General features: G+C 52.3%; 2 protein-coding genes across 3 annotated transcripts; both read right to left on the minus strand.

Annotated features, from left to right (window-relative positions):
• Window positions 1–3,101: 3,101 nt before the first annotated feature.
• Window positions 3,102–90,285, minus strand: ABAT (4-aminobutyrate aminotransferase). The gene is made up of 16 exons (XM_047087838.1): window positions 90,195–90,285; window positions 44,767–44,880; window positions 35,650–35,747; window positions 33,296–33,325; window positions 31,644–31,761; window positions 28,398–28,447; window positions 17,599–17,679; window positions 16,843–16,935; window positions 16,321–16,383; window positions 13,392–13,455; window positions 12,820–12,968; window positions 10,636–10,773; window positions 9,644–9,811; window positions 8,228–8,374; window positions 4,316–4,427; window positions 3,102–3,314 (listed from the first exon to the last, which is right to left on the minus strand). Exons 2-16 carry the CDS (start codon window positions 44,834–44,836, stop codon window positions 3,193–3,195), a joined length of 1,503 nt encoding a protein of 500 aa, XP_046943794.1. The 5' UTR covers window positions 44,837–44,880; window positions 90,195–90,285; the 3' UTR covers window positions 3,102–3,192.
• Window positions 90,286–107,071: 16,786 nt separating this feature from the next.
• METTL22 (methyltransferase 22, Kin17 lysine) lies at window positions 107,072–127,434 on the minus strand. Of its 2 annotated transcripts, XM_047087618.1 has the most exons (12): window positions 127,352–127,389; window positions 125,685–126,202; window positions 124,079–124,244; window positions 121,084–121,437; window positions 115,899–115,939; window positions 115,665–115,809; window positions 112,940–113,011; window positions 111,558–111,611; window positions 110,777–110,857; window positions 110,462–110,564; window positions 108,446–108,614; window positions 107,072–107,180 (listed from the first exon to the last, which is right to left on the minus strand). In XM_047087618.1, exons 3-12 carry the CDS (start codon window positions 124,182–124,184, stop codon window positions 107,145–107,147), a joined length of 1,161 nt encoding a protein of 386 aa, XP_046943574.1. In that variant the 5' UTR covers window positions 124,185–124,244; window positions 125,685–126,202; window positions 127,352–127,389; the 3' UTR covers window positions 107,072–107,144. The 2 variants fall into 2 exon arrangements, with proteins under 2 accessions (XP_046943574.1, XP_046943572.1); XM_047087616.1 differs by lacking the exon at window positions 125,685–126,202 and having other exon boundaries at window positions 127,352–127,434.
• Window positions 127,435–142,038: the final 14,604 nt, after the last annotated feature.

Genomic DNA, 142,038 nt, shown 5'->3' on the forward strand with positions numbered 1-142,038 from the left:
AATGTGCAGCGTCCAGGGTCTGCCCGTGTCGCTGTGACCTCTGCCCCACCAAAGATGAGCTAAGCGTAAGGACCACGCCTTGTCCATCCCTGTGCCCCCGTCACATGGTAAGACCTTGATGAAGCCTCGTGAAAATAATGGCCTCACAGTATGTCCTGAGTCCAGGCAGACTTGGGCAGGTAGAGTATAACCCCCCAAGACCTCCCTAAGAGGTACAGAGTAGGTGCTTAATGTGTGCTTGTCAGACAATTATTCAACAAAACTGTTTCCAAACCCAAAAAGGACACATTCACTGTTTCCATTATAAATTTTTTTTTTAAATTTAAGAATACTGATTAACACAGGAAACATTTAATTTCACAGAATTGTGCGTATGGTCATCAGTTACATTGTGACACGTTAACTTCTTTATCGTTTATTCGCACTGTCAACAGAATACCGTAAACAAGATTTGAATGCATTAGTGGGCGGTGCTCCCTAGCTATGCTTCTCTACCATGAGCTGATATATGTATACATTTATATATATATGTATAGAGATAGGTATAGATATATAGATGTTTTAATGTGCACAATTTTGCATGGTTACTGTCAGTAAAAATTATAAAAAAACATTTACAATAAAAGTGAGGATGTGCTAAGACTTGCTATTACAGGACCTTGCTTTCTGTAAAAGACTTGCTGGAGATAGTTACTAAAGTCTACAGCACTGATGGGAGATGGGTTCCTTCCCAGACCGTCGGCCACAGAAGCACTCCGCGGGCCCAGCCCTGGACAGCAACCTGTCGGCCGGGCTCCCCGTTGTTACCCACCTCTCCATAGTTTCTACCTTGAGCCTTGCCGAGAGTCCTCTGCTTTGAAATCCTTCCAGCTATACCCCCACCCTGAAAAGAAGATGCCTCAGGAACTCCGAATACACCCTGAGCCAACAAGAACGTGTTGATAAATGGCTTAAAAAGTTTCACGAGAAGTAACTTCCCTTGGTACGGAGTGAGTAAGTCTGGACATGACTTCCCAGATAAAACGATTTCATTCCTCTATGACTGCCCCGTGGGAGAGAACAAAATGTCTATGGCCACTCTCTCCACCAAAGAGAGCCCAGTTTCTGGTCGTGCCCTGGCTCGGAAACCTTTGGGACCCCAGGAACCTTACTGGATGTTTGTACCCGACGTTAAAGTTCTCCAGAGAAAGCGTCCTTATGCCAATAAATGAATTATGGTTTGGTTTGCATCTGGCTTGTTAAATAAGGCCTTGAATCTTGGGATATTGCCTTGGGATATTGAGAATCTGGATCCCCAGCGAAAGGTGCGAGACTGTGGGCTGAGGTGCCTTTGAAAGTGTGTTCCCTTTCCTGTGACACTCTTCCTTGCCTTGTCTGCTTGGAGAACTCTTGCTTGTTCTGCAAAACCCTGCTCAAAGGTCACCTGCCCCCTGAAAAGCCCCGCCCCTGGCGGACACTCCCTCTGATTTCCTGACGTTCCAGTACATTCCTCTCGGCACAGCACTTGCCCCTGTGCTTTGACTACTGACTTAAGAGTCTGTTGTCCCCGATGGCATGTGAGTCCCTCGAGAGGAGGGACCATGTTGTATTTCCCCTCTGTATTCCTAGGGCTTTGCACTGGGCCTGGGGCAGAGCAGGTACATAAGGACAGTCCCATGAAGGAGTGACCGGTTAAAGGGACGAGTGAACAGACGAGTGGCATCCCGCAGAGAGAGGGGCGGACACCTCCATTTTGCTGGCAGAGCAGATAGCCTGACACACGACAGAAAACCAAAAAAAACAACCGGGTTGAGGTCTTTGGATGATTAGTTATTGAAAGAACAAAGTGCCGAACCGGGAACCTTGATATGCCCCTGTCCCGAGCCAGCCGGCCAGGCAGCAGGGGGTGGGCCGGGAGGACAGCCAGGCTTCCCGAGTCTGCACGGCTGCAGGACAGCCAGATGCTCTTTTTAGGGGCATCTGAAGTCCAACGAGTCCCAAGAATGCCTGGCCTCCAGAAGAGGCCCCTGAGCCTCAGCCACAGGCCAACTAAGCATTCCAGTATCCTCCGCCTGGAAATCTACACGCTCTTTCATGTCAGGAACAGCTGTCCTCTGGAGTGGCCAGTATGAGGATGCCACCTTGAACCAGCGGGCAATCTGGTTTCTGGGGGAGTTTTGGCACCCAGTGTTCTAGGTGCTTCTTGAGGAAAACACCTAGCTCAGCAACTGACTGCCTGTGATGGAGTCCGGCAAGGGCCGCGCACAAGTGGAGCAGGGGTGGGTGAGGAGAAGCTAGAGAGCCCCCCGGGCGAGGGGTCCACAGGTCAGACCCCAGATGCCCCGGGGAGACAGGAGGACTTGGCTCTGCCGCTCCCGGGAGACTGGCTTGTGCTTCTGACCCTCCGGCTCCTGTGTGTCCCCTTGGGTGCTCAGGCTGCAGTCCCGTCCCCTCTCCCCCGCCACCGACGTCTGGGTTCACATTTAACAGAGGGAACAGAGTGGGGAACAGAGGGTCGGTGAGTAAGAAGTGCCAGTAATGGCACAGAGATTCTCCAAGGCAACAGCCCGTCAAGGACAGAATTCACAATTTAGAGGGTCCCCAGATGCACCGAGCAGGGTGGCCCCAGTCGTACGTAAGGAGGCCACAGGACCCCTTCCCAGACCACAGCTCAGTCCTAATGTCCTTGCTCTCCTGCCCCCGTACGATCTGTCCCGTCCGTCAATGAACTGTGCACGGCACCTGCTCAGAGCTCCAGGGCTGGGTGGGAGGGGAGAGCATGTCTGCCAGGGCGAGGGGTGTCAGCATCCTCGGTCACAGAATATGGCACTTGAGAGGGACCGGAGCCCAAAAGTCCCAGGAGCAGCTGTCATTCCCTTGCCTGGCTTCCAAAGAAACGGTTGGGGTCGAGGTGGGCAGACATACGGCCAGAACCCTCATGGCCCTGCCTGAGACTACGTCCAGGGCTCAAGCAGAATATCTGGGCTTACACCAATGTACATCATTGGCTCTGCAGGGAGGAGAATCAAAGCCAGCCCCTCCCGCCCGCCCCCCCACCCCCCAAGCCACCACAGACGTCCCCTCCCTGCAAAGAACCCTATAGGTCACGCATTCGCCTCTGATCCTTTAAGTGAAAACATGAATTAGGCAAACTAATCAATTTGACAACTGTTGAGATCGGGGCTTTCTCAGAGCGCAGGGGAGATGGCTCCTTTACTTGAAGCCTGCTAAGATGTCACTGAAGATGTTGAGGAACAGGTGTGCGTGGTGATCCCTGAAGACCAGAGTGGGGCGGAACCGGATGGATTTGTCCCCGCAGCCTCCCAGCACCACGCCTGAAAGCGGGCGAAGGAGGGAGGTCAGCCGCCTGGGCTCAGAGCCGCACGCGGGGCACCTCCCGTCCGTCCATCTGTCCTTGCCTCCCTCCCTCCCACCTCCAACACCTACTCTGCTGCCCCTGGGCGAGGCCCACTGAGACCTAAGTCCCGAGGCAAAGCCCCTGCCTTCCAGGAGCTCGTGGAGGAGCCGGGACGGAAAGCGGCAAACAGGTAAACGCAGAAGTGCAGGCGGGCAGCTCGTGCGAGGGGCAGACTGTCACCCGAGAGGGACGGACCCGCTGATCTCAAAGGCGCCCTGGTCAAGGTCTCGGGGCGCCTCTGAAACTCCGTTTCTCACGGGGAACAGGAGGCGAGTTACCCCTGCTCCTCTGGGATCCTGACCCGGAGCAGGGTGCCTGCCACACATCCGCCCTCTGACCTTCCCGCCTGGAAGCCCCTCCTCACGCTCCTTTCCAGAGGCTTCCGCACCTCTGTCGGCTCCACCCTGCCTCCTGTAATTGCACCCATCCCTTCCTCTGCCCGCATGCCCCTCCCCACCTTCAGCTGGCCAACCCTGCTCACGCGGCTACACGTAAGGTAAAACGCCTCCTCCTCAAGGAAGCCTCCCCTGGTTTCCTCCTCCCGACACCTCCCCCAGCTATTCCATCCTTATCCCCTTTTCCTGCTTCCTAGGGTGCACAACTGCAACCGATGGTTTACGAAAACTGTCTTCCATGCCCCCTTCCTGCTAGACCGGGAGCTCCATGAAGGCAAGGCCCCAACGGTCTAGTTCACGACCACGAATCTCTCCTGTGTCACTGCAACTCACCTTCTCAGTGCGTATCTACCGAGTGAGTGCATAAGGAAATCCCGCTGCCCACATTCTCTTTTGAGAAAGAACACTCAGACGCTGTCCAGTCCCCCTGCCGCCCCCTGCCCCACAGCGCCTGCACCAGGTGACGGGGGACGGGGTGGGGAGGACCCTGCTGGAGCTCAGCTTCCGCTCCTGGTGGACTTACCTTTGTTTCTGGCCATTGAAACGAGTTTATTCCGTATGGACTCATCGGGAGTGTCGAAGGAGCAAAACGTACCTCGTCCTCTCACCCTGCTGATGAACTGGGGGTACCGGGCCTGCAGTGGGGAGACAGGCCGGCGTCAGAGCCTGGCACCCATGCAGCAGCTGGGAGCTTCCTCGAATGCCCCCCTGGGTCTGGCCTTCCGGCCTTTGCAGGACCAGCCAGGACGGCTGCGGTGTCACAGGCTCGGGCCCTGGAGACCTCCAGTCCTGGGTTCAAAACCCACTCTGCCTCTTTCTCCTTGGACACCTGTGGGCCAGTCACGTAAGTGGCCCGAGCCTCAGTTTCCTCTTCTGCAAACTGAAGGATGTAAATGCTACTGCCCCCAATGGGCCACAGTGGGAATTTAGTGAGACAAGATTCCTGCATCAGGCGCTGGGCCTGGTACTCGGCAGGTGCTTGGGAGACACCGGCCATCTTTACTTTCCTTTTCTAGAAAAGCGGTGGTTCTTCTAGAAGCAGCAGCTCAGCCTCACTGCAGGGTCTGAGGCTGGGAGCTGTCCTGGGCTGAACGGTGCCCCCCTCCCCAAATTCATGTCGACCTGGACACTGCGAAGGTGACCTTACTTTGAAATCGAGTCTTTGCTGATGCAATTAGGTTAAGAGGACATCATGCTGGACGAGGGTGGGCCCTAACACCAAGGACAGGTGTCCCTGTAAGAGGGAAATCTGGACAGAGACACAGGCACACAGGGGAACATTGGGGGCAGAGGCCGGAAAGGGGCACCCACAATCCTTTGGATGCCACCAAGGCCTGCGGACCACCAGAAGCTGGGACAGAAGCGTGGCATGGGCCCTCCCCCACCCCTGCCCCGAGCCTCCAGCAAGAGTCAACACGCACGCTGCTCTCTTGATCTCAGACCTGTGGTCTCTCGAACAGTAAGAGAATGGTTTAAACCACCCAGTTTGTGCTCATGTGCTCCAGAGCCTGAAGAAGCTAACACAGACACTTGGTGTGGAAGCTCGTGGTCCTTCTCCGCTCCATCGTTCGCACAAAGGATAATGAACAGGGCTGGATGAGCCCAAATGATCTCAGGGCAGTGGGGGCAGAGCCCGGGGGGCCAAGGTCATCTCCCTGCAGACCCGTGGTACAAAGTGGAGACAAAGCCACATCCTGGTGGCAATAGAGGCCCATATACGTGCCACGCATGGTCTTGAATTCTCATTGCACCAGCGGAGAAGGGACTATTTGGTGTCCGCGGGGCGGGGGGGATCTGAGGCTCGGAAGTCACGTCAGCACTTCCTCTGCTTGGTCTGGCCCCTGCTGATTGCTGGGAGCCTGCGCTTTGAACATACTCCTCCCTTCTAACCAGAGTGTTGTCTCTGGGGACAAGGTCTCATCTGTTCAGACACCCGCCTGTGCGCCTGTGCGCGTGTCTGGTGGCCGCTGACGTGATTAAATGGTGCAGGACGTGGAGCTCCCTCCCCACCCCTCCTCATGGTGGGGCCTCGACTGTTGCCCCAGCCCTACAGGCATCCTTTTCTTTCACCCACTCTTTCAGGGGATCCTGTAATCTGAACTCCTCCTTGCCTGTAGCTTTGTAAGGCCCTGCTAGGGACCCCTGACCGTTTGCATCCCTTGAGATAAACCAGTCGGGCCTCCCAAGGCACCATGCCAGGCTTGGCAATGGGGTGTTCTCCCAGAACCCTTAGCTGTGGCACCGTCTCGCATCTGGAAGCCGCTTAGGGTGATACTATCCACACCCCTTTTCAAAGCCAGGGGCCTTAGTCCAGGGCCTTTCGAATTGCCTGGTGCTTCAGGACCTGCTCTCATGACTAAGGATGGCTGGCATTAATTGGGACATTTAAGAGACCTACAAAGAAAACATTTCTGGCGCCCTGTCCGCCCTGGGCCTCGCTTTGCTGGGGTGGCAAGACGTCACTCCCAGGGGCAGACGACCGCGTCTGCTGTTTATCCCTGGCCTCTGCCCAACCCCCAGTTTAAATGTAAATCCAGACCAAGAGAAGAGAAAGAAAAAACTTCCACACAGAGCACACGCACCCACAGCCACTGGGAGGTCTCAGCTGTTCTAAGAGCCACACTTGACCCCTGCAGCGTCTTTGCAATCAGGCGGAACTGGGGTTAAAGCCTGGCCTCCTTGCTGCTGCTCACCTCCCCGGGCTTCCCTTTTCTCATCCGGAAAATGAGGATAAACATCATTTCTCAGCCTTTGGGCTGAGATCAAGTGCAGAAAATGAGGATAATTATGTTTTCCTAATTTCAAACTGTTCTGAGCTAGGAGTGCCAGAACAAATACAGGACACCTGGTTAAATCTGAATTTCAGATCAACAACTTATAATGTAGTATAAGTATGTCCCAAATGGCACACAGGATATACTTATACTAAAAAAAAAAAAAATCCGTTGCCGTTTTTCAAATTTAACTGAGAGCCCTGTATTGTAATTCATTAAATCTGGCATCCCTATCTTGGGGTGTGCGGGTTGTCCCCAGAGCTCCTGCCACTGCTCTGTGTCTGGAACCATGTCCTGTGCCTGCCCCTCCCCAACCCCTACCTGGCCTCAGACTTAGCAAGTTCTCAATTAATGGAAATAATAATTACTAGGTCATTGATCATATCAGGGAGGTAAATGCCGGCAAAGAACATGGACTCTGAAGTCCACCAGAATCAGGTTCCAACCCGAAGGCCACCACATGGAAGCCGTGTAGCTCTGGACAAGCTAGTAACCGCTCCATGCCTCAGATGCCTCATCTGCAAAATTGGGACAACAGGGGTTACACTCGCAGTATCACTACCGGACATAACCCGAATGTATGACAGCCCCCGGTACGGGCAAGGGCATACAGCAGGCAATCAATAATTAGAAGCTGTTACTATTGCCAACCACTGTCACCACCCCTTGGCGGTTCTGCTCAGGTCATGGGATCCTCCAGAACCCCGGCAGAAGGACTCTTTGTAACCATCTGAAGAAGGTCATCTGTCCTCCAACTCCTGGGCTGGACTGGCCAGTCCCGGAAGCACCATGGCTCCCGACAGCTCGCACCCCGTCTAGGAGAGCCAGGCGTGCGTGTGGGTTGGGGTGATGTGTGGGGCGGGGGGAGGTCAGGCAGACAGAATAAAACTACGAAGACACCTGATTATAACCGAGAGCTATGCTGTCCCATGCGGGATCCGCACGTGGCCTGAAACGTGGCCAGTCCAAGTTGAGGCGCACACAAGGGACTATGGGGGCACGCGGGTGGCTCCGTGGGTTGAGCGTCTGACCTGACTTCGGCTCAGGTCACGATCTCGCGGTTTGCGAGTCCGAGCCCCGCGTCGGGCTCTGTGCGGACAGCTTAGAGCCTGGAGCCTGCTTCGGATTCTGTGTCTCCCTCTCTCTCTCTGCCCCTCCCCTGCTCATGCTGTGTCTCTGTCTCTGTCTCAAAAGTAAATAAACATTTAAGAAAATTTTTAAAAAGCAGGGAACGTGAAAAACCACATTAATTATTTCCTCCATTGGTGGCAGGCTGAAATCGTAGTACGGATAGAAGGGGTTAAAGTAAACTACATTATCACTAGCTTTGCTTCCTTTTGTACTTTCAGTCTGGTTGCTAGAACATTTAAAGTCACTTCGGAGGCCTGCAGAGTCTCCCACTGCACAGCGCTGCTTGCGGGGGGGGGGGGGGGGAGTACATGGAGGACGGGACCCACAAGGGAAGAGGGACGCATCGGGGACGCTGTGAGTGGGGCGTGTTTGCGAGGGTTCTCTAAGGACAGATGTCGCAACCTGGTGTCAGAGGAGAGCCAGGTGTTCAGGAGCCGGGGATGGGGGTGGGGCGGGGTCCACGGAAACGAGGCTCAGATGTTGCCCTGGGGGTGTGTGGGGAACCATGGGTGGGGGTCCGGGAGGGGTACCTGGAGGTCCAGCAGCCCCGTCAGCAGGACCTTCCCGGCGCGGGCCGCGTTGTTCAGCAGGTCCTCCCGCTTGATGATGTTGATGACCTCGGCCAGCAGCAGGTTCTTGGACGGGTCCCCCAGCCAGGTGTTAAAGATCCGGTACGGCTGGAAGGAGGCACGTGGCGTCGGCAGGTTCGCACGCAGGCGCACCCTGGAGGGGCCCCGCTTCGCCTGGACACACCCTGTCCCCCGCTTAGGAGGAGAGAAACTAACCCAGGGAGCATCTCCCGAGGCCAGGGAGGATACCACACGGCAGCTCAGTGCATTCCTTCCACAACAGCTACCCCACAGGCCGGCACTGCCATTAGGGAGACCAAGCTGGTCCATGCCCGGGACAGTCCCTCAGTCCTGGGGACACCGAGACAGCTGGCTCTGAACTACTACAATCCTCGTTTTATAGGGAAAGAGCCGAGGGTGCTCGCTTCGGCAGCACATATACTAAAATTGGAGAAAGAGCCGAGGTTCTGAGAGGTTAAGTGATTTGTCCTGGAAAAATACAGCCCGTAGGTAGTGGAGTCAGGAGTGGACTGAGGGCAGGCTGACCCACAATGACCACCCGATATATCCCTCCTTCAATTATTCGGGGTGTCAGTGCAGCCAACTAAAACATACTTCCCAGCTCCCCCTTGCAGATAGGAGTGGCCATCTGACCAGATCTCAGTCAACGTGTTAGAAACAGAAATGTTGTGAAATTTCTGGGAAGGCTGCTTTATAAAGACAAGAAGGGGGCTACTTTGTCCTTCCTTCCTGTTTCCTTCCTACTGCCTAGAATTGATATGTGATGGCCAGAGCTCCAGCAGTGATTGTGGATCATGAGGCAATCTTGAGGGGGGAAACTACATGCAGGATTGGTAGAAGAAAGGATCCCAGGGCCCTGGTAACTGTGTGTGTGGCGGGGGGGGGACTCCCTATGTATATCTGGCAGTGCAGTGTAGTGGTTTAGAGCATGGGCTCCAGGTTTGAGCTTTGTCACCAAACAGGCTGTGTGACCTGGGACAACTTACTTAACCTCTCTGTGCCTGAGTCTTCATTACTAAACTAGGAGAGAAAAATAGCATCTACTTGGTTAGACTGTTGTGAGGGTTACAAGTACACGAGGACTACTTAGAACTGGGCCAGGACATAGCAAATGCTCGGTCCATAGCAGCATCGATGAGCTCTATCATTGTACGTGCACAGGGAAATCAGGAGACGGACAGTGGGCTGCTAGGAAGCCTCCCTGCAGAGAGCTGGGCGACCACTACCGCTGGCTAGTTACACTGGTAAACAGCGGGCGTCAGGAGACCTCAGGGACCCGTCTGGTGTCTACTCAGCTCCTGGTTTGGAGAAGGGAGCGGTCCTGAGTGAGGAGACGAGGGCAGGGCTGCTACTCACGGCGTTGGGCCTGAACTCCTCCTTGTGGAAGTAGCCTCCTGTCATCATTTTCTTGCTGAAGGTCATCACGTCCGCCGGGTCAGCCAAGCCCCAGTGCTCGTGGGCCCAGAATTTGCCAGTGCAGCCCCCTCCTGTCTGGACCTCATCCACCAAGAAGGCGCAGCCGTGCTGACCAAGATGGGAGAGAAGAAGGAAGTCAACACCCACCACCGCCAACCAGCCCGGAACCCCGCACCCAGCCCGCCTCTGTGACCAAGCCCCCGTTCCGGGGCCGTGCGAAACGAAACCGGGCAGCTCTGAGGTCTGAGCTTCAACTTGTCCTCAGACTGCTGAGCTGGAACAGTACCGTGACGTCAGGTACGCCCTGAACCCCAGAGCACAGCGACACTGCATTCGGCTCAGGCTGGAGTTGGCCAGCTGACTTCCTCCGCTGGCCTGCTGTCCCAGCAGAGAGGCCGAGACGTGCCTCCCAGGCCCCGGCTGTCCTGTCTGCGAGTTCTGTCACCCCCTGAATGCTAGTTCCTGAGCACTTGTGCTGAGAGCAGCTCCCATCTTACTGGCCGGACGTGCCCGTTCCGTGTGCACGACAAACTGAAATACACACACGGAAGCGACAACGTGTGCTCACTAGCGTCTGTTGGGTGTGGCTGAGAGATGAGGTGGGCTCTCCAGAGAGAACAGGGAGGAGGCTGAGGTCTTCCCAGGCATCTCTTGAGTGGGAAAGTGCCCAGCTAACACTGCAGGGTGGAGGCTGATTCTGCAGTGAGATTTTAGGGAGAAATTCCCTCCCTTCCTCCTTCCCTACTTTCCGATGCCTCTACCTGTGAGGCCACCAGGCAGCCTCTGACCACCTGCACATGTACAAGGACCCCGCGGCTAACACTTTGCTCTGGGAAAACCGTTGGAAACAGCCCATGGCCCCATCCTGTTGGGGGCCCCATCCCGTTGGAAACAGCCCATGGCCCCATCCGGCCCCGGCCCTGTGCACTGACCTTCCTGGAGATGTCTCTCAGCTTCCGGAAGAAGTCATCAGATGCGTGGTTGTCGCCGCCCTCGGACTGGATGGGCTCCACGATGATCCCGGCCACCGTCTTCTTCTTTTTCCGATATTTTACGATCAGATCCTCTACCTGCATTCCCAAGGGGGAAGTAACCATAGCTGGCGGGAGCCCTAGAGCAGCATCCGCGGATGGGGATGTGGGTTCCACGACCCCCTGACACGATGCTGAGTATGTGTTCGTGTGCACTCCGGTGAGGACTGTGGTGTCCACTCGGGGCCGCCCCTGTGGGTGGCAGTGTGCCCTACCTGGGCCCGCTGCTGCACCTGTGGGACAGAAACTAAGGGCTCGGGTCACAGAGCGAATGAATGAAACCATGCAGCATGGGGTCCGGCGTGCAGGACGGCGTAGCTGCGGCCGTTGCTGGTAATGCCATCGCTGTATCCTTAGTGTGATATTACTGTCGGCGGGAGAGTCCTTTCCGTGCAGAATCTGAGGCATGTATTTGCTCAAAAGAACTGTTGCAAAAGTCACCTCTCGTGATAGGAATCTAATCGGTCGTGTCATGGAGCGGGGTAGGGGGTGGGGGTCATGGGTTGAACCTTGGATTGACCTGAGGGTATTTTGTGGGGTGATAAGAGGCCTTTGATCAGGGTGGTAGTTCTATGGGTATATTTGCTTGGTAGGGCTTTTTGAACTAGACACTGAAATGAGTGCACTTGGTGGTAGATAAGTGATGTGTTAGTGAATTAAAAATAATTAACTAAACAGTGACAGGGTACTCAGAAGAGCACCTTTTTAAAAAAGTGTTTGCTTATTTTAGAGAGAGAGAGAGAGAGAGACAGTGCGAGTGGGGAAGGGGCACAGACAGGGAGAGACACAGAATCGGAAGCTGAAACTGATCAGAATCTGAGCTGTCAGCACAGAGTCTGACACGGGGCTCAAACCCACGAACCCGAGATCATGACCTGAGCCGAGGTCGGATGCTTAACGGACGGAGCCACCCAGATGCCCCGAGCATCCGACTCCTGATCTCAGCTCAGGTCATGATCTCGCACTTCATGAGATCAAGGCTCAAGTCGGGCTCTGTACTGACAGCACAGAGCCTGCTTGGGATTCTCTCTCTCTGCTCCTCCCCCACTCATACTCTCTCTCTCTCTCTCTCTCAAAATAAATAAATAAATGTTAAAAAAATAAAATGTTATTAAAATTAATTTTACCCATTTCCTTCCACCTTAAAAAAAATTTTTTTAACGTTTATTTATTTTTGAGACAGAGAGAGACAGAGCATGAATGGGGGAGGATCAGAGAGAGAGGGAGACACAGAATCTGAAACAGGCTCCAGGCTCTGAGCTGTCAGCACAGAGCCGGACACGGGGCTCAAACTCACGGACGGTGAGATCATGACCTGGGCTGAAGTTGGATGCTTAACTAACTGAGCCACCCAGGTGCCTCTCCTTTCACTTTTCAAAAATGTGATTACTAGACACACTGCAGTCACACATGGGGTTCACATCTCTGTTCGACAGGTCTGTACTAGACCCCCTGTAGGTGTTAACCATGAATTGATTGAAAAGGATGATGATGGGTCTAAGAGGCAAACCAGCCTCAAACCAGCCTCACTTGAGCTCAAATTCCAGACCTGAAGAGTTTCCAATTTCTTTTCCCCACCAACGGAATCCTCCAGTGTCTAACACGGAACCCCAATATTTGGAACAGATCAAAGGAGGGGTGCTAGCTGTGTCTGAGGCATGGCAAGAGGGGGCTCCCTGTCCCTAGTCCCTCCCCTGGCCCCACTTCAGCCCCCAGGGAGCCCCAGGACTTGGGAGAAGGCTGAGAAGTAGTGGACAACAGGGTCCTGTGAATGTACTTTTCCTACGGGCTGCCTCGTATTCTCATAAATTCCCTCCTATTCTGCAGTCAGTGAAGCTTGCCCCCAAAGAAACCTAAATACAGACATCAGTATCACAGGTGGGGTGACAGACGCCAGGTGGAAAAATCAAGGTGCCCCCTTACTTTTCCTGATGTGCCTCTCTGTCCCTACGACCCTCCCAGGGAGCACCACGCGGGTCCCACATAAACCCTGTGTTCTTCTTCCCCTGAGCCGAGCCTTGCGGCGGTGGTGGGGGGACGGGGGTAAGGAGACAGGGAGGGGAAATCTGCAGGGTCCGCTGTTACCTCTTCCAGACAGCGGGCCTCTTCTTGCTGGTTCTCTTTCACAAAGTCTTCCAGAGGATATTTTAGCCGTGGGAATGGTGCGATGGGCCAGTCGAAGGAAGGGATGTCGATCTTGTGAATAGCTTTGGAGTGCGTGGTCGCTAAGCACCCTAGGGAAGCAGGAGGAACAGTCTTGGAAAAGGGGATCACGGGCAATTCAGGCCACGTCTCGCAACACCCAGGGAAGCCGCTGCCTGCAGTTCCTGTAACGTCCCGAAGCTGACCCCGTGAACCTGTGTGTGCGCGCGTGCGCCCTTGGCTTTCTGATTCATCACAGATTAAGCTCGGGCTGCGAAGGCACAGGGCCAGGGTTTGAATCTGGCTCTGCCCCTGGACGGCCTTAGAATGTTCCTTCCTTGCTGGGCCTCCCTTTCCGTGTCTGCAGAGCAGGACTAACAATCCTCCCCCCGCAGAGAACAGTGTGGAGTCCGTGAGAGACGCTAGGTGGAAACTGCCAAGGTGAAGATCGAAGCCGCCTACTGTGGTTGCTCTTATCTAACAGCCACCTCGGGGTCACGCTGCTCCCTCCTTACCCAGGGTCCTCCCGTGGAACGCGCCCATGAAGGAGAGGATGCTGTACTCGGGGCAGCCGGGGGCCTAGGACCAAGAGACAGTGGTCACATCAGTCACCGCTGTGAGGACTGGAGGACCGTGTTGCGGTCCCCACACACCCACAGAAGTCCATCAGAAGAACCTCAGTCCCTTCGCACGGACAAGTTACACACCAGGTCCCGAGACGTCCAGCCCACAGACGTTCTGTTTTGTCAATAAAGTAAAAGTTTTTTTGACTTTTTCTTTTGTTAATTTTAAGTAGGCTCCACACCGAACATGGGGCTTATTGAACTCATGACCCCAAGATCAAAAGTTATATGTTCTACTGACTGAGCCAGCCAGGTGCTCCAGTAAAATTTTTTTTTAAATTTAAATTTAATTTTTTATATGTATATGTTTTTCTTATTTGCGAGAGAGAGAGAGAGAGAGGGAATGTGAGTAGGAGACGGGCAGAGAGAGAGAATCCCAAGCAGACTGCACTGTCAGCAGAGTTTGACTCAGGGCTTGTTCTCAGGAACAGTGAGATAATGACCTGAGCTGAAATCAAGAGTCGGAGGCTCAACTGACTGAGCCACCTAGGTGCCCCCCATTTTTTTTAGTCAAGAGATTTCACTGAACTCTCCAAACTTCTGCCTTCTCACAAATTCCACATAATTTGGGCCCGTTGTAGTCAAACACAAAGGCTGGGCGAGCCGGGCTGCCCCAGGGCCTGACACCTGCCTTCTGCCCTGATGTCACCTGCCTGGGCTGCTGGGGCTGTTGAGTTTTCGGCCCCCATCTCTCGGCCCTGCTGGGGCTGTTGAGTTTTCGGCCCCCATCTCTCGGCCCTGCTGGGGCTGTTGAGTTTTCGGCCCCCATCTCTCGGCCCTGCTGGGGCTGTTGAGTTTTCGGCCCCCATCTCTCGGCCCTGCTGGGGCTGTTGAGTTTTCGGCCCCCATCTCTCGGCCCTGCTGGGGCTGTTGAGTTTTCGGCCCCCATCTCTCGGCCCTGCTGGGGCTGTTGAGTTTTCGGCCCCCATCTCTCGGCCCTGCTGGGGCTGTTGAGTTTTCGGCCCCCATCTCTCGGCCCTGCTGGGGCTGTTGAGTTTTCAGCCTGTCTATGGGCTCTGCAAACTCCTCCTCCTGCAGATTGCCCTGACTTCCCTGCCCCAGGTGGGCCTGGTGCCTCCTGGGACAGGAGGCCGGACCAGCCGTCTCACTGGAAATGCCCCAGGGCTTTGGAAGGGGTCTGTGGGGCTGGGGCCGGAGCGGCTGCCTCTGGGCTCAGGAGGGACGCGGGGACTCCCCAGCGAATGGCACAGCTGCATTATTTCCTGACCCTCCACCTGGCCAGGGAATGAGATGGGTTTTCAGCTGCTTCAGGCACACTACCAGGGACACCGCTGCAGAGGCAACCACGGGGCCCAGAGTCGCTGGGAGGCTCACGTAGTGTTTTCTCAGGCTGGCTGATCTCCTCTAGGTCCCTGAGATGCCCCCGGGAGAAGCACCAGGACCCCCAGCCCCAGGAAACCCTGGAATACCCCCCCCGTCATTTTCCTTGTTTGTCCCCTAATGCAGCCACTAAACGTGAGGAATGGGGTCTAAAAGTGCTGATGGACTGGATGTCCGTGGGTATCAGATGAGAAGGAGGGAGGGCACCATCCACTGTTTTTAAAGATGGTCAGAAGAAAAAAAAGAAAATACTTAAGTTTATGGAGGTTTGTATGAACAGAGAGAAAGGGCTGGGTAGATGTGGCCGCAAGAGATGGATGAGGAACCAAAACATTTAAGGAAGCATGAAAAAAACCAATCTTACCGCCCAGAGGCAAGGCCTGTAAACATGTGAGCGGGGTTTCTTCCAGTAATCTGTGCATTTATTTACATGGTTGACAGCACAGCATCCGTGTAGTTTACATTCTCCCGTTTTCACTAAATTACGGCATGCGTGTCTCCAGGCCAAGAAAAACCCTCTGTGACTATTTCTGCACAATACTGTGGATGTATGCAGGGGGGTACTTGAGTTCAGTGGCTCTTGATTCTTTTTTTTTTTTTTGAGCAGCAGACATTTCTGTCTAAATCATAAGGGGGGGAGGGGCCCTCGCTGAAAGGGGGAGGACAGGCCAGCTGGCTGGTGAGCTTGGGATGTACCCACCTCGACCCCTCGCCTCCGGCATTGGCCGCCTTGCTGCCTCTGTGAACTGCTAGGGTTCCGTGTGGAACCCCTACACTTAAGTCCTCTTTCCCCGTTACTGGCTGTAAAGACGGGTTTCCAATCTTTTCTGGTTATCACGACTATAAACACCAGTGGGGTGACACCCTGGTACATACCTTTGTGTTGACATTTTGAATTATTCTAGAGAATACACTAAAGGCTCCTTAAACAGTCCAAGTCAGGCAGTTGTCCTGGGAAACTGAGGAGTGCTGGTCAGGAAGGGCTCCCCTCAGCCTTGACATGGGGAATGGACCCCCCTGTATGACAGACTGTGTCCTTTCCAGTTTGAAGCCCTCTCCCTCAGTGTGATGGTGTTTGGAAGAGGGGCCTCTGGGAGGTGATGAGGGTTGGATGAGGTCATAGGGTGGGGCCCCTGTGATGAGATCAGTGTCCTTACAGGAAGAGACCCCAGAGTTCCTGCTCTCTCGCTCTCTCTCCTGCACACGTGAGGACACAGCGAGAAGGCAACGTCTGCAAGCCAGGCAGAGAGCGTGCCCCAGGGAACCAAATTGACCTCGACCTTGGACTCCAGCCTCCCGAACCTCGAGGAAATACATGTCTGTCGTGTAAGCCGCCCAGCCTGGGTGCGGAATTTGGTTACCGGCACCGAGCTGCGTAAGACCCCTCCTATTTGAGAAGGCCAGGGTCAGCCAGGGCCAGCTGGAGGGACTGTGGTGACTGACCCCCCGCAGCTGAGACCAAAGGGCCCGCTGCCCTTACCTGGTTGATCATGCACGTCTCCAGCTCCTCTTTGGAGAAACCCGTCTGGCCCCTTTCCTTGTTCTGACCAAACAGAAGAGACAAAATCTGAGTCGCTCCGGGGGGACGTGGGGCTTCCACTTTGCACTCAGAACCCCCACAAGTGCTTTCTCAAGGCTGACTGGAGATGCCGACCGTTCCGCTTAGGTACTAACACATGAGATTGTTCAGCACACTTGCAGCAAAGTAAGTACACGAATACACAGGTGTGCTATTACTCTGTCCGCAACAACCCAGGGCTGCTAGGATGGGGTCTGTGATGCCGAAGAAAACCCGTGTCGTCGCATCGGGTGACGGCTCTCTGCACCACACCCCAGGGGCCGTCTGGAGAGCCCTGTCCAGGCGGTGGCCCTCTCTGGATTTTGACCGTGGCCAGGCGGGGTGAACAGCTGGACAAGGGGTGAGCGCGTGGCTGGGGGCTGGGCGCGTGTGCACGTGTGTGTGCGTGCATGTGTGTGCACATGCTCATGCCCCAAACCTCACCCGGTACCACATGAAGATGGTCTTAAAGGCATTTTCGTTGGAGCAGGAGCCGCAGGACATGGTGATGAGCTGGGACATTCCTCTGGGAGCCACCTGCAGGGAGGGAAACGGCTGTAGGCTCGCTCCATCTGGACTCCCGCTTGGCCCAAGCCGGAGCTGAGCCTTTGCAGGGGTACAGTCTGGGCTGGCGGAGGCTGGGCAGGGGTGGGGGGGAACCAGGACCGTCCCCCAGAGCAGCGGGACTGGGGAGAGTGGACGGAGGCTCTTCCAGGGGGTGGAGGACGAGCCCAGGAAGGCCCCGGGGCTGGAGGGGACGGAGGAGAACAGCATGAGGAAAAGCCCAGACTGTCCTGCCCGGTGCAACCGCCATCCCCCGAGGTGCCCATGTTTTACAGGTAGGAAGTTGAGATTCAGAAGGATTTGAATCGTCATAACAACTAAAACCGAACCGTCGGGGAGGGTTGAATCACACGCAATGCTCCTATCGTGGAGCAAATATTCATTTCCCCTGGATCCTTTGTTCCTGCGCACAAGGAGTCCCTTCCTTTCCTTTGAAAGGAAAAGTGAAAATACTCTTCAGGAAAGAAACAGCACAAGAACAAGACCCAAGCAGACACATGGCATCCTCTACCCTTATGGATCTCGGTCCTTTCCTTTCCCCCTGCTGGCAGTGCCTCCCCGAGATCGGCTGGCCTTCCCGCAGGGCTGGAGGGCAGGGGGTGGGGGGTGAGGATGGCGTTGCTCCCGGGGACTCACCGAGAGCAAGGACTCCCGGAGCTTCTCCACAAAGTTCTCCGGGGGAAGGATTCCGAGGGCAGGTCTGTTGATGAAAGTGCTCTGCAAAAAGGTAGGACACCGAGGGTGACTTCTCCGGCTACTACAGGTGACTACTCCCTGTCGACCAAAGACCAACCAAGCTTTTCACAGCGGGTGTGTTCACACAGGCTCACGGTGTTTCCTAGGGGGTGGGATCGGCCGACCTCCCCGCACTCTCCTGAGAAATCCCCTGGGCTTGCTCTGGGTGTAAAAGACGACTGAGACATTTCTTTCTTTCTTTCTTTCTTTCTTTCTTTTTTTTTAATTTTTTTGTTTTTAATGTTTATTTATTTTTGAGAGAGTTAGAGACAGAATGTGAGTGGGTTAGGGGCAGAGAGAGAGGGAGACACGGAATCCGAGGCAGGCTCCAGGCTCTGAACTGTCAGCACAGAGCCTGACGTGGGGCTCGAACCCACGAACCGTGAGATCATGACCTGAGCCGAAGTCGTACACTCAACTGACCGAGCCACCCAGGCGCCCCAGACGGAGACATTTCTTGGTTGCAATATCGCATTGCAGTTACAGATACTACCACTGGGGGACGGGGGTGGGGGGGGGTGGGGGATACACGTCGTACTATTTTTTGCAACTTCCTGTGAATTAGAATTCAGTTAGAATTTTATAATTATAATATTATCATCGAACTGTAATGATCATTTTAACAGCCCACCCATCATCATGGCTAAAAAACAAAAAGTGGACGACAGGAGGAATGGGTGAGGGAGCAGGGCCGCCAGATCCCCGGTCACAGCCGGAGGGAACCAAGTTTGGCTCTGGGAGGCAGCTGGCAGGGCTGTTTCTTACAACGATGAACACACACACCCATCACTGGGCAGTTCTCCTCCGAGGTATTTACCCACGCGAAACGGAAGCACACGTCCACACAAAGCCGTGAACGTACGTGCATGTTTACAGTGGATTTTATTTTTATTTGCACCAAATGTCCCTCTGCTGGGGGAAAGATAAGTAAACTGGTCCCTGCACACTGCGGGAACACCAGTCAGCGACGGAACCGACCAATCCGCTGACACGCGGTGACGTGGAGAAACACGGGAGTCTCAAGGTCACGATTCTGCGTGAAAGCGCCCAGAATCAGAGTTGCACACTGGGGACTCCTGGGTCAGTTAAGCGTCCGACTTCGGCTCAGGTCACGATCTCAGGGTTTGTGAGTTCCAGCCCTGCGTGGGGCTCTGTGCTGACAGCTCAGGGTCTGGAGCCTGCTTCGGATTCTGTGTCTCCCTCGCTCTCTGCCCCTCCCCCGCTCACGCTCTGTCTCTCTTTGAAAAATAAAAATAAAACATTAAAAAAAGGGAAAGAGTACACACTGTATGATCCCCTTCATAGGACATTCTGAAAAAGCTAAAACTATAGGGACAGACAACAGCTCCTGGCTGCCAGGGGCTAGGGTGGGACTGAGTACAAATGGGCTTGGTGTAATGTCTGGGTGATGAATTGCTGTTTGGATATTTTTAAAAATTGTGGTTAAAAGAAAAAACAGGTAACATAAAATTTTAACCAACTTAGCCATTCCTTTTTTTTTAAGTTTATTTTTGAGAGAGAGAGAGAGAGAGAGTGAGTGAGAGAGGCAATGTGCACGTGCAAGCAAGGGAGGGGCAGAGAGAGAGGGAGAGAGAGAATCCCAAGGAGGCTCTGCATGGTCAGAGCAGAGTCTGCTTCAGGTGTCGAACTCCTGAACTGTGAAATCATGACCCGAGCTGTAATCAAGTCGGATGCCCAACTGACTGAGCCCCCAGGCGCCCCACCACCTTAACCATTTCTTTTTTATTTATTTATTTTTTATGTTTATCTTTGAGAGAGAGAGAGAGAGAGAGAGAGCGAGCACTAGCAGGGGAGGGGCAGAGAGAGAGACACAGAATCTGAAGGAGGCTCCAGGCTCTGAGCTGTCAGCACAGAGCCTGATGCAGGGCTTGGACTCTTGAACAGTGAGATCACGACCTGAGTGGAAGTGCGATGCCCAACTGACTGAGCCCCCCAGGCGTCCACCATCTGAACCATTTCTAAGCGTCCAGTTCAGTAGTGTTAAGGATACTGTTGTGCAACCATCCGTCCACCTCCAGAACCTTGTCATCTTGCAAAACTGAGATTCTGTTCCCATTAACCACTAACTCCCCGTTCCCTCCTCCCTCGAGCCCCGGCAACCACCCTCTACTTCTCTGGCTCTGTGAGTCTGACGACTCCGGGTGCCTCATAAAAGTGGAATCACACAGCATTTATCCTTTGGTGGCTGGCTTCTTTCGCTGAGCATCATGTCCTCAGCGTTCATCCATGTTGTACCAGGTGTCAGAATGCCCTTCCTTGCTAGGAGCTCAGTAATATTCCACTGCATGGGTAGATCACACTTTGTTAATCTATTTCTCCATCCACTGATGGACACTCTGGTTTCTTCCACCTTCCCAGCAACTGAACGGTGCTGCTGTGACTGCGGGCGTCTGGGTGTGCCTCAATTTTGGCAGTGACTACATGACTGTGTGTTTGGTGAAACCCACAGAGCTATACAGCGCAAAGGATGTGTTTTATTGCATGTGAATTACATTTGAAAAAAAAAAAATGGGGAAAAGGGCATTAAGAGGCAGTGGTGGCTTCGGAATTTCTACCCAGAGCAGGGCTTAGGAGACCAGTCTGATCCAGGAGCTGGCTGCAGCCCTTCAGAAGTGGAATGGGTTGAGTGTGAGAAGAGCGATGTTAGAAAGATCACCTGACTCCTTACATGTTGATGTTTTATTCTAATTTTGATCGATGTGGGTCCAGAGATGTATTTCCCTCGGCAAGGAAATCAACAGTGCACGCCTGATTCTAAATGGACACTTGCTTCTGATAACCCAAAAGGGAGGGGGGCATGGTGGCCACTGAAGTCAACCTGTCCAGCTGGCCAAGGGTCGGTCAGCCCTTACTGTCACTTCAGAGCAGGAACTCGGGCCAAGGGAGCCAGGGCTTCCAAATTTGAAAAGGGAAATGCAGCTTTTAGTGGGAAATCACCTCACTTTAAAATGCTGGCCAAAATTATCTTTTTTTTTCTTTAAAGTTTATTTATTTATTTTGAGAGAGAGAGAGAGAGAGAGCAGGGGAGGGGCACAGAGGGAGGGACAGAGAATCCTAAGCAGTCTCCGAGTAGACAGTGCAGAGTCTGACATGGGACTCGAACTCAAGAACTGAGAGAACAAAATCAAGAGTTGGATGCTTAACTGACTGAGCCACCCAGGTGGCCCTGGCCGAAATTACCTTAAAATAGCCTCTGGCCAAGGGGCAGTCCCACACTCAGGTAGCTGCGTTCTTGGAGAGAACGGGGACCTGCCTGCTGGCTTCAAATCACAGGCTGCCCACACGACAGGGCCCACGCAGAGGCCCACGCAGGATCAAGGGCTCCAAATCTCCCCATGGACTGGTGCACAAATACTTGCTTTAAAGCGAGGCTGAAGGATAGCATTCAATTCTGGAGACGCTGACCTCAGTGGGGTGAGGCTCCCAGCATTTCATACTCTGACCCGGCTAAGCTCATTTCTCCACCTCCTCTAAAGAAACAATTTCCGTGGGGCGCCTGGGTGGCGCAGTCGGTTAAGCGTCCGACTTTAGCCAGGTCACGATCTCGCGGTCCGTGAGTTCGAGCCCCGCGTCGGGCTCTGGGCTGATGGCTCGGAGCCTGGAGCCTGTTTCCGATTCTGTGTCTCCCTCTCTCTCTGCCCCTCCCCCGTTCATGCTCTGTCTCTCTCTGTCCCCAAAAAAATAAATAAAAACGTTGAAAAAAAAAATTAAAAAAAAAAAAAAAGAAACAATTTCCACCATGGACAAAAGTTATGCATCTAATTATTCAGGTAGCCTGAAAAAGGAGAAACACTCAAAATGCCAACATCAGGTTAAGTAAACTGAAGCACGCTAACTCAAGAGATATTCTGTGGCTAGTCAAATAGTCTTTCTCTTTCTTTCTTTCTTTCTTTCTTTCTTTCTTTCTTTCTTTCTTTCTTTCAATTTAAATTCAAGTTAGTTGACATACAATGTAGTATTGGTTTCAGGAGTATAAAATGGTGGGTTTCTTTTTTATGTTTATTTTGAGAGAGAAAAAGAGTGCAGGTGCAAGTTGGGGAGAGGTAGAGATAGAGAGAGAGGGAGAGAGAGAATCCCAGGCAGGCTCTGTGCTGTCAGAGCAGAGTCCAACATGGGGCTCGGTCCCACGCAACTGTGAGATCATGACCTTAGCTGAAGTCAAGAGTCAGACACTTAACCAACTGAGCCACTCAGGTGGCCCTAAAATGGTGTTTTTTAAAAAGGTTACAGCTGTCCATAAGGGTTCACTCTTGGTGTAGTACATCCTACGGGTTTTCACAAATGGATAATGACATGTGTCCATCATTCCAGAAAAGACACAGATGGGAGTGCAGACGGAATAAGACTAGAGCCGTCTTCCCCCTCGAGGTCCAGAGTGCCCTGGGCACGGGTCAGGAAGAGTCTGGGAGGGGTCTGCACAAGGGTAAACAAGGAGGATGGCACAAAAACAGACACTCAGATCAATGGAACAGAATAGAGAACCCAGAAATGGACCCACAAACGTATGGTCAACTCATCTTTGACAAAGTGGGAAAGAATATCCAATGGCATAAAGATAGTCTCTTCAGCAAATGGTGCTGGGAAAACTGGACAGCGACATGCAGAAGAATGAACCTGGACCACATTCTTACACCATACACAAAAATAAACTCAAAATGGATGAAAGACCTAAATGTAAGACAGGAAGCCATCAAACTCCTCAAGGAGAAAGCAGGCAAAAACCTCTTTGACCTTGGCCACAGCAACTTCTTACTCAACACGTCTCCGGAGGCAAGGGAAACAAAAGCAAAAATGAACTGTTGGGACCTTATCAAAATAAAAAGCTTCTGCACAGAAAAGGAAGCCATTAGCAAAACCAAAAGGCAACCGACGGAATGGGAGAAAATATTTGCAAATGACATATCACATAAAGGGTTAGTATCCAAAATCTATAGGGAACTTATCAAACTCAACACCCAAAAAACAAATAATCCAGTGAAGAAATGGGCAAAAGACATGAATAGACACTTCTCCAAAGAAGACATCCAGATGGCTAACAGACACATGAAAAAATGCTCAACATCACTCATCATCAGGGAAATACAAATCAAAACCACAATGAGATACCACCCTACACCTGTCAGAATGGGTCACATTAACAACTCAGGTAACAATAGATGTTGGCAAGGATGTGGAGAAAGAGGATCTCTTTTGCACTGCTGGTGGGAATGTGGTACAGCCACTTTGGGAAACAGTATGGAGGTTCCTCAAAAAGCTGAAAGTAGAACTACCCTACAACCCAGCAATGGCACTACTAGGCATTTATCCAAGGGATACAGGGATGCTGTTTCGAAGGGGCACATGCACTCCAACGTTTATAGCAGCACTATCAACAATAGCCAAAATATGGGAAGAGCCCGAATGTCCATCGATGGATGAATGGATAAAGAAGATGTGGTGTGTATACACACACACACACACACACACACACACACACACAATGGAATATTACTCGGCAATCAAAAAGAATGAAATCTTGCCATTTGCAGCTACGTGGATAGAACTGGAGGGTATTATGCTAAGCGAAATGAGTCAGTCAGAGAAAGCCAAATATCATATGACTTCACTCATATGAGGACTTTAAGACACAGAACAGATGAACATAAGGGAAGGGAAGCAAAAATAATACCAAAACAAGGAGGGGTACAAAACATAATAGACTCTTAAATATGGTGAATAAACAGAGGGTTGCTGGAGGGGCTGTGGGAGGGGGGATGGGCTGAATAGGTGGGGGTGTTGGTGGGTCTACTCCTGAAATCATTATTGCACTGCATGCTGGCTGACTTGGATGTAAATTTGGGGTGGGGGGGAATAAAATAAAATTTAAAAAAATTAAAAAGAAATAAAAATATAATAAAAATACAAAATAAACATGAAAAATTAAAATAAGTAAAATACTTAAAAAACAAAACAAAAAACAAGGAAGATCACCAGCAGGTGGGTTTGGTTATGAGAACGGATTGTGCCAAACGCAACGTGGGACCCTGGACTGGATCCCGGAGCCAGGCAATGAGCATTACTGGGGAAAGTGGGGAAATCCGAATGCGGACTGTCCTACAGAACGTGCCCTCGTTAATGTCCTAGTTTTGACAAAGGTGCTGTGGAGAGGGAGGTATGGGCACTGGGTGAACTTGGGGAAAGACAGGTGGGAACTGTCTCTGCACCTGCTGTGTAAATCTGAAACTAGCCCACAGCCGAGTCGCCCGTCAAAAGTGGGAGGCACTGACTGGGCCTAGAGACTGCTCGGGTACCTCTCTCCTGGACATAATCAGTGCAGTAAACCCAGTGCAAATCCGAATAGCGGCTTCACTGCATCAGAAGGCCCCAGAATGCGATCTCCTTGGTGGCTTTGGAACTTGCCTTGGACTGCTAGAAACTGGGGCAGATTCATGCTGCTTTTTCTGCTCTGTGACCACATGGGTGAGTCTAGGGTAAGTAGCGGGGGACGGTAACCCTCCTCGCTGTAGAACTGGGGAAAGTGAGGAGCAGAGAGGTCAAGCTACCTGCCCCGAGTCACACAGACAAGGAAGGGGCAGAAGCATGGCTCCAAGCGGGCTTGCTGACCTCAGATTCCATCCTCTGCCCGACCTGCAGGCAGCATCCGCCTGTAGATGTTGATGCGGCATCTGAATCCGAGTCTGCTTGGTGCAACCCAGAGACTTGGCCGGCCTGTGGGGGCCTTTGCAGGCACCTCCTGAGAAATCTAGCTCACTGTGAGACCAGGGTCGAGGCGAACTGCCAGCACCGGTTCCGGGGGAAGCAGCTCACGGAGGGGACGGCTGGGATGGCGGGCTGGCCGCCTGACTGCCTATCTGGGACCACGGAAGATGTGGGGGTGGTGTTCCTGTTCGACAAAGTGTGACATTAAGAACAGAAGGTATCTGGGACTTTGGGGAGTGGGATCCAGTAAGGACAGGTTTCTAGGAGCTTTGCTGTCAGGCTCAGCAGTCCTGAAGTGCAGTGTGAAGGGGATGGGCTTTGGTTCAAGCGGCTGTGCAACCTGGAGCAAGTCACTTAGCCTCTCTGGTCTTCACAGTCCTTATCTGCCGAAATGGGGGCTCCTCCCTTGGTGCTTGTCGGCAGCCAGTGAGACGGCAGAGCAGAAGCTGAGGCAGCAACTTAGTCTAGACGAATGGTCAGGAAGGCGGAAAGGCCTGGGGGTCACGGTGATGGCACGTGTCTTACCTGACCAGGTCCACACTCCCCCATGTCACGGACGTCAGACTGCACCCATCACTCAGTGCAACGACTGTGCACTGACCATCGTACAGATAAATGATCACTGTACAAATTGTGGGCACTGTCACGAGTGACCCTGGTGACATAAGAAATTGTAACTGGAGCCCAGAAATTGGATCCAGGGGTCGTGCCTTCATTTTTGCAGCCACGTGAAATAATTATGTTGGAGTATGAGGATCGCATGGTTGGGGGACAAATGGGTTGATCAGCCCCTTCACGGGACCTCAACGGCCTGGCAGGACCCTGCCCTCCACTTGCAAATTACCATCATCACTGAGTGAGTGCACCCCCAGCCAAGAATTTGGAAGACGCAACATGTCGGCCAATGGTCCCCCAGCCTGATGCCCGGGGTGCACCCGGCTTCTCTAAGACCGTGCCGGGGGGCTCCTTTCACTTGCCCAAGCCCAGACTTCTGCAGCAGAATGACGTCAGCAGGGACTATGGTCCCGATCGATCTAGACCGTGACCTCACCGGCACCCAGAACGGTGCCCGGCACGCAGTAGGTATTCAATCAATAATCGATGACTGAACAAATGTCAAGAAACGAGGCTGAAGCAGCAGGAGCCAGACCGCGAAGGGCTTTGCATCTGAAGCGGGGGAGGTGGGGCGCACTCTGGGGGCCGCGGGTGCAGTTTGGAGGCAGTGAGCGCGGGCCTGACGGGGTGGGGGGGGGGGCGGTCCACAGGGGCCACTGGGAAGACGCAAGGTCAGGACAGGTCCCGACAGGGTGAGGGTTGAGAGGTGGGTGGGAGGAAGGGAGGATAAAGCGGCTCCCAGGTTCCTGGCACAGACAGGTGGGGGCAGGGCATCCCCGAAGTCAGAATCCCCGAAGTCACGTGTTTTCAGGGAGGATTCTGCCTCTGCAGGCAGCTGACACTGCAAATGTGTGTGACATGTTTGTTGACACATTTTTCCCAGCACCAACTGCCGAGGCATCTGGGATCCGCACAACGTTTCGAAACAAAGCCAGGCTCTGGATGTAAACACACCCGCGGAGCCTCCCCAGTGGCCTCGCCAGGCACCTTCAGAGGGGGACCTTCAGAGGGGGACGCCCTTTCTGCTCCCGCAGCTCCTGAATTTGTGCGTCCCCAAGCCCCTCGCCAGCGGGGCACAGCCGTTGGTGAGAAGGGAAATGTAGCTCTTTCCTATTCTTTTCAACTCTGCCAGTTACAAGGGGCTTTAAGCTCGGGGAGTGGGCTCCCAATGCTCCGCGCCCCCCCCCATCCCTGCTGTCTTAGATTCCTCCTTTTAGGAGTCACACTCCCTGTGCCACCCTGGGTAGGACGAAAGTCCCCCAGGGACACCCGGTGTGGCTGAGGATGTGCAGCAGCAACGAACTCACACGCTACTGGGGGCAGGAACGTCCACAAGCAGCTGGGGACGCTGGCAGGAGCCGCTGAAGCCGCTCTCGTGCGCGCACGGCCATGGGCAGGAGGGTGGCTTGGCCTTGAGTCCTGTGGCCGCGCATGCACGTGTTCCCCGGAGCACACGTGTTCCCCGGAGCACATGTGCTCCGACATTCTAGAAGGATGCAGCCCAAGGGCCCGTCAGCAGTAGGATGAGGTGGTCCCTGGCAGTGCGCGCACACAATGGAAGGCCGTGAAGCCCTGAGAGTGCACGGTCTGCGGCCACACACAAGGATGGACCCCGCAGACGGACTTTGAGGGAAACAAGCCACCGGGCACGCTAAAGACCATGCATGCTGTGGTTCCATGTACGCGGGTAAAGAACGGAGGAAACGCACGTCTGCCGTTAGGGGAAGGGCATCCGGGAAGGGGTGCATGGTGGGGAGACCAGGTGCAATTCATGCATTCCCAACTGGGGTGAGAAACCGCTTCCCCCCTGTGGTGTGGGGAGCACAACCGTCTACACGGTATGCGTTTACCATATTGCAGAGGGGTGCTGTAGATGGCACAATTTCTGCCCATCCTGGGACCCAGAACTTGTAGATGCGATTAAGGTTCTTGATCAGCTCAGATGGGGACAGTGTTCTGGATTTTCAAGGTGGGCTGAGTGCAACCACATGAGCCCTTGGCTAAGAGCAGAAACAGGAGGAAGGCAGAGAGGACCGGCCACTGCTGGCTGGAGGACGGAGGGACCGCACGGAAACCATGAGAACGAGGTGCCAGGGACCTGCATGAGCACAGGAGCAGATTCTGCCCCAGAGCCTCGGCTAAGAGCTTCTGTGCGCCTTGTGAGACCCTACGCAGAGCCCGCCAGACCCCTGGCCCACAAAATCCGTGCCAAGATACCTGGGTGTTGTTGCAAGCCTCTAAGCCGGCGGTAATTTGCGACGGTAGTAACAGGAAATGTGGCGGCATTAAAACTGCGTGACGGCGGGAACAATTAGGAAAATCGTGTCTAAAAGGGCTCCTTAAGGAAGTGATAACAAAGCAGAACTGAGACAATTCACTGAGCAGTGCGCTCAGGGCTGGAAGGGATGCGCGCTTCTGCGCAGGTTATATCCAGTGTGACTGATCAGCGGCTTCCTGCCCCTCTCCTGCAGGGGTGCTCGCCTCGGGGCCCCTCCACCCCCTCCGCTCCACTAGGGGCACCTGGCAATGTCTGCAGACAGGTTTGCTTCTCAGAGCTGAAGAGAGATGCTGCTGGCACCGAGCAGGTGAGAACCTGCTTGCAGGTTCTCTCCCTCGCAGAGAACCACCCCTGTAACCATCACCAGTGCCGAGGCTGACATCAGCCTGTGTGGTCCCTAAATCTGCACGCTGTCAGGTCCCTCCGGCTTGGCTCTGGCCACGCTGTCCTCTTTTACTCCTCAGCCTCGAAGCTGCTCTCCCACCCTCTCCCCTCTCCCTGCAGGGGCCCTGGAGGCACCTCCTCCTTCAATCTCAGCTCAAAGGTCACTTCCTCGGAATCCTTTCCTACCCCCCCGCCCCCCGCAATCCCCCAAACCCCCAGCTCCTGTGGCTTTTACTCCCAGCACCTCCTCCTGCTGTGTGACCTTGGATAAATACTTAACCTCTCTGTGCCTCAGTGTCCTCATCTGTAGGATGGGGATGACAGCAGAACCTGCCTTGCAGACTTGTCAACATCACAGCTGTGAAGTGGTGAACATGGCGTTTGGCACATATTATGCTCTCAAAAAATGTCCACCGTTGTCACCACCGTGACTGTTTCGCGCCCACACAGCACTGTTTGCCTCTCTCTGTAGCACTTAATATGGATGCAATTCGCTACTTACCTGTGTGGTTACCTACTGCCTCTGTGGGAGTGGGCACTGTGTGGCTTTGCTCACCAAGGCATTTCAAGTGCCTAGCATATAGTATGTGCTCAATAAACATTTGTGGAATGAATGAATGAATGAATGAGTGAATGGGGTATTTCCCAAGGCTGCCCAATGACACTCTGGATCTCCATGAACACTGCGTAACCTGGGACTCACCGCGTTTTGAGGCTGTTGGACCAGCTTCAGGAGAGCGGGGTGGCTGTAGCCTGTGGAGAGGGGGCACGGTTAGGGTCTTGGTTAGAGGCCCACACGGCACACAGGGTCCCTGTGCTCCTCCCCCACAGCCTGCCCCTCCCTTCACAAGGGGCCCTGTTATCTCTTGCAGACAACAAGACCCACTCCTTGGGTCCACCCAGACCTCTGGACTTAGAATCACTCAGGCTGCCGCCGGAAACCTTCACCAAATTCTCTCGTCGATCCTGAAACCCGGGTGTGAGCCCTACCGGGCTAGAACCCTAGACAAGGCAGTGAACGAAAGGTTAAGGCACATTCAGGACCGGGGCTGGGAGTGCTTCCCCGGGCCAGTGTGATGAACCATGGCCCTCACCTTCTTCCCAGGGCCGCTGCTAGAGTCGAATCCCAATGCCCGTTTGCTCAGGAACTGAGCATGTCAACGATGCAGTCTGCAACCCCGTGACATGCACGCCTGACCCTTCGTGCGTTTGCTGCTTCCTGGAGCCCCGCTGCCTCGACTGCCCAGCATGAAAGGGCTTAGGATACCCCTTGACTCAGCAACTGCCCTGCTATGAATTCGCCCTCCGCACGCGAATGTAGACCAACGCACAAATCTTAACCATGACGCTTCAATATCTCCAGGCCCAAAAGCAACCTAACACACGCCGGAAGCCTTAAACCAAGAGAAAGCCCGCGATACTCTGTCAGCAGGAGCCTTTATCGGAAAGGAGGGAAACTCACTGGGGCCAGAGCGCCCCGGCCTCAAAGCCTGTGCTTCTAGTTTCTGTTCCTCGTTCCCAACGCTGGCTGTGACTCCCGCGGGATGGCCAAGTCTGGGGGGGGCGGTGCGCGGGGGCCACAGAGGTCAGGAGACCAGACTGGAAGACCCTCCAAGGCAGTGGCCAAATGTGCCGCTCAAAGGACACCAGGTGAACGATGAATGACGTGGGGATCTGTGACACGGCGAGAGCCTGGAACCTTCGCAACAGGAGAGACCTGTTTTCTTTAAACCAACTCACTTTTTAGTTTAGATGCACTTGCTCTGAAAGGAGAGAGGCCCGCCCGAGGCTCTGGGCCTGGGACCTGCTCTGGCCTGTGAGAGGAGAGGAGGCTAGCAAGCTCAGAGGGGAGGGGAGGCCCCAGTGTCACCCCGGGCAGACTTTCTCCTCTGCGGCATCGCAGAGTGAAGGGGCTTGAAGAGCCTTGTGGTTTCACTCTGCCTGGTGGGAGGAGGGTGGGCCCCGGGGGGGGGGGGGGGAGGGGACCTGGTGTCCCAGGGGACAGAGCTGTGAGCAGCCTCTCTGATCTCCCACCCAACTTCTTGGCCTGCTGGGCCCACAGCTGCAGGGTGTCTGTTAGTCAAGGAAGCAGGCTTGTGTGGGTTTTTTCCAACCGTACTGTGGCCAGAGGCTTTCAGTTCTGGTTCTTTATTGTGCTGCCTGGGTGTTTATGACTTTCTTGCCTCAGTAGATAAGTCAGTTCCAGGGAAATCTTACTAAGTCACAGGTGCAGCCTGTCTTAGTGGTTTCAGAAGGAGAGATGAGAGCAAAGCCAGTCCATATGGATCAGGAAAATCCACGCTGAGCTTTCAAAGCCGTGGGACCCCCACACTGCAGGGCAGGGGTGGCCGTCTGCAAGGTGGCTATCACAGGAGTAAACTTAGAAGGCAGACACTGTTTGCTTCAAATCCTTGGGCTCCCTGGACATGCTGGGCAGACCCCATGGCCTCTTGAAACCTGGCCCCCGTGGGCAAGGTGGAGACGATGATGAAAGGCCCGATGTTATGGGGCTGCTGCAGGGGTCTAACGGGATAATGTGTAAGGTGCTTAGCAATGTGCCTGGCATCTGGCACATCCCCAGTAGTGACCCGTTAGAAAAAAATCCCATCAAAGACTAGAGATAGGGGAAGAAAATGGCCGCAAGAAAACTTTCACAGCTCCCAGTATTTTCCCAACTTGTGCCGGCCTGTTCCCCAGGACCCCACACGTTTGGCGGCCGGCTGGGGTTGAGAAGTGAGGGAGGCCTTCGGGGGCTTGGGGGGGGGGGGCGCAGGGAGGAGCCAGCTGGGAAGAGAATGGCCTGCAGCCCGTGGCCGATACATGGCAGAACCGGGATCTGACCCTGAGAACTACAGCCTGGCCCTTCCACTCCGACACAGAGCACGGACCGGGTTGTGCAAATCACAGAACCCCAGACACCTTCAGAGGCCAAAGCATCTCTGAATGATGGGCTTCCCAAAAAGAACGAGTCACCTTAGTGTCTAATCGCATCTTAACGGGAAATAAACAGGGGCTGGCATCATGCACCAAGGGACAGGCTTCACCAGACGAGACGCTTAGCCCACAGACCACTAAGCACAGCAGCAACCTGCGTGTCTGAGTCAGCCCTACGTGCCCCGTGTCTGCCGCGCCCTCCTGCGGCAGCGAGCCCGGAGGTGAGCCTGGTGAGGCAGACGCGGCCGTGGCCCCCCACCGCTCACCTTGACTAGGCGGCCACCCCTCTCCTGGCTGCCCACGTGGGGGTTGGGAATGGCTCCAGCCACCTCCTTCTCTGGAAATCTGCCCTTGGTGAATGGAAGCTCCTTTGCCCAAAAGACGAGCCACGTGCTTCCTTCTGGCAGCTAATGGGCAATGACTGACTAGCACTGGGTACAAAAAGGCCAGCCTCTTTGGCACAGTCGGGGACCAACTCTAGGGTGCAATTCATGCTCCAGAGCCACCCCCCACGCCCCATTGTGGGATCAGACTGTGGCTAGTCTCTGGCTGAAACCTCACCCTTCTTACCCTTCCCTGCCTCCCCAGTCTCCTGAGAGTGTGCCCTTAATAAGCGACTTGCACAGAACCCCTGCCTCAGGCTCTTCTTCCAAGAGACCCAACCTAAGACAGCTGACATTGGAGGCTGTGGTCCCGCAGACCTGGGTTCACGTCCTGGCCATGCTTCCCCCGCAAGCTGCATCAATCCCCTCTCTGAGCTTTGCTTATCTATCAACAAAACGCGGGTATTAATACACACTCACCTTGCGGGTTTTCCAGGAAGAATAAATAAGAGAAGACATCTAAAGTCCCTATGATAGACCCTCTACCCATGACTTGTTCTTTTTCTCTGCCCTTGAGGAAAGAGTCTGGCAACACACAGGGATGGGCCTGCTGGAGGGAGCAACTAAAGTCAGGACGGCCACAACTAACGGAGAGAGGACACACATCCAAGGGCGGATTTCCCAGCTCTTACCTATGGGGACAGAGGAAATCTGGGAGTAAAGGTCCAACATCCGGTTGCCATCCACATCGACCAGGTAATTGCCTCGGCTCTCTTCGTAATTGCAGAAAAAATGCACAGCATCTGCATTCTTGGGGAAAGTAGAGACTGGTTCAGGATCGCTACAATCCCCTAGACTCCCCATCTTTTGGGATGAAGCTTGAACTGGTGAGGTAAGCCATGTTTTGTCCATTCTATGGTCACACAGAGGGTATATTTGGTTGCTTACACGAATGGTTTGCTTTATAATGGCTTATTAAGCTGTGAATTAGTATTTTATGAGTTTTTCTGTATGTGTTTTATATATCATAGCAACAGAAGGTTCAGATATAAATCTGAAGAAGATTCTGATGTTAAGGTGTACATGGTAAGCATTAGAGCAACCACGAAGAAAACTGAAAAATATATAGTAACTATAAAAGAAATGAAAATGGTACATTAGAAGATATCCACTGAATGTAAAAAAAAAAAGAGGAACAAAAAATATGAGACACATAGAGAACAAAAGGTAAAATGGAAGATGTAAATACCACCATATAGGTAATACATTAACTGTGTGCACATGAAACAGCCCAATAAAAAATCAGAAACTGTCAGACTGGATAAAAAGATACAACTATATGCTGTCTACATGAGACATACTTTTGGTTCAAGGATACAAATATGTTGAAAATAAAAGGATGGAGAAGGGTACATGATTCTCACAGCAATCCTAAGAAAGCTGAAATGGTTTATGCTAATCAGACAAAATCACCTGTAAAACAAAGAAACAAAAATGCTTCTGGAGTTGAAGTCCACTAAGAAGATATAACAATTATAAACATGTAAGCACCCAATAACAGAGCCCCAAAATACAGGAAGCAAAAATGGGAAGCATATAAGAAAAATATAGTTATAAGAGAATAGCTGGCAAATTTAATATTTGGTTTTTGATAGTGTATAGAACAACCAGGCAGAAGATTAGCAAGGAAGGGGAGCCTGGGTGGCTCTGTCATTTAAGTGTCACACTTCGGCTCAGGTCATGATTTTGTAGTTCGTGGGTTCCAGCCCTGCGCTGGGTTCTGTGCTGACAGCTTGGAGCCTGGGGCCTGCTTAGGATTCTGTGTCTCCCTCTCTCTCTGCCCTTCCTAGTTCTCTGTCTCTCTCTCTCAAAAATAAACATTAAAAAATTAAAAAAAAAAAAAAAAAGAAGATTAACAAGGAACCAGGACTGGAACAACACTCTCAACCGACAGATCCCACAGATACTTTTACAGAACACTCCATCCAATAGTGGTAGAGTACATGTTGTCCTCAAGTGCCTGGGGAATATCTTCCAAGACAGACCATATAAAAGCCTCAGTGAGAGGATTGCATTCACACAAAATATATTTTCCAACCACAACAGAATGAAATTGGAAATGAATAACAGAAAGGAGAAGCTCACCAAAAAGTGGAAATTAAACACCACATAAGTAACAAATGAGTCAAAGAAGAACTCACAAGGGAAATTAGAAGCAAAAAAACAAAAAAGGTTTAGAACAAAGTTGCATTTTTTTTTTTTTTAAAGAGCCAGCACAGAGGAAGTGTGTCTCTCAGCTAAGTCATAACCGAGAAGCTTGGAGGGTGAGCTCATCCTCACTTACCTGAATCATATTGAGCTGTTTCATTAACTCCTGCAGGCAAGAATAACAAAGCATTAGAGCAAGGACACACTCTTGCCCAACTAGCTTCAAGTCTTTCATATCTTCCCAGGTCTTGGGGCATCTCCCCCTCCCCCACCACTTATACCAATAACTTCACAGTCAATTAGCCAACAATATTATAAATATTTAAAAATTGCTTAATATAAATAATTGGCAGGAAACTATTCCTGCCAGTTACATTACCAGGATAGCAGGGATTTAGCAACTTGGAAAATAATAATAAAATAAACTAAAATATTTAACACAAAAAAAACTTAAGCGAAAGGGGTTTATCTGGTGCTCATAAAAGCATAGGTTCCCCTTTTATTTTGGGGGGAAAAAGGCTTTAACACCCTGTTAGAAAATATAAAATCAACGGAAAACAGAAACTTGCACATCAAAGAACGATTTGTAATTATAATCTAAACACTCCATAAACCACATGCACATATAGAAATTGGGAATTATAAATTGGGAATTGGGACCTAGTTGCTTTACTATTACAAGTATTTAATCTTTAAAAATAATCCAGCCTAAAGTCAACCAATAGCAATGACAAGAATATAAAAAATTATTCCAGGTACTTCTCCACTATGAAATGAAAATCTGCCTCTCCTCCATAGAAATATGCATGAAAAAGTCTTTCCTTCTGTTAGCAAAACACTATCAAAATAACTACAATCACTTGCATTAATACAAAGATTTCTGGATTTATAAAGTGGTTGCAATGACAAAAGGCCTATCTTTTTTTTTTTTTTAAACAGGAGAAAAGCATACAAATTTAAGTTTTACATGACATGGGAGTCTTCACAAGGAAATGAAGACTGGAAGAAACAAGTTAGAAACTTGTGAGAACACTAGTTAGAAACTAACATTTTTACGTTAGTTTCGATAAGAATGGACAGTCACGTAGAAACACGGTAGGTTAAGGAGTATGTAGTAATTATAATTAGCACTGTCATCTTCTAAAAAATTCATTTCTGCTTGTTGCTGGAAGATATAGATGCCAAATGACTTTTGTACCCACAAAACTGCTAAACTCTCATGTTCATCTCAGTAAGTTATATACATGTTCTTTTGAATTTCTTTTTTTTTTTTTTAATTTTTTTATTCTTAAGGTAGTTATCGTGCAGTGTAGTCTTGGCTTCAGGAGTAGAACCCAGTGATTGATCGCTTACACAGGACACCCGGTGCTCATCCCAAAAAGTGCCCTCCTCAATGTCCATCACCCATTTACCCCATCTCTCCACCCACCTCCCCTCCAGCAACCCTCAGCTTGTTCTCTGTATTAAGAGTCTCTTATGGTTTGCCTTCCTCTGTTTTGATCTTATTTTTCAAAAAGGGGCATCTTCTGACAGTAAAAAAAAAAAAAGAAAAAAAGTGACACTGCGGATAAAATCTGCAAAACCTGCAGAGAAAAAAGCCAGTGTGTATTAAAAAGGTTTACACTGCTGTTTTTTAGGTGCGAACATTAGAAACAGTATTGTACATCACAACACAGAGTCAAGGTTAATCAGCCTCCTGAAGTGTGTAATATGCAGGCTTTGTAGTATCTTTGAGGAGAAGTCCCAGCCTCCCTCATCAGACTCGTCTTGTGCCTCTTCCATCTCACACAATAACATCTATCCCAGTGTGTCTCATATGCCACGTCCTGTCACCCTGCACGCCTCTCTCCACCGGGTCTACAACAGAATGCACTCCTCTGGTGAATTCTTCCTTTTTATCCTTCAAGGTCAAGACCAAGGGCCTTTGCTACCCTCGCCCTGCGCCATCTAGCATTGCCATCTGACTTGGTTTCAAGGTCAAGAAAATGAGGTAGGAGTGGTGGCAGACCGGAGTGGAGCCTAGACCTCATGAGACTCCTCGTGTGGTCACCTCGGCCATCACCGTGAGGACGAGCCCGGCCCCACTTGCTGGAGGATGCTAGAGACGTATGGAGCAGCGCCACGTCACTGCACTGGCCAAGACAAGCTTAGCCTAGATCATCCCACAGTGGCCAGTCATCCCACAGGCACATAGATGGACCCACCAGAGCTGCCTGGCTAACTCCCAGTGAACCCTAGATGCAGCAGCAAGCTGTATGCTACGGAGGTTTTGTGCTCGTTTGTTACACAGCAGTATGGTGACAACAAATAACGGATACATCTCCTCTGAGAAGCCTTCTTTGACTTGTTACGGCAGAATGTCTTGGAACTCGAGTGGTAAGCTCTCTGAAAGCAGCTAAGAATACAGGTCTCTAAGCTCGGCTGTGTTCTTGCCTCATGGACCCTTCTCACTCTGTTCTTAAGGACACCACTCAAGTGTGCTCAACTCACCCGAGATCTAGGCCCAGGGACTTCGGTCTTCATCAGGGGCCCGTCATAATCAAATTCGACGTCGATTTTGGCTGCGGCCTGACTGATGTGTCTGGAGCCTGGCAGTAAAGAAAGATGATGAGGATCCCTGGAGATGGTAGATATGAGAATTCTGCCCTAACAGATGCCCAACGTCCCCAACGGAAGCCATGCCAGGACCTCAACCCCATCTGAGCCAGACCACCCACAAACACAGAGTCTGGCCAGACCTGGGCACCACCAAAACACTGAGGATTCTAAAAAACAGGAAAGCCCAGTGCTAGTGAAGTTGTGGGCAAACAGGCATTCTCATGTCCCGTTGGCGTGAGTATCAGCTGATGCTGCCTTCCTATTCCTTTCGACTGAGGCATCTCATTTCAGGGTTCATCCTAAGAGAATGATGGGACCAGTACACAAAAATGTAGGTTAAAATATTCATCCTAATACTCTTTTAACAAAAAGAGAAAACAGTGGACGGCAGCTAAACAGACTATGACACGTTCCACCATTTCGTGGACAAGGAACATCAGGTATCTGTTCATGGTACTGAGGTGGGCAGTTTGAATATTTATGGACATGGAAAGATGCCCGCAGCATTAGCATGTGAAAGGTCAGATTATAAAAACTACCCAAATTTTGTCAAAATTTAATCCGTATGCAAGTGTATATCCAAAAGTACATAGAGACCAGAGTTTCTCAGCAGCACCACTGCCATTTGGGTCCAGATAATTCTGTTGGGGGGTCGTCCTGTGCCCTGGAGGATGTTTGGCTGGATGCCAGCATCACCTCGTCCTGAGTTGTGCCCGAGTTGTGACATTCAGAAATCACCTGGGAGTGAATAATCAAATGGCTCAATACAGGCGGTCCCCACTTACAGATGCTTTTTATTAAAAAAAAAAAGTGTTGGGTACAAGTCATTTGGTTGAGATCCATTTCACACTTTTGCATGGTAATAAATGTAGAGAGGGGAGTTCCCAGGCTAGACCCGCAAGGCTTTTGAGCTCAGCATGTTGCTGAAGTGAAGGGCAGTCTTAATCCCAAGTCTTTTTAAAAAGAATTAAAAATGACATTTACCATTTTTTAAGAGAGCGTGAGCAGGGGAGGGTCAGAGAGAGAGGGAGACACAGAATCCGAAGCAGGCTCCACGCTCTGAGCTGTCAGCACAGAGCCCGACGCGGGGCTCGAACTCACAAACCGTGGATCATGACCTGAGCTGAAGCCGGACACTTAAGGTCACCCAGGCGCCCCTAAAATGTTTTTATTTTAAGTTTATTTATTTATTTTGAGAGAGACAGAGAGAGTGTGAGTGGGAGAGGGGCAGAACGAGAGAGAGAGAGAGAGAGAGAGAGGGAGAGAGAGAGAGAGAGAAAGAATTCCAAGCAGGCTCTGAGCTGCCAGCACAGAGCCCAACGCAGGGCTCTTTCCCATGAATGGTGAGATCATGACCTGAGCCAAAACCAAGAGCCGGATGCTTAACTGACTGAGCCCCCCAGGCGCCCCCCAGGCTTGATCCCTTACTGAAAGACAGCTGTGGAGAACCTACCATGGTAAGTGTGGGGTGACTAACCATCAGTAACCCCCAGAGATCCCTTCAACGTCCCTGCTCATCTTTGGCCTTCCCAGGACGTATGTGGCAACTGGGAAATGTTCCCTCCTCTTTCTTGGCACCTTCCATTAGACTGGGGAATATAACTAGACACTGTATTATCGTTTCCTTTACATGAGAGAGAAAACCAAAACTCAGAGAAGCAAAGAACCATTCTAGGATAGGTCTCTCCTTCCATCCCTCTCTGTCGCGCGCATGCGCGCGCACACACACACACACACACACACACACACAGCGTGCCAAGCTATACAATGCAATGATATGAAAAAACCTATTTAAATGCATTCTTAATTTTCCATAATTGCTTTGGATATCAAAGAGGGTTTTTGAATTAATTATGTAACACAATGGAACCCTGTGAACGTAAAGTCCAGTTAAAATCCAACGCTGCCCTTATTTCAAGGCATGAGGCAGCCGGCTTTTATTGTCTTCTGTTTGATCTTAAAATGAAAAGGGAGTCCCTCCAGAGTCTGTTCCATTAGCAGAGAGCTAAAAGGTCGTGGAACATACTGATGACTTCTTTTTTACATTAAGCTGTTTATTTCTTCCTTGGCCAGAACTCAGGGCTACAGGTCAAGACTGATTCCAGCTAGACCTGCATAACACGGGGACGTGTGTTTGGATAAAAACAGTTCTTAACTGGTGCTGATCCTGCTTTGTTTCCAGTAAGGGGGAGAGTGCAAAGTTCAAAGTTTGCAGGTTATCCTCCAATGAGGACACGTAAGTCCTCTCTTCCTTCTCCAGAAAGTGTCCTGACGCCATGCTGCGGCAGTCAGATGTCCCGGGGTCTGCAAGATGGAAATGCTGGCCCCGGAAGCAGGTCCCAGTGGGAGCTGCGGCTGAAAGGGTCTCAGGGGAATGACGGGGTGAGTGGGGTCTTGTGGAGCTACAAGTATGGGGACGCCGAGGCTGCGGGCAGACGCAGGGCGGGGAGTGGAGAGGGGTGAGAACCCGTCCCTGGGGATTGGGGACGGGTCAGGCACGAGATGGGGAAGCTGAGGGCCAGGTGCCAGGCAGACAGGTCTGTACCGAGAGCTGCATTGGTTCCTTCCATGTGCCAAGTCTTCGCGGGTGTGGATGGAAGAGGGCCCAGGGGCTCTGGGCAGAGATCCTGGAAACCACAGCCCAGTACATTTGCTGGGTTCGTGCTATCGAACAAGGGAAGACGGGGTAGCAAACACAGATTCAGCATCCACTGCGTGCTAGGCAGGCAGACTCCCATCTCCCATCTGTGTTAATCCATCCACAACCCTCTCGAGTGATGGTTCTCAGGTTATAGATGAGGAGCAGAGAGGTGAAGCGACTTTCCCAAGGCCACACAGCTAGTGAGTTGCAGAGCCCAGATTTGAACCCAGGTCCAATACTTTTGCCTTTCCTACACTATCTCAACTTTGACCTCCTGTAGAGGAAAATAGCCAAATTCCAATACAAAGAATGTTCTCCTAATGATAATATATAGTGCCATAAGCCATGAGAAGAAAGAGCACAACTTAAATTCCCTGGGATCGCTTCCATCAAGTCACATGAGCAGAGAGGCATGTGACTCTGCGTGCCGGGCCTCGTCCTGAGCACTGCACACGGACTGCCTCACTTAAGCTTGAATCCCCTCTGGGAGGTAGATGTTGCGATTGCTCCCATGTTACGGAAGCAGACACTGAGGCCCAGAAAGGTCAACTAATCTGCCCACAGTCACGCAGCTAGTAGGCGGCTAGGCGGAACATTTGACCTCTCCTGTCCCAGACGCTCTGAGTCTAAGTGACGCTGTTCACGTCAACTTGCGCCGGTCTTTGAAATGAAACGTTTATACTCAACCATCCGGCATTTTCACTCACGAATGACACAGGACAGCCGGGAGAGCCGGCACGGTGGGGAAGTCCAGCCCAGCCCTCTGCCTCTGAAACGAGGCCGGCCACCCTCGCGGCCTTGACCAACTGGAGTCAGTGTTTAACTCCAAGCTATAGAAACAGCCATCAGATGCGTTTAATGTTCTCTTGATCTTTATACTGAGAGTAATAAATGGATGCTGTTTTCCCAAACAGCAAGGGCTCCATAGGTGAGCCAGGCCAAAGTCAAGGTCAAGTTCAATCGGAGTTGGGTGCTCTGCTCTTCTTTTAAAAAATCTCCCCCTCCCCAACTGTCCACCCCATTTATTATTTTTTTTAACCAATTAAGATCTGTATCTTTAATAAACATCTGGAGAATACCAGTAGCCTAAATTGCTATATTCCATGCTGTCCCGGAGAAGTGTCATTCCGTAGAATCCGTTTACGTCTGATAGACCTCCAGGAAGAACGTGCAGTGTAACCTACCATCCCATACAGGTGCCCAGACTCATACTGGAGGCACAGCTGGCTGGAACCCTCTTCCCAAGACGGGAGGCCAGAAGCTTCCTGGTTCTGTGTTATCCAGACTCTTTGGATCCTCTCCCAGCAGCGAGAAAGAGCATCACACGTCTTCCAGCAACGTATCAGGGTTTGAACATCTGGATTCGTGTGGTCAGTGAGCAAATGTGGTTTTGAATGATCTACACACGCTGAATATCAGAGCGTAACCGTGCCACGGACAGCGGAAATTCTGCGGCGGATTTAGCCTCACAGCCTGAATGCTGGCGTCATATCAGCCAGTATAAATCACACTTTCAGGGAAGGTCGTGCACACAGTCTTGTCTTTGTGTCCTCCATAAACTTGCAATTGCTGGTGGCAACGTAACTCACAGACACGGACACATTTCTCCAGGTAAGTGGTGACCATCGCTGTTCCTAGGGTCCGACACACTCTCGGTGAGATCGTGAGTTTCACAGACCCACACACGGTCACCAGTATGGATACTGTGGGCATGGGTGGACTGATCAGGGCTGCAGCCACTGAACACAAGGTCATGCACCCGCTTCGCGCAAAGCTCGGTTTGCTGGGGCCCTCCGGAGGACCCAGAGCAGGAGCCCATTCCGTGCATTTAATGCTACAGAATGTGAGGCCTGACCATAAGCACCTTTGGGGCACCTTCCTAAACTGTGGCAAGACAGCTGACAGCCCGAGGGCCACAGCGTTCAAAGATCTCAAGTCGTGGGGCGCCTGGGTGGCTCCGGAGGTTGAGTGCCCGGTTCTTGATCATGGCTCAGGTCACGGTCTCACGGTTCGTGCGACCGAGCCCCGCGTCGGGCTCTGCATTGAGTGTGGAGTCCGCTCAGGATTCTCTCTCTCTCCCTCCCTCTCTGCATCTCCCCTGTTTGCGTGAGTGCACGCTCTCGCTCAAAATAAACCTTAAAAAAAAGATCTCAAGTCATTTATTGTTCTTCACGTTGAAGGTGACCACAGTGCCACCTGCTTGTCCCGCAGAGAGGATTCGCCATCTAGAACGAAGGCAGAGAACTCTTGTAGCTGAGGCTGTTGCACGCACTCTCCCGTCTTAACACTGTAGCAGCGGATGGTGTGGCCACTGGAACCAGCGTAAAGGGCAACACTCTTTCAGCATCCAGGAGGCAGCTCACTTTGGAGACATGGCCAACGCTCATGTCTAAGGGCTCCACAGCGGTCGATGGGTGGAGATGCCACACAAACACCTAAACACCGTGAGCGTGGTGGTGGGCTGAAGCAAAGTTCCCTCCCTCCCTCCGGGGAACACAGGTGCCAGGCTATGAGCTGCTCTGTGGAGATGTCCACGTGGCACCAAATCCAGCCAGTGCCATGAGAACGAGCTTGGAAGCAGAACCCCCAGCTTCCATGGTGAGCCTTCTGATGAGACCACAGCCCTGGCTAACAGCTCAGCTGTACCCTCATGAAAGACCAAAGCACCCAGCTAAGCTTCCCCCAGACTCCTAGACCACAGGAACTGTGACATAATAAATGTGCATTATTTTAACCAGCTAAGTTAGGGCTATTTAAAAAAAAATAGTTTTAACGTTTATTTATTATTGAGAGACAGAGAGGCACAGAGCATGAGCAGGGGAGGGGTAGAGAGACGGGGAGACATAGAATCTGAAGTAGGCTCCAGGCTCTGAGCTGTCAGCACAGAGCCTGACGTGGGGCTCAAACTCACAAACTGTGAGATCATGACCTGAGCCGAAGTCAGTCGCTCAACCGACTGAGCCACCAAGGTGCCCCAGGGCTATTTGTTATATGGCAATAAATAACTAACATAGTGGTTAAGGTTGGAACTTTTGGGGCCAGCCAGGCTTAGCTCAAAGCCAGGTTCAGCCACTTGCTAGCACCAAGGTTCTGAGAAAGTTACGGAATTTCTCTGAGTCTCTGCTTTCCTCTCCCAGGGGACTAAATGGGTTAAACGTTAGCTACCATTTTAAAACTATTTCCCCTGGGCACCTGGGTGGCTCAGGCAGTTAAGTGTCAGACACTTGATCTCAGCTCAGGTCTTGACTCAGGGTCGTGAGCTCAAGCCCTGCCGCACTGGGTGTGGAGCCTCCTTAACACACACACCCCCCCCCTAAAAAACTATTTCCTTATTGCTACTTACCTATGAGCAGTGTATGAACACACATGCTCCTCTATCTTTGCCAACACCGTGGTTTAGTATTAAAAAACTCCTATCTCTGGGGCGCCTGGGTGGCTCAGTCGATTAAGCGTCTGACTTCAGCTCAGGTCACGATCTCGTGGTCCGTGAGTTCGAGCCCCGCGTCGGGCTCTGGGCTGATGATGGCTCAGAGCCTGGAGCCTGCTTCAGATTCTGTGTCTCCCTCTCTCTCTGCCCCTCCCCCGTTCATACTCTGTCTCTCTGTCTCAAAAGAATAAATAAACGTTAAAAAAAAAGTAAAAAAAAACCTCTTATCTCTAAATCTGGCACAAGTGTGCCAAAAAAAAAGATTTAACTCTTGCCAAGAAAATGCAGACCTGATAACTCTGATTAGTCATTTGTCTCTTTTTTTCTATGCATGCTTGTGTAAATATAAACGAAGGGCGTTTGCATTGTTAAAAAATATTTACTTATTTTTTGAGAGCAAGCGTGCCTGCTGAGAGAATCAGAGTGCCCTGGCACCCCTTAACTGTTCCTTCTGATAGAGAGGTGTGCGAAGCAAGTAGGACCCCAGCACTGCCCTCAGTCTCCCGAGGAGACCCACTTTCCTGATGAGAAACAGAGGCTCAGAGTTCTGCCCGTGGCGGAGGCTGACTGGGTGGAATGTGGCCCAGGTGTAGGAGCCTTGACTCAAGGCTCTCCCCTGCCCTTGAGAATGACCTACAAAGGCGGAGCCCCACAGGCCACGCTTTCTTGTCAGTGAAGCGTCCCCAGCACCTAGTACGGCACCCCGCCCCCGGCGGGTGTGAGCAGTACTAGTTATGGCCGACTCTCCCTCCTGCTAGGGGCACACTACTTGGGCATCATGCGTCGGTTTGGGTTTATTTATTTATTTATTTATTTTTAAATGTTTTTATTTATTTATTTATTTTTTGTTGTTCTTTTTTTTTTTTTTTAATTTTTTTTTTTTCAACGTTTTTTATTTATTTTTGGGACAGAGAGAGACAGAGCATGAACGGGTGAGGGGCAGAGAGAGAGGGAGACACAGAATCGGAAACAGGCTCCAGGCTCCGAGCCATCAGCCCAGAGCCTGACGCGGGGCTCGAACTCACAGACCGCGAGATCGTGACCTGGCTGAAGTCGGACGCTTAACCGACTGCGCCACCCAGGCGCCCCTGTTTTTATTTATTTTTGAGACAGAGAGAGATACAGCATGAGCAGGGGAGGGGCAGAGAGAGAGGGAGACACAGAATTCAAAGCAGGCTCCAGGCTCTGGGCTGTCAGCACAGAGCCCGACGCGGGGCTCGAACCCACAGACTGTGAGATCATGACCTGAGCTGAGGTCGGAAGCCTAACCGACTGAGCCACCCAGGCGCCCGGGTTTGGGTTTATTTTTAACATAATAATGGGTAAGCGTTAAGATGCTTCTCTTATAACTGAATAAAATAAAACAAAACCTCAAACCTACTCACTTCTCAAGGCGATCAGGGTCAAGAACAAGGGAAGACAGACACGGTCACAGACCGGATGATACCGGGGAGCTGGGACCCCAGAGTGCACTGTGGGAACTCACACTGGATCCTGGGAGGGAAAGAGGCTCTAAGGGAAAACCTGGTGAAATCCCCAGAGAAGTCTGGAGTTCGGGTAGCAATAATGTACAAGGTCAGCTTCTTAGTTATTGACAAGAGCATCCTCGTGATGTAAGATGTTAACCAGGGGGACGCTAGGGCCTATGGGATCTGTCTGTACTGTCTTAGTACTTTCACTGTACTTGTAAAATCATCCCAAGTTAAGAGATTTATTTCAATATTTTTATGTTTTTTTTTTTTTTTTTTTTTTTTTTAATATTTGACAGAGAGAGAGTGAGCATGAGCAGGGGAGGGGCAGAGAGTGAGGGAGACATAGAATCTGAAGCAGGCTCCAGGCTCTGAGCTGTCCACACAGAGCCTGATGCGGGGCTCGAACTCACAGACCGCGAGATCATGACCTGAGCCGAAGACAGACACTCAACAGACTGAGCCACCCAGGCGCTCCTAAAAGGTTTATTTTAAAGTAAAACCTGCTAATACTCCTGTGTGTATGGGAGAGCATGCCTGCTTTTTTACCCCACCCAGGATATAAACCCCAGCATTAAAGATGCAGACCAAGGTTGTGGGCAGCACTCTGCCTTCAAAAGGCAGATGAGACTAACAAAGGGACATCGTGATGGCAAAGCACGAAGCTCTGAGAGAGCTGGGACAGACGCGGGTGGGGGGGTGCAAGGTGCCCACAGGAGGCCACAGCCAGCCCCTGTGTCTCCCAGAACCCCAGGGAGGCACACGGAGGAGGGATAACAGCCCGGCATCTGCAGCCAGACTGACCTACATTCAAGTGGCCGTGTGACTTTGCCTCTCTGAGCCTCAGCTTTCTCCCCTATAAAATGGGCTTCATGCGTGCCTTCCTCGTGGAAAGGAGGGAGGGAGGTCTATCGTGAGACCTCACCGGCAGGGCGCTTGCTGATGGGGCCGGCCTGGCTAAGCCGCCTGAACTCAGTGAGGCAGAGAGAAACAGAAGCCCCGGAGAGATGTGGCCAGCGGTGCCGCGGGCCGGCTGGGTGCGGGTGAGTGGAGGTGAGGGACAGGGCAGCAGGGGGCTGCTGTCTCCTGTCCAGGGCTCTGGAAGCACACTTTGCCTTGAGGTCAGTCACAAGGACGCTTGTAGCCTTCCCATTTCCTGGCAGCAAGCTCAGCTGTGTTTCCCCCAACAGTCCCTGTGAGGGCAGCCTGGAGCCTCCCGGCTGCTGGGGCCGCCCCCTCCAGGCCGCATCAGCTTCCTGCCCGACCCAGAGCTGTCCACGCAGGGACAGGGCATGTGGCGGAGATGGGAGACAGGGGTGGTGGTGATGGGGACAGTTTTACTGCGTGTGTGGCTGGGGAGAGGGAACAGCCCCAGAACGTTGACTGGCTGGTCCCTTCACCCACCAGGGCTCTCCCAGCCCGGATTGTGTTTCCCATCAGGGCCAGTTCTTGCCAAGACCCCCAGGGCTTACTGGGCACGAGAAGGCGGTAGTTGTGCTGGAAGGTGCAGGCCAGCCGCCGGGTGAGCAACATGAAAGCCATGATCCCCTCCTTCAGGAACAGAGGCTCCCTGCACACGCTTCACCCTGAAAGAAAACAGAAATGCACAGTCAGACCAGCCAAGGGCTCGTCCCTGCAGCCAAGTATCCCACGCCCTGCGATTTCCCACGTCGTGGAGAAGGTGCTTCTGACATCACATCCTTTGCTTTCATGCTGAATATACACTTGAAAAAGGCAGGGGGGCACCTGGCTGGCACGTGACTCTCCACCTCTGGGGCGCGAGTCTGAGACCCACCGTTGGGTGCAGAGATTTACTGAAATACAAACCCGTTCACAAGTGTTTTCATGGGACCCTGGCCACACCACAGGCAGGGTCATTATGCCTATTTCCTAGATGGAAAACTGGAGAAAGGGGACAGAGCTGGCTTGAGAGCCCTCCGTAGGCAAGCTGATAAGTTCAGTGCGTCATCCAACGGGGGGACAAGCAACTGCACTCGGTGAGATGGGGGGGCTCAGATGGAGGAGGATTCAGAGCAGCTGGGAGCCCCCCTGCCCTGCCCCCCAAGAGAACACTGGTCTCCCCAGGGCTGTCTGGGAATCTGGGACCCAGCGCAGTATCTGGTGGTCCGTTTTGGGGAGTGCATGTCTCCAGCGTGACCAACTGTCTAGAGTTTGCTGGGGACGGAGGGGGCTCTCGGGATGCGGGGCTTTGTTCTGAAACCCACGGAGGGAGGGTTCTCGGCCCCCACACTACCAGTCTGTTGGCTGCCTCCAGACGGCTCCCCAGTCCCGCACTCCCTGGCTAGATCTGCTAGTCGCCCTTTGTGCTGTGGGCCTGGAGCAAGCCCCCCACTTTGTTTTCTTTTATCATCTCCCCCCGCCCCACCCCAGGCTACCCCAGGCAGAACAGTGATGGAGCCCTTCACGACTCGCGGACCCCATTTCCTTTCTGCAGCTGCACACCGCGCCAGGCTCTGCGTGCGGCACAATTAGTATTCGTCATTGTTAGGAGTGCCCACAACAGTGCTCTGTGGTCCCCTTTTTGCAGATGAGGAGACTGAGGCACAGAGAGGTTAAGAGTGGATCTGTAAACAGATCTGTGTGACCCCAGAGTCACTGAGTCACAGGTGTCCCTCATTCACTCTGCAACGAAGCACCAACTCGATGACAGTATGGAGGAAGTGCCAGCTGGAAGTGGCAGGCGGGCTTCGCAGCACAGGTGAGGAAATGTGTGGGCATCTGGCACCAGGCTCAGGAGGACGGGCTGGCAGGACTCCCAACCCAGTGCCCCCAGAGCTAATGGGACGTCGGGCTGTATTATTAGAAGCAAAGACGGAACAAAGGAGCGTAGGCGGATGGCACTGGCTTGAGGACGCACCAATTCTGTGGACATGCACGGAGCACCTACTATGTGCAAGCTGCCCAGTGGGCACTGGGCACAGGGCGCTGGGATCAGTCAGGAGCAGCGCTTGCCCTGTGAGCATTATCACGCCCTGAGGACCTAAATGTGCTGCAGATAGCACCCTGTTTCACCCCAGGGCCCCGGGAGATACGCCATTATCTTCACAGACGAGGCAATGGAGGTGCTCTCTGGGAAGCGGGCACAGGAGGTACTTTCTGGGGTGTCTGTTCCGCACACCATGCCTCCCCGCCATCAGAGGCCTCCCCCTCTGTCCGCAGGGGAGCAGACCTGGCGGCCGCGTCCGTGCCGTGGGACCCACTGGCTGCGGCTGACCGGACCAGGATAGGCCAGCGTCCTGGGCGTGGTGGGGTTGGCCACCTTCCACCCCGTGAGGGCAGCGGGCACACAGACCGAATGTGCCACAGAGTGCAGCTGTCAGACAGGATGCAGACCCTGGACGCTGAGGCTCCCTGGTTGCATCTCAAGCCTGGAGCCCAGCGTGGCCACATGTACAGCACTCACTGCTGAACAGTGCTGGGGCAGACCCGAGCCCCGCTCTCCCTGGGGGTGAGCCGGTGTGGAGGGGGAGGGCCGGGAACATCAGGCTCATCCACGCCTCGCCAAATGGATTCGGAAGGAAACATCAGGACTGAGGGAGAAGGGCTCGCTTCTACCCGTCCTTGGTAACAAAGCCCAGAAGAAAGATGCCACCCCGCCTCCTTCTTCTCCTTAGCTTGCTTGAGTTTCCAGGTTTCTATTGCTTGCAAACAGAGTCCGGCTGACAGCGCGGTTAGAGTATCAGACTGACGAGCCCCAGATCTTGGGAGGCATGGGACTGCTGATGGTCTCTCCTCTGGGCACTGCAGCGGGAATTAAGCCACAGGGTGGCTAGGATAAAGTCTTCTCTCCTGGTGAGGGATCTGGGATGCCTCCAGAGTGGCAGTGACAGTAGTCTGAGGGCCTGGGGAGGCTCTGAAGGACACTTCATGCCCTCCAATCCCGACCACCCAGCAGGGAGCGTGTCTCCCCATTTCAGAGGTGAGGGCCTGGAAACTCGCACGGGTTACGTTCTTGGCCTTGGTTACAGGAATGCCCGAGACTGTCTGACCCTGAAGCCCTCGCTTTTTCACTCATTCCAGCATCGAATAATTCAGCAGGTAACACAACACCTGACCACAGTATATACTGGGGCTTGATGATTACAAAGGGTGTAGCTCGGAGAGGCAATTTTTCTGCTTTTCGCCAGAGGAAAGCACGGGCGTGGACCGTGTGACCATAAATTAACTGAGAACCCATTCTTTCCTTGATCACTCAGTGGATGTTTTCTCTTCCTTTTATCTATCTGGCACGTCCAACTCAAAGCGGGCCTGTTGATTTAGCGGCAAGGTAACTGTGTAGAAAGAGCGGTTGCTGACTCTTGTTCAAAACCATTTGTCTCCAAGGGGACTACTTAAGGCTGCACACAATCCAATTTCCATTAAACATGTGTTTGCAACGGCGAGAATCTCCGAGAACTCGCGTATCAACATTTGAGTGCTCTGCCAGAGTAGGAGTGACACCTGCAGCACTTTCAATTACAAAACGTCACCGCGGGAGATATATGGTGGTGACATTTCGGTGGCCTGCACTTGAGACTGACCTTATAACAGAAACACGATCTCCATCAGACGGGAGCTCTTAGCACGATATGCCTCCAACAATCAGAAGAGTCCACGTCACGCGCTCACTCTCTCCAGCCCACTAATTCAATCAACGACAATTAATTAGACTCCTGTTACGGGCAAGGCACTGCATTAGGTAAGTTCTGAGATGGAAAGAAGGCCCCTCTCTTTCTGAAACTCATGATTCAGTGGCGGGGCTGGGGTGGGGGGGAGCACCGGGGAGGGGGGAGAATGGGAGAATTTAATGTACGAGGCTGCTTTCCCTTTCATGGAGATAAATCCTTAAAATAACCCGGCGAGAGAGGTGTATAAAAATTTTCCAGTTCTCTGTCAGCAAGTAATTCTGTATAAGACGGGGTGAAATCACGACGTTTGCCTGTATGAGCAAGGCACTGTGGGAATGTGGACAGATGCGTTCTGGCAGTGCGTTGTGATGCCAGTGAGATGTCACCAGAGCTGCCCCTTCAAAGGGGAGCAGATTTTTGGCAGCCACCGAGGAAAGGGGAGGTGAGGCCTGGGCAAATGCTCTGGTGTGACGAGATGTGGGATGGTGCATGGGGAGGGTCAGGTGCAGGGGTAGGGTGACCAGCACACGAGACCACGGAGCGCTGGAAGAAAAGATGAGGCGCAGGGCCTTCTGGAGACCCCCTCTATGGGGGAGGAGGCCCGGCTCTCCTGTCTTATTCACAAGGGTCCTGCTCAGCCAGGTCCGGGAGTTGGGTGGGGGGTGGGGAGGGCAGGGAACAAGCACTCAACATGTCAGTGCGATGCAGGGGGGGGTCACCGTGAGCTGAGGAGGGAGGCTCCCCAGGCATGTGGGAGGGCACCTTCTGGGTGAGGGATGATAGGGAGGGAGCCAGAGACCAGCTCCCACACCTCCAGTCTTTAACACTTAGGGGTTCTGGGGCGCCTGGGTGGCTCAGTTGGTTAAGTGTCTGACTCTTGATTTCAGCTCAGGTCATGGTCTCACAGTTTGTGAGTTTGAGTCCCTCATCGGGTCGGTGCTGACAGCACAGAACCTCCTTGGGATTCTGTCTCTCTGCCCCTCCCCTGCTCTCTCTCTCTGTCTCTCAAAATAAAAAAACATTAAAAACAAAAAGGAGGGGCACCTGGGTGGCTTAGTCGGTTAAGCCTCCGACTTTGGCTCAGGTCACGATCTCCCCATTCGTGAGTTCGAGCCCCATGTTGGGCTCTGTGCTGACAGCCCAGAGTCGGGAGCCTGCTTCAGATTCTGTGTCTCCCCCTCTCTCTGCCCCTCCCCTGTTGCACTCTGTCTCTCTCAAAAAACAAACATTAAAAAAAATTTTAAAAAAAGAGTTACGGGTTCCTCGGAAAGTTAAGCTTTCCCACATGGTCCAGCAATTCTACTCCTAAGTGTACACCCCAGAGAGTGGAAGATAGGAGCTCGAACAAATACGGGACGTGCACATCGACAGCGGCACTATTTGCAGCCCATGTAAGCACCGACGGCCGAAAGGGTAACCCAGAAGGGGTGCAGCCTCACCACAGAGCCTTCCTCCACCATAATAAGGGATGACGTACTGACAGAGACCACAGATGAGCCTCAAAAACATGATGTTCAGCGGGAGAACCCAGACATGAAAGGCCACACACTGATGGCACGTGCAGGGCACTTCTAGATCAGGTGCATCCAAAGGGCGAGAAAGCGGATCAGTGGTCGCCAGAACTGGGAAGAGGGGATGGTGGGGTTTCTGCTCGGGGTGATGAGAAGGTTCTGGAGCTGGTGGAGACGTCTGCCTAACACGGTGAATGTGCCAAGGGGAACCAGATTGTTCACTTATACTGGTTAATGGGTAATCTTGTTATGTGAATTACACCTCTTTAAAAAAAAAAGGAAAGCAAACGAGGGAATTAGGGAGTTGGCTGTCCCCTTTTACAGGTGGGAGGGGACAAGACAAGGTCTTGTACACTGAGGTCACGCAGGCCTGCGTCTGAATTCCTGCCTGCTACAGTTTGTCATTTACCCGCTCGCTTCAGTTATCCACTTAGCAGGTAATGACTTAGCTAAGTCACTCACTTAGTGCCCCGTGACATGCCAGGCACCGTGTGTAGGTGCTGGAGGTGAGCTGGTGACCCGCACCCAGCTGTGATGCATTAGCGATGTCTGTCATGTGCCCTGTGACAGATGCTACAGACATGTGTGCTCTGCCTGGAGCTTGGGCTTCAGCTGTGAAACTCGCTGTCTTTTTTTTTTTTTTTTTTTTTTTTGAAGGAGACCGTGAGCGGGAGAGGGGCAGAGAGAAAGAATCCCAAGCAGGCTCTGTGCTGTCACCACAGAGCCCAACACGGGGCTCGATCTCACAAATAGTGAGATCATGACCTGAGCCGAAATCAGGAGTTGGCCGCTTAACCAACTGAGCCCCCCAGGTGCCCCAAAGCTTGCTGTCTTAATGTAGCTAACAGAGTAAAGCTCATGAAAACGCTCTGAGCCGCAGTGTCCTTATCTACAGGATTCGAGGGCGATGCCTCTCTTCCCGGTTGTGCTGGGAATAGGCGCAACTGATGTGAACAGCCTGGCGGATCACAGGCTCTTGAGACAACTGAGTTTCCTCTGTCTCTGACTCGCTCCTGTCTTTTGTATTCTCTGCTGATGATGCAGTCCTCGGGTCTAGAGCTCGATGCCTGACGTCCATGGAAGTTTTCGGGGTCACTGAGGAAAGGGGCCTGACAGATGGGCACAGTCTCCCTAGGGACTTGTTCAGGAGCCTCTCAGATGCACGGCAGTCACAAGGGAAGGTTCCCTTTCCCTGATGGTGACGGCAGGGAGCTGGGGGCCCGGGGGTTTCACTCTGCACGAGCAATATGGTCCCTCCTGGACTGGAGCACTGAGCTCGGAGTTCTCTCGGTTTCCTCTCCTGCTTTCCTTCCATCATTTTCTACTTGGTCCCTGACCTTTCTAGGGATAATTCATCTCACATCACTCTCCTTCCTGGAGCACTCCAGTCCCACTTAGAAACATGCAAGCCCCAAGAGAGTGGGAATCAGGCCTTTCTTTCGTCTCATGGTACCCAGAGCTTAGCAGTTCTCCAGTCAATCTATGCAGCGAGTGAACTCAGCACATCTGAGCCGTGGAACACGGACGGCAACATCTGCCTTTTAAGGTGCACCTGAGGACTCACATAGTGAGCAGAGGGGCGCCTGGGTGGCTCAGGAGGTTGAGCGTCCGACTTCGGCTCAGGGCATGATCTCACGGTCCGTGAGTTCGAGCCCCGTGTCGGGCTCTGTGCTGACAGCTCGGAGCTTGGAGCCTGCTTTGGATTCTGTGTCTCCCTTTCTCTCTCTGCCCCTTCCCTGCTCACGCTGTTTCTCTCTCTCAAAAATACATAAAAACAATAAAAAAATTAAAAATACAAAATTAGGGAGCGGGTCTGAAATTTGTGTTAAAACAGTTTAACAATAATGTTCCCCACCCCCACCAAGTCTGAAGTCGTCACATACATGATTGCCCACCACTGTTCGAGTTTGGCTCCAAAGACACATCCCTCCCCTGGCCTCAGTTTCCCCACGTGTTGGGTCACATGGCTTTCACAGCCCCTTCGGACCCTGAGAACCATCTGACAGGCATGCTCTGGACCCCCTAGTCCTGCCCAGAGGCGGTGTGAGCAACTGTCTCCCTGCTCTCTCCACCACGCCCTGGGCAACCTGCACCAGTGGAGACAGACGGCAGGCAGTCGGTGTTAAGGCAGGCTAGCTTCCCCCAGGGCCGTCCCTCCTTGACGTGAGCAGAAGTGCAAGCGAAATTTAAATCAACCCATCAACTAAACAGAATAGGAACTATCCAAGTGCAAGGCGAGGGAGGGGGATTTTTGTTTCGGGCAGGCAAGGCATCTGCAAGAAATGCTGTTTCTTACCGTGTGCCTCCGTGGAAACAATTCGCAAACCCTGGTGCAACCAGACAGTGAGCCCTCCAGGCCCACCCACCTCTCCCCGTCCCCTTTCCTTTAATTAAAATGCTAATTAGTTCTCTCAGCTCCCTCTTATCTGCCATTTGCATTTGGAGGGTGGGATGGGACGGGGTGAGGCCAGGGCAGTGTTTAAATCAATGGGGAAACCAGAACTCAGGGAAAGGGCAAAAAAAAAAAAAAAAAAAAAAAGAAAAAAAAAGAAAAAAGAAAAAGCTCTGGAGGGAGAGTAAAAGTCTTCAAAGCACTGGCTGCTGTTTAACGCTCACCTACTACACACGACATAGCTTCCAAATGCAATTCAGCCATCTGCAGGACGGCAGGCTCAGAAAGTTGATGGGCTCCTCCTGGGTCCCAGAGCTCAAGGCCGGTGGTGCTTATCCTCGGTTGCTCCCGAGAACCTCCAGGACCACAGCGCCTATGACGGGCTCCACCCGGCACACCTAAACCAGGGTCTCCGGGGCGTGACGGTGTCGTCTGGGCGCTGGTGAAGCTCCCTAAGTGAGACTGGGAACCACCGTCATAAGAGGTGGATGGTGGACCCTACGCTTGACCCAGGCCTGCATCATCCCCACGTCTCTGGAAACGGAGGGTTTCTGACTTTGAGAGGCAAACGCCTCAGAAATGCAGGGAGAAAGAATCTGGTGAGGGCCGTTTGGAGAGGTGGCCCTCAGGGCGCTGACTGTGAAACTGGACTCTTTGACCTGCTGTGTGTCCTTGGGCATGTTAAGCAACCTCTCTGTGCCTCCTTTTTCCCCTTTGCAAAATGGGGATCATACCATTTGAACCTAACCTCTGGGCTAGCAGAGTGTGAACTGAGACCCGAGACTTGGGTCCCTGCTGTATCCCCAGTCCCAGAGCAGTACCTGGCTGCAAGAATCATTGCATCAATAGTACGTGCTCCATAAACGTCCTGAACACGGTGTCTGACTCACCTTTCCACTAGATTGCCTCACAGGCCCCGTGAACGCGAAAGCTTTGCACGCGTCATTGGCTAGAAATGGACCCCCAGACCTCTCTGGGGCCCCCAAAGATGCTCTCTCTCATTCTGTCTGCTCTCGGGGCCAAGACAAAAGTGCAGGCAGAAGTGTGGGACACTCGTTTCCTGTCTGCAGCCCCAGCTGTCGGCTTTTCTGCAGACTCAGTGGGACAAGACAACACACTTAGCCAAGGGCGCCTCCGTTGTCAAGGCCAGGGGTCGCCATGGCAACCAATAGAGCCGCAGCCCTGGGCCAGTGCAGATGGCTAGCAAGGCCTCATTCATGGGGCCGTGATGGATGACGCTGGGACAGAAGATCCAGCTCCTCGAGCCCCCCCGGCTGCCTCTGCAGCAGTGTGGGCCCCAGCCCTTGCTCTCTGCACGCCGCATGCGTGATTTCCTGTAACCTGCCTCTTGGGGCATCACACAGTCGTCTGCGACTTGTACGAGGGGAGGGCAATACTGTTCTTGGGAACAGGCAAGTGTTGACTCTTGCAAAAGACAGAGGGGGCAGCTGAGAGAGTCCTGTGAGCCATAAATTGGGTCCGGGTGTGCCATATACTAGCTTGGTGACTCTGGACACTGGGGCCTCAGTTTCCTCAGCTGCGAAATGGGAAGAATGAAATCTACCCACGAGGTCACGAGGCGCTTGGTTTGATGAGGGCCGACCGAAGGATACACACAGGACCCAGGAGACGTGGTTGCACACCACCTTCTCGGCTTCCAAAGAACCCTCTACCCGACAGGGAAGGTTAGTTGCACAGCCTGAAGTGCGAGGAAGAGCTGTTGGCACAGGCAGTGGCCCTGCTATGAGCCTGAACTTCCAGTCTCCACCAGAGGGAAGCTGGTCTGCGCCCCAACCTCCTCTGTCCTCCTCATGCCTGTGTCTCGCAGCTCACCCACCTGCCCCACCCGCCAGCCTCCACCAGGAAGGATGAGGTGGACTTAAGTCACAAGTGCAGGAGGCCTGAACACTCTGATGCTGGGAGACAGGCAGCCCTCAGCCTGTGAGCAGGGTGAAGGGGAAAAAGAAGAGGCAAGGCTTCAAATCAGAGCCCTCCGGAAGGGGAGGACGCAGACCCTTGGTTCTGGAGGCAGTAAGGATTCGTCAAGAAGCGTCTGCAAGCAGTTGAGTTGCTGTGTGTCTCCGAGCCTACGAAGGGGAAGGACGGAAGGAACTGAATCTGGTCGGAAGGGATGCTTGTGCTAGCACGGAAGACGCCACTGTGGGTCAAAGCCGGAAAAGGTCCGGCCCTTAAAGTCTGTTCACTTCCACAAGTGCTAAGGCCCCAGACGCCATGTGGAACAAGGACCTGTGTCCCACTTTGTTCTCGGGACTCTTGCTTCCCGTGGGAGGACCAGCGACACACAGATAAGGTCAGCACGACTGGAGGAGATACGTTTCCTGTGCAGAGAAAACGAAGCATTTTAAGGACTCCAGGAACTGCTAAGGCACAGGACCTAACAATGGAGCCATTTCGTTCCCTCGCGGGTCTGCAGGGCGGACGACCTGGAGACGCTGTCGGTCATTCGAGTTACAAAGTGCACCTGACACTGTTCCCACCATCCCTTGGGACTGTCTTCACTTTTCAGTAATTCAAAGGATCGTTCATTTCCACGTGCATGGGGGGATCTGCTACAATTCAGGAGAGGAAAGCCTCCTGGGTCAAGGTTCAACACACTGTCTCGCCTGATCCCGGAAGGCAAGCAGTACTCTTCTCGTTTTTCAGGTAAGGGGGAGGCTCAGAGAGGTTTTGCCACTTGCGCAAGGACACACAGCTGAAGACTACAGAGCTGGGTTAGAACCAGGGCTGGCTCAGCCTGCAGGCCAAGACCTGGCCACATTAGCAGGTTGGTAGCTTCCGTCCTCACCCAGAAATCTCATCAGACAACTCAGGCTGATAAAGATATTTTTTACAGGAACCAAGAACTTCAAACCAACAGTTACCACTGTCCATAGCCTTGCCGAAGACTCTCATCTTTTGGCTACATGCTCATCGGTAGGGGCCTACCATTGCCCTAACTGACAGTTCCAACCTCAGGCCACATTTGGCCCTTCCCCTATGCCCAGACAATTGTCCCTGCCGTCCCTTCCAGGGTGCAGAGGCCCCAGTTCTACGAGGAGCCCAATGCAATGGAAGGCCCTTTCAGTGGAAGAACTGGAATTTTTAGAGCTCCTTAGTATCTAGGACCACAGCTCTGGGTAATGGAGAAGGCTTGCTGAGCGACTGATTGACTGATTGATTGATTGATTGATTAGGCTTTCTGCCCAGGGTGAAGCCCAGTGTGGGGCTTGAACTCCCAACCCTGAGATCAAAACCTGAGCGGAGATCAAGAGTCAGATGCTTAACCGACTGAGCCACCCAGGTGCCCCGGCTTGCTGAGCTTTTAGAATATTAATCTGTGAAAAAGAGTTTGTCTACCTTTTCTTGTTCCCTCATTTTTCTGGCAAACTCTTCAAACATATTTGGTCAGGTGAGGCAGGGGAGGGCAGGTCCAAGGATACAGTAATGAAAAAGCATCCCGATTCATCACCTTCTGTAAGAACTATTCCAACCACACAGGCAGGCTCACCCCTTGCTTTTGATGTGGCCACAGTGGCCGTCAAGCACGTGACCTCGGCCGAACAAGGACTCCGAAAGTCCTTATGCCCAGCCCTACCTCCCCAGCTGGTCCTCATTTTTCCGAGACAGAAAAGGTAATCTGTTCACCTGGGGATGCCTGGCATCTCCTCAAGGGGTGCCACAGGGCAGCCGGCGGGAGCCATTAACCACACAGCTGCCAGGGCCTCCTTTAGCTTATGAGCTACAGGAGTGGGGCCCCCAGAGGACAACACGGCACCAAAGAAAGAGCTGGGCTTTTGAGGCCAGAAAAGTGTCCCTTTTGTCCCAAACCAAACGGACACACAAAAGACAACTGTTTTCCCTATGTTTTGTCCACACAGAGCCAAATACTCGGAGTGAATAAAATTGTGATGTAATTTATCCTGGCTTGGCACTTTTGATGGTGGGGAAACCCATTCAGGTGTCCAAACCTCCCTGGTTGTCTGACTCTCATCAGGAGGCGTCTCCACCTTCCTTCCCTTTGAGAAAATGCCCCCGCTTATGACTTTTTGATACCTTTAGGGGAAAACAATCTTGCTAAGTTAAAAAAAGCAGATCTCTGCAAGGATACTCCTTGAAGCAAACAAAAACCCTGGACATCCTCCAGGGGAAAAGAGAAGGGTTGGGGGAACAGGTAGAAGGCTTGAATGAAACCATTTTACTGTTTCACATAGCAAAGCTACCCAGATGCTCTCTGACTTGAATATTCCCTGGCTCTCCACTACTCCCAGAATAAAGGCCCGCTGCTTGGCTGGGCACACGGTCCTCCCTGCCCCAAACCTGTCTCTCCTGCCCCTCCCTGCCCTCTTGACACTGACTTGCTCACACTCTGCTCTTTCCTGTGCCCAGGTCGTCACCCACACGCCACTGTTTGTTGAAACGTCCTTCCTGCCCCCCACCTCCTGTTTACATTCCCTTCACTCTGGCATACTTTTTCCTAGTGCCCCTCTGGCCACTTCCACCAGGAAGCTTTCCTGATTCATCAATTCAGGGTTAGATGCCACTCGTCTGTAATTTCTCCAGCACCTAACTTTTTTTTTTTTTTAAGACAAAATTTCAAACACTCAGGATGAACCTGTCCGTACCCACTGCCTCCTTTCAACAACTGCCAACCCCTACCAAGTGTACGTTATCCATAAACTTATATGCATGTTCTTTTCCGGTTCACTTGTAATGTGACAATCTCTGTCTCTCCCTTTAGCCTGTGAAATTCATTCATTCATTCATTCATTCATTCATTGCCTGATTGCCTACTTCCTGAAGACAGAGTACTCAACCCTAAGGACCAGGTGGGGGAGGTGGAACCAGACAGCACTCTCTACTTTCTGTTTCCGGGGAAGGAACCGACAAGAGATAAGACAGTTTCACATTGTGATGAGGACCATCAGCGTAACCTGACAGCAAGCGACCGGTGTGGCTCAGCACCCCCAGCGCCTAGTGCCATGTCGCACAGAGAAAGCTCCATGAACGTGTCCTACACCCATGGAGCTGAATGCCCGACCACGGGGTCCCACTGAGGCAGCCTGCGTTCTGTGGCTGCTATGGCCAGGGGGACAGCGGGGGGCACCAAGATGGCTGAGGATCCCTCCACCTGCTCAGGACTGAGACCACCCCCCCTTCCACAGCTGGCTTGCTTTTCAAGCGTGCGAGCATCCCACTCCCGACACCAAAGGGCCACGAGAGAATTTAAACACACTGCCTGTCCAGGTTCTGTTTTGATCACTATGAGGAGCTATAACCTCAGGGCAGGGCAAGTCCCAGGTCATGATTTCGTGGTTCGTGAGTTTGAGCCCTGCATCGGGCTCTGTGCACACAGCTCAGAGCCTGGACCATGCTTTGGATTCTGCGTCTCCCCCTCTCTCTCTGCCCCTCTCCTGCTCAAGCTCTGTCTCCCTTTCTGCCTCTCAAAAATAAATTTAAAAAAATGTTTTAAGGTGGGGAAAGAAACACAAAACAAACAAAAAAACCCACAAGAGGCTGGCTCCTCTGGTGTGCCCGTAGAGACTCAGGGCACTGGGGCCTGTCCTGTGTCACACGACTCGTGAGATGCAGAGCCAGGCTGCAAACCCAGGTCTGTGAAACTCTGCAGCGAGGGCTGCTCTGTGTCCCTGCACAGAGAAGATAAGCAAAGGGCCCAGGCTCACCCCACAAAGGAGAGCTGATCTCTTAAAATCCTCAGGATTTTAATTCCTGAGTCCGTTTTTCCAATCCCAAGTTCAGTGCTCCTGGGGCCACTGTGCTGCCTTGCAAATCTATTTAGCCCACTGGACCAACTCTTTGGGTATAAAAGTATCTTGGGGGCATTTCAAGAAGGAAAGGAAAAGAAAAAAAGGCTGGCCAGCAGCAGTGACCCCCCCAGAGAGAGGTGCCTGATGGATTCTGGTGGGGGAGATATGGGTTAAAGCTAGAGCATCAGGCCTGGAGTCTGGTTAAAAGCCTGGAAATTAGGGTGCTGGGGTGGCTCAGCCAGTTGAGCGTCTGACTCTTTTAAATTTTTTTTTTTTTTAACATTTATTTATTTTTTGAGACAGAGAGAGACACAGCATGAATGGGGGAGGGCAGAGAGAGAGAGGGAGACACGGAATCGGAAGCAGGCTCCAGGCTCTGAGCCATCAGCCCAGAGCCCGACGCGGGGCTCGAACTCGCGGACCGCGAGATCGTGACCTGGCTGAAGTCGGACGCTTAACCGACTGAGCCACCCAGGCGCCCCAAGCGTCTGACTCTTGATTTGAGCTCAGGTCATGATCTCACAGTTCCTGAGCTCGAGCCCCGGGTCAGGCTCTGCACTGAGAGTATGGAGCCTGCTTCAGAATCCCTGTCTCCCTCTCTCTGCCCCTCCCCCACTGGTTCCCTCTCTCTCTCTCAAAAATGAATAAACGTTAAAAAAAAAAAAAGCCTTGGGGCGCCTGGGTGGCGCAGTCGGTTAAGCGTCCGACTTCAGCCAGGTCACGATCTCGCGGTCCGGGAGTTCAAGCCCCGCGTCGGGCTCTGGGCTGATGGCTCGGAGCCTGGAGCCTGTTTCCGATTCTGTGTCTCCCTCTCTCTCTGCCCCTCGCCCGTTCATGCTCTGTCTCTCTCTGTCCCAAAAATAAATAAACGTTGAAAAAAAAAATTAAAAAAAAAAAAAAAGCCTGGAAATTGATTCACGGGGCTGTCATCTCTTGGTTTGGTTGACAGTCATGACAGGTAATCTGGCGGGAGGCAGTGCTGTCCAACAGAAATATAATGCAAGCCTCAAGTGCAACCCACAGAAGTTGTTTTACACTTTCTAGCAGCCACATCAAAAAAGTAAAAACAGGGGCGCCTGGCTGGCTCAGTCAGCGGAGCCTGCGACTCTTGACCTCAGGGTTGTGAGTTCGAGCCCCAGCTTGGGTGTAGACATTACTTAAAATTGAAATCTAAAAAAAAGAAAAAGGAAAAGCAGGTGTAATATAATAACGTATCTTACTTAAACCTACAATCTAGAAAGACAATCATCTCAACGTGTAATCAGTATGATTATTAATAAGATATTTTACACCGGTTTTCTTTTCTGCAACATCTTCAAGAGCCGGTATAAATTTCTTACACGCACAGCACATCTCTACTGGGACTAGATCCCCATTGCAAGTGCTTGACTGTCACACGTGGGGAGCGGCTGCCGTATTGGGTGGTGCAGGCTGACGACACGCGGTGTCACAGCTGGAATGGGCCTAATGTACTGTATGTGCCTGGGCCCGCCCGAGCTACGATGCGGTAACAGGGAGTTTAGTCTAAGAGCTCTTCCCAGTAGGGTCTGATAAAAAGCCTGTGCAGACAGAACTGGTGAAGATGAATATTCAAAGCCCCTTGTCAAGAAAGGATTAAGAATTTCAAGATGATGGAGCGCCTGGGTGGCTTAGTCTGTTAAGTGTCAGCTTCGGGTCAGGTCATGCTCTCACAGTTCGTGAGTTCGAGCCCCGAATCTGGCTCTGTGCTCACAGTGCAGAACCTGCTCAGGATTCCCTCTCTCCCTCTCTCTCTGCTCCTCCCCTGTTCCTTCCCTCTCTCTCTACTCCTCCCCTGTCTCTCTCTCAAAATTAATTAATAAACTTAAAAAAAATAATTTCAAGATGGAAACAGGAGGGCACTAAACCAAGCGTGGGGTGAGGCTCTTCTGAGCATGGGTCCTGTGTGATCACCTTGGTCGCAAACCCATGAAGGCAGTTCTGGGTGCAGAAGAGAAAGATCCTTCCGGCACATTCATCGCAGGGTGCCAGGATGACGCTAGGTAACCAGCAACGGCAACAGCAAACATCTACCGATCACCTACCTTGGGCCAGATCCTGTGCTCTGCTCTTTACATAGGATACGGCACCTATAATTTTCAGAACAATCCTCTAACATAATTACTATTAGCATCCTCTCTTAACAACAACAACAACAACAACAACAACAACAACAGAAGGACAAGGACGTTCCATGTGCCCTCAGTACAAATGATCTGACATACAAGTATTTCATGTTCAGGTAATTTATCACTAACGTAATGCTATTGTCTAAGAGACAGCCTACATTCAGATTCGTTCACTTGCCCCCACGATGTCCTTCGTGGCTGTCCTTTGTGTTCCAGGAGCTACCCCAGGACCCCTCGCTGCATCTGCTCACACGGCTTCTCTGTCTCTTAACCTGCAACCGTATCCCAGCCGCTAGGCCTTTTATGACCTGGACGCTGTAAGAGTCCGGGCCAGTTGCTCGGTGTGTATTTTGTCTCAGTCGATATTTTTCTCGAAGTCCTTGTAAAATAAAGTGCAGCTCATGGGCAAATGGGGAAAGGTGTGTGGGGTGCGTAAGCCAGAGGTATGAGGTATTCAGAGGCAGGGAGAGGAGGGCGTTCAGCGTCACCTCTACTTGACTGACTAATGGTTTCCTGGACGCAGTGACAGTGGATGTTGGAAGGTGATGAGGGCTTTGGCAGGTGGACCAAGGTGGTGTAGACAGAGGTCACGGCGTAGCGGGGGACAGAGTGCCATCCTTGGCCTGCAGCCTTCCTGAGGCCAGTGTCTAGACCCGTCCTCTCCCCCAAGGCGCCCCGGGCGTGCCCAGCCTGCAGTTAGCATCCACCCAAAGCGACCGGCCACCAGGTCCCCCAGTGTTCGGGGTCAGGCGAAGCACGAAGGACCCCCGTGGCTGCCAGGCAAGTTGTCAGGTTCCCACATCTTGCCCTGCAAGTGAAATTACGCTTTCTAAACCTGCTTCCTTCTCGCCACCTCTCGGGACGTGAACAAACCCAAGATGAAGTTCTAATTGACTGCAGAAGTGAAAGACACGAGGGGGGGGAGTCGCCGTCCAGAGTTTCCTTGGGCCAGCTCTTGGCACGAGCCGTCCGGGCTGGCGAGCGAGAGATTCTCCCTGCAAAGTCCGGTCTTGATGGGGGCAAAGCCAGGTGCTCCCGAAGGCGACCCCCCTGAGCCTTCCATTCCCGAGCGTGTGTGTGTGCACGTGTGTGTGTGCAGAAAGACTTTTTCAAGGTGACCCTCACCTCATTTCCTGGGGACGGAGGCAAATGCATGTGGTGGTCCTTCTGCGAGCCCACCGGCAGAAGCAAATCCCTTATCATTTTCATGCCGTTTTTGTTCATTTTGTTCCCACTTTAAAGGGGCTCATCCCACTGTGTTCCCTCGGCTAAGCATCCTTGAAAGATCCGTCATGGACATCTGCATGTCCTTCAGACCAAAAGCCACACACAGGCGTACTTGCACACATATGCATGGGCACACACGTGTGCACGCATTGCACGCCCAGCACCACAGATCACAGCCACCAATACGAGTTGAGACACACCTCCACATACCAGTAGACGTGTGCAAATACATATCGCATGCACACACGTGTGTGCACGGGCACGTGCACACACACAGACACACATCTGCACTCACAGTGCCTGGCAGTCGGGGTCCTGCGGCAAGCCCAGCTCCCGCCTGCTTAAAACGCCTCCTCTATGCCATTCTGCAGAGTCCCAGGTATGAGATGTGCCGGGTTCATCCTAAGAGATGCCTCCGGGTACCAGCTCTCCCTCCGGAGGACGCTCCGGACTTCCAGCCAGTCCCCGGAACATGGGCTCAGATATGGGAGGAAGGAAAGGAGCCTGAGAAGCAAAGCAGATTTGGGCAAAGGATGCTCTCAGCTGGTTCCCAGCAAGCGCTGGAGGCAGGGGGATGCAGAGGGGGTGAAGAGGGGGGAGGGAATGAGTGAGAGGCTGAGAGGTAGCCTCACAAAGCGGTTTTCAGATAGGAACAGACAGAAACAGAAAGGAAAAGATCCTCAAAGAAACAAAGAGACAGGAAAAAAAAAAACGAGATAAACACACAGAGAAAAATAGAACAGGGCCTTTTTAAAAAGACATTTTAAGCCCAGCTCAGTTTAGACCGGAAGAATGAGCCACCTGACCTGGGACCTTCTGAAATGGGGTCCCTGTCCCCGCCCCTTCTTCCAGGATGCTCTTCCTAGATTTTTCTCTCATTCACTTTCAGGACCCCTGGAGTACAAAGCAAAGACCCAAAGCTTTGGATTCCTAAATGACAACCCCGCCCCCCCCACCGGCACTCCGGTGGGGACGCCCCAACAGATCCCGCCTATGGCATGGCCACAGCCAGGAAGGCGCTCTGAGGGCCACCAAGTCATCTCCGAGACCCCCAGGGGCCAGGGGGGCGGCTCTGGCTCTGACAATCCACCTGACCCTCTCTCGGGGTGGGGGGTCTGCGGCATTGATTACTCTAGCCACCCCCCCCCAGTATAGCCCAAGCTGGGGTCAATGCCTATCCACAGGGGCTGAGAAGTGGGGAAGGGTGCAAGATGGGGAGGGGCGGGGGAGGAGGGACACAGAGCTTTTGGTCACGTGCTGCTCCTCAGTTGCCATGACGACAGCAAGGGGGTGGGGGCACCCGGACCGGAGGCTGCAAGAGACATGTTGGTTCTAAATCACCGCGACAGCACTTCAGTTGAGCTATTACCGCTGTTGCTGTGGCAACCAATGGGATCAGACCGCAGAGGAAATCTGTAATTATTACAAGCCAGATACCAACGAACTTGGTGCAGCAATCGCCTCATTAGGGCAACTCAGCATTAACTTTGGGAGGGAGAAACGCTGACCCCCAGCCCCCAACTCTGGGAAGAATAAGGCCAATCCACAGATGGGAACCCAGAAGGTTCTCCTGGCCAAATGAGGGAGAAATATTAAGTGAAGTCACGTGGAACTGCTAACATTTGGCCCCTGAGAAACATTGTCCCTGAATTTCCTGTGCAAATTTCCCACAAACAGAAAAGTTGAATTTGCCACTGAATACCTGTCCACAGCCTCTACCTCCCAGCTCCTGACGATGACATTTTACCAGTCTCGACCCTGCGACCCATCCATTAATCCTCTCCGTTTTTTGATGCATTTCAAAGTAAATTGCGGACATCATGTTGTACCTTCCCCCTCGAGTACTTAAGCCTGCGTAAACTTAAGTATTTTGTTATTTTTGAAAAACAAAGGGAGCAATTTCATATGGTTCAGTCGAAACAGAATAAAGTCTAGATGTCTGTCATCCATGTGCCCATCTGTCCACCTGTCCAGCCACCCACCCACCCATCCATCTTTTCTTCCATCCGCCCATCCACCTGTCCGTCCGTCTGTCCATCTATCCATCCACCCACTCACTCGTCCATCCACGCAGTCCAGGGAGATCTCATGTGCACTCATGATTTCCACCAATGATTCACCATCCCTGAATCTTCCTCCCTAGGCCAGTATAAACACCCCCCAACAGGATGTCCTGAATATTAAAAAAATTTTTTATGTTTATTTTTCAGAGAGAGAGAGAGAGAGAGAGAGAGAGAGAGAGAAAGAGAGAGAGAAAGTGCTAATGGGGAAGGGGCAGAGAGAGAGACACACACACAGAATCCGAAGCAGGCTGCAGGCTCTGAGCTGTCAGCACAGAGCCCAATGCGGGGCTTGAACCCACAAACCATGAGATCATGACCTGAGCCGAAGTCTGAAGCTTAACGGACTGAGCAACCCAGGCGTCCCCAGGATGTCCTGCATATTGAACTCAGTAGGTTCACACTTATTCCCTGTCCTGTGTCAGCACCTCAGTAAACAGACCCAATTTGCCAAAGCTGGAAACCCGAGACCCGCGCTCGCTTCCTCCCTCCTGTCATCCTCGCTCAGCACCACGCCCTGGGTATTACTTCCACACTAGCTCTGGCCTCCACCCTCTCCTCTCTCGCTCTTGTCTGTTTCCTAGCTGGACGGCTGCCCCAGCCTCTTGACCGGCCTCCCAGCTGCCACCAAACCCTCCCTCTGGTTTTTCCACGCTGACCTCCTACCGTGAACTCTCTGGCCATGTTGATGGTGTGGGGGAACCAACACCCCATACTTTAAAAAATTTTTTTAATGTTTATTTATTTTTGAGAGGGAGAGACAGAGTAGAAGCAGGGAAGGGCAGGCAGGGGCAGAGAGAGAGGGAGACACAGATCCGAAGCAGGCTCCAGGCTCTGAGATGTCAGCACAGAGCCCAACACGGGGCTCGAACCCACGAACTGTGAGATCACGACCGGAGCCGAAGTCAGACACTTAACAGACTGAGTCACCCAGGCACCCCAAATCTACAAACTTCTAAATGCACTAACCACTCTTTCCCAGCATCGGTGTACCTGAAGGAATTTGTCTCACTGATATGAACAGAAAGCGACCTAGATGTCCACCCGTGGGAACTGGCTGAATACATTTCAGTGGGTCATGACACAGAATCACATTCGGCCGAGGCAAAGAATGAGGTAGCTCTCTCTGTACTGACGAGAGACAGTGTTGCACATCTTAAGTCACAGCAAGTTGCAAAGCAGCATGTGTGGCGAACTGTCCCCTGAGCCCCCAGCAGCGCATACATCTGGGCATCAGGCTGGTCTGAGACGTCAGCGGGTGCCCAGGTGTCCAGGGAGCGTGGCTTTGTGAGCCCCCTCTTATCTGCCTCAAGCCACAACACTGCTCCCCACCAGGCCGGAGAACGAGAGGCCCACGGGTGCGCTTCCCGCCTTCCAAGTCGGCTCCGATGACACACTGCCCCCCGCCGGTGCTGGCAGGCAAGGGGGCCCTGCAGGCTGCTGGGGCACATGAGCTATTAGTTTTCTCTCTGGATCAGGGGACAGCGGTGGACGCGCTCTGAAAGTGAAACCCGCTTCTGGGAAGCTCTGCAAGTTTCGGGAAAGCGCGGGGTTGGCAGGAAAGCATCTGGTTTCCAGTTCCTGCTCAGGCCTTGAAAGGCTCCCGTGCCTCCGAATCTCCAGCTCCGTAAGGGGCTGACGGTACCTCCCAGGGTCGTTCTGAAGGTCAAATGTGGCGACGGAGGTGAAAACAGCATGCCAACGTAATCTCGCTGGACAAGGCAGACCAGGGTCAACTCAGCCCCCCTGAATACTAAACACCCCCAGCACCTGTTACAAAAGCTATGACCTTTGTTTCCATCTGAGCTCCTTTCTTGTGTGCCAAGGGCGGAGCTAAGCACTTCACGTATATGACTTCATTGAAGCCTCAAAACAATTCTTTGTGGTAGGGATGTCTGCTCCCACTTTGCGGATGAGAAAACTGAGGCGCACTGAGGGTAAGGGACTTCCCTAGTAGCATACAGAGCATGGTGCTACCCAGGTAAGCCCCTAAATCTTTCTGGCTGGAAAGTCTAGGCTTTTCCCACTTCTTAATCATTCCTCTTTCTTAAATCATGCCTCTAGACCAGTGCTGTCGAAAAGAAAGATAAATGAGAGTCTTAGAAGCAATTTGAAATTTTCTAGTGGCCATATTACAAAAAAATGGGCAACAGATGAAACTAATATGAGTTGTATGTTCTATTTAACCTGATATATCCAAAATATCATCATTCCAGCAGATAATAAGAAAACTAACTAATGAAATTTTAGTATTTCCTTTTTGGTCATCCTACCTCTTTGAAATCCCATGTGTACTTTATTAGTTGTTATTTATGATATGAGGGTTTTTTTTTCATTTTCTTTTCTTTTTTAAAATTTAAATCCAAGTCAGTTAACATTTAGTGTAATAATGATTTCAGGAATAGAATTTCCTGATTCACCACTTACACAGAACACCCTATGCTCATCCCAACAAGTGCCCTCCTTAATGCGCCTTGCCCATTGAACTCCTCCTTCCCCCTAACACGCCACCAGCAACCCTGTTTGTTCTCTGTATTTAAGAGTCTCTTATGGTTGGCGCCAAAGTTTTTTTTTTAAGTTTATTTATTTTGAGAGAGACAGAAAGAGAGCGGAGGAGGGGCAGAGAGGAAGAGAGAGAATCCACACTAACAGCACAGAGCCTGATACGAGGCTCGATCACATGAACTGTGAGATCATGACCTGAGCTGAAATCAAGAGTTAGATGCTCAACCAAATGAGCCACCCAGGTGCCCCTGAAGCCCCATGTGTATTTTATGCTTATAGCACATGTCCGTGCAGACTAGCCACCTTGCAGGTGCTCAGAAGCCACGTGTGGCTTACCGGAGAATGCAGCTTGGCTTACAGATACCTGGAATGAGTCCAAACCTTAGTGACATTGGCCACCGTTTAGTAAGGACCTGCTGTATGCTTGAGCCTGTTCTACCTACTTCCTTCACATATGTTAAGTTCACTTATTCTCACGACTCGGAGAAGCAGTACTCTTACGAGCTATCGGGGTGGGGGGGGGAACATGAAGCTAAGCTAGTTTGGGGAACACACCCAAGATCGTAGAGCTGATTAGCTAGCCAAGGCGCTGGCGTTGGAACCAAAGTCCATCCAGAAACCTGGCCCCTCGCGTAGCCGCCGACAGATGCCGAATATCCTATTACAACACGTCAGTCACACGGGTCTGTGAAAATTAAACTCCAGAGAAGACGATTTGACTTGTGGCACTTAATTTTAAACAACCTGATTAATCAATACATGAGCTCATGTAAGCATTAGCTAAAAAGTATACAGCTCACTCTGAACTTTGCACCAGCGTGGGACCTTAAGAATTGATAACAAACCAGACAACGAATGCCCCCACCAGAGGGCCTTCTTTGGTCCCAATGGGATGTGAATTCGAGGGACCAGTCAAGTCCGGCCACTACCCACTTAGAGCGGCTCCCTGTCAGACACAGTGGTGGCTTTGCTCCTTCACGGGCTGACGTGTGGGATGGCCCACCGGCCCTTGCTTGCCCCTCCCGTTCAGGCCAAATCTGACCTCACCTGTGACATACAAGAATTGGCTGTCTCGCTCGGGATGGAGACGGTGGTGGCGACTTTGCGGCTGGTCCCGGGATGATCCTGGCCAAACGCCAAGAGATACACCCCCTGGAGCTGCCAGCATCCCTGACTCCTGGCTCAGTCCAGCCTGCTTTTTGGTCCACAGCGTGGCTGCTGCTGCTGCAGAAATGCAGGCTCCGCTCTTGCCCCTTTGCCAACTGGCATAAAAGCCTACCACACGTTAGTGTTGACTTCTTGAACTTGACCAGAACAACCTCGTCATCAGCTGGAGGATGAAACCAGACAAGGGAGAAGAAAGGGAACCCAGATCTGCCTCTGAAGTAGGTCTCTGATTCATCCGTTTCTCTCCCTCATTTCCACTGCCTCCTTCAGGCCACCAAGGTCATCTACTGCTGGGACAGTCCCCTTCCTGCTCCCACGTTCTTGGCTTGGCACTTCAAAGCTCAGCGTGGGTTACCAGGCTTTCAAAAGGTCTCTGAGACATTGCCCAAGCAACCCCTGCCTCTGATTCCTAGAAAGCACAAAGCTCTGTGGCCTCGGGGCCTTTGCATGGGCTATTCTTGCTGCCTAGACTGCTTCCTTCACTCCTGCTTGGCCAACTTCCGCGCATGCCTCAGACCTCAAACATTCTATGCTATTTCCTCAGAGAAGTTGCTTTATTAACCTCATGGAAATAAAAGCATCCACTGTAATTTCTCAGAGTGGTCTGTTTTATGGTTTCTTCCCACTTGACCACAGTTTCCACGTGTATATTTGTGTATCATCTGAATGCACACCTTCCATGCCATTCCCCACTCCCCAGGGATGTGGTGCATCCCCAGCAGACATTACAGGGCCTGGCATGTAAGACGGCCACGGTCAGTGTCTGCTGAATGGATTCTTACTCTCCCTGTCTTACAGATAAGAGACCCGAGGACTTAGAAGAAAAGAAACTTCCCCACAACTATTTTTTTTAAGTTACTGATATCCTACTGTGTGCAAAGTCCTAACTCAAAGGGTCTAGAGGCTCTACCAAGAAATGTGGGCAAATGGCTGGTATACAGTTACACTCAAGAAACAGCACTGTTTCTATGAGGCCTCTCTTAACTGCTCTGTGAAATGAAGGGCGTGCGTTAGGTATGGAGTAAATGTCCTTTCTTGGAAATTATGCCCAGAAGGAAAAACCAACGGACCAACCCGGGGTTATGCTAATGCCTTTCTGATCTCCGGTTCTGAGCATCAGAATATCACCCCTGGCTCTCCAAACAGACCTTGCTCCAGGCGCATCTGGGTCTAGCCTTTTTGGAAAAGGATGTAGCCACAAAGAATCAAGAGATAATAAATATTTTAACCCCAAATAATTCCACCTCCAGAAATTTAGCTAATGCAAATAATCCTGAATAAAGGACTTCAGAGAGGGCCACAGGAGTGTAATTTACAAGAGTGAACAACTGGAAACAATGTCAATAAACCTACAGTAGAAGATCCCTCAAGTAAGTTGTGATAGGATCGCTTAATTATTTACCGAAAACTGTGTGAAAAGGCAGGGAAATGATTTTCGAAGCAACGCAACGAGAGAGAAAAGACCATGAAGGTTCACGGGCAGTCTGGCTATAATCTTGTTAAGGCGCGAAAACAAAACCAAAAACCAATACATGGGGAAGCGAGGCTGAAAGAAAGACGTCTATTTTCTGTTCAGTACTTTTATCTCTGGGGTGGCAGTCGACTTTTTTGTATTTTCTGGATCATCGCAATGACCTGTTACTATTGGTTCATTCAAATGTTTGGAGGAGAGATACCTCTCTGGCTTTCTCCAATAATATGCACAGAGAAAGTATATCAGGGGTGGGTACAGCCTCAGTCAGCAGCCGAATGCGTCTAGACATTTAATTATAGGAAAACAACTGCTGAATAATTTGACATGGCATTAATACAAAGAACCAGAGGCACTCGAAAATTGATCCGTGTTCAGTTTGGTTTCTGAAGGTGTGGAAAGAGGAGATGAGCTTCCACATGGGCTGTAAAAAAGTACATTAGTGTTCTGGCACTGAACCAGGTCAAACTGGGTTCCAATCCCCAGGTGGAAATGCTCAGCAGGAGAAAGTGGGTCAACACCAACACGGGGGCAGGGAGTTTAGTCCACGCAGAGCGGGACTCATCCGTTCACCCCCAGACAGTCAGCTCCAGCTTGGAGTCTGGGGTCTGGGGTCCACTGAAGGCCTCAGGAGAGGACGCTCTCCGCCCTGTGATTCAGACTCAAGGATGGGGGTCTACGGGCTCTGGCCGGCTGCCTGATTTTGCGAAATAAACGTCTCCTGGAACACGCGCTCATTTGTGGCTGCTGTGGCTGCCTTTAAGGGCTACGCGGGCAGCAGAGCAGAGACAGCAGGGCCACAGGCCGATGGCATTTACCATCTGGCCCTTTGCAGACAGGCCGCTGACCTGCGATCCAGGCACCTGCCGTCTCAAAGCCACAGATCCGTCCCATTTTCCTGGTGAACCGGCGGTCTGCCTCGCTCCCTTCTGTGAAGAGTTCGGTTTTTCGAGGGGGCACGTGCACCCTGCCGTTTTCCCGCAGCAGACGCTGTCTCCTTTTTCTGCCAACACATCGGCAACGCCAGAGGAGCACGTTTCTCCAGACGTGGCACCTGCAGTCTGCCCAACTTTGCTGTATTTGCCGATACTTGTAAGACGCTTTCCCTTGAAATGATCTTGCATTTGAACCGAAAAAAATTTGGGGCACCTGGGTGGCGCAGTCGGTTAAGCGTCCGACTTCAGCCAGGTCACGATCTCGCGGTCCGTGAGTTGGAGCCCCGCGTCAGGCTCTGGGCTGATGGCTCAGAGCCTGGAGCCTGTTTCCGATTCTGTGTCTCCCTCTCTCTCTGCCCCTCCCCCGTTCATGCTCTGTCTCTCTCTGTCCCAAAAATAAATAAACGTTGAAAAAAAAAAATTTGAACAGAAAAAAATTTAAGTGATTTTGCATCACCATTCTGTCCGGAAAGCAGGATATCACTCGCCATGGACATCAGGGCCCCGTAGAAATTATGCGACAGCAAGAGGGCTGTGCCGGTCCACGGCACCGGGACTCAGGCATCCGCACGAGGCTCCAGGCTGCCCCATCCTTCCGGATGCCCCCCCTCCTGAATCCCCTCTAACCCATCAGAAATCCTGCTGGCTTCACCTGGAAACGGATCCAGAATCTGCCCAGTTCTCCCAACTCCCACTCATGCCCAAGCGCCCAAGGCGACCCCCGTGGCCTCCCAACTGGAAGCCAGACACAGAAGGACAGGGTATGGTCTACTTATATGAAATATCTTCACCAGGCAAAATCCCAGAGACGGCAAGCAGATTTAAGGTTACTAGACCTTACTAGAGCCGGAGCTCTAGCTTTTACTGGTTGCAGAATTTCTGTTAGGGAGGTGAAAAGGTTTGGGAACCAGGTGGTGGTGAGGGTTGCCCAGCACTGTGTGTATAATTCATGACGCTGAATCGTACACTGAAAGATGACACATTTTGTTATGTATATCTGATCACGATTTAAAAACACTGATCATGTCATAGAGCCAAACCCAAGCTAAATGTCATATAGCTTTTGAAGGGGTGAACTGTAGGGTATGTGAATTGTTTTGCCATCAAGCTGTATCGTGGTGGGAGTGATGTGGTGCCAGTCCAGGCATGGCCTCTGCCTGCCTGCACGGGATGACAGATGTCCTGTGAGACATTCGAGCCGTGAGAAGCCCAAGTCATGAGAAGGGAGAGGTCAGGCACACCGTGGTGCCAGGCCTGGGGGTGAATAAGCCACCTTGGATGTCCAGCCCAGTTGAGCCTTCAGATGATGCCAGCCCCGGGTGCACCCGGCCCAGCAGTGCATGAGAGACTCCCCACCCACAGGCCAAAAGGGCCAGGTGAGGCCAGCCAACCCTCACAAGTGCGGGAGATGAGGGTCACTCGTTGTCCGAAGCCGCCAAATTTTAGAGGCTCGCACTGTGGGAGCCATCCGGTGGAGGGAGAGCTCTCGGGGCACCGCTTGCCACAGCAAGGACAGTAAGCAAGCTTTGCATCAAATATTGTCTCTTCTGGTCACGGCCCTTTCGCTCTGGCAGGTCACCCAAAGTCGGCTTCCTTAAAACAAAGGTCATACCTGCTTTACCAGGCGGTTCTCAGGACAGACGCTATAGCCGGGGATGTCGTCCCACTTTGTCCCCCTCTCTGGCTGACCCCGCTGGCTGGCCCAGTCCCCCTCCCCCTGCTCTCCCCTCTCAGCAAACTAGGATGCGGCATGTTTCAGGGGCCGTGGGCTGAGAGGGGGCAAAGCTACTGCTGGAGACCTGTGAGCTCGGCAGCAATCTGTCCTCCCTCTGGCAGCAGGAGCACACCCCTTTGGAGGGAGCACAGCCCTGCTGACTTGACTTTGGAGTTCTGGCTTCCAGCACCCGGAGAGAGTAAACTCCGGCTGTTTAAAGCCACCTCGTCGGTGGTACTTTGCTTATCAGCGCTGAGAAACGAGGGTGTTATCTCAAAGAATGTTTCCAACAGTCAGGGAGGCCCCCTTCTCATCACCTCCGATCTATAAACTGTCGTGTCCTCCACCTTAACACGCACACACAAGGGGAGCAGGGCCCGAGCTCAGACATGTACCACACGGGCCGGCGTCTGAACTCAGGCACTGACTCCTGCCCTCGTGGACTGACTCCACTCCAGACGTCCACTCCACTCCAGGACGTCCTCCCTTCCGCCTCTACCTGAATCCTAGCCAACTCTGCCCCAAGCAGCCTCCTAAACGGTCTCCCTGCTTCCACTGTGGCCCCCGTGTGTGATCCACTTTCCTGGGGGCCTGCTGGAGGGACTAAGCTCAAAGTCTCCCCAAACCTGCACCACGCACCTGCTGTGCCCCCTAGTCCCCCATCTCTGAATGGCTGGCACCTCCTCCGGCTCAGATATCACCTCCCTCAGAGAGGCCTTCCTTGATCCCCACTACCACACATCACCGAATGTTATTTTCATCGTGGCCACTCACTCTTCTCTCATTTGTTCATGGATGCGGCTGTCTTCCTGCCCGGAACTCAAGCGCCTCACCTCTCTTGTTCACCTCAATTTCATAGTGAGTGTGCAATATAAATTATGTGTTGAATGTTGCCGAGTTCTTGGGATGTGCACCCGTCTGGGGATGGTAACAGCAGGCTGACTTCGTACGAGGGAAACCTAATGTCAACAAATGATCATTCAATCCAGGCAGCTTCCCTCTGGGAAAGCAGGCGGTCTTGTTAACACAGAGAGGCCTGTCCGATATCAGTGCTCTTGTGTCTACCTCCCAGGGCAGCTGGCTGCTGGGAGCACTACTCCCCCACCTCTCCTGCCACAGTCCCACCAGCTGGTCAGCGTCTGCACACAAGACGGGCTGGCCCGGACCCCAGGGACACAGTCAGATTTCCGACTCCCCAAATTCTGGAGAGCTCATGGGCAGAGGGCAGCCTTCTTCCCCAGGATTCCCCCTGCAAGCTCATACTGGCCCTCTGCTGAGTCTTGGGCAGGGTGGAACGAGCGAGAGGACCCTGAATGACAGAGGTAACAAGGTCCGGAGGTCGTGGGCGTGAGCTGCGCAGTGAGACTCAGATTCGAGTCCCAGTACTGTCTGTGCTAGGATGGCCGTCTTGGATCACTTATAAAACAAGACAGAAATAACCGGAATGGGCAGATGTCGGGTCCATAACTAACAAAGCTTCTTATATTGGAATGGGTTCTGCTACAGAAGCTGGACATCCTTTCTAGGCTGCAGGAGAGGGGCTTCGAGCATCAGGGAAGGGGCTTGGTGAGACTGGATGGGCTCAGAGGTCTCCCCCCACCCCCACCTCCACCAGGTTGCAGGTTCTGAGATTCTGCGCCTGTTTGATTGCCCGCTCTCCTGGGGCCACGGCTGCGCTCCGAGGAACAGCAGGTAACTGGACGTCCCCAGGGCAAACTCCCGCACGAATAGCTGCTGTGCCTGAGCTCACAGCAAGTGCTATTCATTTGAGACACAGCATCCCTCCCTCTCAAGCCAGACTCATTCCCATTGCACAGATGGGGAAACTGAGGCTCAGAGAAGTTTAGGTGAAACTCACCCCTACCCTTGTAGCAAATAAGTGGCAGCCGGGATTTGAACCCGCGTCTGTCTGGCTGCCTGGCTTTTCTGCAGAATCACGAGCACAGTGCTATGGGGTGATTCTACAGAGGCGGAGAAGTGCCATCTCTACAATCACTTGGCTCCTGCAGAAAATGGAAATGACGGCAAGGCGCCGGCCTCTTACCGCAGCCAGGAGGAACCAACCATCTGCTTCTCATTCGGTCTTTTAACAGAAATCTCTGAGGAGTGCCCCCCGCCCCTGCCACGGTGCCAGCTTAAGTGGGGAGATGTACACTCAGCAACTTTCTCTTGAAACCTGTGGCACCGACATGCCACTCTTATTGGTGAAGGCCGTCCCCCAGCAAAGCTTGAGGACACTCAGAACAAAGAGGTCTGGTCACAGGGTGGATGCCAGTGGCCCCAGTCCCAGCGGCTCGGGCTCAGCTCAGGCACGGACAGAACATAGCCCGCGAGGCCCTGTGCTCCTGTGAAATGCATCTGGAACGGGGAGGTGGTTGGGGAAGAGCAGCACGTGGGTGAAGAAGGGAGCACGGAGCTGTGTCCCCAAACTGGAACTCAGGGGGGATGTGGTGGCCTGACTCGTTTTTCTCTTCCTTCTCTGCCTGGGAGCTCCCGCCTGGATGTGATGCAAGGTCAGATCCCTAAGTCACTCCGGGGGTGCCTCAGCCTCCGGAGTGCACCTGTCACAGCCACTTCCAACTGCCCATTCCGCCAGAACACCAGCCCCTCTTTTATCAAAGTGGAGGCAGCGACTGGGAATCTCAAATTTAAAACCTTTAAGAGCTAGATAATTAGCTCTTAAAAAATGGGTCCCATCTCTTGAGGGTCCTTGACAACCAAAATCTCATGTGGGTTCTAATATCATGCCCATTCTCCAGAGGAGGAAACTGAGGCTCAGAGTCACGTGACTTCCCAACACACATGGGTAGAAGGCACCTGCTGAGTCACTCCAGATCCTAGGGTCTAAAACTGCATCAGTGTGTGGATACGGGTGCCTGGGAGCGAAACTCTGTGAATAAAGCAAATCAATTCAATTTAAAGAAATAATGGCAATGATAATGCAGGGGTCCACCGAGCAATTACTCTGTGTCAGGCACTCTTCCGAGGGTCTCCGTGTACTACCTCATTTAATCCCCACAGCGACCATTGAGGAAGATATGATGTTATTACCCCATCTTATAGTGGAGGCACAGACAGGTTAACGAGGGTTTCACTGCTGGGAAGCAGCCGGCCTAGGATTCGAACCTGTGGACAGGTTACTGATCTCAGGTAACCAGGCACCTGCAGGGTTGCCCAACCTCACCATCCACAGCCTCTAGCTCTGAAGATCCCAGACCCAAGCCCTGAGTCACCCTGAGATGCTGTCACCTTTCGGTTTTAACTATCCCCCTCGTGGGGGCGGAAATCATTGTTGTTTAAAGACGTACAAGGTGGGGGCATGTAAAACAGAAGAAATCTGAGTATGCTCAGTGGATGGCGTCAATATCGATTTTCTGGCAAGACGCGACCACTGGGAAACTGGGTGAGGGGCACACGGCATCTCTCTATTATTTCTTACAACTTCGTGTGAATGTACAATGATCTCAAAACAAAAAGCTTATTGGGGGAAATAAAAACAAACAGGAAAGATGAAACAAAAGAAATCCCTCTGAGCAAATTTGGGTCCTAAATATACACGGAACCCTGTCAAGAACTTCTGCGAAAACGTTAATCCAGATAATGTATTCATGTATTCATTCAACCAACACTGGCCTCATGTTCACTTTATGCCAGATCCTGGGACGATGCTGGGGACACAGAAGGGACATGGAAGGCCTGTATCCTCATGGGATTCATGGTCTAGTGCTGGAGACAGAGGAATGGAGAATTACAGCAGAGAGGAGTAAACCCCTGTGAGAAGGGGAACCCGGGGATGACGAATGAATGACGGGGACCTGTCCCAAACCAGAGGCGGCTGCCCCTCTGGGCCAGACTGTCCTTGAACCTTTGATCACTTCAGATGGAAATTTCAAAATTTCAACCGTGTAGGATCTTGGGCAAGTCACTTAGGCGCTCTGTGCCTCAGTTTCCTCGTTTGCAATATGTGGATGAGACCAGGACCTACCCTGGGGGTTAGATAACAATACGTGTAAAGCACTAGGAACGGAGGTTAGTCAAGGCGTTACGTGCGCCCTTTAGTTGCCTGTGAAAAGCAGAGCCCTGAGCTGCCTCCGGACCAGTGACGTAGCTACCCGGCGGCGAGGGCTGTGCGCCTCCTGCACGGACACCCTGAGCCCTGCACATGGCTCTGCTCACTCACGTTGGGGGCAGGATGCAGAGAGAGGTCCCCGCGGCCCTGAGCTGAGCCTCGGCAGGACTTTGTGGCACTGGAGGGGGAACATGCCTCATTTTATAACCTTCTCCAGGTTAAAGATTACCAGCCCCTGGGGAAAATTCAGTTACAGCCCAGGATCTCCTACGACAGAACTTTCGCTCCTTCCAAGGCCTGCACCAGGCGAATCTCTCCCTAACCGTAGCGGGAAAGTGTTTTTCCCGTTGGGCAGAGCAGCACGACCCCTACACACAGGGCACGGAGAGGCTTGCGGGCTTGCCCATTCCCTCCAGACAGGCGTTCACACAACACCCCTGCACGAACACTGCGAGGACCTCCGGCCCGCCGTGCTGAGCAGCCCGGCCTGAGTTGATGAGCATTCCTTGTCCCCAGAAGGAGGGTAGGAATGCGATGTGGCAGGAACTCAGGGTTTCAGGTCCCTGTGGGGGATTTTTCATTTTTCTCAACTCATCCACAACACAGGGGCGAGTCTGTACCGTTGGAAGCGCTCTGGAATGCAGGATCCGGAAGGGTGAGTTAAAATCTACGCTGAGCTAAACATCACGGGCTCCGCTGCCCTCTCCTTACTGTCGTCATCTGAAGCATTTTGCCGACTCCCAAGGCAGAGTTCCCCCAACCCGGTGGGAGAAAGACCCAGAAACCCCGTGAGAAGAAATCGCCGGGGACAAGGTGCTAGGGAGAGATGAGCTCCCCAACAGAAACGCCCTCAGATAACTCTAGAAAAGGTATGGAAAAGGCGTGCCCCTGAAGCAGGGTCTCTCAACCTCAGCAGCCTCGATTTTGTGGGCCAGATCATTCTTTGCTGGGTGCGGTGAGGGCTGTCCTGTCCACTGCAAGATGGTTAGCGACATCCCGGCTTCTACTCTCTGAGTGCCAATGTTTCCATCCCCCGCCCCAGCTGTGACAAGCCAACGTGTCTCCAGACCTTGCCAAATGTCCTCTGGCGTGGGGGGAGGGACGGGGTACAGTTGCCCCGGTGGAGATCCCCTCTTATTTATTTATTTATTTATTTAGAGAGCAAGTGAGCACGCAAGCAGGGGACGGGCAGAGACAGAATCCCAAGCAGGCTCCTCGCTGACGTGGGGCTCCAATTCGCGAGCCTTGAGATCAAGACCTGAGCTGAGATCAGGAGCGGGACGCTCAGCTGGCTGAGCCCCACAGGCACCCTGAAGTCCCCTCCCCCTAAGGGACAAAGGCAGGTCACCCCCGCCAAGGCGATGCAATACCACGTGGGCGTGAGCCAACCAACAAAGCGCTTCTGCTGAAGCCGTTCCAGCCCCGGTTCCCACACTTGGGTTCTGGGGAGCTGGTGCAAGTTTTGTAATGGCTCTTTCTCCGCAAAATAGTCTGAAATCACGTCCCAGGGTCGTCCGGGGGCTCCCGAGAGGGTGCTTGCAGCACACTGCCTGCCCAGCACAGAGCAGATGCTCCGTAAGTGGAGTGTGCCGAGGCAGCACGGTCGGCCAGAGGCAGGGACTCCGGGCAGTCTGTATTCCCCCTGACACATCCCACCGCACAGGGGAAAGCCAATCCGTATCCGCAATCTACACCATCTTCTCTGGGCTCTGAAACCTTCCCGAAGCTCCCGGCTTCCTTATTCTCTTGCCAACAAATTCCTGCCTTGGAAACACACAAGGAACACAACAGATGCCTGGATTCATGAAAACAACATCAATCTTGTCGGCTCTGTCTGGATCTGCCGTCCCAAAACAGGGACGGGCCCGTTTAATGAGATTTTGAGTGCTGGTGTATTCAGATCTCCTCCACACCTCCCGATTCTGCAAAAACCCAGCAGACGTATCTCGTGATTAAAAGCCTCTCAACTACTGGACTTAGTGCAGAAAGAACCAGAACCCCACACTGGCGACCAAATTAAAACATCGGTATCAAAAGCAGGACCGGGGGCCTTAGGCCTAGGAACCCATCAGTGCAGCCCAGGCAAGGAGCCTGACCTAGAACAGTGTGGCACTTACTCAGGTGAGTTTCCTCATCAGTCTGACCCACTCCTTATTCTGAAAAGAAACATAAAGTACCACTCGGGTTTAAGAAGTTAAATTTGGGGGCATCTGGGTTGCTCAGTCGGTTGAGCGTCTGACTTCGACTCAGGTCATGATCTTGAAGTTCACGAGTTTGAGCCCCATATGGGGCTCGCTGCTGTCAGCACAGAGCCTGCTTCAGATTCCCTGTCCCATTCTCTATGTCCCCCCCTGCTTGTGCTCTCTCTCTCTCTCTCTCTCAAAAATAAACAAACATTCAAAAAAAGAGAAATTAAATTGACAGAGAGCTGGAAACAGTCATGTTTGTCCCTTGGATGCTGTGTGGTCTTAGGCAAGTGACTTAAGCTCTCTGGTTTCCGTTTTCTCATCTGTGGAGTGAGGATAACAGCGCCCGCCAGGGTGATGAGCAGAGACGATGACGAGGAGCAAGAGAAGGGAAGGATTCCGGCCCACGGCACCAGGCGCACCCAGAAGGGCCCAGCAGGCAGGACGCGGCTGCCAGGCTGCGGGCAGAAGGGCTCCAGACCTGACGCCGCGCTGGCGGAACCCAGGCAGACCCGCGTGGGAGGGCTGGGCTTGCACGGCTGGCAAAACCGAGACGCTCGGTGCCAGGGGCTAGAGGGAACCGAGCTGTCGCTCTGGAGGTTGCTGCACTACTTCCTCCTGTAAAGAAGCCACCCCAGGGGTGCTGAAAGGGCTCCTGGAACTGCTCTTAATCTGGAAGATTCAAGGAGACTCTTGTTATTTGCTCAGGGTAATTGTTCTTGGTGCATAAAACCCAGCCCTTGAACACAGTTCAAAGGCCTGGAGGCCTGGCCCTGCTCACTGTTCTAATCTCCATGCATATCACCTTCCCCTCCCTCTGAGTCCTGCCAACTGGATCCCATGTCTCTCCTATGCAGGCTTCTGCCTCAGAGCCTTTGCAGATGCTGTTCCCACTATGCCCAAATGCTTTTCCTTTGCTTCTGATTCCTTAATTCCTATTCCACTCATGACGCACCTCCTCCAGGAAGCCTTCCCTGACCCTGTCTCACCAGATCAAATCCCCCTCTTCACACACTCTTGGACCCACAGGCCTCCCTCTCCCTTTTGTGGCACCCCCACATTTACATGGCACCTCTGTTTGTACAATTATTTGGCTCATGTCTGACTGCTTACAAGACCTCAACACTCTTTAAGCTGTACTTAAAACCACATCCCTTGGGGCACCCGGGTGGTTCAGTCGGTTGAGCATCCAACTTCGGCTCAAGTTATGATCTCACGGTTTGTGAGTTCGAGCCCCACATCAGGCTCACCGCTGTGATCACAAATCTGCTTCAGATCCTCTGTCTCCACTTCTCTCTGCTCCTCTCTGGCTTGTTCTCTCTCTCTCTCCCTCTCTCCCTCTCAAAATTAAACATTAAAAAAAAAAGCAACAACAGTAACCCTAACATCACACTGTCTGGCACCGCACTGGGCTCTCCATACATTTTTGATAAATTGTTGGAAGTGTTGACCGGTAAGTCTCTTCGGGGGGCGATCTGGCACATTCTATCATATTCTAAAGCTACCGTAGTTAAGACAACGTGGGGTAAAGACAAACATACCAATGCAACAGAACAGAGAATACAAGAACAGACCTATGCTAATATGGAACACTTGGTTTCTGACAAAGTGGCAGTGATATTGGGCTGGTTACATTATCCCCATGGGAAGAAAAATGTGTTGTGATCCTCCCTAATGCAATATATAAAAATCAACCCTGGGTGGTAGGAGACATAGATCGGAAAGCTTTTCGGAGATAAGAGGGGAGTAACCATGGATGACCTCGAGTTTCTCCAATAGGACACAAAAAGCATTAACCATAAAGGAATGTGAGCTACATAAAAATTAAAAATTCCTATTGCCAAAAGTCACCACTGAAAATGAAAATCACACCACAGGGTAGGAGATATCTGCAAAACCTATAACTGCCAAAGGGACAATTTTACCAAGCATGACAAAAACTCCTACAAAGCAATCAAAAAAATTGACAACTCAAAAGAAAAATGGACTAGAGATATGAACAGGCTAACTTTAGAAAAGAGCAAATCCAAATGACCAAGAAACACATAAAAGAGATGATAAAATTCAGTTAGTAAGCAGGGAAATTAAAAAAAATTAACATTCATTTATTTTTGGGAGAGAGAGAGAGAGAGAGGGAGAGAAAGTGCAAGTGACAGATAGGCAGAAAGAAGGAGACACAGAATCTGAAGCAGGCTCCAGGCTCTGAGATGTCAGCACTTAGCCTGATGTGGGGCTTGAACTCATGAACTGCGAGATCATGACCGGAGCCCAAGTCGGATGCTTAACCGACTGAGCCACCCAGGTGCCCCAGTAAGTAGGGAAAATTTAAAAACCACTATGTACACCCTGGACTACTGGCCAAGAAAGGAAACAAATGGACGATGCTACAAGGTGCAGCATGGATAGATTGCGGATGTCATGGCCTGCAAAAGAAGCTAGACACAACGGAGCACGATGGAAAAAACCAGACAAAACTAATCTGCCACAAAGGACGCATCCTCAGGTGGGACAAGTGCAACTACGGAAGAGCAAGGAAGGGTGGGAGGGACAGGAAGGGGCACCGCAGGGGTAGGATCACGATTGAGAAGGGCACGAAGAACCTGCTGTTTCTTCCTGACCTGGTTCTTGGTCATATGACTGCCAATTTCGTGAAGAAAGACTGAGCTGTTCTTTTTTGTTCGGGGTTGGCTTCTGTACACAAAATACTTTTCAAAGTATTTGGGAAAACAACAACAACAACAACAACAACAACAACAACACACACACGCGCGCGCGCACACACACACACACACACACACACACACACACACACACCCCTTTTGATGTAGCAATTCCACTCCTAGGAATTTATCCCATGGAAATATTCGCACATGTGTGAAATGACTATGATGTATTAAGGATAAAGAACAAAGCACAAAACGGTGACCCTGTGTAAAGTATGGAGCTGCCTCTAGGGAGAGGAAGGGGCCCAAGAGATGTGGATGAGGGAAATTTACTTTTCTCTGTAAATCGAGGTGTATCGCTTGAGTATTTTACCACATGCTACTTTGCTGATTCGGAAAATAAATTAATTATCACTTAAAAACAGAATAAGCACATACAGGGGTGTCTGGGTGGCTTAGCCAGTTAAGCATCTGACTTTGGCTCAGGTCAGGATCTCATGGTTCGTGGGTTCAAGCCCCGTGTCAGGCTCTGCACTAACAGTGAGGAGCCTGCTTGGGATTCTCTCTCCCTCTCTCTCTGCCCACTTAAATGTGCATGCGCATGCACGCTCTCTCTCTCTCTCTCTCAAAATAAATAAATAAATAAATAAAGTTAAAAAGAAAAACAGAACAAGCGCATACAGACTGGGCAGAGGAAGGCATGGGAACAGAGGGATGAGGGATTTTGACTCTCTGAACCTTGGAGGTCTCCAGTGAAACATGTTTGAAGATGGGTTTTGGAGCCAGGCAGGTCTCGGGATCAAGTCCAGTTTCTGGCTCTTCCTACCTCTGACCTTGGGGAAGAGATTTTAAAACTCTCTGATTCTGCCTTCATGCACACAAGACAGCCTTACCACCTGGGTTACTGAGAGCGTTAAGGGAGATTATCCAAACGGAGCCTGGTGTCTGGCAGGTAGAGAGCACTCAACCACGTTCGCCCTTATCATCCCCCCAATAACCAGCAACGTGCTGCCCCAAGACGTATTGTTGCTGCCATTTTACAGATGAGGAAACTGAGGTCCAGACGTCACAATCTCCAGCACCCTGAGCAAGCCGGCACGACACAGCTGCTTTCTGAGTGTGTGACTTTTCCCTGGACCCCATAGGAGCAACCAAGAAACCGACCTCAACCCACGCTCTTACAGCAGGCTGGCGAGGGGGTGCACGTGGCCGAAAGGGATCAGTCACCACAAGCAGTCCGAGTTGTCTGTGGGCGGTGGCTGCCAAAGGAGGTGCTTTGGACTTTCTCTGCCCACCATAGGTCTTATTCAGCGTTTCTGACTTTTCAATTCTGCTTTCTCATTTGCCACACAGCAGCTGTTCCCCCCCAAACTGCCGGTCAAGGGATAAGACATTGTTTTTTAAAAAATTTTTAAGGTTTGTTTATTTTTGAGAGAGAGAGAGAGAGAGAGAGAGAGAGAGAGAGAGAGAGAGCGCACACAAGTCGGGGAGGGGCAGAGGGAGAGGGAGACACAGAATCTGAAGCAGGCTCCAGGCTCTGAGCCGTCAGCACAGAGCCTGATGGCGGGGCTTGAACTCACAAACCGCAAGATCATGACCTGGACTGAAGTCAGACACGTAACTGACTGAGCCACCCAGGCGCCCCAAGTGATAAGACATTATGATTACCCTCGACTGATAAGTAGCAGAGGTCAGAGAGCGTGGGGAGGGGAGGGGAGGGGAGGGCGAGGATGGGGCGGGGCTTGGGATCGGGAGGGCACAGCCAGTGGCATCCACATGGCTCAGAGTCAGGGCTTGGGGCCTCGGAGGCTGTAAGCCTGGGTTTCTCCGCACACACGCTGCTGTTACTCTGAGGGCCAGGTTGAGCCTGCCATCTTCTCTGGGCCTGCATTGCCCACCTCAGCAATCTGACCGGCCTTTCCTCCAGGGTTGTTGCACTCAATGACACGAGCAACTACACAGAAAACCCTTAGAATAACCCTAGCAGCCACTGCATTCTCGGCAAATGCGAGCTGCCTGCTATTTATGGGTGACGGGCTGTCATTAGGTGGGCAGAGACTAAGCTGAAACTCTGTTCCAGGGTCCTCCGAATGTTTCCTCTTGTCCCTCTGGCTTCTCATGACTCTGACAGCCCAGCTCTGAATCCCTCCTGGACCCTGTCCCCGGGTCAGGAGGCCCATGTCCTTGTGTGTGTGGCTCTTCTGTGAGCCCTGCCCTCGGCCCCGGGGAGGACTGTGCACTTAGGCCTGGGGAAGGACGCCAGGCGCGCAAACCCGCATGCAGGCAGTAATTTGCACAAGTGCTCCTTCGTGTGCTCATTTCCAGCCTGTCCCCAGAAGGGCGCTCAGCCTGCAAAGCCAGCAGAGAGCTATTTACAGCTCTGGCCAAGGAGACAGGAGGCAGGCTCTGTTCCCACCCAGGAACGGCCCTGCCACGGTGGCTTGCTCTTTTCGCTGCTTGTAAGAGGCTGTTGGGTCAACCTTGCCCCAGAGGAGCTTTGAGGTCCTAAAAGCTTTTGCTTGGAGGCCAGCGATCTGCCCCAGGGGTTGTCTGGTTCCCTCAGGGAGCTCGTGCTTAAAGGCAAATGGGAGAAGGTGTCCCTGGGTTCCCCCAGGAGAGCTGCCAATGGGTTCTAAACATCTAGGCGCAGGAGGCTTGTCAAAACCATGGACAGCTCTAGCCACTCAACTACCACTCTTGGACAACTGGCCCAGGCCCACCGGCCCACTTTTGTTTTATTAGAACATAGACTCCCCATTCGCTACATTGTCTATAGCTGCTGGACTGTAACTATATGGGTGCAAAGGCTCAAGTATTGACTATCTGCCCCTTTACAAAAGAAATTTGCCAAGCCTTATTCTAGGCGATGTCCCCATCATCTCATCTTTTAACAGGTTTCTCTGTTAAAAGCGACCTATAGTTGGGGTCTGCTCTCCACCCAGCTTCCGGAAGGATCTTTCTCCAGTGCTAATCAAATCAGGTCACATCCTTGCTTAACATCCTTCCGTGGTCCCCTACTGGTCTCTGGTCAAGTCCACTTATTATCATGGGTCACCTGGATGTCTATGATCTCTCTGGCCCTCCAACAGCTTTGCCTCTCCTCACTCACCCATGCTGTGCTCTACCAAAGACCTCCCCCCATCCTCTGAACACAGGTTTTACAGGGGAAAAAAACCGTGCCTCAATGGAGTATCAGGCATTATCTGTGTACAGGACAAACTTTCAGGTTATCTGATTTCTAGCCTTGTTCACTCTCTTTGAGCTATTTTCCCCAAAGCTTTGTAAGTTGCAGGAAATGGATACACAAGCAAATTCTGTCTTGTCCAATCATTTCCCCCTTGCATTTGCAGTTCATTTCAATATTCCTTTCCTCCACATACATAGTTGTGCTTTAGTCGACTTTGCCTTTGGGCCAGTTCTAACATCTGCCGGTTCCCTCACTGAACGAGCTTAAAACAATCTTGAACAAGTGTTCCTTTTTGCATCTGCACGGGACTCATGGTTTTACCCCCCCCCCTTTTTTTTCCCCTGAAGATTTCAACAGTTTCCCACAAAGTCTCTGAGCTTCTGTTCACGTTATCTCCGTCAAGAACACCTTGCCTGCCCTTTCTTCCTGAAATTTCTTCCCCAGCATCCCCAGGGTTTCTCTGAGTTCCAGCCTCTATGTGGCCCCAGCCTTCCCCGGGGACACATCTCGCTGAATGGCAATCGTTCTGGGTCTGTCTCCGCACAGGCAGCCTAGAGGATCCTCCGGTGTGAGCAGCTGGGTCTCCATCTCTCCCCCGTCACACGCACACACACGCCTAGTAATGCACAGGACACGTGAGAGTTGTACAATAAACGGACACGTTAATGAATGAATGAACGTCAGACTGCCCACCTAGGCAGAAGCCACTGAGGGTGACACCTTGTTCTCTTTGCTCAATACCGTCTACACGATGCCGGGGTCTGGCATCTGCTAAGCGCCCAATTAATACTTGTTGGATAAATGAAAGAATACACTTACATTCTGGTTCTTGGCCTACTTTTTCAGCAATCTCCCATTTCTCCACTTTGGAACAGCAAAGCCAGCAGCTTCAGGCCAGTGCCCTCCCACCCCGTGATTCCGCGTCTCGCCACCGTTGACACTAAGCCTCTCCGGGTGCTCCTCCCCAGTTTCCATTCTGCTTCACCGTAGTCGCGACCCTGAGCAAGGTACCGCCCCTCTGGGCCTCTGTCTTCCCCTGCACGAAGCCATCAGTTCAGACATTCCAGGCGATAAAGTGGTAAGGCAAAGGTAGGACCGACCAATAATGCCTGAATGATGTTCCGGCCCAGATACCATTTACCTTGGAACAGATGCTGCCGGAGTAACTCATCAGCAAAGCTACGCCGGGCTTAGCTCCTGAGTTGTGAGGGCAATAGAGAAGTCCTAGCACAAGCTTCCCAAACTCGAATGTGACCATGAGTCCCGCCTCCCCCAACCCCCACCGACTGCCAACCTGGGATAATGTTAAAATGTAGATTTGCATTCTGTAGGCCTGTGAGGGGCCCAAGAGTCTGCATCTTCTTTCTTTCCTTATTTCTTTCTTCCTTTCTTTCTTCCTTTCTTCCTTCCTTCCTTCCTTCCTTCCTTTCATGTTTATTTATTTTTTTTAAACGTTTTTTTTTTTTTTTTTTTTTTTTTTTTTATTTTTGGGACAGAGCGAGACAGAGCATGAACGGGGGAGGGGCAGAGAGAGAGGGAGACGCAGAATCGGAAACAGGCTCCAGGCTCTGGGCCATCAGCCCAGAGCCCGACGCGGGGCTCGAACCCACGGACAGTGAGATCGTGACCTGGCTGAAGTCGGACGCTTAACCGACTGCGCCACCCAGGCGCCCCTCATGTTTATTTATTTTTGAGAGAGACAGAGCGTGAGCAGGGAAGGGGCAGAGAGAGAGGGAGACAGAGAATCTGAAGCAGACTCCAGGCTCTGAGCTGTCAGCACAGAGCCCAACATGGGGCTCAAACTCAAGAACCGTGAGATCATGACCTGAGTGGAAGCTGGGTGCTCAACTGACTGAACCACCCAGGAGCCCCAAGGGTCTGCATCCTACTGAGCACCCAGATGTCGTGATGCTGCTGGGCTCTGTACCTTGCTTTCAGCAGCAAGGTGCTAGGACACAATGGGTCGCAGCTTTGAAGAAATTCTCAGTGTGGCCAAGGGACAGACTTCCAGCCTGCTGTCAATAGTTCAAGGCAGTAAATGTGAGCACCTAAATGGGAGACGTTGGGAGTTAAGCCTATAGACCTCTGAGGACAGACAGATTAGCAAGGTTGGGGAGTCTGGTGCAGGGATGTCAAAGAACATGGAAACTAGGCTCAGAGCATTCTGCCAGGCCCGCGATTCTACTGAATCATCAAGTCTGGTGGTGGGGCCCACCAATCTGTGTGTTAACAAACCCTCCAGGGGCGTCTTATGCTCAAGTGCGAGAACTACCGTGCCACGCAGAGAGAAAGGGGTAGAATATTCCAGTTTGAAGAACAGTGTCTTGTTTGCCCACAGGAGAATTTCGGGCACGTGTCTGGGCTTTGTAAATTGCATTCGTTTATTCATCCATCCATTCGTACACTCCTCCATCAATTTATCCAACCGAAAAGTGGTCGGGTCCATGCATCCCTGCACCCATCAACCCATCCACTCACCCACCCAACATCCAGCAAGTATGTCCTGAAACGCCCACCATGAACCCTCTTAGGCACAAGAGATATGACTGAAATTGCAGATACGCAGATGTCTCTTAGCCTCTAAACCAGTGATTCTCAACCAGGGAGAACAAGTTTGCCCCCATAGGACATTTGGCAAAAGCTGGACACATTTTTGGTTGTCACACAGGGGTGGAGGCACTACTGGCATCTGGTGGGGTAGGGGCCAGGGATGATGCCAAGCATCCTGCCATGCACAGAACAGCCCCCCACAGCACAGTTAATAGTGTTGAGGTTGAGAAGCTTTTCTCTAGACCGTGAGCCCCTTGTGGGCAGTAACTGTATTGTAGTCCCCTGGGTCTCCCAAGGTCACAAGACAGTGCCCGACCCACAGGAGCTGAGCAGATGTTTCCATGCAAGAGGAAAACGCGCAACACAAAAATACACTCATGTCTATAAAGAGCTCTGAAAACTCAACAACAAAAAGACAACCCGATTCAAAAATGAGCAAGGGGCTTGAATAGACATTTCTCCATAGAAAATCTACAAACAGCCAACAAGCAGCTCATGAGTCACTAGAGAAATGCAAATCAAAACCACCATGAGGTATTGCTTCACATATGCTAGAACGGCGGTAACAGTGATAATAACAACAATAACGATAATAATAATAATGAATATAATTGGAACACAACCAGCGTTGGTAAGGATGTGGAAGTACTGGGCCCCTTGCACACCTACTGGCGTGAATGGAAAATGGCGTCTCTTGGAAGTTCCTCAAAAGGTCAAAAGAGGAATTACCATGTGGCTGATCACATGACCGAGGAGTTCACTTGCAGGCTGATGAGCCCAAAGAACTGAAACCAAAACCTGTACATACGCATTCTTAGAAGCAGAAAAGGCCAAAGATGGGGAAATGAAATGCTGAGGGGGTCTAGTGGTCATGGAATGAGGCCATCGTGCTGGTAGAAGCCCAGTCCAGCTGCACTCGTCCAACCCCCCGGGCCCACTGGGAGTTTTAGAAGGAGCTCCCTCAAGGCCCAGGCAGAGATTCGGCCTGGGGCCTGGGGCCTGGGGCCTGGGGTGGGGAGGCCTCAGCTTCCTGTCTCCAGAACTCTGAGGCTCCAGAACTCTGAGTTTCAGCAGCTGGAACTGCTGGTGTGAATGCTTTCCCCAGAGAAAGGGACGGGTCCAGGCAGAAATGTGCCTGATGCTGGGGCCGGGGGCTAGGCTTCTCCAGCGGCGGGGTCGAGGCTAAGGGCCCCAGCCTGGGCTTCAGGACTGGGCCTGAGTCCCAAGCCCGTATTTCCTGGCTGAGTGACCTAGATAGAGCAAGTCTGTCAACCTCTGTGTGCTGTGCTTTGCTCATTTTTACTCTTGTGTCCATCTACCTGTGTGCACGAGTGAACATTTCTAGAAGAAGGAGAGCTGGGCCAAAGGGCATGCAGCTTGAGTTCTGGAAGAGATGGCCAGATGACCTTCCAAAGAAGGCTCCAGAACCAGGTTATTTCTGAAACTCTTGCTGGAATCAACATTTCTTTGACCTCTAGCAGGGAAGGGAGTAATGCCCTTAGACAAGCCATGTAACCTCGGTGAGGCTTGGTTTTGCTCATCTGTAAGATGGGAGACCCAGAGCAATGCACAGGAGGCGCTCTGGAGGTAGCAAAGGGCTTTTAAAAAATTTTTTTTTAATGCTTATTTATTTTTGAGAGAGAGAGACAGAGTGTGAGTGGGAAAGAGGCAGAGGGAGAGAGAGACACAGAATCTGAAGCAGGCTCCAGGGCTCGAACTCGTGAACCATGAGATCATGACCTGAGCTCAAGTTGGACACTCAACCGACTGACCCCCCCCCGGGCGCCCCAGCAAAGTATTATTTAATACAAAGGATTGAGATTCTCATTAACACTGGGAGGCTCAGTGGCTGGACACCACCCCCCTCCATCGTGCAGAAAGCAGAGAAGGGAGCCCGACCGAGCAAGGGGAAGGAATGTGTTTTAAGTCAAGCATCAAGGGTATGCAAGACACATGCGGTAGTGGGAGGGGTGGGTGTGATTCTGCCCCCCAGGGGACAGCTGGCGATGGCTGGAGACAGTTTAGGGGCCTAACTAGAGAGGTTTCTACTGGCACCTAGTAGCTAGAGGGGCAAGAATGATGCTAAACATCCTCGGTGCACAGGACAGCCCCTGACACTGACAATTATTCCGCCCCCAATGTCAGCACTGCTGAGGATGAGAAGGCCTGGTCTACAGCTCTCTCTCCTCTGAGGCCTACCCGCCAACAACCTCATTCAGAAGTAAGGAAACTGAGGCTCAGAGAGGGAGTGACTTTGCCCAAGGTTCCCCCGCCAGCAGGAGGCAGGAGTCAACTCTTGGCTCCCCCTGACTTTATGGTCCGCGGTCCTAAAACACAAAGGTTTTATGACTTTGCACTTGAAATCACAATCATTGCTCCCACCCATTTGCAGTAGCAGCTACGCACATGACGAGGATTAGCTCATTTTATGTGGATATAAGATTAATAATCTCCTCAAGATCACACACCAAGGAGCAGATTTGGGTTCCAGACCCAAATAAGAGGGGTCCAGAGACAGATCTCTTGCCCCCTGTGCAGGCCAGTTGCCCTGATGCTCTGAACTTTCGCCTTGGCACCTTGGACCTGGCTCCCTGCTTTAAACTGGAGCATGACAGCCAACCCTTTGGCTGGAGGTGGCAGGGGTGGGGGGAAGGGAGGGAGAAGCCCCCACCTCAAGACCCTCCCATGTGCAGGGACCCAGTCGCTGTTGCCCTGCTGGGTGGTTCTGGAGAGGCTGCTGCTGCCCGTTCCAGCTTCTGCCCCATCCGGTGGCTCAGGAAACACAGCCATGCTCTGAGCGGGGACAGGAGACTGCTGTAGGGTGGGCTCAGTGCCATGATCACATGGGGTGAGCGGTGAAGTGCAGACCCCCAGGAAGAGATTCTACAAGGTGGCCTGTGGGGTGGGGGGGCAGTGCTGAGTTCCAGCTCTGCTCCTTCCCACCTCCGTGACATTCTCAGAGCCCCTGTGCCTCCTCTGACAAGCCGAGGGGCCAGTGCCAGCAGGCCCAGTTGTAAACGTGAGGCCTGGAGCCTGTGTCCTGGACCCCAGCACCCCACGATCCCTGGAAAGACTGTGACCAGATTTGCCACCCACTGGCCGGATGACCTTGAGCAAGTGTCTTCCCCTCTTTGTGCCTCTGTTTGCTCAACTGTCAAATGAGGGAGCAGATCTTTAACCAAGAAGCCCTTTGGGGCTTTGGCACTCCAGACTTGCCTCCCCCCGAGGCTGACCTCTTTGGGCCTCCCGGACACACATTTCTCCATACCCCATATCCTGCGTGCAGGTGTAAAGAGTAAGGCAAAGCTCCTCACCTTTCTCCTTCCTGTCCTCCACCCTGGCCTGCCAGATAAGAGCTGGTTCCGGCCCCCCTCAGGTCACCAACACCCTGACCCTTGGCCCAACAATGGCAACATTGTATCCGGATGGTTCCTGCAGCATCTGCCTCCTTTGGACGAGTGCCCAGGGAGTTCCACTGAGCAGTGCCCACTGGAGCTGGAGGGAAGGGGAGCCCCAGGGAGCAAGCTGGGCCCCCCTCTTTGCATCTGACACTCCCTTCTCCAGGGAGCCTGGACTGCCTCAGGGGAGAGTATCCTGAACACTAGCGGTGGTCCTGTTGCCTTTAGGGGCCATCTCTGCTGTCAGAGTTCAGAGGGTACTAGAATGGCCCCTAGGCTCAGGATCCTGACTTTAAGGGCTTCATTCTTACTCAACATCCTCTGGTCCTATCTGTGGCCCAGGGGGTGTGGGGGGGGGGGTGGGGGGGAGAGGGGAGGTGGGATGGAAACAGGTGGAGCAGTGAGGTGTGGGGGTACAGTCGGGGAAGGACTGGGTTCCGGAGGGGCAGGGAGAGTGGGTGGAGGGTGTTCATGAGTGGGGAGTGCTTGGAAGGGTTAGAGGGAGGTGGAGTCAGGTGGGTGACTTGGTCCAGATGGGTGGCCAGCTCCTTGTCCTGTTTCTGAGTATGAAAGGCCCTCACCTTGCATCTGTTGGAGGAAGAGGGTACCTCCCCCAAATGCTTTTACTGTGCTGGTGTCTGAGGCAACCATGTCTCCATCATGGGTGGGAAGGGGGTCATGGGCGGGGTGGGGGAGGGGGAGGGAATCCTCCACATCCGAAGGCAAATCTCAGAGTCCAGTTTGGGAAGTGGGGTACACAGGGTGGTCCCTGTTGGGTGTGAGGGGCTTCATGTGAGACATACTGAGTCTCTGCCCTCATATTTCCTGGTCTTAAGGAGGGGCTTATTTCCCAGGACATCTGGGGGGGCTTTCGTTTTCCACGGAGGGAGGGTCCTGTTATCTACGTGCTGAGAAGACCCCCACCATTCACAAGCGAGGGTGGAACAAGAGATCCAAACTTAGTTTCCGAGGGAGGCGGAAGGTGCATCCATCTCCGAAGAGATGAGAGGGGCCCTAGATACGCGTGGAGGCTGGACCCCACTTTGGGGGGGGGGGGTGCATATTCCATTGCAAGGGGTAAACCAAGCAGGGGAATCCTACCTCTGGAGCCTGGGGCCCGGAGGAAGAGCCCTTTTCTTTTGGGAATTGGAAGCTATTTTCCTCTCTGGGAGGTGAAAGACCCTCTCCTTTTACGGGGAGGGGACCCGCGTCTCGAGAGGATGAGGGCCCCGTTTCTGGGAGAAGACGCCCCGTTTTTGCTCCCTGGGGGCAAGGCCATCACGGTGGACGGGCCCGCCCCACGCTACCCGGCGCCTGGCCCTTACCTCCAGGCCCGGGCTCCGGTCTGCGGACTTCGGTGTGCCGGGCGCCGACTTGAGGCTCCTGCGCTCTGAGCTCCGGGTGCGTCCGGTCTCTGCCCCACTTCCCCCAGCGACTCGCGGGGTTTCCTGGCTCCGCCGAGCCGCGCTGGCCAATCAGCGCTGCCGGCCCCGGCCCTCGTTCGCGCCGCAGCCAATGAGCGCGCCCGCCACGGGCCACCGCCCCCGGGGGGAGGGGGAAGGCAGGGCGGGGGCAGAGTCCGGCCTCCGGGGGCGGGGGAGCCGGGGGCCTGGAGGAGGGACCTCGAGGGCCGGGGAGCGAGGGTTGGGGCTGTGGAGGAGGAGGCTGAGGAACCCCACCAGGCCGGAGGGGAGCCTAGCGAATGCGGGGTGGAGGACGGCTCCATAGGTTGATTTAACCTAGACCTTAATTACCTCCTGTCCCCTTTCCTGGGTCCTGGGGTCTGCGGGTGAGTGTAGCTGCCCCCCGCGTTCTGGCTCTGGAACCCTAGATCCAGAGTCAGAATCCGTAAGATGCCCTGCTCCTCTCCGCCTCCTAGTGCGGGCGCTCAGGGCCCTCTCCATCAGCCCTCGGAGCTGCCCCTTAACACCTCACTTAACACCTCCTGGCCCACCAGCTCTGCAAGACAGATGGCTTGTGCATGCTGGAGGCAACGCTAAGAGCACTGGACTAGAAGTCCATGGTTCTGTCTGCGTGATCTAGGTCGGGCCACTCCACCGATCCGATCCTCAGTTTCCTCAAGAGTAAATGAAGACAATAGTGGTATGGTAGTACCTCCTTCATGGCTGCAAATGAGACTGTAGAGGTGGTGAAGGTGCTCTTACAAAAAATTAAAATGCCCTATCAAAGCTAGGTAATACTAATGTGTGAATGAGTAATAGCCCAGGAGCTTTCTAAAGGTATTTGGAGAGAGAATGCATTCATTCATTCAGTGGTAGAGTCAAAGACACAGAAACTGCCCATCAGAACAACATGAGATCACCAGGTGCTCACAATGATTGAATGAATGGAAATTCCAGACCCTAAAAGGCCAAGAAAGAATACGGCTTGGTTTTCCCTACTCATCCTGATCACTAATTATTTCCCTAGTCTGCAGATATCTTGCGGAAACCTGAGGTCCCACCTTTCTGCTTTCGCGCAATCCAAGCTGCCCTGTCTCTGGTTAGGCAAGGAAGACTGTGTTCCTAGAAATTAAGGAACTAGATAAATATAAAACAAATAACTAAGTAAATAAAAAACAACCAAAAAACCCTACCTGCCCTCTAGTATGGCCTATGACCATAGGGACCAAAAAGAAACAATAAATAAGAATCATTCAAAGGAACAGACAGAAAATTGATCCAAGGTTTTGCTGAAATTAAGAGAGCTTTGCCAATCTCTTTGGTATGTTAATCCTGCCATCTTGCTTGCAGAACTTTGTGAGGGTTATAAATCTAGCAATTTTTCCTTAAAACTTAAGCCATGCAGATAATCCTCTTTATTGCCCGTAACTCACCCAAAGAAATAAAATGGTTAATAAACATGGGAGGAAATAAAGTTTGTCAAAGAAAGGCAAGATAAAGAGACAGAAAAATTCCATCTACCAAAATGGCCTAACTTTCATCATTATAACTACTATTATTTGTGGGGGTTTCAAAGAAGTAGACAATTTCATGAATTGCTGATGGGACTATAAATGATCAAAGCCTTCCTGGGGAGAAACTGGGTATTCCTATTAAAAACATTTTTCAAATGGGCTTACTCTTTGACCAAGAAATTAAGCCTCCATGAATTTATCTTAAACAGTGAATGGTACAAAGGCTTAGTGATAAAGTGGTTTACTATCATTTTGTTTATTGTGGCCAAAAAACTGGAAACAAATGTACAACCATAGAGACTCTAAAGGGACACTCTATCTGTTTCATGAACAGAATACCTCCAATAAAACATAAGTATTAAGTATTTGAATGGCATGAAAATGTCCTCTCAAAATATTAAGTGAACAAAGATATTCACTAAAGAAGTATTGTCCTGTATTTGTTAAGACTATATAGATAGATGTGGAGAGATCAGTGCTATCTAACAGAACTTTCTGCTTTGGGTGGAAATGTTCTGTATCTGTGCTGTCCAATGTGGCAGCCACTAGCCAGACATAGGTATTGAAGAATTCACATGTGCTGGTTGACAGAGAAACTGAAATTGAAATTTTATCTAATTTTTGTTTCAGGTCAAATAGTCATATGTGGCTACTGGCTATCACATTGGAGAGCATCAATATAGATAGATAGAGAGGTAGAAAAATAAATGCCCACTAGCATAAATAGTTATAGCTATATGTTGAAATTATGGGTGATTCTAATTTTACTTTATTTGCATGTTGCTAACTTATAATTGTTTTATAACAAATATCTATTACTCCTACACTAAGACAAAAATATTTAAAGTGAAAAACAAAAAAGCAAAGGTTTAAGCCCAATGTAGCCTAGCCCACCATCTGTTTTGTATGACCTGCAGGCTATGATATAAAATTGGTTTTATGTTTTATTTTATTTATATATATATATATTTTTTTTAAATTTTTTTTAACGTTTATTTATTTTTGAGACAGAGAGAGACAGAGCATGAACGGGGGGAGGGGCAGAGAGAGAGGGAGACACAGAATCAGAAACAGGCTCCAGGCTCTGAGCCATCAGCCCAGAGCCCGACGCGGGGCTCGAACTCACGGACCGCGAGATCGTGACCTGGCTGAAGTCGGACGCCTAACCAACTGCGCCACCCAGGCGCCCCTATTTATATATTTTTTAAATGTTTATTTATTTTGAGAGAGAGCGAGAGACAGTACATGCATGAGCCAGGGAGGGCAGAGACAGCGAGAATGGATCTCAAGCAGGCTCCACACTCAATGCAGAGCCCAACGTGGGGCTCGATCCCATGACTGTGAGATCATGACCTGAGCTGAAAACAAGAGTCAGATGCTTAACCGACTGAGCCACCCAGGCGCCCTGGGTTTTATATTTTAAACAGTGGAAGCAATCAAAAGAAAAATGATATTTTCTTTCACATGCAAATGACATGAAATTGAAATCTCACTGTGCATAAATAAAGTTTTATTGGAACACAGTGATACCCCCCTCACCTATGCATCATCTATGGGTGCCTTTGTGCTATGGCAGAGCTGAGTAGTTCTGACAGAGACCGCGCAGCTTGCAAAGCCAAAAATATTTACCGCCTGGCCCTTTTTTAGAAAAAGTTTGCCAAACCTGGGTCTAAGATGATTGCAGGAAACAAACATTCACAGCATCCGCTGTGGGTTAGGCCTCGGTACTGAGTGTTCAGGAGGAGCTGAGCTGCTTCTGGTTGAGGAGGGCTGTGAGAGGGATATTTATGGCCAGGTGCTTTGCAAGCTGATTCTCAAGTAGCTTCATTGTGATACTTGTGAAGGAAACTGTCAGCACGTGAAGGCCCTTCTCACATTAGCTTCCCTTGCATTTTCCACAGCCCCATGCTGCGGGCGTCTTCCAGGGGTTGCTGAGAATGTTTTCCAGAGGCTGGCTGAGGCCCAGAATGAGCTCCCCAGGAAAGCATCTCTGAGGAGGGAAATGAGGGCAACGGGGCACGAAGCTCTCAAGGCACCAGCAGTCTGAGCAGGAAAGGCCCTTAGAGATCAGCCACCCATTGTACAGAGGGGGAAAATGAGGTCCAGAGACAAGGATGAACCTTCCTGGAGCCAGATTAGAATATCTGCCTTATTTCTCAGGTCTGTGCTTTCCACGGTCCCTGCTCACAAAATAGTATAGGGATATCACAGAGGGCATTTGGGTGTGAGGAAAAGGGGACCAACCCGGGACTTAGTGGGACATTCCATTTCTACCTCCCAATGGTCGTGTGATGTTGGGAGAAGTCATTTACCCCTTCTCAGACTCTGTGTTCCCATTTGTGAACTGAACAATTAAAGCAACTACCACAACATCCACATGTGAGAGAAGACAGTTGGACCCTTATCGCACACCGTACACAAAAATTAACTCACGATGGATCAAAGAACTAAATATAAGCCCTAAAACCACAAAACTCTTAGAAGAAAACACAGAGGTAAATCTTCATGACTTAGGGTTTGGCAATGGCTTCTTAAATATGACACCAAAGACATAAGGAAAAAAGAAAAGAAAAAAATAGATAAATTGGGATTCATCAAACTCAAGGCTTTTGTGCATCAAAGGACATGATCGAGAGAGTGAGAAGACAGTCCACAGAGAGAGAGAAAACATTTGCAAATAATATATCAGAAAAGAGTCTAGGATCCAGAATATATAAAGAGTTCCTACAACCAACAACCAAAAGGCAAACAACCTGATTCAAAAAATGGGCAAAGGACTTGAATGGACATTTCCGCAAAGAAGACATACAGATGGCTGATAAGCACATGAAAAGATGCTTATCATCATCAGTCATTAGGGAAAAGCTGATCAAAACCACACTGAGGCACCACAGCGCGATCCCTAAGATGGCCGTAATAATAAAACGGAAAATGACAAGTGTTGGCAAGGGTGTGGAGACACTGGAACTCTCACACACTGCTGGTAGGAATGTAAAATGGTGCAGCCACTGTGAAAAACAGTCTGTCAGCTCCCAGTAAGTCAAACATAGCCACCATATGACCCAGCAATTGCAATGCCAGGTCGATATCAAAAAAAAATTGAAGACAGGTTTTCAAACAAAAGCTTGTAAATGAATGTTCATAGCAACACTGCTTACAGTGGCCAAAATGTGGAAGCAAACCAAATGTCCATCAACTGATGAATGGATGGCCAAATTATGGTATGTCCATACAGTGGAGTATTACTGAGTCGTACAAAGGAATGAAATACTGGCATATGACACAATGTGGGTGAATCCTGCAAACAAAAGACCACGCACTGTATGGGTCCATTCATAAGAAGTATCCAGAATAGGGAAAGCCACAGAGACAGAAAGCAGATGAGTGGTTTCCAGAGGCTGGGGGTGGAAAAAGTGGGGAGTGACCGCTTAATAGGTATGGGGTTTCTATTTGGGATACTGACAATGTCATGGAACTAGATGGGGGTGATGGTTGCACAGCATTGTGAATGTGTTTCATGCCACTGAACTATTCACTCTAAAATGGTAAATGTGTTATGTGTATTTTGCCGCAAGAAGAAAAAGGTACGTAGCACAGTAGGTCACCCTTTGGGGTAAATGATAGGTGTTCATTCCTGGTCCCTGGTGGATACCCACACACCGGAAGCTGTTGTTATTACCGGCTTCACCAAGCAACTCGCCCAATTGTGCGAGGCTGGCCCAGAGCTCACTCATTCCCTCCTTTAGTAATTTATCTGTTCTTTCATTTAGTCAGTCAACAAACACGCATTTAGCATCTACTCTGTGCCAGGCCCTGAGCTGTTCTAGGCATTGGGGGTTTGAGGTCCCATCTCCACAGAGCTTCCATTCTGGTGCTGGGAGACAGAGCATAAAAGAGGCAAACATGAACTAAGGAAACAAATTTTTAACAATAAGTGGTTTGAGAGACACCAAGTCCCTCAGAGCGAGGACATCAGCCATGATGGCCAGGGTGGGGGGGGTGGGGTCACCTGGAAGGACGTGACATGTGTGCAGAGGCCTGAATGCTAAGAGGGGGTCTGGGTGGGATTTCCCTGCACTCATTCCCATGCACCTGTCTCCTCAAAGACCCAGGGGCTGCCTCTGGTTTTCCTTTACCGGCCAGACCCCAACCCCGACCCCGTAAGGTGGGTGTGCCACGCCCAGCTGCTGCATCTGACACATCACAGATGTGTCACAGCTTTATTCTACTGTCATTACCATGACTGGGCCCTTCAGAGCTGCCAGTTCCCAAGAAACACAGTGGTGAGATTCTCCTTCTAGCTCAGGACACGCTGAAGTGACAGGGGAATGGTGTTGTCCCCCAGTGCCACTCCCATTCCCTGGAGGGCTTCCCGGAGGCAGCCCCTAACCACAAACAGTTCTCCTGCTCAAAACATCACTGGTGCTAAGGTTGAGAAACCCCGTGTTGGAAAACATGTATGTAGTTTCAACACTTTGCAAGGTGCTCAGTACATTCTAGGTCCCCTCCTCCTGTGGCTCACAGGAATGCACTCACACTCACCCCAATTCTTCTTGTTTGTACATGGGAGGGCATTGCAGGGCACCAGACGGAGGAATGAGGCTCCCCTACTCATCTCCACTGCTGGAGAAAATAACTAAGCATTTATGTCTCATCTGAGATCTTTGAGGACTTTGTTAGCATGTCTGACATTTATGGCGTTTCTGAGATCTCTGAGGACACTACTTGGCACACAGCAGGTGCTCTATTAATACTGATCCGTTCCACTGCATGCAAAGGACAGTGTCAAGCAGGATGCTGAGGGAAGGTGCTGACTCCTCTCACCCCTCCCTGGGGGAGCTCTTGGCCCCCAGGAGCTGTCCATCAACTCCCTGCTGAAACCTCACCAAACTGAGATCAACCTCTTTCTCCAGGGCCAGCAGATCCAAAGTCCTTACACCTCCCCATCCTTCCCTCTCCTCCCTACAGACAACCGAAGACGAAAATCAGGAGACAGAGCCGTAGGGCCGTTATTTCCTCAAACTCTGGAGATCGCGGCTGTGACAATGAAGAATCCCATAAGGTGAGGCTGTATTGCTGGCCGGCCCGGGCTCTGGTGCGTGTGAAACAGGAGAAAGGTCCCTGCAGCACGCAGGAGAGCGGGAGGCTCGCAGTGAGTCCTCCACGAAGATTAGCTATTGTCATGAACGTCATCAGAATCATCACTCCCATAGTTTGGGTCCCTCCAGAAACAGACCCTGACACAAGGACAGAAGTGACCCAGGCGATGCCAGTAGGGGTGGGCTAGTCACACAGGAAAGGAAGAGTAGGTAATGATGCGATCGCAGGGGCAGCTGCGGTGGCATTCCGCTGGGGAGTGCTGGGGGCTGGCTGGGTAGGGCATTCACTTCAGAGTTACCCCACTAAAGGGCTAGGGCCCGGGGCATTCACGCACCAACGACTGCCAGTCACGGGTCGAAGACTGCCCGCCCAGGGTGTCAACTCCCCAGTGCTTCTTTTGGGTTGGGCAGGCTGAGGTGGCTGGGGAGAACCCTTGGGGTGAGTCTCAGGCAGTGATGGCTAGGAGGCAGGCGAGCATGCGAAGAAGTAGAGAATGCTGGGCCAGGTCATCGGCAGGGGGCTGCTCCCACGGCCCCCATCACCGACGTTGCCGGTTGACCACGGCTAGGGTCTGTTTCTTACTTTTTTTCCCCTTTAAAATGACTTCAGAACAGGTTCGCAGCAAAATTGAGGAAAAGATAGAAAGATTTCCCGTGCACCCATCCCCTGCCCCCACACATGCACAGCCTCCCCATCAACATCCCCACCAGAGGGGATGTTTGTTACAACTGACGAACCTGCACGGACACATCAACACCCAACGTCCGTAGTGTCCACGGGAGTTCGCCTCTGGTGCTGCCCACTCGCAGGTTTGGACAGATGTACGGTGACACGTGTCCATCATTACAGTGTCATACGGACTTGTTTCGCTGCCCCACAATCCCCTGTGCTCTGCCGGCTCGCCCTCTCTCCCCTTAACACCCTGAAACCACTGATCTTTTTACTGTCTCTGTCGCTCTGCCTTTTCTGGAATCATCCAGTACGTAGCTTTTTCAGATTGGCTTCTTTCACTTAGCAATATGCATTTAAAGTCTCTTGCATGGCTTGTTATGGCTGGGTCGCTCATTCTTTTTTAAGCACCGAATAATATTCCAGGGTGTGGATATGCCACAGCTTGTCTATCCATCCACCCAGTGAGGGACATGTTGCTTGCTTCCAACTTTTGGCAATTACGAATAGAGTTGCTGTGGGGTGCCTGCCTGGAGGCACCCCAATGCTCAGTTGCGTGTGACTCTTGAAATCGGGGTTGTGAGTTAGAGCTCCATGTTGGGGGTAGAGATTACTTAAAAATAAACTCTTTAAAAAATGAGAGAGAGACAACAGAAGGGTGCCCGGGTGCCTCAGTTAGTCAGTTAAGCGTCTGACTCCTGATTTCAGTTCGGGTCATGATTTCACGGTTCCTGAGATCGACGTCCACGTTGAGCTCCGTGCTGAAAGTGAGAAGCTTGCTGGGAGTTCTCTCTCTCCCTCTCTCTGCCACCCCTCTTTAAAAATGAGAGAGAGAGAGACTGGAGCTGCTATAAACATCTGTATGCAGATCTTGTGTGGACGTCAGTTTCCAACTCACTCGGGTGAATACCAAGGGGTGCCGTTGCTGGGTCATCGTATGGCCCAAGTATGTTCAGTGCTGTAAGAAACTGCCAGACTGTTCCACAGGGGCCGAGCCATTCTGCGTTTCCACCAGCAGTGAACAAGAGTTCCCGTTGCGGCACATTCAGAATTTGGTGCTGTCAGTGTTCCAGATTTGGGGGGAGTTTTCTCCTCTTCCTCCCTTCCCTCCTCCTCTAGCACCATCATCTTTGGCCACTGCTAAGGTTTTAAAACGCCATTCTCCTGTGCTCTCGCAGCCTGTGCTCACCTTTTTCATGGTATTCACAAGCCCATTCATTCAGTCGCTGGGTCGCGACTTGACGAGCGGATTCAAGTTCTCATTCACTCCTCTGTTCCCTCGCAGTCTATTCTCCCACACCTACCAAAACTGTTGGCCGAAAGTTTACTCTGTGTCAGGGACTGGGCTGTTAAATGATCTATACCAGGGGGTGTCTCCTCTGGCCAGTGAGCTCCTCGGGGACGGGTCCTTGGCCTGACTCATCGTCTATGGGGCACGGGGGCGTCAGGGGGGGCAGGCACAGCACCCAGCGCAGAGCAGGACTCAGTATGTGCTTAGCTGACACAAATTAGAGAACACAGTCTCCTTTTATTTTTCTGTCTTTCCAAACTGAACACCCCGCAAAGATACCAGGCTTTGTGGGAACTGAAGAGTTGCTTACCTCATATTTCAAAGGCCCTTCCCACCAGAAAAGGCTTCCTGAGAACGAATCCCGGGCCCCCTGGGAGTTTGCAGGCCTGGAGTCCATACAAATGCTCAGTCTCCTGCTGAATTCGGAGGCGGGAGATGGAGTTGCTTTGCCAGAAGGTACCAGGCCCTGGAGCCGGCTCCGGCTCCCGGGAGCAGCTCCGGAGGTGAACTCCAGTCCGAGACCCACCGCTGCCCCTCAGCCCTGTGACTTTGGGCCTGTCTCCGACCCTCTCCGACCTTGGCTTTCTAAAGGCAGATGGTAGCGTCCCCTTGCTGGTTGCTGAGGGGACTGAAAGTGGTGGCTTGTGCTCAGAGCTTGGGACATCAATGCTCACTCCTCGTCCTCCTTATGAGGACCACTGCATCGAAGCCGCGTTCTTTGAAATCCCCTCCGCTGGCCTCCGGACCCCAGGGAGATGACAGCCCTCCCCCCCCCACGCCACTTCCCTGTGTGTCACCAAGGCCTGACATCTGTGGTGCTGGTCCTGAGCCGGAGTGCGCGCGCTCTCGGCTGCCTTGGCCAGTCCTCACGTCTGGGACACAGCACAGTGAGCTGAGCTGGCCGTGCCGTGTGCACAGAGACCGCTGGTGTCTGGACTGGTTAGAGGCTATACTGGAAGCCGCCCGGCCGGCCTCGGGTCAAACCCACATGAGCTCCTAGCCAGCCTGTTGCTCACAGGCTGTGGGACCCCTGGGGGCCCCTACTCCTCTCTGACTCTTGTTTCCTTGCGAGGTAGAACAGGGTGATCCCGCAAGGGGCATTGGCCCAACGGAGGAGCGTTGACAGTTGGGTGTCTCCCTGACTTCCTGAGCACCTCCCCTGACTCAGGGGGTTCGGCTGTCACAACTGGGAGGAGGAGGGAGCCAGTCCAGCATCTAGCAGGTGGAGCCAGGGACACTGGGGAGACATCTGGAGTGCACAGGACAGCCCCACCATCGAGGGTAGTGGACCCCAGATGTCAAGAGTGCTGAGGTCGCGAGGCACCCTCCAGCTCCTCCAGTGCGACAAGTGAAACCCACAAAGGCCCAAATCACCCAGTGGCTGTTGGCACATTTCAACCTCTCAATTGAGTTGAGTCTCAGTTTCTTTATCTGCACAGTGGGGGTGAGAACCACAGCGGGGTCGTGGAGAGCTTTAAGAGAGAGAGAGCCTGTAAAGCGTCCGTCCTGCCCAGGGCTGTACAAACAGCTGGGAAAACAGCAGTGGGAGGACCCCCACCCCACCTCTGGAGTCTCGTTCTGATTCTTCCCCTGGGAGGCCGCCCTCTCCTCCCCGCCGGAACAGCCAGGTGTGGGTTGTCGTGGAAACCTTTCAGAGATGGTGCACTCAAGAGTTTGATTTTTTTTTTTTCTCCTCAAAATAACCCATGCTGTCAGTCAAGTAACACTGAGGCGCAGTGGTGTGGCAAGTGAGATCATTTTTGCCGTTAGCAGCTGAGCATGGCGCCTGGCTGGGGAGGTCCCGCCCCTTGCAACAGGCTGTTAATAGCAATGCAGCAGCGAGTAATTAAGAATAGTACCTCCCCCCACCCCCAAGCCAGCTCACGTACCAGGTCCTTCACAGGCACATCAAGTACGACCTTGACAGTAAGTACCACCAGCGTGCCCATTTCACAGACACGGATGCAGAGGCACCGAGCTTTAGTGCCTCTCGGAGGCCCTCTCTGAGAGGGGGTGTAGGGGGAAGGCTCAGTTCCTTTAGTCCGTGGCCCCAGCATCCAAACTATCGGCCCCAGGCTCTCTTCTTCGTGAGCTTTGAAGCTGGAAACACCACTACCTGCCCCTGGAGCCCATTTCTGAGCTCGGTCCTTTCTCATCCAGACACTCCCGCCCCAAAGACGTGTTCCTTCCTGGCTCCGAAACGGTCACTTCATAAAGCCTAAGGTAGAATTGGGTCTCAGCTCCAGTACATCAAACCCTTCCATCTACCCAGGACAATGGCACAGCATAGCCTCCAATCCACTCCACTCTTCCTTGTCTTCAAGCAATCCCTACTCTGGGCAGGAGGCAATAGAAAGAATGCTGATTACAGCCTCGTGCAGACTTGGGTATAGACCCCTCCCTTGTTACTTCCTAGTCCTGTGGCCTTGGACAGGCCACGTATGCTTTTGAGCCTCAGCTGACCCACCTCTAAAATGGGTTCAGGGTTGGTATACTGAGAAATGAGATCAATTTAAATGCCTAATAAAAACGTGGGTTTGATCTGAATTAGGTGTGGGGTTAGCTGGGTACTGGGCGGCAATCAGAGCCAACATGTATGATATGCAGCAGGTTACTTAGGGTCCCCCAAGAGTCGCTGGGGACCCGTGCTTTGGAGCAGCTGCCAGTGGCTTAAGGGGACTGACTGATGACTGTCCTGAATTCCTTGGCCTGGGGGTGGGGGTTTGGGGGGTGGGTAATAGCTTCCTGCTGTCAATTCATGAGGCTGGGGCGCCACCTCGTGGCGAGGGTCCTCCATGGAGCCGGCCCTGAGGTGAAGCGCCCCACGGGGGCCAACGTCCTCAAACCTTGCAACCCCCAGGAGAAAATGACCCCTAGGCCCCTTCGGCGGACGGGAAGCCAAGAGCACGCTCGCCTCCTATCTTCAACATTGGCTGCCCCGAGCAAGGACCCTGCAAACTGTGTTTCTGCTCAGTTCGTTCATTCACTCATCCGCTCATTCACTTGGCAGGGCGGGCTCATTCCTCAGGATTTACCTCCCATCTTGGGCCCCCTCCCCTGCCCCTGGTGGACGCTCCCCTGGCCCCAGGATGGCTTTACTTTTCTTCACAGACCTTATCAGCCCTGTCCAGGTTATAACGCCGAAACCACTAAAACATAATTCTTTTGAAACCGATAGCACGTGTCAGTCTTACGTGATTCACCAATGAGGGACAACGCAGGATGACAAAGCTGGTTCAAAAGGGAACACGAGACACAGGGCTGTGTACCCTCCCCAGGGAAAAGCGACAAGCTGAACTCGCCATAGTAGACACAAACTTGGTTTGTGTCCTGCGGGGCAAGACCACTGTCCCCCTAGGGGTTATCTTCCTGCTGGACAGAAGAGAAGTCATCATGTGGCTTCAGCTTTACGCTCAGACCAGTCGGGTACATGAACGCGCTTTTGCAAATGCTGCAGCGTGCAGCCACCTTCTGGCCTTACTTCTGGTTTTTGGATCACTGTTCTTCCCAAGATGTGATGCACGCTATGTATTTATTTGTACTTTTTGCCTGTTGTCTCATCTAGCATTGGACTATGGGAGGGCACGGATGCGAGATGTCTTGCTCCCTGCTGCTTCCCAGGCAGCCTGGTCAACATCCAGCATGGGGAAAGTGGTGGACAAATATCTGCGCAATGACCAGGTGTGTTAGGCTGGGGGATGACTCCAGTCCTGTCCCCATGGAGCTCACCGTCTATGAGGGAGACATGCAGGGAAACAGACAGTTATCACACCAAGTTTTAAAAGGGTCGTATTGTAGAAGCCTCAGGGGCCATGTACACCTGGGGAAGGCTTTCTGGAAGAAGAAACTAAGGAGAGGAACTGGGTGAGAGGAGTTTCAGAGGGTGAGGGCTGCTAAGAGCATGGTGCATTCTGGGAGGAGGAGGGAATTCAATATGGCGGACAGGATGGGGCTGGAAAGGTAGGCGGAGACTAGACCTTGAGGGTCTGGTGGGCTTTGCAAAGGGGTTTGGGTTTTATGCAATGACCTCTCATGGCAGTTCCAGCACAGCCTTAGCACCCACGACTGGTATCCGGCCTGAGAAGCAAGTCTCCAAATTCACAAGGACGTAGATGTTCACAGCAGGAAGATTTTCCATCACATTTAAATGCTGAAGAATAAATATTTTTCAGAAGTCTCATCATCTTCTCACTATGCCCTTCTGGTCAATCTGCCCTTGGTGGAGGGGACAGGGGTGGGTCTTCAGAAGCCGCAGTCATCAAGTCAGAATGTTGGGTGTCACCCCCGGCCCTTCTTCTTCCTGTACCCACACCTTCTTTCATCCCATCGCTTTTTTTCCCATCAATGAGGAAATCACATGACTGAAGGCCAGACCAGGCTGATGAGAAGGAGGGTCTGTGTGGCGACCAAGAGCAGGGCTGTGCGCTTTTCATCACCGAGGCCAGAGTCTGTGGCAGCAGCCCTGCCCCCTGACTTCCCATGTGACACGGCCCTTGGTGGCTTCAACAGAGGGCTGAAAGGCACAAAACCACCAGACCGATATCAGTCTGTCGGGAGAGAGCTGTGACATCCCTTAAGACGTCACGGATTTAAAGGCCACCAGCTGGCTGCCCCACGCTGCTGAGCAGCATCACTAGCCCACGAGAGAGCAGATCCCCGCTGATACCTGCTTTGGGACACTGCACTGAGCTGCCACATGAGAAACAGCACAACCTGGAAGGTCTCTCTGGTTCGAGCCGGGATCCAGGGCTGCGAGCCCCGCTGCTTCCAGTGTCTGTGCCGCAGCTGTTTGCTGGGCACATGTACTGGCCACCTGGCGGAGGTGGGTTCCAACTGGCAGTCACTCCCAAGCCGCCTAGGTGTCAACCTAACTGAGTTAGCTTTCTGGGAGGACGCAGGCAGGAAGCGCCGCGTGCCCGGAAGCGCCATCCCCCTGGAAGGACCACGCACACAGCTGTTCTGCCCCTGCACTCGCGTGTGGGCAGACGGCTGCGAAAGCTGAAAGCCAAGGTGTATGTAGGTCACCTTGACACACAGACGGCAAGACGGGTCTCCTACTGACGTTTCACATCAGCGTCACTGCCCGCCAACTTACGGCTCCCTGAGTCTAGGCCACCCCGCGGGTGGGGGTCTTACTGCAAACAGGATTCTTTTTACTCTGTATGCAGAACTTGGTCTCTGAGGTCGCTTCCCCAGGAAGCACGTCTCCCCCTGCTGGCAATCCATGGCATGTCTTGTTGGACGTGGGGTCAGCGGTGCGGAAGATGGCTTGCCTATTCCTCTGAGGGCCTTCCAGGTCCCCAAGGTGACCCTCGTGTGTAACGCAGAGCCCGGATTTAAGGCAGGCCTGTTCCACGTGACTTTTCACATTTGCTCCTTGCCCAGCTACTGCCTCAGGATACAGGGACAAAGAGGGTCCTCTCTGTACCAGAGAGAGGTATGGATTGCTCACAAAGATTTCTCTAGCAGGCGGTGATGCCAGGCCACAGTGTACAAGCTGAAAATGCTCCCAAACCAAACAACTGTATTGCATCTACTGAAGACTCCCCTGGTATATCTTACGTGGATTATCTAATACAATTTTCACAGTAACTCTGTGAAGACAGGAGTCTTACCATTTCACAGATGAGGAAACTGAGGTTCAGAGAGGCTAGGCCACTCGTCCAAGGTTGTCTGGCTGGTCTGGGGGACAGAGCCAGGATCAGAACCTGGGTCTGCCCAGCCCGAGTTTGTGCTCCTAACCAGGAATGGCGCGTCCCAGCCCCCCTCCCCACAGTGGTGGCTGGACCAGTGGTACAAGGGTCACCTGGTGGCTCGCTAAGGTCCAGGAGGACTGGAGTCAGAATCTGCATGTTGGCAAAATCCCGGGTGACTTGTGTACACAGTAGTTTGAGAACCGAGGGGGCCACGTTTGTTGGTTTTAGCAAATCTTTTCCGTGCAGGCTTGAACAACCAAGTCCCCACCCTGGGGCTGTATATTCTCTGGAAATGTTAGAATGTGCAAAATAAATAGATAAGTAAACAAACAGACAGACAACTCCAAAGGTCTATCTAGATTACTTCCCTAGCAGAACATCTCGATGTTTTCATGATTCTGAAATATTGCTGCCAAACAAGCTCTTAGAGGTTCAAGCAAAGCTATAAAAACAGGGTGAGAAGGGTGAATTTTGACTCCGAGAAGTGAAAATCTGACGATGCTTTGAATTATAGCCGATCAAGATTAATTCCAGGCCCCGCTTAGAGGAAGCTTTCAGGCGGAGTGCTTTCTCGCCCTAATGTGCCAGGTGAAAGGAGCGATGACTCTATTGCTTGGTGCCGCTTACGTTTATGGGCTTGTCCCCACAAGGGCTGGGAAAACGTCAGTTAGGGCTGACACGGGGCCAGCTGGGGGCTTGGTCTCATGGGGCTCTGTTTTGAGGACTCATTATTCACATATCCTGTTGTGATTCGCGACTGTTTAATTACGGCAATTTTATCAGGGAGGGTTTTGTGTTGGAACCTCGGGAAATGGGAAGAGCTCGAAGGCTGTGCATCTTGAACCACTCACCGCGCACAAATCACCGGGGTCTTGTCAAGGAGCAGAATCTGCGTCAGGCCTGGGGCTGGGGCTGCTGCCACCGGTGGCCGGGGAAACCTGCCGCGGGAAAGCGTGGAGAGTATGGGCTCCGAGCCCGACGCTGCCATTTGGCAGCTCTGTGATGTCGGGAAGGTGGCTTAACTGCTCTGAACTCCAGACTTCTCATGTCAAGTGGGGATCACTCCTGCCCTCTAGGGTCTTTGTAAGGCTTAGAGACGATGTGTGTGAATCTCCTTCCCACTCCCAGAGGGGAGGGTGAGACTCATTCATTGCACGTTCAGCTGAGATCCGTCTTTTTTTCCTAAACAAGCTAACGTTCTCCCCGATCCAGATCTCTGACCCTCAGCGCTGCCGCCCTGGGGGCCGTCCTGTGCATTACAGGACGTTAGCAGCATCCCCGACTGGTAGCACCCACCTCCCGGAGTTGTGACCACCAAAACCTTTGCAAACACTGCCAAGGGCCCCTGGAGGTAACAATGTCTGCAACTGGGAAACCCTCTCCCCAGCCACAGTTCCTATTAATTGTTCATTCAACAGTTTGTGTTGAGTACCTACTTTGGGCCAGACTGTGTGCCAGAAATCTGTGGATATTTAAGCCAGACAGGGCCCTGACCTGTGGACATTTTTTCTGTTTAGAGCCGATGTCTTCTCAACCGTTCGATGGATGTAACCAGACTACTAATGTCACGTCCCGGCTGGGAGGATGAGGTGAGTTAATCTGGTGTCCGAATGGAGCCGGAGAGATGCCAGGAGCAATCTGGGCTGTGGGGCAGGCAGGGAGGCGCACACGCTGGGCCCGGGGTCCAGGCCTGCAGGCGCAGCAATATGGGAACGGGATGTGCAGGGAGGGCCCAGGCAGCAGGAAGCGGGACCGGACCGGAAGGAGGAGGAGGGGGAGATGGTGGGAATGGTCATAAAGCAACAGGAAGGGGTGGAGACAGGAGGGCCAAAGAGCAAAACATAAAAAATCAGACGGAGATGTGCCCCTGTGATACAAGCCGAGCAGGGAGCCCCAGGGGAGGAGGGGAAGGAGCCGGGCTGTGGGAGGGAAGGCTGTGATGCAGATCATGGCACGGACCCCGGGGCAGCCACACAGGGTGGGGAAGAGCGGCTCTTTCTGTTCTGGGCTCCCACGATTTTGGTTACAAAGAGTTAAAGCAGAAAATAAAGGTCACTTGGCCAGCTCCTGCCGCCTCCTCTGAATGGGCCTCCCCAGAGGGACAGGAACGGATCACAGGCAGCCTTGGAAGGAAATGAGGCTGCTTTGCCTCACTCTGCGTGGTGTTATTGCCGCCGGTGTGGCGTGGACATTAAACACATCTGTGAGCAGGTGACAGAGGGGGGCACTAAATGCCCCGGGCCGGGCCCTGGGTCCCCTGCCCCCCAGGAGCCCTCCAAGTAGTCCACTCAAGTGGAATCAAGTTGCGAATGTTGATTCCAAGCCAGCTTGCAGCTCTCGACACGGCCCTGGAGTGCGCAGGACGAGCTGGCCGCACGGAAAACACGGGCAACGACACGACTTCCAGCCCAGAGCAAGAACGCTCTCCGGCTGCCGCTGGGAGGCAGCAACGGCCCCCAGAAAACAGTCTTGAGGCCTGTAACGTACACGTGCCACATTTTTAAAACGATAAAATCTCAAGCACATCACTTTGTGAGCTTTTGATTTTATTAGAGATGTACTCTAAGAACAGTCGAGAAGCCGTGCTTGGGGATGCGGTGGGTCACATCACCGGTTCCACAAAGATCTTCCAGAGCTCCTGCAGCAAACAGAGAAAGCGGGGGTTCCTGAGGGGCGCAAAGGAGACCTCGCGATGTCAGAGAGGCAAGTGATTCACCACGGAGGACAGCACACAGCACACGAGCTGCCCCAAGGGTGGGGAGCGCCTCCTGATTCTGTCGCTCTGCCTCGCCACAGGAGAGCGAGGAGCTGGACGGACGAGAGGACGTCACACAATCAAGATGGGCCAGAAGAGGGTCAGCCAGCCACCGCTTTCCCGTTTGGGGAGCTCTTAAGTGCCATGCCCCGTGGCCGCTGACCTTCCGGGCCGCGTGCCTCTCCTCCTACCGCAGGCAGGCGGAGAAGGTGCAAACACACACCAGCTCCCGGTGGAAACCCGGCGTCCTCGCGGGCAGAGGACGGTTGGCCGTCTGTGGGGGGCGGCCCAGAGGCAGTGGAGCCAGAAACACAAGGTGGCTCCTCACGTGCGGCAACCACACGGATTCAGCGCCGTGCTTGCTGGGCGGGCTGGGCTCCCTGTTGGCCCTCCTCCCCCCTGTCCTCCTCAGAACTACACCTGGTCTCCACGCACCCGGAGAAGGGGCACCCACAGCCAACAGGCAAGGAGAACAAAAGACATTAATCCCGGACCTTTGGACTGCGGCTCCCAGTTACGTTAAGTGATTATTATCAAGGGTAATTTTGACTTCTCAGATTTCCTCCATGAGGGGGGTTTAAAGCTGTAAAAGGAAGCGGCTGGGCCCCAGCTCCGTGGCTGCCTGGCGGGGTGACTTACCTGGTCTCGGCATCAGCTGAGGCCGGGGAGGAAGGAGCTCGGCCCGGTACCCCACCCGTGTACCGCTACTGGGAGGCTTCCTCAGAGGCCTAGTCTGATGGACCCAGCGGGCCTGGTCGGAAGGGCCACTGGCCATTAGACAAGCCTGCCCAGTCTGGGAGGCCAGCCCATGTCCATGGCGAGGGTGTGGCCTCCAGCACTGGAGCTCCTGCATCGAGAACCCCACCACGTGCCCCCCGGCGGACTTCCTGCACCCCAGCCACCTCCTGTGCTTGGCCCACTTCCTCCGCAGCAGGAACCGCCCGCAGGGAAAGAGCGCCCTGTAAGTCCAGGGCGACAGATGGCCCGCAGGCCCACGTGCAGACACGGTGGCCCCTCAGGATGGGGAGACCCCAGCGCCGTCTTTGGTGCTAGCCGCCCCTCTGCCCCGGCAGCACCGGGGTGTGGCGCCCGCGTGTGGGGGCCCTGGGTCCGCGGCGTCGCGCACGGCAGTGACAGCCCGCACCTACCAGCTGCTGGATGCGCTCGTAAACCAGGAGCTGCGGGAAGGAGGCCTCCACCCGCTCCACCGCGAAGCGCAGCCGGCCGTCCGCGAGCCCCTCCAGCCGCCGCAGCCAGGAGCGGAAGTGGTCGTACGCCTCGCATGTGACGTCCAGGTGTCTGAGTGTGAAGTTCAGCCTGCAAACAGGCAGGCGACACACACTCGCCTCGCCTTCCCGCCGCCTCCCCGACCGCACTCCCACCGGCGGATCTTCACCGCGCGCCTACTGGTGCTGAGCACCGGGCGCGCTTCCTTCCCGAATCTGCAGGGGAGCCCGGGAGGCGGTTCCACTTCACAGACGCGGGAACCGGGGCCCAGGGAAGTTGAGTCAGGTGCCTGAGGTACCCCCGCCCGACAGACGGGCCCCGCCCCAGACTTCAAAGTGGTGCAGGAGGCAGACACAGAACACCGCGGGCTGGCTTCCCCACTTCCCCAGCACAGAACCTGCGCGTGGGGTGCCCCCGGCTGCACATGTGACCAAAGGACGAAGGGCAGGGGCCTCAGAGCAGTGGGCGCCGAAGGCTGCCGGGAGGGGGTGGGCCAGGGCGACTTCAAATGGGTCCTTCCAGAGCCCTCCCGGCCCAGCTGCTCGGCCATTTCTCCACCCCAACCTGCAACACGATGCAACCTCAAACTCAAATTCTTTGCCTCTTTCCCTTTGCTTCCCCACATCTTTTACTAAGAAGAATTTCCAACAGTGTGATGGACGGCCCCACTTGCACCACCACCGGCTCACAGCCGCTGAGGCCCCTCGCACACCCAGGATGGATTCTTAAATAGCTAAGGCCAGCCACCACAGCATTTCTCCCGCGAAGATGGACACAAGCATCTCAAAAACATAAAGCCTCTTCTGTTTCTTTGTTTCACCTAAAACAAATCTAATGATAATTCTTTATCATTCCAACATTCAGTTGGGGTTCAACTTTTCCTGACGGTCTCGCGTTCTCCCTGGGTGGTCTATAAAACCAGTCTCCAAATGAGATCCACATGCTGTCAGTGGTCACGTGTGCCTCAAAGGGGCTCCTCGACATTTTAGGTATGAACGATATGCCCAGATGGATGGTGTGGACACAGCCATGGTCATTTCCATAGGGCGGATTTCTAGATGCCGGACTGCTGGCTCACTAAGTACGTCTGGTTTCACGGCTTTTTTTTTCTTTTTAAGATTTTATTTTTAGGCAGTCTCTGCACCCAACATGGAGCTCGAACTCACAACCCTGAGATCAAGAGTGGCAGGCGCCACTGACTGAGCCAGCCAGGCACCCAGGTTTTATGGCTTTTGCTACATATCCTGAATTGCCTTCAGAAAAGTTGTGGGCTAGGGGCCCCTGGGTGGCTCAGCTGGTTGCGTGTCCAACTTCGGCTCAGGTCACGAACTCACGGTTCGTGAGTTCAAGCCCCACATCGGGCTGGTGGCTGTCAGCACGGAGCCTGCTTCCGACCCTCTGTCCCTCGCTCTCTGCCCCTCGCCCGCTTGCGCTCTCTCAAAAATAAATACACATTAAAAAAAAAAAAGGACAAGTTATGGTCTACCACATGATCGGAGAAAACCGTGTGAAAAGTGTCTGCTTCTACCATGAAACGCCACTCCCTCAGCGGGAGCCCCAGGGCTTCCGGGTGGAGGGGTCCGTCTGCATCAGGGGAGGACAGACGGACAGAGGCCTGGGGTGCTGAGGAGACAGACGGCATCCTGGAGGGGACGTTCAGAGAGATAGGCCCTGGACAGCGTGGTGGCCACGTGTCCATGGTGCAGCTACGTTCAAGGGCTTGTCTGCTCGCAGACCAGCGTGACAGGCTCCCTGGCACCCCTCAGCCTTCCTCTCCACCGGCAGGGCGGGGGCGGCCGCAGGCACACACAGGGCCGGGGGACGACACAAGGTCACGTGTGGGAGGGCAGCACGGGCTGGCACACAGCAGGGGCTCCGTGCATGCACGTTGGGACGGCGCGGACAGGAGCGCACTCCAAGGGGGGCGCAGAGCTCACCGCTTCTCCACAGACAGAATGGCCGTGCAGGCGTTCTGCAGCTTGTGAGCGAGGCGGGACAGGGTTTTAAACAGAGCGTCAGTTAGGTCATCATCGTAAAACACTGCGGGGAAGGAAACAGGCATGAGGGGAAAACCCACCACCACGGGCAGATCTGCCCCTGGGAGGACCCCCGGCACTGCACCGAGTCCCTAGAAACATGCCCCCGCGACGGTGCTCAGGCTGGAAACCGCAGGCGGGCACGGTGGGCGCCTGGGGGCTGGGAGGGCTTTGCGGAGGAGGGGCGGGGGCACCGCTGCGACCAGGACGCCTCACCTTCGGCCGCAAGCAGGATGGTGGTGTGGCTGTACAGGTCAGAGACATCCTCCTGCGACCAGCTGAAGGGGACCTCCGGGTCTGTGAAAGAGGAGAGGCCACTCTGTGCACGGCCCTTCCCCCGTGGGCCAGCCGGGAGTGGCGGGCACCAGCAGGCAGGGCTGCACCCAGCAACGGCACGCGTGGCTGCCAGGGGTCTGCCTCCCCACCGAGGGGCGGGCACTGCTGCCCCGTGAACTGCTGCGCGGCCCTGAGGAGGGTGCTTCCCCTCCCAGGGCATCACACTGGAGGAGGCGTTACTAGACATGCCCTCAAGGGCGGCTGGGGAGCTCTGGGGCTATGGGCAGACCCTCGACACGCAATGACTCTCCCACCTGACGGGAAAGGACACTTTACACACAGCAGGCAGTTCACACAAGCATGTAGGTCTGACACAGCCCGGGTGATCAATTCAGAAAACTCCCCCACCAGGGGCCCTGCCCTTAGGACAGGACAGAGTGCCGTGTGCGAGGCTGCTTCCCAGCCCTGGGCAGGTGCTCAGCCCTGAGCGCCAGGCCTCACCTGTAGCTCAGGGGCCACTGTGCCTACTGTACGGGGACGCTCCCAGTCTGAGTGACAGAGCGGGTGGAAGGTGCCAGGAGCTGACACTCATCAGCCGACGGAGAGAAGTGGCCCTGGGCCGAGGGGCTGTGGCACAGCCGGGAGCCTGCAGCTCAGCCCAGGCCACAGGGAGCTAGGACAAGCAGCCGTGAGTCCGCTGGGACGGGGGTGGGGGGCGCACCTGTGCACAGGTCGTCGCGGAGCCAGTCCAGTTCTTTGACCTTAACCACACCGCCTGCAAGAGCAAAACCAGGCAGAACGTCCAGACTCTAGTAACAGTCGGGGAAGAAGATAAGCCTTCCCATTCTACGCCGAAATCCCTCCATCCAGCACGGATCCCTTGGCCAGCACGGAGCGCCAAGCATCAGGTCTGGCACCGGACACGGGGAATACAAAGGTGTATGAGACGTGTCCCTGTCCTCGGGGACCGGCAGCCCAGGAGAGACTGGCGGGTGGGCACACACCGACAAGGCAGGGGTCAGGGCACTGTGATGAGGACAAGCCGAGCACAGGAGGGAGAGAGGAGCTCAGGTGTCAGGTGGGGGTGTCAGGGAAGGCTCCAAAGAAGGTGAGTCACACCTGCCCCTCCCCTTCCACCCTTGTTGACTAGGCATTCGACAAACAATGTGACGGGGATCAGGCAGGCCCCGTGGCCCAGCAGGGTGTCACCCAGTCACACACAGGTCAAAATGCAGTGGTTCAAGGCGAAGCCAGGCTCTGGTAGGGAGCTGGGACCTCGTCTGGAGGTCTGAGCATGATTAGGGGCAGCAGCACGAAGGGCCGGGGGGGGGGGAGCCTCAGACAGGCCAGGGTGACCAGAACGGAGGGAGCCCTGTTAGGCAGGCGTCTCAGACGGCAGGGCCAGACCCCAGCGAGATCCGGGACAAGCAGAGGGGTCCGGTGTGCACTCAGACAGCAGTGGAAGACCTGGAGGGCTTGCGGCCCGTGGGCTGGAACGGCCAGACAGTGGGAGAGCGCCCCCGGCTGCTCAGGAAGGGTCTGCACGTACAGTCAGGGGAGGGTGGCCGCTGCTTCCGTCACATGAACTGGATTCTGCAGGTGGTGCGGGGGGTGGGGGTGGGGGGGGAGGGCGACGGTCTGGGCAGAGGGAGGAACTTGTGACATGAGTGCCCTGCTTGCCAGTGAGGCAGTCAGTGGAAAAGGGAGGGGAGCAGGCAGGGGCCAGACCACGAGGGCTGAGAGGCAGAGGGGCTCAGACTTCACCCTTGAAGCTTTTTCAGAGGGGACTTAAGGGGTCAGGCTTCCATCGTCACTCTAGATGCTTCCCGGAGGACACCTTGGGCGGGCCACACAAGGAGCTGGGAGACCAGGTGGGGGCCACTGTGATGTCCAGGAGGGAGCGAGCTGAAGCGGGACATGGCAGGGGATGCGGGGAGGAGGACAGGGCGCGAGGACGGAGTCATCAGACGTGAAGCTCTGGGAAGCCAGGGCGGTGCCCAGAAGGGCAGTGGCCAGACCCCATCTCCCAGTGTCACAGTACAAGGTGCTTGTCCCACCTGCCAGAGAACCCTCCCCCCAGCTGGAAGACCCACCGGGCCTCACCTCCAGCAGCAGTCAGGTGGCCGTTGAGGGCAATATTTCGCTGGCACATGGCCAGGAGATCTGCGCCGACATCTGGAACAACAGAACGGCAGGCCATAAGACCCCAGCCGTCACCACACTGTCATCCCCCGGTTTCTGCCTGGAGAGAGCTGGGACGACAGCATGACTGCAGAGAGGCACCAGACGAAGAGGAGAGCGTCTCCCGCGTGCGCACTGCCACGGTTCAGTGTGCTCCCCTGGAGGCTCTTCTCGATGACCTTTCCCTTAGGGAAGAGTTGACGGTGCTGGTGGGGACGGACTCTGTGCGCGCTCCAGAGGGAAGGGGTGAGGGCTCGCAGTGCGGTTAGCGCGTGTGACACAGACGCGGGTGCTTGGATGTGACGAATCGAGACACACAGTGGGTTCCAACGAGCCGCGGGTGCCCTCCCGTGCATGACTCGCCGTCACAGCCGCGTGCGTCACGGGCCTCCCACTGCTCTGACCAGGTGGTGTCTCTCACCATTTCAGCAGAACCCAGGCACAGTCAGTGCATCCATCCCTGATGGGCACGGGGTGTGGGCATTTTACCAAAACTTACCAAAACCCCTAACACGCGTCAGGAGAACGCACGTGTGGAAGGCACCGAAGGCCGTGTGGTGACGCCTGCCTGGCCTACGGCTGTGGACGCCCAGACTCTGTCCCATCACTCACTGTGGACTCAAGGAACGCGCAGAGCCTGGTTGTGGGGGAAGTGCCCTGCTCAGCACAGGGACACATCTGTCCCTTTCCCTGGGCCACTGGCTCAAGGGACTACTACTGCACACACCAGTCCAGCGGCTTGTCAGTATTTAGGGCAGTTCTTGTCCAAATAGATCTCGTGTGGGATTCTGACACAGAAAATGGGACAGAAGAGAGCAGCTTTGGCCGAGGGGGCGTGGTGGTAGACCAGAGGCCTGGGGCTGGCCCCCAGTTATCCCTCTGCCAGCTGCTGAGGGAGCTCTCACAACTCTGCTCCGTGGAAAACTCTGTTCCATGAACCACCGGCGCCCTCCCCACGCCCCACATGACAGTAGCTGTGTGTATGACCTGGGGCCAGCCACCCGACCTTAGCCTTAGTCTGCCCACCTGGACAGACTGGTGCCCGGCTCCCTGGCGCATGCCCGGGCTCACTGTGAAGGTACAAGCAGGTGCAGAAGCACGCGAGAGGCCGTGCAAACTGCAGCGTGCTGTCTAGAGGCAAGATCTCTTCTCTGTGCCAGGAAACCTCCCTCCCAGGGGTAAGACAGCTTGGTCACGTCCTGCAGTTGGGCACCAGGCACAGGGCAGGGCACCCGCGAGTGGCATTATGGCCTGACTCTGAGAAGCGCTCGCTGGCAACCGACACGACCCAGTGATGGAGCAAAGGCGGGGGCTGCCCCGCGGACTCCCGGCAGTGGCTGGTGCAGAGTATCTGCCAGGCGTGCCCCGTCCCAGGCGACCCCCAACCTCCCTTTCCTGTCTCAGAAGCAAAAGATGGGCACCATGAGCAGGTGGCCGGGCGTCAACGAGATGCAGACCACAGCAGCAGATGCCCCTTCCCGCCTAGCAGACATGGAAGATGTCAGGCACAGCGACACTAGCTGATGAGCTACTGCCCTCTTACGAACTGGTTCCCACTCTCTGAAAGGGTGTGTGGGCCAGCGGGGAGCCGAGAGCGCTGCTCCCGCATCGAGCTGCCGGCATCATCGCCGAACTATGGTTAAGTAAGACGTCATCACTGCGGGGAGGGGAGTGAGGGCTACACGGCATTTGCTGTAATATTTTCGCAGTTTCCACGCCGGTATAATATTATTGCAAGATAAAACACTGAAAGAGAAATCCCTCGGCAATGTGTAGCAAAAGCTTATAAAGGGTCACGCCTGCTTCTAGGAGTCCAGCCTGAGGGCTATGAGAAAACAGGGCACAAACGTGCTCACCACGGTGCAACGGACAACTGTGAAAAACACAAACAAACAAAAAAGACCAAAACGCATGGCAACCACCAAAATGCCCAGAGATAAATATTACCTGGTCATTAAAAGTCATACTTATAAATAATTTCTAATGACTTTGGAAAATGCTCTTAGAAAAACGTTTTCCAACATTTTTGGCAACACACAGCACAGAATACACAGTCTGATCTCAGCTACTGTCTGGGAGTAGGTACGCTCCAAAAAAACCACAGAACAACAAAAAAAAACCACAAGGGAAAAAACCGTGTAATGATCGCAAAGCTCCTTGCAGACAGCAACTTCATCTGTTCTATTCGCTCCTGGATCTCCTGCATCTAAGACCCTGTCTGGCATACTGCCGGCCAGAGCTCCATAAATTGCACTGTTGAATGGATCTGGGGTTGGTAACAAAATGAGTAAATTGTATCTGCTGCCCTAGAAAGCTTCCACAACACGTAGGCAAGATTTTTACAACCGAATAAAAAAATGATAAACCCGTTTTCAAGCCTTATAAAAGGTATGCTCCTCGCTGTTTTCTGAGACATCTGCTCTTTCCCAGGGTGATGGGGTGTGAGAGGAGGTTTCAGGGGGGTAGCTGGTGCCTCCTGGAGTGAGGGGTCCTGCACTGTGGGTGTGGCCGGAGGGTGGAGAAAGCAGCAGAATGGGCTGGCAAAATCAACAGCGGCCAAGGCCCAATTCCCAGCCGCTCCTCCCTTTCTGATAGCACGCTCCCTGCGAAGAGACGACGTCCCCACAGCCCGAGGTGGCGGGCTTACCTGTACAATATACCGTGCGTGCCACGGTGGCTGCGATGATGCTGGCCAGACCCGTGCCCGCCCCGAGCTCCAGCACGGTGCGGCCCTGGAAGAGGTCCCGCTGAAAGAGGATGTAGTCTGCCAGGAGCAGGGCGCCCCGCCACACCTGGAGGAGACACGGACCAGGAATGACAGGTGACGTGAGGCTCCAGGGAGACCCCACAGGGCCACAGGAAGTGGATGGGGCCTACCCACCTGCTTGCCAACATCCTCCAGGGGGGTGGCCATGGTGTGCTCTGGACAGGATGGAGACCAAAAGAGAAAGGGCCACTGTGAAAATGCAGACGGACAGAACACAGACAGACGAGGCGCATGGCATCTGCAAACACGGCCAGATGGGCACTGAGGTTGGGCGTTCTAGAGAGTGGCAGAAACACAGGCCACGCAGCAGTTGGGGCGGAAGCGGGTGGGTGAGCATCACTCACAGTGCAGGCCCTGAGGCTGCTCAGAAAACCGGGTGTCTCGGACCCACAGCCTGAAGACTAGGGTCACCGTGGGTCGTGGGCCCACCTCGTCAAACATGCGCACGGCACTTCATGATGCTCGATAACTGCATGTTACATTACAACATACTTCTGTTGTCCTGATCAACTGTAAGCTGGTAGGAGTCACAACGCATTGCAAGTATTTTCTTTTTAAAATTTTTTTTAACATTTATTTATTTTTGAGACAGAGAGAGACAGAGCATGAACAGGGGAGGGTCAGAGAGAGAGGGAGACACAGAATCTGAAACAGGCTCCAGGCTCTGAGCGGTCAGCACAGAGCCCGACGCGGGGCTCGAACTCACGGACCGCGAGATCATGACCTGAGCTGAAGTTGGCCGCTTAACCGACTGAGCCACCCAGGTGCCCCATTAATTTTTAAATTTTTAAAAATTTATTTATTTTTCAGGCGGGGAGAGAGAGAGAGCGAGCGAGCACGAGCGGGGGAGGGCAGAGAGAGAGGGAGACACAGAATCTGAAGGAGGCTCCAGGCTCTGAGCTGTCAGCACAGAGCCCGACGCGGGGCTCCAACCCACGGACCGCGAGATCATGACCTGAGCCGAAGTCGGACGCTTAACCGACTGAGCCACCCAGGTGCCCCTCCAAGTATTTTCTTACACTTACAACCACACCAGAAGTCAACAATGTAAGTTGGAGCTTATATCCTTTCTTAGGTAAACTATGATAAGAAGTCTTCTCAAGCGCAAAATATATTCAGCTAAAGTCAGTGGAGGCATGGGGGCGAGGGGGAGAGAACAGAAATATGAGACCAAAGGGCAAAAGGAAAATGGCAAATACCCTTGCTGTTAATCAGAGCTGGCTGTCGTATTTCTTAAAATTTTTTTTTCAGGTTTATTCATTTTTCAGAGACAGAGAGATAGAGTGTGAGTGGGGGAGGGGCAGAGAGAGAGGGAGACACAGAATCCGAAGCAGGCTCCAGGCTCCGAGCGGTCAGCACAGAGCCTGACTCCCGGATGGCAAGATCATGACCTGAGCTGAAGCTGGACGCTTAACCAACTGAGCCACCCAGGTGCCCCGCGACTGCCATATTTCTAAGCAAGATGGTGACAGACACCAGAGGAAAACGCACACAGCACGTGCACAGGGGGGGCATGCACACAGTGGGGCAGCTCCGTGTGACCACCAGCCTTGCACAGATCAGACCACACGCTCACAACAGGAGCAGGGACCGAGGCCCACGGGGATGTGTCCCCACGCGCCCTCCGTGAGGGTCTGCCCGAGGAGGTGAGGGGGTCCCCACGTTCTCAGAGTGCCGGCATCTCAGGGAGTCCCGTGAAAGCCGAGAGCCGTGCATACGAGCGGGGTCCAGAACAGAAGGCAACCTCTCTCGTGCTCAATCAAAGCGGCAGCCACCTTTCCCCGGGCCAGCGGGGAGACCGGTCGTGTGCGCTCCTCCTGAGAACCGGGACCGCTGCTCTGTGGGCTTCTCCAGGGTAAATCTGACCCAAGATTTTTGCCCGAGGTGCAGACTTAAAATCTGATCCCTGAACGCATGACTGACGCACTGCCTGGTGGCACCTTGGCTGGACAGGATACTGGTGGTTCGGGAGAGGCCACGTCTAGCCTTCAGGCCACCAAAGCCTTCAGGCCTTCAGGCCACCAAAGCCCAACACGTACCCACCCACCAACAACAGAGTCCCTTCACTGAACACTGACTGGACAGATGCCCCCTGAGCCAGGCCAGGGGCCACCGAGGTTGTACCTGATCCTGACAACAGCCCTGTGAAGTAGCCATCACCACCCCACCTACAGACGAACACACCGAGGCCAATGCGCAGCACTGTGGTTGTAAAAGTTATGGAAAAAGCACCTTTTCTCCGAACCGGGCACCATGCCAAACGCTCTGAGAGCAATCTCTCATTTCACCCTCAAAACCACCAGGGGAATGGGCTTGGGTGCTATCTCACAGATGAGGAAAGGAGGCTGACAGAGGCGAAGCAGACGGCCTGAGGTCAGAGCTAGTAAGGGGTGGGTGTGCGGTTGGACCCAAAAGGGTGCCCAGGGACGCGGTGTAAAGAACAATGGGCAGGGGACCCCTCTGGCAGGCTGAAGAACCTGGAACTGAGAGCGGCAGGGAAGAGGCTTCCCCGGGGTCCTGTTTCTGCAGCCCTGCTCCAGACCCTCAGTGTCGGCTGCCCCCGGCCTGCCCCCTCCCCAGTCTTTGCACCCCCACCACGCACCATCCCCTGGGTGCGGCCCGTCTTTCCTCCCGTGGGCCTCCTCCCATGCTGAGGACTATGCCCATGAGAAACTGGGCTTAGCAGATGGGCTGAGACAAAGTTTCAGAGTCTCGTCTATGTCTCTAGACCTGTGGGAACCTCCCTCTCTCTCAGCCAGCCTCCCTCCCTGCACTCAGAGCAGACCCCAGGGACTAAAGCTAACGATGTGACCAGGCACTGTGCTAAGAGCTCTTTGCGAGCCATCTCCTCCACATCTTCTTCACAACTAGAAGTGGTTACACCCATCTTACAGATGAGGACATAGAGTTTAGAGAGATTAAGGGAACGTGGCCAAGGGAAGGGGCACGCGAGTCAGAAGCTGACAGCCTGAGTTCCAGCCCTGCCTCTTCCTCTTCTCTTTGGGTCTCAGTTTATCTATAAAGCAGAGAAAATGGCCATAATTTACTTTGAACCTTGGGTCTGTGGATTCCTAGCAGGTCCATGGATAAAGTTTTTAAGTTTTTGACAATCCCTTGAAATGACCTGGAAACCATTCTCTTCCCGTATTTTTTAATCGGCTTCTGAGATGCGTCCACACCCTGAAAAAAATGACTTGGTTTATGGCTCGGAGGAAAAGGGTGGTCAGGAGACGGACATCAGCTTAGCATCCGCTCTGTACCAGGCCCCGTACAGACACTTACTGGGCATTATTTATTACATTAGCATCAAAAGGCAGTATCCTGGACTCTGTTTTATAGGTGCAAAAACAGGCTCTGGGTGTGCAAGACACTTGTCAAAGATCACCAGGCTTGTGAGGGTGGTGGGGGGTCAAAGCCCAGCTCTGCCGGTTGCCAGAGTCCAAGACCTGGTCCCTTACGTCACAGTTGGAACAAGAGGTTACTGCTGGAAGCTAATTTAATTGCCTTGCACTCCCCTCCCTCGGGGCAGGTAGGACTTAATGACGCTTGCTGAAAGGAAGGGACCCTGCCATGAGGTCCGTGAGATGGACTGGCCGGGAACCTGGCCATACACTGGCCCTTAGCTGTGGGACTTTGTTCTCAGTTTGCAAGATGGTAAATTCTCAGCATGTTAAACACACACACACACCAGAGGCCGAACCCTCAGTATGAACAACCAAGTCGGCCACTCTCTGCTCAGGGAAGCCAATTAAGTGACGAGTGAGAGCAAAATGAGCCATCGTAGCGTTCCCCAAAACCGCCCTGCCAACAGCTCCCCAGAACAGAACCTTCCAATGTTCGGATCATATGACATTGAGTAAGAACATAGGCTGTGGTGTAGACAGACCTAAGTGTGAATCGTCATCCTGCCACTGGCTGTGTGACCTGGGGCAAGTTCCTCAACCTCTCTGAGCCTCAAATCTCACATCTGTGAAATGAGCATGCTCACCCCTGGAAAGGCTGTGAAGAATAGAGGTAATCCATGGAAAACATGGAATAGGGTTCTGGTGTGAATTACACAACACCCCCAACGGAAAGGTCTAGAACAGTCGGCCTCGTACCAAGCAGACACTCAGCAACTATGAGTCGCATGGCTGCGCGGATGGAGAAGAGCTGCTCTGCTTCTGAGAGGGCCCTAACTGACCCTCCGGCCCCAACCTGCACCGTTGCCAGGGGTTGTGGGACCCTGGATCTCAACGAACAGACTCAATTCAGAGTTCTTTTCCCCCAAAACAAGCAGTGTCGGGGTGGCAAGAGGCCTGGCTGTGGAGATGGACGGCGTGGATTCAGAACCTCCTCACTGCCCCCCAGCTGCATGGCCTCAGCTTGTCACCTCCTATCTGTACACTCCCCCTGACCCTCAGAGCAGGGCTGTCAAGACTCCTTTTTACGAAGTGACGCAGATAAAATGTCTAAACACAACAGGTGTTTAACATCAGTGGCTCACTTCCGGCCCCAGCTCCCTACTGCTCCTGGTGTTTCTAATGTGCCCGCTTCCAAGATCTGAAATCCTGGTGTCATCAAGCCCCTGTGCCCAGCGGTGACCACGTGACACTGCCCTGCATGCCTGCCAGAACTCATTCCGGCCCTTCTCCTGCCATGTCACCGCCTCCCCTTTCCCAGCTGGCCTCTAGCTCCCAGGCCATCTGATTAGCCCACAAGCCTCCTCCAGATTAATTCTGGTCCACCTACTTCTCCCCCCCTGCCATGCTCCAGCTCCAGAATCTCCCATGGCTCCCTGTTGCTGGCCAAGTTTTCCACAAACTCTACCCTGACCCATGGCCCCAGCACACTGAGTTGGATCAGAACATCGACGCAAGAGGGGTAAAAGCAGGGCTCCCTGGAGGAGGCGATGGCTAAGCTGATACATATAACAACTAGCAATGTGTTAAGAAAGCAAAGGCTGGGGGCAGGCTCTCCAAGAGGGAGGTGGAGCAGAGCAGAGGCCCGCAGCAAGAAAGCGTATAGAGGGGTGTGCGGTGAGCACAGCCATGTCAGACAGGGCCTTGCGAGCGACGCCCAGCGGCCTGGACTGTACCCTGGGGGCAGTGGGGAGGGGACCTGTGTGTCCTGAACAGCTCCCCCTACTGGCAGCGGCACCACCTGCTCTCAGTTTCCGCGGAGCTGGCTCTGGTCCCTTGTCTGGTCCTACTGCACCCAGACTTGGGCCTGCACACAGAGCCCCCCACACACAGCCCATGCCCTGGGCCGCGATCAGCACTGCGGTGCGACCAACAGCGCAAACCGGACCTGCATTTACCTATTCTGACGATATCCTGTGGGCTGCTCTCTCGTGCTCCGTCTGCCAGTGGGTCCTCTTCCTCCTGCGTTAGAATCGTGGGATGTACCTTGTCTCTCGGAGGCCCTGCTGGCTCGGGGTCCGAAGCAGTCGGTGGTCTCCTCTCCACGTCCAAATCCCCGTCTTCGTCCAGCCGAGTTCCCAGCCCCACCTGGCTGGTGGCGTCACTGTGGCCACTCCCCGGAGGGGGCCTGGCACTGCCCGGTCCAGATGGTGGCGTTTCCTCGGCGAGAAGAGCGCCACGACCATCACCCTCGGCCCCTGAGTCTGTCCAAGAGTCTCGGTTCCACAGAAGCTTGAACTGGGACAGGAAAACTGAAAGGCAAGACGAACACAAAAGGAGAGTGTCTCCGAGGTGTCTCCTCCTTCCAGAAAATCTTATTTCCACCCAGAGTTTTAAACGCCAGATGGAGGCATCCTAATGCCCGCAGCAAAGGCCCGCTGGACGCAGCCCAGATGCTGGGGCCACTGAGAGCAGCTACCATGTGATGAGCGTCTCCTGTGAAAACACTTAGCTCTCATTATCTTAGCCCTCCCTGTTGCTATGAAGATAGTGGCACCAGCTCCATTTTTTAAATGAGGAAACTGAGGCTTAGAGAAATTAAGTGGGTTGACAAGGCCCCACAGCTTTGGGCATGGCTGAGGCAAGACTCAAACCCGGAGTCTGCTCATTCCTAAACTGATGCCCTTCATACTACACTGTTCCACCTCTTAAGATCTGGAGGAAGGGGGGGGGGGGGCGGTTGGGTGACTCTGCTGGTTAAGTGTCTGATTTTGGCTCAGGTCATCATCTCACGGTTTATGCGTTTGAGCCCCACGTCAGGCTCTGTGCTGACAGCTCGGAGCCTGGAGCCTGCTTCGGATTCTGTGTCTCCTCTCTCTCTGCCCCTCCCCTGATTGTGCTCTGTCTCTCTCTCAAAAATAAATCCACATTTAAAAAAAAAAAAAATCTGGAGCATGGGACAAGGACACCAAGTAGCCGTCCCCATCTGGTGGCTAGAGAGTTACTGGGACAAGTTTCAGTAAGAGCACAGGTTCCAGAGAGGGGGGCTGGAGGCAGGGGTGCAAGCCCTCCACCCCCCCAGGCTGTCTGACCCCAGGCCAGTCACCGATCTGTTCTGAGTCCCAGGCTCCTGAGTTCAGGATCCACACGGCACACAAAGAAAGGGGAGCACTACAGAGGCACCTTGGTGGCTCAGTCAGATGAGCATCCGACTTCGGCTCAGGTCATGATCTTACAGTTTGTGCGTTCAAGCCCCACGTTGGGCTCTGGGCTGACAGCTTGGAGCTGGAGTCTGCTTCTGCTTCTGTGTCTCCCTCTCTCTCTGCCCCAACGCACTTGCATTCTGTTTCTGTCTCTCTCAAAAATAAATAAACATAAAAAAAAAAAAATTAAAAAAAAAAAAAAAGAAAGGGGAGCACTGCACCCAAGGACAGGCTAATACAGGGAAATCAAAGCCAGGGAGGGGGGTCAGGGAGGACACCTGTGTGAGGTGACACATGGAGTCAGGGCTGGGAGGGAAGAACTTTCTGGGTAGAAAACCGGTGAGAGCCAAGGCACTGAGGGAGGAAGTGCACGCAGCGCATAAAAGACAGAAAGGAGCAGAGAAAGATCAGTGTGGACACACAGGCAAGGGCTGGGTCGGGCTGGGCCACATGGGCCAGGCTAAAGAGTTGACTGCATTCTAAGAGCAAGAGGGAGTCACTGGAGGGTCTACATCAGGTCACTGATGTGATATGCATTTTCAAAAGATCCCTCTTGGCTTTGGGGGAGAGGAGCAGGAGGAAGGTGTGCAGAGCAAAGCCAGGGAGCCCGGGTGGGAGGGGCTGGAGGCGAACAAGTGATGCAGGGGGCCGATGAAGGGGGCCAGAATGCCTGTGGTGGGGGCGCCACTGTGAGCCCCAGCCTGTCTCCCTCCTGGACCACGGGCTCCCCGAGGGCAGGGCTTGGCTCATCCCCTACTGCACTCCCAGCATCAAGTCCTGGTGCCTCTCCCCCTCCACAAAGTAGGTGCTCAGGAAAGCACAGTTTACTCCATGAAAGAGGGCGCTTAAGTGGAGTGAGGTCATGCACCCCAGTGTTTATAGCAGTACTATCGACAACAGCCTAAGTATGGAAAAGAGCCCAAATGCCCATCAATGGATGAATGGATAAAGAAGATGTGGTACACGTACGTACACGTACACACACACACACACATACACACACACACACACACACACGTACAATGGAGTATTACTTGGCAATCAAAAAGAATGAAATCTTGCCATGTGCAACTACATGGATGGGATTGGAGGGTATTATGCTAAGTGAAATTAGTCAGTCCTCGAAAGACAAACATCATAAGACTTCACTCATATGAGGACTTTAAGAGACAAAACAGGTGAACATAAGGGAAGGGAAACAAAAATAATATAAAAACAGGGAGGGGGACAAAACAGAAGAGACTCTTAAATATGGAGGATAAACAGAGGGTTACTGGAGGGGTTGTAGGAAGGGGGATGGGCTAAATGGGTAAGGGGCATTAAGGAATCTACTCCTGAAATCACTGTTGCACTATATGCTAACTTGGAGATAAATTAAAAAAATAAAATTAAAAAAAAAAAGTGGAGGTTGGGGTGCCTGGGTGGCTCAGTTGGTTGAGCGTCTTAACTCTTGATTTTGGCTCAGGTCATCTCAGTTTGTGGGATCTGGCCCTGTGTTGGGCTCTGTGCTTACAGTGTGGAGCCTGCTAGGGATTCTCTCTCTCTGTCCCTCCCCGGCTCACACACTCTCTCTCTCTCTCTCACTCACTCAATAAATAAACGCTTGGAAAAAAAAAAAAAAAAAGAAGTGGAGTGAAAACAGCTGAACGATCCAATCTTCCCAATCTTCTCCCCAAAGAGAGGAGTAGGAGAAAACAAACAAAACGGGGTCCACAGGGTGCTGGGCCCTCTGCACGCACCCAGGTCTTACCAGGCTGCCCCATGCCGTTCAGCCGCACCATGAGGTGTCTGTGGTTCGGGGTGTAGAGGTGGACGTCTGACAGCACAGTGTCACTTTTGAAGGTGACCTCGTCCATGGCCAGGGTGGGGGCCAGCTACCATGGCCGGGCTCCACGGGAATCATGGGACAGGAGCACCTGGAAGGCAAGATCAGGTCCTCAGGATGGCAGGTCTCAAAGGGGAACAGTGTAAATACTTAAATAGCTTTGCATTACCCCAGGAGAAAATGCTTCCTTTTGTAATTCTCTTCATTTTTCCTAAAGGAGAAAGTCTCACGGCCTTTGCAAGGGCCTTCGTGAGGGAAAAGAATCCAGCTAGAATTGTTTTATTTTGTTTGTACTGTGTTTGCACAGTAATCTTTTATTTATGGCAAGGAATCCGAATTTCCATGTATACTGATATCCTTCCCTTTTAATTTCCAACTCTTCTACTGTGAAAATTTTCAAACAGACTAGAAAGCTGAGGGCATAGCATGATAAACAGGCATATACCCGCTGCTTAGATCCAATGATCAGCAACACCTTGTCATAAGAGGTCAAATGATCTACTGGGGTTTTTGCCCTCCTGAACTGAGAGTAAATTCTAGATATTTTACCTCTAAATTCCTCTACAGCATCTGTCTCCTAACACATGTTCTTACATTACCACAAGACCATTAGCAGATCTAAGATGATTAATTCCTTTGTATCATTTAAAACTCCATCCATAGTCAACTATCTCCGTTTCTCATGCAAATGTCTTTCATAGCTGGTTTTGCCTAAAACAGTATTGGATTTACAAAGTCAATTCAATTCGCGCTTTGCATTTATTTTCCCTTTACTTCTTTTTTATTCTAGAAGTTGACCCTAGCTGTCCAAATGCCCTTCGTTGCTTTGAAACTTTCTTTTCAAATTTAAAAAAGAAAAAAAAAAAAGAGTAGATGCAAAGGAAAAGCAACCAAGGGGCGCTCACTATACAGGTGATATGTAGATAGAGGAAATTATGCAGGTTAACACAGCAACAACTGAAGTCTGGAAAACCACGCCTGAGGCAAAGTGGCCAGAAGAGAAAGGCTCCCCCTCCAAACCGAGTGGTCCGCCTCATCAAAAAGCATCAAGTAGGGGCGCCTGGGTGGCGCAGTCGGTTAAGCGTCCGACTTCAGCCAGGTCACGATCTTGTGGTCCGTGAGTTCGAGCCCCGCGTCGGGCTCTGGGCTGATGGCTCAGAGCCTGGAGCCTGTTTCCGATTCTGTGTCTCCCTCTCTCTCTGCCCCTCCCCCGTTCATGCTCTGTCTCTCTCTGTCCCAAAAATAAATAAACGTTGAAAAAAAAAAAAAAAAAAAAAAAAAAAAAAAAAAAAAGCATCAAGTAGACCCATGTCTACACCCCAGTCTCCCACCTCGTGGTGATGAGACCTGGGGGAAATTACGTCACCTATCTGGACCTGCTTCTCCAGCTATATTCTCACTGTGCAGGGGTCCTGGGGCATAAAGCACTGAGCATTGTCCGTGGTCCACAGCTGTTAGTTCCTTGTCCTGGGGGTGGTTTCAGGCCTTCGGCCCAAACCTGCCCATAACCCCCGACAGGACTGTTCCTTACCTGGCTTAGGTGTGTGCACTAGCTGTGTGTGTTAGGCATGTCATGGAACCTCTCAGGCCTCCATTTCCTCAACTGGAAAACGGGATGATAACACAGGCTCTCCTTGCAATCTGAATGCATGTACTGTCACAATCTGAGCACGTGTAACAGAAGTTCCTCGGTTTAAGGACTTGACGCGGGGGAGCCGAAGTTTCACAAAAGTTTCCAAAAGTTGTTTCGTGAAAAAGCTGACACCTTGTTAAATTAGTCTCTATGCTGGCTCTTCCCACATGACAGTGTAAGCCAGGACAGAGCCAAGTGGGCTGTGAAGGGAGGCTGTGAAGCTAGTAAAATGATGCATGATTTCATGATGCCAGTGGAAGTTATGGAGGAGACATGCCCCATCCTCAGGCAGAAGCACTCAGCCAATGAGGACTGGAAAAGTTAGGCTGGATCCCAAAAAAGGACCGAAAGTCTTAAAGGTAGATGTGGCTCTCCCAGCACTGAAAGATGTCCTGGGGGAAACTGAGGACTTCCACCTATAGTTTTGGAAGAAAAAAAAAAAAGATCCCCTGTGACGATGCTGTGAAAAGTCAAACTTGAACCAAAGGATGCTGTTTCCTGCCATAGTGCCATTTTGTTGGAAAAATGACATCCCACAAAGAAGCGTAATATTACAATTACACATCAGCTTTTCTTAAAGACAGACCAAAATAATACTCATATTCTTAAATGCTAGTTGAATTTTCGGTTTTAAAAGCCGAATTACCCAGGCTTCCTGGAAATGTGCCCTACAACTGAGAACCAGGAAGTGGAACCCCTTTAAAGGGCTTCTTCTAGAATCAGTTATGGGGGAATAGATGTGTCTTGTACATACCTTGGGGCTTGTGTGAGGATTAAACGAGACGAGGATCAGTTTTAAGGTTTGGGTCAAATAAAGAACAAGAGTAAGTATCAGTCATTATAGCAATAATCGTAATTCTTGACGAGCGTGCTTGGAGATGGAGAAAGGCAACAAGTTTTTCCATTTGGGAACAGCTGACTCGGAGTATCTGTCTGGGAATGCTACAAATGGATGTGCCTCGACCCGCTCTCCTCACTGGAGAGGAGGGAAAGGGCACCCGCACTGCAGATGGGATCCCCTCCGACTTCCTTGGGGCTGCAGGTTCATCTCGCAGCACCTGCTGACAAGTGTGTCCTTGGCTCTTAAAAGCTGTAGGGGCTAGACTAAGACGCCGTCATGGTTTCTACGGCGGTTCCCCAGTCAGGGTTACCCCCCCAAAGCAGTTTGCTTTCTCTGACAGTAGGTGGCCAGGCGTGGGATAATACAGACCAGGGGTGAAGACGGGGAAGCTGGAGGGGCCACCGCCGAGAGTTGGGGTCAGGGGCCCCAGAGACCTCCTCCTCCCCCGGGGCTCTTTCCGTCCTGCCTCCTCCCTGAACCCCTTTCAAAAGTCATAGTTCGGCCTCGCTCTCCCTTCTTAATCCGGAACCGAGGGGGCTGCTTGGGCCCGGGACAGAAACTCACATGACAACAGGGCTCCTTCTCCCTACACCCTTGCTCGGAAGGGAACAGAGACCGAGCGGACTTGGGCTTTAGGTCCATGGGAGCCCGGTCTCGAGGCCAGGGTCGCTGCCAGGAGGCTCCCTGCACTCCCCGCATCCGGCCGCCTCTCCCAGGAACTTACCCGCCGCGAGTACCAGGACGGAGTCCGGCTGAGACTTCTCAACCCCGGGCTCAGGCGGCCGCCATAGTAGGCGGCCTGCGCAGGCGCGGCCCCGCCTCCTCCGCGCGCGTCGGCGGGCGCCACGCCGTAACCACGCCCACCTGCTAGAGCTGCCCGGGCGAGGACTCTCGGGACCCTTCCTTAACAGGAAGCTGGTGGCCCTTGGTCCCTAGTACTTTGTCCCTTCTTCCATTCAGGAGGCCTGACACAGACCTGCCATGTTAGGCCATGAGGGTCCTACCTTAAGTTATGACCCAGTGGCAATCCTACGTTGGGGTCAACTCCTCCAGGAAGCCTTCCCTGAGTCCTCTTCCTCCAGCTTACATTGACCAGAGTCTGGGCTCTCCCAGTCCGCTATACTCCGCCTATCAGAGCATCTGTGACTCTGGTTGTCAAGACCTGTTTACCTGTTTCCCTCACTAGTTCTGAGTGCCTTGGGGGCAGAAGCAGCTGCTGGTTCACATCTGCAACTAAACTTCTCCCTATCTGGAAAGGATAATAGAATAATGCTTGTAAAGCAGTTAGCATCATCCTTGGCATGCTGTGAGTACCCAAGAAATGACAATTATAAGGTTTTTTTTGAGAAGCTTTTATTTTTATTTTTAAAAATTTTATTTATTTATTTACTTCAACTTTATTTATTTTTAGAGAGAGACAGCATAAGCAGGGGAGGGGCAGAGAGAGGGGGAGAGAGAGAATCCCAAGCAGGGTTCACACTATCAGCACAGAGCCCTATGTGGGGCTCGATCCCACAAACCGTGTGATCATGATCTGAGCAGAAACCAAGAGTTGGACACTTAACTGATTGAGTCACCCAGGCACCCCTTTAAATTTTATTTTTATTTTTTTTCATACGTGTACTCTTAAATCTCCACCTTGTATTTCCCCCATCCCCCTCCCTCCCCTTTGGTAACCATCAGTTTGTTCTGTATAGTTGAGAGTCTGTTTCTTGGTTTCTCCCTCTCTTTCCCTTTGCTCATTTGTTTTGCTTCTTAAATTTCACATGAGTGAGATCATACGGTATTTGTCTTTCTCTGACCGACTTAATGCACTCAGCGTTATACTCTCCAGCTCTAACTGTGTCATTGCAAATGACAAGATTTCAGTCTTTTTAAAAGGCTGAATAATATTCCATAGTGTGTGTGTGTGTGTCAGAATGTATGTTTATATAAATATATATATTTATCATATCACATCTTTATCCATTCGTCGATCAATGAACACTTGGGCTGCTTCCATTGTTTGGCTATTGTAGATAATACTGCAATAAATACAGGGGTACATGCATCCCTTTGAATTAGTATTTTTGTATCCTTTGGGTAAATGCCCAGTAGGGCAATTACTGGATCATGGGGTTGTTCTATTTTTAACTTTTTGAGGAACTTCATGCTGTTTTCCATACGGGCTGCACCAGTTTGCATTCCCACCAACAGTGCACTGAGGGTTCCGTTTGCTCCACATCCTTGCCAACACCTGTTGTCGATTTTAGTCATTCTGACAGGTATGAGGCAGTATCTCATTGTAGCAGGTTTTTTTTTTTTCTCATTGTGGTTTTGATTTGTATTTCCCTAATAATGAGTGATGTTGAACATCTTTTCATGTGCCTATTGGCCATCTGGATGTTTTCTTTTGAGAAATGTCTGTTCATGTCTTCTGCCCAATTTTTAGTTGGATTTTGTGTTTTTGGGGTGTTGTGTAAGTTCTTTATATATTTTGGATACTAGCCCTTTATTGGATATGTCATTTGCAAATATCTTCTCCCATTCAGTAGGCTGTCTTTTAGTTTTGTTGATTATTTCCTTTGCTGTGCTGAAGTTTTTATTTCGACGTGGTCCCAATAGTTTATTTTTGCTTTTGTTCCCTTGCCTCGGGAGACATATCTAGAAAGAAGTTGCCATGGCCGATGTCAGACAAATTACTGCCTTTGTTCTTTTCTAGGATTTTTATGGTTTCATGTCTCACATTTAGGTCCTTAATCCATTTTGAGTTTATTTTTGTGTATGGTGTGTGAAAATGGTCCAGTTTTCCCAACACCGTTTGTTAAAGAGACTTTTTCCCACTGGATATTCTTTCCTGCTTTGTTGAAGATTAATTGAATTTACAAGCCATAATCATTGCTAATCCTAAATCATTCAGGTAGTAATCACCCCCGACATGCTGGGGGGGGGCCACGCGCGTGCAGACTGTCTGGTCAGTGGGCCTAGGTGAATCTGATCTTCACCCCTCCTTCCAGGCTCTGCAAACGTAGGCAACAAAACTATTAATGTCCCGGCTGAGGTAACAAATTGCCACAAATGGGAAGGCTTAACTCAACGAGGATTTATTCGCTCACGCTCCTGGAGCCCAGAAGTCCAAAATCAAGAGTCACCAGGGCTGTACCCTCTCCCAAGGCTCTAGGGAAGGATCCTGTGTATTAGTCAGCTCGAGCTGCTGTAACAAAACACCATAGACTTCGAGGCTCAAACAAAAGACCTTTACTTCCTCTCAGTTTGGGAGGGGGATGCTGAGAAGTCCATGACTGAGGTGCCACCGTGGTTGGGGGTTGGTGAGAGCACGAAGTTCTTGGCTGGCAGACCTCTCTGTCGTCAGGCGGCCGCTTTTTGTGTAGGCAAGGAGAGAGGGAGCAAGCTGTCTGGTGCTTCTTCCTATAATGATATTAATCCTCTGCCATCAGGCTCTACCCTTATGACCTCATTTAACCTTACTTACTTCCATAAACGCTTCATATTCAGAAGCGGCCTCACTGGGCTTTGGGGCTTCAATCTATGAATTTAGGGGGACAGAAACATTCAATCCACACTACCTCCCTGCCTGCCTCCTAGCTTCTGGTGGCTGTCAGCTGTCATTGGCTTCTAGATGCATTACTCCAATCTCTGCCTCTGTCTTCACATGGTCATCTTTCTTGTGTGTATGTGTCTAAATTTCCTCTTAGGAAGCTACCGATTACTGGATTAGGGCCCACCTCATCCAGCATGACCTCATTTTCGCCTTATTATATCTGCAAAGACCCTATTTCCAAATAAGGTCATGTTCCAGGTTTGGGGTTAGGACTTGAACATATCTTTTGGGGAGACACAATTCAACGCACAATAGAAACCATCTTGGAAGGGTTCCCCCGGAGGGACCCAGCTCTTCAGCCCACTGCTGTAAGAGTACCCTCCTGCCCTCCACCTGCCCTCCACTCGCCCCCCCCACCTGCCCCTACATCATGGAGCAGAAACAAACCTGGCCCCTTGGTGCCCTTCTTGAATTCCTGACCCGAAGAATCCATGAGCATAACAAAAGGGTTATTGTTTATGCCACTGAATTTTGGGGTAGTTTGCAACACAACAGGAATTTATGGGAATAAGGGGAACAAGAGTCAGCCCTTCTTTGCAGAGCTCTGCAGACGTGGGGGAGAGGTCCCTTCCCATTCCATGTCTCAGTTATTTACAAGCCCCTCTGCTGGCCCCTTCGCCCTTCAGTTCCTCCTTCATCCACACAACAGCCCTGAGGCTCAGAGAGGTGACGTGCCTTACCAGGAGCCGTCCAGCTTCTGCATGGCAGAGCTGGTGTGCAGACTCGTCTCCCAGACCTCTGAGCGGGTGTGCTGGGTGAAGCCTGCATGAAAGGCCCTTTCCTGCACGCCTCTTCCCTCGAGCAGCTGTCCCAAGGCTCGGTGACATGAGGGTTATGGTGCTCGCTCACGCATGCGGGAGTGTGCATTACCTCCACCATCAGGGCTAATGACAAATCATGTATGCAACAGAGGAAGGCGGCCGGAATGCCAGATGTGTGATAAGAAACCAGGTTGCAGGAAATTGCTGTCAGGTGATTCTTATTGGCTCATGTATTCCGAGCAGCCCCTTTCCAAAGGTCGTGTGTTTACCGAATACTTGATGTGTTTTCCCCATCAGCTCTAGAAGATTGTGTCCTCCTGAGGGAGTGCTTTCCCAACCTCCCCCCTCCCCTCGCCCCGGGACTGCTGAGAGCAGGTGATTAGAACTCTGCCCCCTGCCTCCCACTAGCTTCTAAGAGCACCTGCTGCCTGTCTGGTTCCCGGGTCTGTGTGCAGAGGCACCAAGCTGACCTTCGGGTGCTCCAGCACTGGCTTCAGATCAGTTGCAGGGCCACCGACCAGTCCTTTCCACTCGTTTGACACCTAATCGTGGAAAACGTTCCACACGTGAGGTGGTCGGGAGTTCCTTTACTTCCCGGAAACTTAATTTTCTGATTTCTTGAATATTGTTAATCATACCTATCTTTAAAAAAAATTTTTTTTAATGTTTATTTATTTTTAAGAGAGAGAGAGAGATAGACAGGGTGTGAGCAGGGAAGGGTCAGAGACAGAGGGAGACACAGAATCTGAAGCGGGATCTAGGCTCTGAGCCATCAGGACAGCGCCTGACGCGGGGCTCAGACTCACGAACTGTGAGGTCGTGACCTGAGCCAAAGTCAGACGCTTAACCGACTGAGCCACCCAGGAGCCCCTTCTGTTTGTTTTTTAATATTTATTTATTTGTTTATTTTGAGAGAGAGAGAGTGCGAGAGAGGAGAGAGAGCGCGAGAGTGTGCACTCACATGCCACAGGGACAGAGAGGGAAAGAGAGAATCCCAAGTAGTCTCCATGCTCAGTGCAGAGCCCGATGTGGGGCTTGATCCCATGACCCTGGGATCGTGACCTGAATTGAAATCAAGAGTCAGATACTCAACCAACTGAGCCACCCAGGCGCCCCAACATCCCTTGCATTTTAAAGAACACGTTAATTTCACTAATTTGACCAAGTCACATTGTTAGATTAAAAAAAAAAGCAAGTTATAGGGTCATAGAAACTGTATAAATATCAGTTATATAAGAGCAAACAGTCACAAAATATTACATGTTTTTTTTTTTTTTTTTTTCAGGATGTATGCACAGAAAGAAGTCTGGAAAGATGTCCTCAGACAGAAGTAGCAGTCTCTTCTTGGGGGAAGAGAAGAGGGCGACAGGTCCAGGAGGACTTCTAGCCCCGGACGTCCAGCCCCCAGAGCTGTGAGAGGTAAATCTCTGTGGCTTATGAGCCCCTCTGTCTTCGGTGTGCTGTTATCGCAGCTGGAAGGTGAAATTTACGTACCATAAAAGTCACCCGGGGAAGTATACAGATGGGTGGATTTAGCGTATTCAGGGAGACTGTACAACTGTCACCACCATCTCATTCCAAAACGCGTTCGTCACCCCAGAAATATGCTGTGCACCCACGAGCGTTCATTCGGATTGCCCTCTTCCCTGGCCGCTCCTATTCTATGGATTTGCCTCTTTTGGGTGTTTTGCATACTTGGAATCATACGAATGCTCTCTTTTGTGTCTGGCTTCTTTAACGGAGCATCTTTTCAACGTTAATCCATCATGTCCTAGTACCTATCATTACTTCATTCCTGTTTCGCGGCAAGATAACATTTCATTGTATGGATAGACTGCATTCGTTAGTTGATAGGCATTGGCTATTACGAGTAAGGGGGCTATGAATATGCACGTAAAGTTTTTGCCTGGACATATGTTTTCCTTTCTCTAGGCTGCGTACCCAGGAGTGCAGTTGTTGGGTCTTCTGTAATTAATGCTGTATTTAACGTTTTGAGAAACAGCCCGCCCGTTTTCCAGAGTGTCTGCCCCATTTTTCGTTCCCCCTTTTTGAGGGCAAAGGCTCCGGTTCCCTGGAGTTTCACCTTGTTGGGGAATTCTCGGAACCAGCGTAAAACATGTGCTTCTCTGAGTTGTCTCACCCAAGAGGCGAGGGCTCAGGGCTGTTTGTACACCAAATCCTGCAGTCGTTGGGTAGGGCTGCCGATTCCTTGGTGTGTCTGGTCAGCTGTGTGTGAGCAGTGAGTCCAGAGAAAACCTTCTGGGGCTGCCTGTTAGAAGCACAGAAATGGTGGGGACGAGGGGCCATGGTGAGGGGTCCATAGTGCCTGCTACTGTCGTTCTTGCTAATCATATTAGAATCACCCAGCCAGTCTCCCCCTCCTCCGTAGGCCTGCAGATGACCGGCTGCAGTGTTAAAATTGCACAATTTAGGGTCTGCAGTGGGCTGGATGGTATCTTCCAAAAATTTGTGTCCACCTGGAACCTCTGAATGTGATCTCATTTGGGAACAGTCTTTGCAGATGTCTTTAATTAAGGACTTTGAGATGCAATCATGATCCTACAAGTGTCGTTATGGAAAGAGGAGGGGACGCAGAGGGAGGAGGTGCATGTGAAGACGGGCGCAGAGATTGGAGTGATGCATCTACAAGCTGGGGAATGACAAAGATGGCCGCAGACCCCGGAAGCCAGGAGACGGGCGTGGGCGTGGGACAGACTCTCCCTCAGGGCCTCCTGTAGGAACCAGCCCTTGTGGACACCTTGACCCCACACACTCTTGGTGCGCAGGGCCGCGGGAGAATGAATTCCTCTTGTTTCAATCTCCCTGTTTGTGAGCAGTTAGCAGACTGATGGAGCGTCCCAGCTGGCTCAGGCCTCTGGCTTTGCTGCCCCCCTTGGCCCAGGATGCCGGTGCCCAGCCCAGTTTCCACGTGCACAGACGGCTTCTTCACCATGTAGTTCATGGCTAAATCTCCCTGCTCGGAGAGCTCTCCCTGCCCCCCCGTCCTATGTTGCCCGGACCGCCTGCCTGGGTGTCTATCACAGCCCTGTTGTATTTTCTGCATCAGCTCGTTGCTCTCCAGACTGATGTTACTCATTTTTCCTTGTTTGTCGTCTGTGTCTTGCACTGGGAGGTAAGCTGTCTGAGAGCAGGGTCTTGCCTGTGCTGGCGGTCGATGTAATGCTGAGCACCTGCATTCACAGAACGACCGAGAGGCTGGAGGTGCTGTTGCCCTGGATGTCATTGGGAACACCCAGTTTCAGAGAAGCTGGCCATCGACACACACACGCTCTGTGTGTGGGGCGGGGGGGGGGGGGGGCGGAGAAGAGGTTTTATGGTCCACTTAGACCTGGATCCAAATGTCCTCTTTTGAGATGAGCTTACACAGACGCCCTGTTCTTTCCTGCCTCTGCCTCCGGGAGATTAATGAGCATTTCCAACTGTCACAAGCCTGCCCTGTTTCTCTTCCTCCTGCTAGGTTATCCAGGGCCCAGGATGCTGGTGGAGGACTTGGGGCAGCAAAATGTCTTCCCAGCCAGGCTCCCTCCCTCCACCGACTGTGGCCCCGCCTGAGCAAGGCGTCCCATCGCTGTATCCTGGCATGTATTATGGGGTCCCAGGGCATTCGCTGGGGGTACATCACCTCTGAATACTGACAGCAGCAAGAACGCGCTAGGGGCAGGGAGGGGGCTGACGCACTGTCTCCCCAGGGAAGGGCCACTCTTTTCTCAACAACCTCTTTGGGCCTCTCATCTGATTTCGACTTCATTTTATTTAAAATACATTTGTGTGTGGGGGGTACCTGGGTGGCTCAGTTGGTTAGGTGACCGACTTCGGTTCAGGTGATGATCTCGCGGTTTGTTAGTTCGAGCCCCCTGTCAGGCTCTATGCTGACAGCTCGGAACTTGGAGCCTGCTTCCGATTCTGTGTCTCACTCTCTCTCTGCCCCTGCTCTGCTTGTGCTCTGTCTCACTCTGTCTCTCAAGAATAAATAAATGTAAAAAAAAATGTTGAATACATTTGTGGGGGGTGCTTGGGTGGCTCAGTTGGTGAAGCATCCTACTTGGGCTCAGGTCATGATCTCCCAGTTGGTGGGTTCGAGCCCCACACAGTTCAGAGCCTGGAGCCTGCTTTGGATTCTGTGTCTCCCTCTCTCTCTCTCTCTCTCTGCCCCTTCCTAGCTCACCCTCTGTGTGTGTGTGTGTCTCTCTCTCTCAAAAATAAATCTTAAAAAATTTAAAAAAATAAAGAAAATGAAATAGATTTGTTTCCTTTGAGCTGGGCATAGATTGATCTTTTTGAGTTGAATAAGGGGCAGTGATTCTGGAAATACAAACCATGTCCTGGTTCTTAATCCCAGGGGAATGGAAGGCATGCCAGATGTCCTGCGTAGTTTATCACTACTGGTCATAATGGCTGTCCTGGGACAGAAGGCTTGTTCCCATTCTATAGATGAGGTCAGAGAAGTAAGGTCACAGGCCCACCACCCTTCCCTCTTCTCTCCTTCATTTCTTAAAACATTGTTAAAAAATTAATCAACTTTCAGGGCACCCGGGTGGCTCGGTCAGTTAAGCATCCGACTCTTGGTTTCAGTCCAGGTCATGATCTCATGATTCGTGAGTTTGATCCCCATGCTGGGCTCTGTGCTGACAGCCTAAAGCCTGCTTGGGATTCTCTCTCCCTCTCTGTCTTCCCCTACCCTGCTCATCGTCTTTCTCTCTCTCTCTCTCTCTCAAAAATAAATCAATAAACATTAAAAAAATTAATGAACTTTATTTTTTAGAGCATTTTTAGATTCACAGCAAAACTGAGGGGAATTCAGCGATTTCCCATGTACCCCCTGTTCCCGCACATGCACAGCCTCCCCCACTATCAACCCCCCCCCAAAACAGAGTGGTACGTTTATTACAATTGATGAGGGCACATCATCCCCCGGAGTCCATAGTTCACCTTGATGTTAGTCTTGGTGGTGTGTGTTCCACGGGTTTGGACAAATGCATAATGACGTGTGTCACCACTGTAGAATCACACAGAGTATGTTCACTGCCCTGAAAGCCCCTGTGCTCTGCCTGTTCATTCCTCTCTCCCCTCCAACCCCCGGCAAGCCCTGATTTCTTTTTTTTTTTTTAATTAAAAAAATTGTTTTAATATGAAATTTATTGTCAAATTGGATTCCATACAACACCCAGTGCTCATCCCAACAGGTGCCCTCCTCATTGCCCATCACCCACCCTCCACTCCCTCCCACCCCCCATCAACCCTCAGTTTATTCTCAGTTTTTAAGAGTCTCTTATGGTTTGGCTCCCTCCCTCTCTAACTTTTTTTTTCCCTCCCCCCCCCCCCACCATGGTCTTCTGGTAAGTTTCTCAGGCTCCACATAAGAGTGAAAACATATGGTATCTGTCTTTCTCTGTGTGACTTATTTCACTTAGTATAACACTCTCCAGTTCCATCCGTGTTGCTACAAAAGGCCATATTTCATTCTTTCTCATTGCCAAGTAGTATTCCATTGTGTATATAAACCACAATTTCTTTATCCATTCGTCAGTTGATGGACATTTAGGCTCTTTCCACAATTTGGCTATTGTTGAGAGTGCTGCTATAAACATTGGGGTACAAGTGCCCCTATGCATCAGCACTCCTGTATCCCTTGGGTAAATTCCTAGCAGAAGCACTAATTTCTTTATTGTCTCCATACTTTTGCCTTTTCCAGAATGTCATACGGCTGGAACCCTGCAATATATTACGTTTTCAGACTGGCTTCTTTCACTTAGTGATATGCATTTAAGGTTCTAACATGTCTTGTCATGGTTTGACAACTCTTTTTTGTAAAGTTTATTTATTTGAGAGAGAGAGAGACAGACAGAGCACGAGCGGGGGAGGGGCAGAGAGAGAGGGAGACAGAGAATCGGAAGCAGGCTCCAGGCTCTGAGCTGTCAGCACAGGGCCGGATGTGGGGCTCTAACTCACAAACCGTGAGATCATGACCTGAGCTGAAGTTGGACACTCAACCGACTGAGGCACCCAGGTGACCCCAGAATTCTATTTCTCACATGCGGTCTGGCCACTGTCTGTTTGCATATTCCGTTTCTCATAATGAATCTCATAATGAATTCTCATAATGAATACAAAGTCTTTTTTTTAATTTTTTTTAACGTTTATTTATTTTTGAGACAGAGAGCGACAGAGCATGAATGGGGGGGAGGGTCAGAGAGAGAGGAAGACACAGAATCAGAAGCAGGCTCCAGGCTCTGAGCTGTCAGCACAGAGCCCAACATGGGCTGTCCCATCAACTGTGAGATCATGACCTGAGTCGAAGTTGGACGCTTAACCGACTGAGCCACCCAGGCGCCCCTGAATACAAAGTCTTGGCTCTCACTTAAAAAATGTTTACATGTAATGACAGACGATAGGAAACATCTGTTTCCTGATGCACACAATAACACATTGATTTCTCTTTAAGCCTGTGTATGTTGTCCCTGGAATTTTTAAAAATTATTTTTATATATTATTATTATTATTATTATTAGTCACTGGGATTTCTTTCTAATCCAATTCACAGAGAGGCATCTCGGGCTTTCAGGCTGAGGATGTAGCTACTGACCATCAATGGCCAGAACCTCTCAGGGTGCCTGTTTACAACAGGTGTTTGATAGGTTTGGTCAGTCCCAAATAATTGCAGGTGACGTTCGCCAGGATTGTTGGTTTTAATTTTTTTTTAATGTTTATTTTTGAGAGAGAGAGAGAGGGACAGAGAGAGTGGGAGAGGGACGGGAAGAGGGGAGACACAGAATCTAAAGCAGGTTCCAGGCCCCAAGCTGTCAGGACAGAGCTCGACACGGGGCTCGAACTCATGAACCCTGAGATCATGACCTGAGCCAAAGTCGGACACTTAACCAACTGAGGCACCCAGGCACCCCATAAACCGTCTACTTCTTTTTGGTTTGAATACTGTTGCTCAGCACTCCAAGATTAGTCTGTGCTGTGTGTGATGTAACTCATTCATTTTTCTCTGCAATACGTTATTTTGGGGAACGAACGCACGCAATCGATTGATTCGCACTACCATGATGGACATTGGGGTGAGTCTGTCTCAGTGACTTTATTTCTGCTTTTTCCGCTGTATTCAGCTGTGTCGACCCCACGTGGAGCAAAACTGATGCTGTTAGTTTGTTCAGAGAAGCTTGACTTCACTTTGAGAGATAGGGTGGTGCACAGAGCAGGTGAAATCCTCAACTCTCTCTGGCTCTGACCAGGTGAAAGTGCATTTTTCCACCGTGCCACCAGAGTACCTTTCTTTACGCCGTCCATGTGCCAAAACTAACCGCAGAGAGGCCCTCAGGCTGAGCCGTAGTTAACCTGTTTCTCAGCGGCACTTTGAAATTTGTGCAGGTGTGCAATTGTGGTCTTGGCATTCGGGAAGATGGTGGTGGGAGGGATGACCATCGTTCCTCTGGGCGTCGTGCCTGAATTGAGTAGGAACCTTCAAGAACGTGTTGTGATTTGAAATGCTGAACTTGGTGGTTGGGGAATGGGCTGGAGGATGGAGAAAAACAAGGCTGGAGGGAACCTCAAGCAGTGTAATGGAGGCCGGGGCTGGGGGTCTGGGCTCTGGACTTGAGCTGACCTGGGGTTGAGCACTCCTCCCCCCCGGGGGAACTATGGACAAGCACTCTGAGCTCCGGTCTTCTTCTGGGTGACATAGGGCAGGGTTATGCAATGCCTTCTCCTTGAAAATGCCACCCCCACACGTCAGCACCCCCCCTCCACCGAGAACAGAAAATGGGGACTATTATTTGGGGGTCAGAATGCAGATGGCCCCTTTCATTTTGTTCCAGGCTTTGTGGTCTATCGTCCTTCCCTGTCTCCAGTTTGCATTTTCCTCTGTTTAAGCCCACGACACTTTGGGAGCCTTCAGATCTCACAAATACACTTTGATGATATGGCTCTGCATCAGCTCCTTTTATCTTGGGAACACTTCACGAACCAAAGCTAATCAACACAGAGCAGCCAGGGTCCACGTCTTGCAGAGTGTGCTTCGAAGCCCCCGCCCGGGGGTGCAGTTATGCTGCCCGGGAGCTCACACCCGGCTGGACCCGCCCACCCGGCTCCCACCCTGTGGTGCAGAACACTGCGCCCAAGCCTAGGCACCTGCCGCGTGCATACAGACACCAGCTCTGACTCGCCAGGGCACCTGAGGCATGCCAAAGACTGTTTCGGCTCTCTACTGCTCAGTAAAAAACAATGGTAAAACTCAGGGTTTAGGGCAACCATTTTGTTCTGCTCCTAAATGTGTGGGGCAGGGATTTAGGAAGGATTCCTCTGGGCTGTTTGCCCCTGACCCGTGTGGTCGGAGCTGGAGGAGCTGAGGCTGAGGACCCACTTCTGGGCGCGTTCTTCTCTCTGGCGCCTGGACCATCCCTGCTCCCTGGCCTGTCTGTCTGTCTCTCCCTCTCTCTCTCGCTTCACGCAGCTGGACATCCTCCAGGCCCTCTCCAGCCCTGGGGTGGGGGGAGGGGCGTCTCAGGGTAGCCCATCCACCTGCTTTTCCTAGAGGGAGTGTTCCTGGTGACGCAGGTGGCAGTTGCACGACCTCTTCCGTCAGCTTTAGGAAGAGTCACGACAGCACTTCTGCATTCTGCCCGGTCAACAAATCCCAAGGCCAGTGCAGGTTCAAGGGGAGTGAGAGCCCACCTTCTGGCGGGGTAGGGGGGGCAGTCCATGGTGGAGGATCTGGGTGGGGAGCTGCCTGCTCCGTGCATCCTACCTGCATACGGTGCTGGGAAATCTCTCTGAGCCTCACCTGTAAAATGAGGATGATTTCTCAAGATCCACGTATGAGTGAAAACAGATGATCTCTGTCTTTCTCTGACTGACTTATTTCACTCAGCATAATACCTTCCAGTTCCATCCATGTTGCTGCAAATGGCAGGATTTCATTCTTTCTCATTGCCAAGTAGTATATCATTGTATATAAAAACCACATCTTCTTTATCCATTCCTCAGTTGATGGACGTTTAAGCTCTTTCCATAATTTGGCTAGAGAGGGAGAGAGGCAAACCATAAGAGACTCTTAAATACAGAGAACAGACTGAGGGTTGATGGGGGTGGGAGGGGAGAGGGGAAAAGGGGGATGGGCATTGAGGAGGCACTTGTTGGGATGAGCACTGAGTGTTGATGTAAGTGATGAGTCATGGGGATCTACTCCCAAAGCCAAGGGCATGCTATACACGCTGTATGTTAGCCAAGTTGACAGTAAATTATATTAAAAAAAATAAAAAATAAAGTTACAGTAAAGAAATGAAGGTAATTATATGTTACTCCACAGGGATTCTTGTAAATGTGCTAAACGTGCAAGAACTCAATCCAACGCAGCCATTAACCACCATCGTTATTTTTGACACTTTTGCCCAAATGATGCTGGGGATCCCTTATTACGTGTCCTAGACACCGATTGTAACTGTCCTGTGGGTCGTGACCTCATGGGTCTGTCATCTCTGATAATCAATCCTCCATGGGAGGGAGACTCTAAACTCTGGAGGAAGAAGGACAGGCCAGTCCTCAGAGACCAGCCCACCCCAATCCCCTCGGACCAGACAGAGCCACAGGGCAGGGTGATCTATCTGTGCATTTCCTGGTGGGGACAGAGCTGAGAATGTTTCATAACATTTATCAGGAGACACACACACACACACACACACACACACACACTGCTGTGTTTCACTACGAAATTAAGCCAAATGGTGATGTGGAGAGACAAGTGCCCAGGGCCCAGACAAGGCCATGCTCAGTGCCTGTCTCTGTCACTTTCCAAGTGTTGACTCCCACTTGCCCATTCCAACTTTCTGACCCTCAGTTTCCACATCTGTAAAATGGGCCTAGTCCTAGTGCCCGCATCACAGGGTTTCTGGGAGAAAAAATTTAAATATATAAGGAATTGGGACAGCACCTGTCATGGTTTTCTTTGTGTCCTCCCCCAAAAAGATATGCTGCATTTTTAACCCCAGTGCCTCAAAGTGTGACCTTGTTTGGAGATAGGATCTTCACAGAGGCCATCAAATTAAGATGAAGTCACGAGGGCTGGCCCTAATTGAATATGACTAGCGTCCTTATAAAGAGGGGAAATTTGGACACAGACATAGACAGGCATACAGGGAGGACACCAGATGAGGGATGGCAGAGATTGGGATGACGCAGCAGAAACCGAGGGACTCCACAGGTTGCCAGCAAACTGCCGGAAGCCAGGAGAGAGGCATGAACAGGTCCCTCACCGTGTCAGGAGGATCCAGCCCGGCCAACCCCTTCACTTTGGACTTCCGGGCTCCAGATCTGTGAGAGGATACGTTTCTGTGGTTTAAGTCACTCAATCTGTGGTGCTTTGTTGCAGCAGCCCTAGTCCATGAACACAGTGCCTGACGCATAGTAGGTACTCAACAGACGGGGTCTTTTGTTGTTATTTGCTTGCGGATCCCGTAGAGATGGTGGGTGGGGCCGTCTGGGTGGTTCAGTCAGCGACGCGACTGACTCTTGGTTTCGGCTCAGGTCCTGACCCCGCAGTTCATGGGTTTGAGCCCTGCGTCGGGCTCTGTGCTGTGTCGTCGCAGAAGCTGCTTGGAATTCTCTCTCCCTCTGTCTCTGCCGCTGCTCTGCTCATGCGCTCTCTCTCTCTCTCTCAATAAATAAATAAACTTAAAAAAATTAAATATTAATACAGTAATAATATTATTTATATATTTATTATATATTATATTATTTTTATTCATATGTTTATTATCATATTTTGTACGTTTATTATTTATTAAAAGAAATTAAATAAACACAATAAAATAAAAAAAAAAAGAAACTCCTGGAACCAGCAATGGCTGACCTTATGCTAAGAGTTGTGATGTGCATGAGGGGAATCTCACGCCAAACGGAAGGGAGAGCTGGAGAAGCCAGGCCTTGAAGGGGCCGGGGCCAGAGAGGCTCAGGAAATTCAGGACAGGAAACAAAGGGACCTTCTGCAAAGTGTTGTCTTACAAGGGAGTAAACCCCATGCCCACACGCATT

The sequence above is a fragment of the Lynx rufus genome, unplaced genomic scaffold, assembly GCF_022079265.1.
Source record: "Lynx rufus isolate CCGP_SWC_20201006 ecotype Redwood Valley unplaced genomic scaffold, mLynRuf1.p SCAF_23, whole genome shotgun sequence".
Classification (NCBI taxonomy): Eukaryota; Metazoa; Chordata; class Mammalia; order Carnivora; family Felidae; genus Lynx; species Lynx rufus.

What these genes read in the sequence shown, in the direction of transcription:
- ABAT (XM_047087838.1), bottom strand. Translation starts at nt 44,836, where the DNA reads ATGGCTTTCATGTTGCTCACCCGGCGGCTGGCCTGCACCTTCCAGCAC. An exon ending in TCCAACAGCCTCAAAACGCG is followed by an intron (nt 17,680 to 28,397) that starts GTGAGTCCCAGG and finishes ACCTTTTTGCAG; the next exon opens with AGCACTTTCATCAACAGACC. An exon ending in CCATCTTCATGTGGTACCGG is followed by an intron (nt 16,384 to 16,842) that starts GTGAGGTTTGGG and finishes CTGTTTGGTCAG; the next exon opens with AACAAGGAAAGGGGCCAGAC.
- METTL22 (XM_047087616.1), bottom strand. Translation starts at nt 124,184, where the DNA reads ATGGACGAGGTCACCTTCAAAAGTGACACTGTGCTGTCAGACGTCCAC. An exon ending in CCACCTGACTGCTGCTGGAG is followed by an intron (nt 111,612 to 112,939) that starts GTGAGGCCCGGT and finishes TTGCTCTTGCAG; the next exon opens with GCGGTGTGGTTAAGGTCAAA. An exon ending in ATTCTGTCTGTGGAGAAGCG is followed by an intron (nt 108,615 to 110,461) that starts GTGAGCTCTGCG and finishes GCCTGTTTGCAG; the next exon opens with GCTGAACTTCACACTCAGAC.